Source organism: Populus trichocarpa, chromosome 6, assembly GCF_000002775.5.
Source record: "Populus trichocarpa isolate Nisqually-1 chromosome 6, P.trichocarpa_v4.1, whole genome shotgun sequence".
Taxonomy (NCBI): Eukaryota; Viridiplantae; Streptophyta; class Magnoliopsida; order Malpighiales; family Salicaceae; genus Populus; species Populus trichocarpa.
Window position 1 is genome coordinate 4895743 of NC_037290.2, and position 140371 is coordinate 5036113.

At 33.1% G+C, this 140371-nt stretch overlaps 15 protein-coding genes, 1 long non-coding RNA gene and 1 pseudogene across 35 annotated transcripts in view; 8 read left to right on the forward strand and 9 right to left on the reverse strand.

Moving 5' to 3' along the window:
• Positions 1–1843, forward strand: part of LOC7474684 (probable clathrin assembly protein At4g32285) — a 2644-nt gene extending 801 nt beyond the window's left edge. The window contains exon 2 of the mRNA XM_002308033.4: positions 1–1843. This exon is cut by the window's left edge and continues 305 nt beyond it. Coding sequence (XP_002308069.4) covers positions 1–1651 — 1651 coding nt within the window. The 3' untranslated portion in view covers positions 1652–1843.
• Positions 1844–5124: 3281 nt separating this feature from the next.
• On the forward strand, positions 5125–7616 carry LOC7474685 (protein LURP-one-related 12). The gene is made up of 2 exons (XM_002308034.4): positions 5125–5550; positions 7082–7616. The coding sequence occupies exons 1-2, from the start codon at positions 5338–5340 to the stop codon at positions 7499–7501; spliced, it is 633 nt and encodes a 210-aa protein (XP_002308070.1). The 5' UTR covers positions 5125–5337; the 3' UTR covers positions 7502–7616.
• A 7495-nt stretch (positions 7617–15111) lies between these two features.
• LOC7474686 (uncharacterized) lies at positions 15112–19162 on the forward strand. Of its 2 annotated transcripts, XM_024604457.2 has the most exons (4): positions 15112–15533; positions 15624–15738; positions 15844–15958; positions 16279–17414. In XM_024604457.2, the coding sequence occupies exons 1-4, from the start codon at positions 15433–15435 to the stop codon at positions 17220–17222; spliced, it is 1275 nt and encodes a 424-aa protein (XP_024460225.1). In that variant the 5' UTR covers positions 15112–15432; the 3' UTR covers positions 17223–17414. The 2 variants fall into 2 exon arrangements, with proteins under 2 accessions (XP_024460225.1, XP_024460226.1); XM_024604458.2 differs by lacking the exon at positions 15112–15533 and having other exon boundaries at positions 15723–15738; positions 16236–19162.
• Positions 19163–21137: 1975 nt separating this feature from the next.
• On the reverse strand, positions 21138–23385 carry LOC18099931 (uncharacterized). The gene is made up of 2 exons (XR_002982626.2): positions 22776–23385; positions 21138–21688 (listed from the first exon to the last, which is right to left on the reverse strand). It is a non-coding gene; the product is annotated as an uncharacterized LOC18099931 (long non-coding RNA).
• Positions 23386–27702: 4317 nt separating this feature from the next.
• On the reverse strand, positions 27703–28839 carry LOC7474724 (cucumber peeling cupredoxin). 2 transcript variants are annotated; one of them, XM_052453539.1, is made up of 3 exons: positions 28570–28839; positions 27957–28445; positions 27703–27902 (listed from the first exon to the last, which is right to left on the reverse strand). In XM_052453539.1, exons 1-3 carry the CDS (start codon positions 28751–28753, stop codon positions 27808–27810), a joined length of 768 nt encoding a protein of 255 aa, XP_052309499.1. In that variant the 5' UTR covers positions 28754–28839; the 3' UTR covers positions 27703–27807. The 2 variants fall into 2 exon arrangements, with proteins under 2 accessions (XP_052309499.1, XP_024459057.1); XM_024603289.2 differs by having other exon boundaries at positions 27703–28445.
• Positions 28840–36581: 7742 nt separating this feature from the next.
• Positions 36582–37650, reverse strand: LOC7485466 (umecyanin). Its single transcript, XM_002308941.4, has 2 exons — positions 37393–37650; positions 36582–37052 (listed from the first exon to the last, which is right to left on the reverse strand). Exons 1-2 carry the CDS (start codon positions 37562–37564, stop codon positions 36733–36735), a joined length of 492 nt encoding a protein of 163 aa, XP_002308977.2. The 5' UTR covers positions 37565–37650; the 3' UTR covers positions 36582–36732.
• Positions 37651–42274: 4624 nt separating this feature from the next.
• LOC7485467 (glucan endo-1,3-beta-glucosidase 14) lies at positions 42275–46664 on the reverse strand. The gene is made up of 3 exons (XM_002308942.4): positions 46205–46664; positions 44279–45318; positions 42275–42756 (listed from the first exon to the last, which is right to left on the reverse strand). Exons 1-3 carry the CDS (start codon positions 46272–46274, stop codon positions 42670–42672), a joined length of 1197 nt encoding a protein of 398 aa, XP_002308978.3. The 5' UTR covers positions 46275–46664; the 3' UTR covers positions 42275–42669.
• Positions 46665–52619: 5955 nt separating this feature from the next.
• Positions 52620–54306, forward strand: LOC7485468 (thylakoid lumenal 16.5 kDa protein, chloroplastic). Its single transcript, XM_002308037.3, has 4 exons — positions 52620–53063; positions 53218–53357; positions 53680–53752; positions 53963–54306. The coding sequence occupies exons 1-4, from the start codon at positions 52676–52678 to the stop codon at positions 54070–54072; spliced, it is 711 nt and encodes a 236-aa protein (XP_002308073.1). The 5' UTR covers positions 52620–52675; the 3' UTR covers positions 54073–54306.
• Positions 54307–54697: 391 nt separating this feature from the next.
• LOC18099934 (methyl-CpG-binding domain-containing protein 11) lies at positions 54698–59104 on the reverse strand. Of its 3 annotated transcripts, none has more exons than XM_024603850.2 (3): positions 59019–59104; positions 58650–58754; positions 54698–55869 (listed from the first exon to the last, which is right to left on the reverse strand). In XM_024603850.2, the coding sequence occupies exons 2-3, from the start codon at positions 58743–58745 to the stop codon at positions 55009–55011; spliced, it is 957 nt and encodes a 318-aa protein (XP_024459618.1). In that variant the 5' UTR covers positions 58746–58754; positions 59019–59104; the 3' UTR covers positions 54698–55008. The 3 variants fall into 3 exon arrangements, with proteins under 3 accessions (XP_024459618.1, XP_024459616.1, XP_024459617.1); XM_024603848.2 differs by lacking the exon at positions 59019–59104 and adding an exon at positions 58863–59010; XM_024603849.2 differs by lacking the exon at positions 59019–59104 and adding an exon at positions 58923–59000.
• A 3727-nt stretch (positions 59105–62831) lies between these two features.
• LOC7485469 (axial regulator YABBY 5) lies at positions 62832–66974 on the forward strand. 2 transcript variants are annotated; one of them, XM_052453652.1, is made up of 7 exons: positions 62832–63204; positions 64238–64360; positions 65011–65134; positions 65350–65398; positions 65523–65598; positions 65725–65793; positions 66688–66974. In XM_052453652.1, the coding sequence occupies exons 1-7, from the start codon at positions 63127–63129 to the stop codon at positions 66688–66690; spliced, it is 522 nt and encodes a 173-aa protein (XP_052309612.1). In that variant the 5' UTR covers positions 62832–63126; the 3' UTR covers positions 66691–66974. The 2 variants fall into 2 exon arrangements, with proteins under 2 accessions (XP_052309612.1, XP_002308074.1); XM_002308038.4 differs by having other exon boundaries at positions 62849–63204; positions 66683–66974.
• Positions 66975–72431: 5457 nt separating this feature from the next.
• LOC18099936 (uncharacterized) lies at positions 72432–73259 on the reverse strand (annotated as a pseudogene).
• Positions 73243–82040, reverse strand: LOC112323295 (uncharacterized). 2 transcript variants are annotated; one of them, XM_024603585.2, is made up of 6 exons: positions 81874–82040; positions 81124–81197; positions 80173–80990; positions 79123–79443; positions 78943–79028; positions 73243–73484 (listed from the first exon to the last, which is right to left on the reverse strand). In XM_024603585.2, exons 3-6 carry the CDS (start codon positions 80236–80238, stop codon positions 73481–73483), a joined length of 477 nt encoding a protein of 158 aa, XP_024459353.1. In that variant the 5' UTR covers positions 80239–80990; positions 81124–81197; positions 81874–82040; the 3' UTR covers positions 73243–73480. The 2 variants fall into 2 exon arrangements, with proteins under 2 accessions (XP_024459353.1, XP_024459354.1); XM_024603586.1 differs by lacking the exons at positions 81124–81197; positions 81874–82040 and having other exon boundaries at positions 80173–81112.
• Positions 82041–85724: 3684 nt separating this feature from the next.
• LOC7485470 (equilibrative nucleotide transporter 8) lies at positions 85725–88170 on the forward strand. The gene is made up of 2 exons (XM_002308039.4): positions 85725–86563; positions 87252–88170. Exons 1-2 carry the CDS (start codon positions 86044–86046, stop codon positions 87944–87946), a joined length of 1215 nt encoding a protein of 404 aa, XP_002308075.2. The 5' UTR covers positions 85725–86043; the 3' UTR covers positions 87947–88170.
• A 1940-nt stretch (positions 88171–90110) lies between these two features.
• LOC7474691 (uncharacterized) lies at positions 90111–92008 on the reverse strand. Its single transcript, XM_002308945.4, has 3 exons — positions 91347–92008; positions 90731–90903; positions 90111–90501 (listed from the first exon to the last, which is right to left on the reverse strand). The coding sequence occupies exons 1-3, from the start codon at positions 91935–91937 to the stop codon at positions 90351–90353; spliced, it is 915 nt and encodes a 304-aa protein (XP_002308981.1). The 5' UTR covers positions 91938–92008; the 3' UTR covers positions 90111–90350.
• A 10131-nt stretch (positions 92009–102139) lies between these two features.
• On the forward strand, positions 102140–103903 carry LOC7485471 (probable trehalase). Of its 3 annotated transcripts, none has more exons than XM_024603651.2 (4): positions 102140–102306; positions 102453–102552; positions 102734–102947; positions 103039–103244. In XM_024603651.2, the coding sequence occupies exons 2-4, from the start codon at positions 102476–102478 to the stop codon at positions 103120–103122; spliced, it is 375 nt and encodes a 124-aa protein (XP_024459419.1). In that variant the 5' UTR covers positions 102140–102306; positions 102453–102475; the 3' UTR covers positions 103123–103244. The 3 variants fall into 3 exon arrangements, with proteins under 3 accessions (XP_024459419.1, XP_024459420.1, XP_024459418.1); XM_024603652.2 differs by lacking the exon at positions 102140–102306 and adding an exon at positions 103263–103903 and having other exon boundaries at positions 102349–102552; positions 103039–103149; XM_024603650.2 differs by lacking the exon at positions 102140–102306 and having other exon boundaries at positions 102349–102552; positions 103039–103243.
• A 4059-nt stretch (positions 103904–107962) lies between these two features.
• LOC7474692 (CBL-interacting serine/threonine-protein kinase 24) lies at positions 107963–113701 on the forward strand. Of its 12 annotated transcripts, none has more exons than XR_008059582.1 (14): positions 107963–108317; positions 108422–108484; positions 108604–108675; positions 108827–108934; positions 109039–109113; positions 109235–109288; positions 109821–109945; positions 110475–110565; positions 110770–110892; positions 111139–111258; positions 111651–111767; positions 111929–112272; positions 112387–112461; positions 113337–113354. XR_008059582.1 is itself a non-coding variant. In XM_052454182.1 (14 exons), the coding sequence occupies exons 1-13, from the start codon at positions 108150–108152 to the stop codon at positions 112418–112420; spliced, it is 1245 nt and encodes a 414-aa protein (XP_052310142.1). In that variant the 5' UTR covers positions 107963–108149; the 3' UTR covers positions 112421–112461; positions 113337–113479. The 12 variants fall into 12 exon arrangements, 8 of the variants coding, with proteins under 8 accessions (XP_052310142.1, XP_052310144.1, XP_052310146.1 ...); XR_008059583.1 differs by lacking the exon at positions 113337–113354 and having other exon boundaries at positions 111929–112132; positions 112216–112272; XM_052454182.1 differs by having other exon boundaries at positions 112216–112272; positions 112349–112461; positions 113337–113479.
• An 8941-nt stretch (positions 113702–122642) lies between these two features.
• Positions 122643–126627, reverse strand: LOC7474693 (EIN3-binding F-box protein 1). The gene is made up of 2 exons (XM_002308946.4): positions 126249–126627; positions 122643–125701 (listed from the first exon to the last, which is right to left on the reverse strand). Exons 1-2 carry the CDS (start codon positions 126271–126273, stop codon positions 123756–123758), a joined length of 1971 nt encoding a protein of 656 aa, XP_002308982.4. The 5' UTR covers positions 126274–126627; the 3' UTR covers positions 122643–123755.
• Positions 126628–140371: the final 13744 nt, after the last annotated feature.

Here is a 140371-nt window from a genome sequence, read left to right on the forward strand (position 1 = left end):
GGTTTTGATTGATGGACACCCTTTATTTGAGGAGGAGATATTGTACGCCACGAGGAGAGGGATGCGTGTTTTGAGTATGTCGGGTTTTAGAGACGAGGCGCATCCGAACTCATGGGATCATACGGGGTTTGTGAGGTTTTACGCAATGTATCTTGATGAGAAGGTTGAGTATGCTGTTTTTGAGAGGAAAGTGAGAGAGGACGAGAGAAAATTTGATGAGGGTGATGATGAGTTTGGACGTAGAGATAATAGGAATGATTATGAGCATGGGATGCCTAGGAGATCGAGGTCTTATGGAGATTTGAATGGTGATATGGTTAAGCGAGAACAGAAGAAGGAGGTAACGCCAATTAGGGAAATGAAGCCGGAGAGGCTCTTAGGCATACTGGGCCAGCAGTTGAGGATCCTTGATAGAGTTTTGGCTTGTAGACCAACAGGAATGGCCAAGAATGATAGATTGGTGCTTGTAGCCCTTTACCAGATGGCGAAGGAGAGTTTTGGGCTATACACTGAGATTTGTGAGGCATTGGGGGTATTGTTGGATAGATTTACTGAGATGGAGTATGCATATTGTCTTAAAGGTTTTGATATTTATGCTGGTGCAGCCAAGATAATTGATGAGCTGGTGATGTTTTATGGTTGGTGCAAGGATATGGGAATTGGAAGATCATCCGAGTACCCTGAAGTGAAGAAGATTACTGAAAATCTTTTGGGGACCCTTGGGGTGTTCTTGCAAGAAATGACGAATAGGCGAACTAAGAATCCTGAGAGAAGTATGGGGGAGAACGTTCCGGCTAAGCGAGAACAAGAACCCGAAATGAATGAGGTCAAGGCTCTTCCTCCACCAGAGAGTTATACCCCTCCACCCCCTCCTGAGCTGCAGCCTAAGCCACAGCCTCAACAGGTGACAGAAGATTTCATAAATCTAAAGGATGATGGCATTTCGGCAGATGAGCAGGGCAACAAATTGGATTTGGCTTTGTTCTCTGGACCCCCAACTACAAATACAAATGGTGCGTGGGTAGCATTCTCATCAGATATTGGAGAGCCTGAGGTAACTTCAGCATGGCAGACCCCATCTGCTCAGAGTGGTCAAGCAGATTGGGAAATGGCATTAGTGGAATCTGCTAGCAATCTATCGAAACAGAAAGCTACTTTAGGAGGTGGTTTTGATCCTTTGCTGTTGAATGGAATGTATGATCAGGGGCTAGTAAGGCAACATGTAAGCACATGGCAACTGACTGGCGGTAGTGCAAGTAGTGTGGCATTGCCTTCTGTGGGCAAGAGTGCAACACCAGTTTTGGCATTGCCTGCTCCTGATGAGACAATACAGCCAGTCGGAAACCAGGATCCATTTGCTGCTTCCCTTGCAGTTCCACCTCCTTCCTATGTGCAGATAGCAGACATGGAGATGAAGCACCATTTGCTAGCAAGTGAACAGAAGCTCTGGCAACATTACGGAAGGGATGGGATGCACGGTCAAGTGAGTTTGGCCAAGATTAATGGTGCCTCTGGTTTCTATGGCTCTAATCCTCATCCAATGACGATGCCTTATGGGATGTCACAGTCAATGGCATGGGGCATCAGGGAGGGTACTACTATCCGTCCTATTAAGTCGCTTGTCTCGATGACCTGCTTGCATTTCCTATGATGCACATCACTATCATACTTTTTTCCCTGATCTGCATCACTCTGTGAAGATTTTTTGCAAGTCAATAATGCTGGCCATTGTGATTCTTTTATGTAATTAGTAATTAGTTGCATCACAGGGAGAGACAAGATTCTGAAAGTGTAATATTACTATCAATATGGACATTATTTATTTCCTCCTTTTGCCATCGAATTTTCAGACAGAAATGAAACCATCAGTCGTACGTGTCTTCTTATGTCTCTCGGTAGCTTACATTGTTGTTCAAGTTCTTGCAGGAGGCATGCCTCTAAATTTCTTGTAGAAGGCAGCCCCGTCTGAATTTGGGAGTTACAAAACCTCTGCTTCATGCCTTGATTTTCCACTCTCACGTTTCAAACTGATGAAAATTTCCTTACAGGGAGAATTTGAACTTTATGTTTGAACATGTCAACTATGACTAGCATGAAAGGGGCATTGAGTTCACATTGATTCTCTCGATTTATGGTCGTCGTCACCATTGAGTCCTCAGCGTCAAGGACTGGTTGCCGGTCCAATTAGCCTGTCATGATCATGACCACGCACTTCATGCTGCTTTTGGTATTAAGATATTATTTATTATGCTCCGTAATGGCCTACAAGATGGGTTTTATTTAATTTTCCTTTACTACTAGAAACTAATCAAAATGAAGCAAACACGATTTATGCAGTCTTATTTACTTCTTAAGCATGACTCCTCTAATTATTATTAAGATATTGAAAATGGCCCTGAGTTCATGAATTTGATTTTGCCAAATATCTAAGCTGAGTTGAATCGAGATTCTTTCATTAAGAACCAAAACTATTGAAGGTATTTTGTTTCTTTACTTGTGAAGATATGCTGTTTCATAGAGAAAGGATACTAAAGTCTATTAACCTTTTGAATTGTCATTAGAGGTTAGATTCTAATGTTGAGTTAATTTTCCTACCAATTAGGGAAGAACTAAACAACACACAAAGGAAAATGCAGCAGTTGATAGCTGTCTCTCCTTTGTTCCGATGAGCTTTTTCATGCATGATTGTTAATCAAAAGAAAGGTGAAAGAACTATAAGGGTGTAGTTTAACTGGTTAGATTTTAAATTTGCTTTTTAAAGATTACCAGTTCGAGTCCCACAAACCTCAGGGCCACTAGAGGCTTACATAATCGTTAACTTCAAAGCCCGTGGAATTAATCGAAATATGCGCAAGCTGCTCAGATAACTACATTAATTAAAAAAAAAAAGTGAAAGGAAACCTTGGCTTACTTCTTAAGCCAGAAACCTGATGGATTATGTTATGGTCATCACTGTGACATGGTGAAGCTATGTGCCTTGGCCTTGGAACATGGCATGGGGACGATAGAGGTCATATGATCAAAGTCCCAATCTGTGAAACTTCCATGATCGAACTAAAACAGCTCTTGGATCACTTGAGTACGGTTTGCTGTGGGTTTCGAATGAATTTGTGTCAGTCAATTTAAGATGGGCAACAACAAGTCACAAACAAAGCTAAAAATGAGAAAGATGAGCCATTCACAATCGGTAGCAAAAGAGCTGCCTCCCTATATGAGGCGATGCCTCAACATTTTTATGTACAAGCGAGAAATTTCCCATTAGCGATTGCCTTATAGTTTTTATTTTATTTTATTGAGATTATTGATACATTGGTTAAAGCACGGCTAAAATCTTGTTTTTATAAATTAATTTTTTTTATATATTTTTGAATCATTTTAATATATTAATATCAATAATAATTTTTTTAAAATAAAATAATTTTATTTTAATATATTTTCAAATAAAATAAACCTAAAAAAAACATCTGTTATATTTCCATCCTCTAAAGCGAGTCCTCTGCCTTGCTTTTCAAAAATACCAATGAACCACGAGATCGTTTGATAGAGTTGCGGAACTCATGATCACTTTAATTTGGTCGGTCTCTTTGTATTGCTGTCTTAGTATCATGTAATGGCTTCAACAATTTTGTCCAGCAACTCCTTTTCCGGTAGTGATGGGGTTTGTTCGAAATCATGCAGCCGATCAATCTAGGGCAAACTTTTATGTACGAGTTGGTCTTTCTTTTTTTCAACTCATTTGATAAGAAATATAGCCGAAGGCCCGATCAAAACAAGTAAACAACAGTGTCTCAAGACTGTTTAGCTGAAGAACATATGGGCTTATCGTATCAACTTGACCTAAAATGGACGCTGACCAACAAAAATGTATGTCAAAATCTAGAAATAACAATGCCTTTTCTTTATAATCCTTTATTCCAAGATCGCCACAAGATTTATCTTCATCTTGCCTGAGTCATTAATTACTGGAACTGTTGAAGATACTACTGCATTATTCTCAATTTTCTTTTTAAGAAAGGAACCATGGAATATTGGGTGTATATTGGTTGTTGCTGGTCACTACGTACAGCTACCAAAGTAATGTGGATTCAACTTCATAATTCTTCTTAAAGCTACTGTTGTTTTTCTACAAGGTTGTAGCCTTAAATACACTCATTCTCCAATAATGAATGTTTTTTCTGTCTTTTTTTTTTATCTGCCATTTGCTTCATCGTGTTTCTAATTGCCATCTTTAATTTCCTTCGCAACTCCTAATTCATTTCATTCCTCTTTTGTAATAATTCCCTAAGTGCAGCTACGGTTACAATCTCTGGTAATGTTACTTCTGTAATTGGTGGTGAATTACATTTTAGCTCTTGGAACACTGGATATGATCACTAGTTCTACTTAAAAATAATTAAAATTATACACAAAGAATTAAAAAACAACTACTCGGTCCTACAAGATTGAAGTGATGAGCGAAGATTATCCATAAAAATAGCCCAACCCAGCTGATACATGGGAAACAACATCACTAGTGGCTGGATGGGATCCATTCTGTGACAGTCTTAACCATTGTGATGTGCTAACGACCACACTTACAACCAATCAAATACATTTTCTCCAATGGTGTAGTGGTTTTGGAGGAATTTTGATCATGTTTTTTATTCATCATTTATATTAATAAAAGTTCCTGTGATCATATAAATGATGAATAAAAAAGCTGGATGTTGAGAATTAAATAGCAATCTCTGGGTGATTAAAAAACTACCGTAATCCACAAAACTATAGCTGGTAAATCCAATCTAGTTTGGTGGGTTAATTTAAAAAATCCAGGGCTTCAAAATTTTGATTCAAATTAAATTTTAAATTGAATTAGATAAAACATTAAACTAGTAAAATTTAACTAACCCGTTGGGTGATCAAACATGTTAATCATCCATTCCCGTCGACTAGGTAGCCCACCACAGCTGATCTTTACGTGTCACCTCAAACAGGAATTGCCATGCACGCACAAATTGCCCATATGTAAAGCATCCCACAGCATCCACACATACAATCGTCAAGTCGTATTCCACTATACACTTCAATTGGATAAAACTATAAAATAATTAAAATGTATGGCTTACCTTCCTGCCTTAATCTCATGTGCTATATGCCGTGGACATGAATCACAAAAATTGAATAAATAGGCCCACAGACTGACCACACCACTTCAATTAATAACACCCATTTTCTCTCTTTCTGCTCTTGAATTTTTTCTACCAATATAATCTTCCCCTCATATTCCTTTCAAGATTTGAAGTAAAAGATCAGGATCTTAATTTATCCTCGTAGATTGTTGCTAGCTGTTGCTTAAAGATGATGGTGGATGAGAAATTCTGTTTCAAAGAGGCAACGAACCTTACAGTTCATAAGACCTCTGTGTTCTTCCCAGGAGATGGTTTCATCGTCTATGATCCTAACAGGGAAATCATCTTTCGGTTTGATTCTTATGGCCCTGATTCTGAGCCTAAAGATGAGCTTGTTCTCATGGATGCCGGTGGCAAGGGCCTCCTCACCCTTCGTCGAAAGGTTAGCTGCTGCTTTTTTCTCTGTTTTTTTTTGGTCTTTCAAGCTTCGCTTTGGAAAATCAGTTCCATACTTCAAGGTTCAATTACTGTAACATTTAATCTCTTTGAAATGATAGACGATACTACTTTAGTTAATAGAAAAACCTGACAGTTCTTCCGGCATTTATTGAACCTGCAGGATTAAATTATCTTTTAGTCCATGGTTTTTTAATGTAATTATAAATTAATTAGCTCTTTTTTCTGAAAACTCTATAATTTAATCCCTCGAATCTTGTTGACTGTTGCCCAATTAAAATTATACTTTAGTTTTCTTAAATTCCAAATGTAATACCAACGTAGTGTGAGGATTTAGATCAAAGAAAAAAAAAGAATACATGTTTTAACAAGTCAAGTCAAAAGATTTAGTTTTGGATTCATAAGGAAAAAAAAAGGATTTAGATATAGGCTTAGAAAAAGAAGGACTAAGCTGTAACTTTAATCAAAAGGCAGGGACTAAGGAATAGTTTACTTCAAAGAAACTAAATTCCCTCCATCGTGGCAAAGGGTGATTCGAACCTTGGCATTTTAGTACTGTTTGATAAAGTTAATCCCTCCATCTAGGGATTAAAAGTTAATAACATTTTACTTCAAATGTGATTATCTTAAGTAAGAATTATAGATTTAAAATCCAGCAGGTTAATTTGAAACTTAATTAATCTAAAATTGAAATCAGGTCGAGTTTAAAAAAAAAAAAAATTCTGGATGACCTGATAGATTGATCCAATAACCCAACAATAACCCAACAAAACCTGGTTAAAAACTCGATTTCAACCAGTTAACTATTTAAAAAAAACTAAAATGACGTTGTTTTGATTTATAAAAAAATTTGGGTTAATCCAAGTGACCTGGTGACCCGATCAAAACCTGATAACCTGAACCCTAGACTGGGTCAATCACCAAACCGAGTTTAAAAACTCTGGTAAGAATCAGCAGCAAAGGATTAAGATGGTTTAACTGCAAATGTCAATAAATCTATACAGAAGATATGCAACTCAGATGTTACATTAATTAATAAACACTGAAAAGAAGTCCCAGTCTCCACGCTAACAATTTTCTTCTAGCTTTTAACACCAATATCCACCGTGAAGTTATTATGGAGAATGAGGGAAGGGCTGTCAGCTGCTGGGAAGGGAAGTTAGGATATTGGAGAAGAGAGCAAGAGAAGGGATAGAGCGTCGCCCGCCCCGCCCCCCCCCCCCCCCCCCCCCCATATATAGATTGGTTTGAATTAGAATTCATCAGCTTCAATTGAAATTGTCATCCCTAACTCCATCCAATCCAAATTAATTTCTAGGTTCAAACTTCAATAAATCAATATTGTAAGTTTAACGAACTAAGTTTCATATAAAAATTCCCCCATAATGTATACACGTTCCTGTCTCAAGTTTCTGCATGGTCAGGGTTTTAGAGAAGAAATAAATAAACTTCTTTGTTCTATTAATGAAAAATGAAATTAATATGGATTCTTGTTTTCTTTGATTTGTTGAAAACAGAAGCCAAGTCTTCATCAACGGTGGGAAGGCTTCTTAGGAGAGAGGGAGGAAGATCATCAAGAACCAGTTTTTAGTGTTTGCAGATCTAGTATCATCGGACGGTCCAACTTGATCGTACAGGTTTTTGGTGATCCAGGTGAGGAGTACCATATCAGGGGTTCTTATTCTCAGAGATGCTGTACAATTTTTAACACTTCCTCGGAGAATTCATCAAAAGATCCGGTGGCTGTGATCAAAAGAAAAGTGGACCCCTCAACTCATGTGATGCTTGGAAAGGATGTCTTTTGGCTTTGTGTAAGGCCAGGGTTTGATGGTGCTTTTGCAATGGGATTGGTTCTGGTTCTTGATCAAATGTACGGTGATAATGCTGATGGTGATGTGCAGGACGCAGACCCTACTTCCAAGGATTTTTCCTTTTAACCCTTTTATTTAAGGTTTCCTTATAGATAAAACTAAATTACTGACTCGTGATTTTTGCCATACTGCGAGTTAAATTTTTTGTTGAATATAAAAAAATATTTAGATATTATTATCATTTTTTTCTTTCTAATGAGAAAAATTGAAATTATATAAGGATTGACTTGATATGACTTAGTTAAATTTAAGGGTTCAAAAACAACGGGAGCAACTTCTAAAAATATAAAATGACTCAATTTGTTTTTTAAAATAATATTTTTTTTTAATATTAAGATAACAACATACTATATTGACTTAGATCAACCTGAGTTAACATGTCATATCTACAATATAGGTTATGAAACTATGATAATTTTATAGAAAGTAAATCAAAATAAATTATGAAGCATTATTCCCAATTAAAATAATATTGAAGGATAAAAGTGAAAAAAAAATCAATTAAAAAAAAACATAAAAACAAACTAGGTTTACCTGTCAAACCCGCGATACGGGTCATATGACCAAGATAACCTCATTGAAAGTAAATCAATAAAATTACAAAGTCTAATTTCTAATCAACCCAATGTTGAAGGATAAGATTTAAAATAATATAAAAAATAATATAAAAAATGACTCGAGTCAATCCGCCAAATCCATAACCCGAGTTATAAGACCGAGATAACCTTACAGAAAAAAATAATAAAAAAATGACCTGATTTAATCCGGCTTAACCTGTAAAATTCGTAATTCTAGTCATGAGATTGAGATAACCTTATAGAGAGTAAATCAAAACTAATTATAAAGCTCAATTTCCAATTGACCTTATCGGATCAAATGTTGAACAATAAAATTTTAAAAAAAATCAATTAAAAAAATGACATAAAAAAGAGCAAAGTCAACCCGGGTTAACTCGTCAAACATTATTTCCGAGTCATGAGATCAGGATAACCTAATAAAAAAGCAAACCAAAATAAATCATAAAGTCTAATTCTCTGTCAAACACAATATTAAATGATGAAATTGAGAAAAAAAAAAATAAGTCAATTACAAAAACTGAGTTAATTGGATTAGCCTGTTAAACTTGCGACCTAAGTCATGAAATGAGGACAACCCAATAAAAATAAAATCTAGTGTTGAAGGACTCGTGACCCAGGTCATGAGACTGAGATAACCTCTTAGAAAAAAATAAAAAAAATGATCGGATTTAACCGAGGATAAAATATCAAAACTCGTAACCCTGATCATGAGACCAAAATGTCCATATATAAAGCAAATAAAAACAAATCAGAAGCTCAATTCACAACTGACTTAATGTTAAATGATGAAATTAAAAAAAATTAAAAAGAACATATAAAACAACCCGAGTCAACTTGAGTTAACCCATTAAACAATATTCTTGGGTATTGAGGCCATAATAACATAATAGAAAAAAATAAAATAAATTATGAAACCTAATTTCCAATCAACCCAATATTAAAGGTTGAAATCAATAAAAAAAGTTAATTAAGAAAAAAAAACTTGAGTCAACTGGATTGACCCGCTAAACCTGCAATCAATGTTATGAGAATGACATAACCCAATAAAAAATAAATCTAATATTAAATAATAAAATTTAAAGAAAAAAAAGCATTGATTGGAAAAAATAAAAACACAACACTATTCCAATGAATAATGCTTTTGAGGAGGAAAACAATAAAAACCCTTTCTCCTTTAGTTTTTTGGTTAATTAGCCAATTAATCGCATTACATTGTGGGTGTCATTCTAAGTTAATTTTTAATATAAAAGAAAAATGTAAAGATGTTGTGCAGTATTTTCTTGTATCATGAAAATCTCTAATTGAGAATTGAAAAGTTGATGTGTATGTTTAATGAAATAAAATAATAAAAATTATATGAATTAATAAATCATAAAAAAATTGTTAATGTTAACTAAAGACTAAAGTAAAAAGCTGATAGATAGATGAACATGGAGATATTTCATCTCGTAACGTGGGGTGTTCTTGAAAAACAATTAATTCAATTAGATGGCAATAAAAGTAAATTTTCATGAAAAATATAATAATTTAGATTGTGTTGAAAAAATATAATTATTAGTATAAATTTTATTTTTTATTCATGTATTTTTTAACAAAAAAAAATATATTTAGATATGTTTTTTATTGCATATGAAGTATAAGAAATTAAAAAAAAATATCAAAAAAATTCTAACAATATGAAATAAACATAAAAGAGTATTTCTATATTCAAAATCCCATTCCCTTATCAACATGTGCTTTTATTGATAAAATTTTTTTATTTGAAGTTTTATTTTTCTGAATAAAAATTTATCTTAATCTTAAAAGCAAGTTTAAAATAAAACTAAAATAATGAATTGGTAATTTTAATGCAAATGTAATAAACTTGATAGAAATTATATAACAATATACAATAAATATTTAAAAAATAATTATTTTATCTAAATTTAAAAAATTATGCATATTAGGGTTCATATATAATTATTCGGAAAGCATTATTAATATTACCATGAAAGTCACTGACATTATTTTTAAATAATGACATATTTGGATAATTATTTAACCATAGTTTAAACAAATTTATTTTTTAAAAAGAAATTATAAAATGTGTAAAAGAATGAGATAAAAAAAAATTGAAGGGCCAAGTTTTTTATCCTTTTGTTAAATTGATTTCTCTTTTCAATTTCAACCTTTAATAAAAAAGTTGTAGTTGTCCTCTAATTTATCTTTTGTTTTAATTTTGATTCTTATTCTTTGTTAAATATATTTTCTTTTCAATTTCTCATTTCAATAAAAAATTTGTATTTGTCTTCTAATTTATTTTTTATTTCAATTTTGATCTTCATTCTCTAAATTGTTTTTTTTGTTAAATTGATTTTTCTTTTTAATTTCACTCTTCAATTAAAATTTTTTAGATGTCCTCTAATTTATTTAGTTTTATTTCTATATTGATCCTCATTCTTTTAATTATTATTTCTTGTTTTGGATTCTTTTGTATAGTTTTTTTTTCAAATTTTATCATTCAACATTTGATTAATTGGGAATTAGGTTTCATGATTTTTTTAAGTAGGGTGCTTCCGGTCTAATGACCCGGATTACGTGTTTAGAAAGTTAATGCGGGTTGATCATTTGTTTTTTTATATATATTTTTTATTTCATCATTCAATATTAGTTTCTTTTCTTTTGATAAAAAAATAGGCTTTGTAATCTTTTTCGTTTTTTTTTCTATCAGATTATCCGACCTCATGACCTAGATTGTATATTTGACAAGTTAACTCGGGTTGACTTGATTTTTTTATGAGATCACTTTTTTTTATAAAAAAATTTAATCTTTTTTCAAACATTATTATTTTTTTAAAAAATATAACCCGACCCCACAATAGAACGCGAGTCTACATATCTTGGAATCTAATCATTAATAATTTGCCCAACTTGTTTTGAAAAGTCCTCCTCATTTGATTTTGATATATCATAAAAAAAGAGGATATCCGTAGTTGCATTTTTTCATGATTCAAGTAACAACGCATGGAAAAAAGTTCCAAAGATTAACACAAGTCACTAAACCAGAAAATCCGATGACTGATGCATTGTTGCAATGTCTCTCATGTTGTAGATATTCTGAGATGTCCTCTTCATTCTAATATTTTCTTAGAGAAGAAAACAAAATTTGCACTTATAATTTTCATGATTTGCGTAACATGTACACAAGTAAGACAATGTATTGGCAAATAGCCAAATATACGATAGCATTGAGACAAATGAAGACTTCATTTTGACTTGAATTTGCGTCCCATTAAAATTAAGTTTTTTTTAAAGTAATTTGAAAAAGGTATTCTACACATCTACATATATATAATATATAGATTATTCTGCATGTCAATCCTAAAATTTGAAACAAAAAAGAATAAGAAAGAGATAACGAAACCTCCTTGGCTATGAAAGTAAACTTTTCAAATGAAATAAACTCACAAGGGTCAAGACCATTTCCAGCGACTTGATAGGAGAATCTTCTCCGTACTTGAATGTGAAGTTGATTGATGCTGAAGCTAGGGCAACGTTGTTTTTCTTCGTACATTTGCTTGTTTGGCTATTGTTAGCCTAGAATTCAAAGAACATCAACATGCCAGCTAGAAATTATATCAGAATTATATAAATCATAAGTATGCTGAGAGTTTATCTGGCGACTTCACAACTTGGCATGTGAAGATAGTTTCTTAATATGTTATCAGAATTTTAAATTTTGTTATTTTTATTTTATTTGATAAAATTTAAGTATAAAATAGTACGAGTTTATATAAATTTAAAATATAAATTTTTTTTATTTAAAAAGATATATTAAAAAATTATATCTTAAAAAATTTCACATAACATCTTAAAAACTACGTTAAAAAAGTGTTTGTTTTTAGAGAAATAGATGGAGATTTGATCGAGCATTGGTTTGGGGGCCAACAACATTAATTGCTTGCTTGCTTGCTTTTTTTCTTTTTATATCTTTTATTGCAAATTCTCAGCTTTCACGGACTAGATTGCTGCATGTGGTGGTTTTCCTCTCCGGCTAGATTTGGAATGGTATTCACACTTAGAATATATAGTATCTTTAGTCTCTTTTCTTGCACATATCAGAGAGATAATTAATACACCAAGGCAGTTCCCTATCAATACATGTTGGCAATGTATCACTGCTATCTCTTTCAGAATCTGACTCACTATACTACAAACTGTAACCCAACAAGATATATTCCATGAATTGTCACGAGGAGGGTTCATTATCTAGACACATAAAAATATTCACAGCATGCTTTAATCGATTCAGTGACAATACATTTGAAGGAAGCGTGTACTTTCAATTGCCATGTGACATGCAGACAACTAAATTAATTAGCAGTGGTCGATCCTCTGGATCGTCCTCGAGTAATTTTCAGGACTTGATTTTATTGGTAGTTGTTGGAGGACCCTTGCTCCTACCTTCTGCAATCTGCATCATTGTTTTCCACGATATTTGACCATGGAAGCCAAGACCATTTAAATTGTCTTGGTTGCAATCTGCATCATTGTTCATAGTGTTTTTCAAAACAGTTTTTTATTTTGAATTATTTTTTTTAGATTTTTTTAATATTAGTACATCAAAACCATTAAAAAAACACTAAAAATAACAATCAATTTAATATTTTTAAAGTTAAAAATATAAAAAACACTTGAAAACAGGAGTAGGTGTGGCAAACCAGCCTGTAGTGCTGGCTCCTGCACAGCCATTTTCAAGAGTGGGTATATGACATTTGTGAGTGGGAGAACCCATGCAATGTTAGGGACATGTCAAGGGCAGTGTGAAGCCTTTCTCAAACATAAATGTTGGAATTTATAGCACTTCTAATTTATAATATATGGTACACAACAGAGGAGAATATATGGGGTCGATCACTTCTACTCTGCCTGGGCATGGGTGGTTGGAGTAATTCAATAGGCCCACCATTTGTTACTCAACCTTGGTAAAATACATGTGAATGTTTTTTTTTTAAAAAAAAAACTTTATGGCTCCCCATATGATTTTTGGTTCATTTCAATGGTTTTGGAAAAGAGGGAGAGAGAGAGAGAGTGAAATCGGCTGTTAATCCCTTTAATTCATGCTTATTAAAAATGTTGACTATTTATGATAGATAAGATATATGCATCCCAACTCCCAAACTGGTTTGAGTGATCAAAACCATGGAACTCTACTCGTAGTATGCAAAATGGGAGTGAATTTTGTTCATGTTAAAAAGAAGAAGAAAAAAAGAGAGAATAAAAAGGAAGAAACATGCATATAGGGCTTCTTGATTGAAAATTGGAGTGTCTATACAAGAATAGATCCCCTTCCTTTCTTCTTTCGTTGGATATATATATAGCCATTAAACCAAATGGATTCAGCATCTCATCCTTTCCATCTTTCCCCTCCGTATCCATATCATCCCATACCTTTTTTTTTTTTAGTTTACACCCTGTCGTATACTAAAATTAAGCCAAGAGTTATAAAATTTGGACTAGAAAAAAAAGACCAAACTTAATTACAATTCAGACATGATGTATAAAATCTAGAATATTTACATAAATAACATGCCACCACAAACATGTAATAACAAATTAAAAAAGCGTCTAGAGTTGTTCTGAGAAAATGATAATAATGAAAGTGATGAAAGGAAAATATAAAAAATTTACATGGTGCAAGATCATAAAACAATGAATAAAATATGATGAGTAAGTAGTTATCAAAAGTTATAATAAGATGAGTAATTAGTTACTGAAAGTTATCTTGAATTTTTCTATTTACAAAAGTATACAAGAAAGGAAAAGACATAACAACAATTCAACAAATTAATAACAATGATTGTTCTGCAATTAAATTAAGTTTGTAGGATCTTCAATACTTATTTATCAATAGGATTGTAATATCGTAGGTTGATAATTAATTTGTAGACAGATAATAAGTAGACAATAATTAATAGGTTTATAATTGTAGGCAATGTAATCGAGTAAGTTTTTAGTTTCCATTAAAAAAAACCCCAAAATAATAATAATAAAAATACATATCAATCCATGTTCTCTTGTCAAGGATTTCTTACATGTGGTTGTAATCAAATTAAAGATCATTGTCAAGGATTTTTTATATGTGGTTGTAATCCAATTAAAGATCACTCCATGAATATAACATCTTTATTCTCGTATTATTTTTTAAATTCAAAGCATTCAAGTTATATAATTACTTCTTAAATTTACAATTAATACTTTTTTGTATATAAAATGAGCATAAAATTTTAAACTTGTAACATAATTATAAATTTAGAATTACAAGTCTAGAATTATAGTTTAAATATAAAATTACAGTATTTTCGTTCAAACTAGAAATAGTGCTGCTTTGAAATTCAAAATCTTATTAATTGAAGCAGACATAAAATAACCCTAGAACACACCTCCATGCTCGTCTGGTTTAGTCCCAAAATAGTCAACTGTGACATAGAACAGTTGTTTTACCAAGTTATAGCATCTGGTAACCTCTATCATTCAATGTTGTGTAAACATGAAAGGATTTCGTCCTACCTATACCTATATTAGTGTTGAAACTTATACAAGACAAGCTTTGTATGAACGAGGTCGATCCAAAGTAGATAAGCCCACGACTTCCAACCCAAATCATTTGCAAAATGTAGAATGATTATGTTTTACTCCTCTTGCAATATGTAGATGTGTAAGTTTTTTTTTTTTTTTTTTTTTTTGACAAAAGCTAACAAGGTCAACTTTCAATTCTAAGATGGAAAAACTTTTACGTGATCTAATTGACTAAATTCTGCCAGCATGACAATAGTTTACTGTCATGATTACATAGGATTTGATTCTGGGGGGTGGTGTAGATAAGATGTCATTTTTGTTTGTGCCCATACTTGGGCAACCTGTAGTAAGACTTGGACACCCATGCTAGGGAGAGAGACTTTAGTGGCAAATGCCAACCTTTTTTCTTTCGACACCCACCCACGTCAAAACCACTCTTCGCCTTTTCTTTTCTTTTCTTTTTTCTTTTTCCCAAGAAATGAGCATGACCTCCAAAAAAAAAAAAAAAAAACCCACAAAACCTTTCACTATATAAAAAAGAAATTTTTGGTAACCTCTCAAAAATAATTGGAGCAAGGGCAGGCAAACTATGGGAAAGCAACTCCTTTTCTTTTTTTTCTTTCTCTCTCTAGTCTTTTGTGCTACTCCCCAGCCAACAAAAAAGTGAGAAACTGGAAAAATTGATTTGAAAGAATTGAAGTGACCTTGACCCATGTAGTGTCCTCTCCTCTCTCTTATTTAAAACCCTCTAACATCTTCCCCGTTCTTTCTCTCTCTTTATCTTTTTTTTTTTTTACTACAGTGGTATTGGTTTTGTGTGTGTTTTTGGAGTGAGCGAGAGTGTGTGTTTAGCAAGGGAAGATGCCAAGGCCAGGGCCAAGGCCTTATGAGTGTGTGAGAAGAGCTTGGCATAGTGATAGGCACAAACCCATCCGAGGTTCCATGATTGGACAAATTTTAAGGTTCTGGGTCTTGCTTATTTTTGCTTATTTTGAATAAAGATTGAATCTTTTTTATGCATTTTGTGATTGTAAAGTTTGTGTTTTGATTAGGATGGCCTATGACACTCACAGTGCTGCAACTAAAGGGAACAGGGAGTGGCAAGATAAGCTTCTTCTTGTGGTTTACAAAGCAGAGGAAATCATGTACTCTAAAGCCAACTCTGAGGTGTGGTTAAACTTTTTGTTCTTCTTTTCGTCTATAGATTCTTGGATCTTTATTAGGTTTGTATTGTGTTTTTGAACTCATTATTACATGGTTTTTGTTGTTTAGGCTGAGTATATGAACCAAGACACTTTTTGGGACAGAGTAAATGATGCCATCAACACCATTATTAGGAGAGATGAGAGCACTGAAACTGGAGATCTTTTGCCTCCCTGTATTGAAGGTACTGATTTCTTTATGCAAGCTCATGTTTCTTGGATCCAACTTTGAAATTATGTTTTTGGGTTCTCATTTTGGTAGCATTGTGTCTCAGAGTCAGACTTCTTTCTCTCTCTCTCTCTCTCGATAATATCAAAGTTTAAGACTTCAATTTGCTTTGTAACAATTGTATTTGAGATTGCAGCATGCCAAGTTCTTAAAGCATGCATTGATCTAAGCTTAAATTGTGTAACTCAGGCTTGTTTTAATTTGCAATTATACATTGTCTGTAATAATTGTAGCGGAGGTGTTGTATCATGTCTAGTTTGTTGAAATGTTATTTAGCTGCCCTTAATTTGGGATGCAAAGTGGAGAGAGCTTCGAGAAGTCAACGACACAGCAATCCCAGGAGCTACCTCAGCCCGAGAACACAAGAATCGGCGTCTGTACCTCCTAGAGCTATAGATAGAACTCATGATGAACAAGGCCTTCAGTTAATGCCAGTTCACTCTATCAATCAATTGAATATTGCAAGAGACACGGCAACTGGGAATCCAGATCTTTCGGTTTCAGAGTCTAATCATCATTTGGCTGAGAATAGTAATGTTGCTTACAGTTACCCTTTCTTGTATGAGAATATCCCACCTGGCAGTAATCAGCTGACAACAAGGGAAGCCGACATGCACCAGAACTTTGGTTCAGTTTATCCCTTGTATTGTGGAAATCAATATCAAATCGAAGCGTCTGATGTGGTCTCCCAATTTCCGATGAAGACGAAATCCAACACTATATTTGTGGGCAAACCTATTGGTACATCTGTTGCACCACATAGGGAAATGGGTGTCTTGCAGACAGTTTTCTCATGTTCCAGTGCTGAAGTTGGTTCCACGAGAATCACACAAGCAGATTTCAGAAATACCCATGACAAGCCAACTGGCACACAATGTGATTTATCCTTGAGGCTGGGTCTATACTCAGACCCGGGCATGAGCATAGAAAGAAATCAAGCTCAAGAAAATGAAAATGCTGGCTCAAGCAGATTTCAAGAAAGAGACAAGTTTAGTGTTTTTTCTCAACAAAGAAACAAGGAATTCTGTTTTTTTCCTGGTACAAGTACTAGGGATCCCTCTGGGTCCTGTTCGGTTAAGTGGGTTTCAGAGGGTGATGATCAGAATTTGGAGACAACCATCAGAAAGCGCAAAGCGCCCTTCAGAGACAATGCAGAGGATGGACATTTTTGCTGGCAGTCCAACATGTTCATTGGTCGAATAGAAGGGCCAGGTTTGTAGGCATTGTTTTTCCCGTTGTAGTGTCTATGCTTAAAAATTTGAGGTGGCTAGAATTATGCTGGTCAATCCTTTTTGCAACCTCATTTTCCTATGTAGTAGTTCAGATCACAGATTTACACGCTAACAGCGAGATTGCAACCTGGGATTTAGTGGAAAAGGTGAATTGTAAATGAAATCTGAGTTTGATCTAAACTATACTGGTTAGTGACATAACTTGCAAAATTGAGACGTCTAGCCACTACCAAAATCCAAATAGGTATTTTGGGAACCAGTTTAGCACCACACACATTTATTCATTCAACCTTGCATTGAATAATCTTGAATTCATAAAAAAAAAAGATTTTAGGAGGCATTTTGGAGAAAGGAAAGTAATTTACACAGTGGGAGGAGGATATATGAGAAACTTAAGACTAATAAGGACTGCACTGAACCACAATGAAACCAGTCTATGGAAATGTCCTGGTATGACATTGAGGGGCCTCTTCATGAATGGCTACTCTACCATGCTAGAATAAACTTCTCCAGTTTCTAGGTAAATGTTCTGTACTTAAACGATTATGTATATATGTTGATTAATTCAGGAGTGAATCTAACAGTTACTGTGAGTTAGCTGTAGGTCATTATTCTTAAGCTCTATGAGTTCATCTATCAAAAAAAAAAAAAATCAGGATATTTTTTTGTGGTGAGTCTGTTCTGTATAGGATGGGGTTAGTGATGGCCAGTTTCCTAGTATAATTGTCTGAAGAAAGATAATTTTGTGCCCTGTTTTTGTTTGTATGATTTTACATTATTAGGTGTCAGCTAGGGCAATATCCCCTGGGTATGCTTGCAAAATTATAATGTGAATAATGCTCCTGTATTCCTTTTGTGTATATCAATTGAGCATTTGAAGGTAACTGGCTTGACAAAGAGAGTGGATTACCATAGAAGTAACTAGTAATTAAGAAGACATGCTAAGAATGTGGAAGGGTATAAAGTATAATTTTCTGGTGTTACTTCAGCACTTTTGAGAATGATTCAGGAGGTTACTTTTATATGGTTTCTGTAGCAGGGATCTCTTTGAAGATAGGAATATAACTTTTTGTGGTTTTAAGTGAGCAGTGACATAAAATAGGAGGTTGTTTGTAAGTTTGTTTTGCTGTTCAATTTATGTGAAACTTCAACTGCTGAGAGTTCAATGGTGGATTGGAGGAGTTATCAAGATATCATTTTGGTCCTTTCTCTATGTCTTCAATGTTTCATGGAAGAAGATTAATAGACCTTCCAATAATGCCATGCTACTTTCATTCAGGATTAAAGAATAGTCTTGAAATCTTTTCTTAAACGGCAATGGCCAGTTGGTAGTGTGAAAGCAGTGATTGACTTCTTTCTTGAACTGTTCCTTTAACATCAGCAAAAAAAATGGATGATTCCTTTTCTGGTGGTTTATATGTTCTGGAACTTAGAGTTCACTGTTTTTGCGACAAACGATAGGCTTCTAACCATGCAGCTTTCCAAACAATAGTGCTAAAAAAAATCTAAGCTTTGTCAACAACTTCCTACAATTATTTGTTAATTTGAAACTAATATGGTAAGATTTTAAATTTTTCCCAGATGTTGCAATGGTAGCAATGTGATTTAAAGATAACAAAGCATGAAATTCCTTAATGCCTGGTCCCACTTTCTCCATTTCAGCTTTTACTGCTTCACTCGTTTCTTCTGTTTTTTTCCTTTTCCATGCCTAGCAACTCAACTGTTACCCCGTTACCTCAGCATGGGCATTTATGTTGATTAGCTGAAAAGAACTTGTTGGGAGCTGCTTCTGTTTTTATTGTAGGTGCTGAGATCTTTTTTGAAAGAATGGTAGGATTCTTCATAGCATGCTCTTGACAATCATTCTATAGCAGTGGATGTAAGCTACATAATTGTACAAGTATAAATATTCAAGAGTGTTTATGTTCTGCTTTTTTTACTTGTGACATAAGAATGCAAATTCTATTTGATTACTCTTGCATGTGAATATTCTTTCATCTATTGTTGTGTTATCTGAATTCAAACTTAACCAGGCATACCTGATTGATTTAATTTGGCTGTTAATGTTATCATGTTGACCAGATGTCTGAGTCTTATGCATGAGTAACTCTACTGAAAACTGAAGTTACTGGAGTGAACAATTTCAACTCCGTAGCTCTATTTATGTCTCCATAATTGACCGGTTTGAGTTATAATACGAGTCCATTGACCTGTGCTATTGATCCAGGGGCAAAATTAAATAAAAAAAACAGAGATTTCCATGAATAAGGGTCCAATTGCTAAATGTTAGAACTTCAGGAGGGAAAATTGAAAATAGCCATTTCAGTCGAGAAAACAACACCGTTTTGAAAATCATTGTTCATCACCTCCTCCTTCATCCTACTGATTCAGCAGGAAGGAAAAAAAACTGCAGCAAAACCTGTCGTGGGCCACGTCTCCTACCTATCAGCTGCCCACTATCCCTCTCGCCCACACGATGCATTTTCAAATAGGTCGTTACCAATAGTCCTGCAATGGCAGGACTGTTAGTCACCTGTTTTTCCTCAAACAGGAAGGAACATCCCTCATCATCTAGAGGCACGAATAGAGGGCATTCTCTGGCTTTATAAATGCAAGAGAAAGGACACACAGAACGAGCAGACAGAAAGAAAAACAAAGAAGGCGAACATAAACAAAGAGAGAACCGAGAGACCAGAGGACAAAGAGAGAATAGGAGGTGGAGGTGAAAACACGAAAAGCTAGAGACACTTTTGGCAAGGGAATTCCTATTTCTTTTCCTCAGACGAGATTGCAGACTCAGCCAAATCAAACACACAAACAAAAGATCAAAAAGAGAGACAAATAGAAAACGAATGAAAACAGAAAGAACAAAAGAAGAGAAGAAGAACAAGAACGAAGAGAGAGAGAACCCAGAGAACAAAAAAAAGGGCAAGAGACAGATAGGAAACGAAGAGGGAGAAAAGGACATCGTCTGGCCAGAGCTACGTGATCGTCACCATCATCTTCGTCTTCACCCCCCAGTTGCACTAGGTAAGCTCATGTTTTCCCTCGCCTTCTCATTCATTGTTGCAAGCATGCGTGAATAATTCACTAATGCTATGCAACAGTGCCCAGATTGGTCACGCTCATTTGTTTTTTTTTCTTTAAAATTTTTAAAGATTACCATGATATTAGATATGCAACATTTTTAATAGGCAGGATTATAAGCTTTTATGTAAGATATATTTTAATATTAGAATTAAAAAAAATAAATTTATTTCTTTTAATATACGAGATTATAAACTTATATATAAGACATATTTTTTATATTAAATAATTTTTTTTATATTAACATTAGATCAATGGTTAGGTTTTTAACCTGATAAGATAAGGATCTCCTTGCTAAATAAGGCTTTTCTTAAACCTTAGATAGACCAACGGTTAGAAAAAACAATATTTTTTTAGTTTATATCAGACAAATAAACAATGCAGCATACTTCAGATAAGACATACTAGGGGTGCTACTAACTTTCTTTTACACAATTAGTCTCTTTATCCAGACTATCAGTTAGGGTTTCTAGTGATTAAAATATTAAGTGGTGACTCCTATTTTTTTTCTACTAATAAAGAACAAAATTTTTTTATCTTTTGCATCTATATTATTCCGAACGATCGTAATTTAAAAAGATAATCACCGAAACACCGCACATCCAACTTTCTGAATTACCATAAAAATTTTCAATGTTCAAATATTCTAATATATATGTGTATTATGAGCCAAAACACTTGTTTATAATACGAGGAGGGATAATTATCTCTATTTTATAGTTTACGATCTTTAAGATCTTTCAATGAACCAAAAAGTAGTTAATCGCGCAAGAAACTCTAATCTGGCAAGCCAGATTAAGAACGATATTATTTATAAAAAAAATATTACAACACGTCTTATTAATATTAATATAATTTTACAAAATAAGTTATTACACTACTTCGAAACATGCCTCATACAATGAAAATGCTCTGAAACTGGATAGCTAATAAATAGTACAAACCTTGCACTTATTCTAGCTATAAATCCAAATTCAGTAAACATAACGGAAAAGACTAATTAAGATGGATAATTAAACTAGACACCAACCACCAATATTGTTAGTACAACAAGAAAGAACAAAGATGAACTAGACTGGCAGCAACAATGGTAATGGTGGATAGAACTGCAGATAAGGCAGCATGATTATTTGGCATAGATATTGGAGGAGAGCTTGAGCTTCCATTTCCAACAACAATGGTAACCTTCTGACCCGAATCACAGTGTGATCCAATGGTGCAAATATAGTAATATGTTCCATTTTTTGTTAAATCAAAGGTTGCAGGACTGGTGTCTTCAGGTGTTCCATTTGTTTTAACACAGGAATCGTACTCGGTCTTTGTGGTTACCTCCAAGACATTATGTGGGACTATCGACCAGATGAATTCTGAGGCGTTGAAAAAGAAAGAGTTAGAACTTAATTTGCTACTAAGCAAATATCAAAAGTTATATATACTGATTAATTGCAATAAGTTGACTTAATTTGTAACTTTGATTAATTTTTTGAAATATTAATTGTGTGACCAAAGTCAAACATGAAAGGGCATGCCAAGAGATTTTATTTTTATTTTTTTTCCAACAATAGATTATGTATTAATCTTTCAATTTCTCTACATCTTTGATTCATACTATATGATATTCCATAATTTCAAAGGACGGGTCATGGCCCGGAATTCAGCTAAAAAAATGATATTTTGTCTCCCTTCAAGCTTATGGTATAAGAATAAACGAGAGTCACAAGGGAAGTTAGAAGAGGTGGCTAGGGACGAATTCAGATTTAGTAAAGTGGAAGGGTCAGAAAGTATAATTTCAATTTTGAAAGAATCATTTTGCAAGTTATTTACGACATTTTAATTTTTACAAGTTCTAGGTAGGATTTTGATTTTTTTTTCAACCTTTAGAGGGCCAGGACCACCCGGACCACCTTTTCAATCTGTCCCTTCAGGTGGTCCTGATGAACTAGAAAAAAAAAAAAGTATGGGAGTTATCTAATTCTAAGAATGGAGAGAAAATTCTCCAGCACTGATGTTCGGTAGACAATTTCTTCTCTCTTTTACCTTTTGAAAAAGCACAAAGCTTATCTTTGATTCCACTTTATACAATTTACAACAGACATAGAGCACGCAAAATAAATATTTTGTTATAATTAAGCCAATGACTTAATTTACTAGCATCAACTTGGAAACCCAGTTGAAGAAGAGAAACAAAAGGTAAGTTGCATATATATAGTATGAAGGCGCATATAATAGAGCATAGAAAATATGTAAGATTAATTCAATAATTTTTCCATCCATACATTTCTGAATACTCTATATGTTTCATAATCATTGATGAGCTATCACCGTTTCCCTAGCTAGTTAATGAGGACATGACACGATTAATCAAGCTCGATAAAACTAATGTTGAACTAGTTCCTAGATAAATAAACTAATTTAGTGTCCAAAGAAAATTAAAAGAATCATATATATGCTTACCTAATGAATCTCCAACCTCAAATTTCTTACCACCAACCCAGTTCTCATAGTAAGATTTATTATGAGGAACTCTTCAATCATAATCATCTCCAACTTTGTATTTTGTTTCTGAGGTTGCTCCCTCTAGTAAAGCCACAGCAATGATCAAGAACACGATCCTGTCTATCCTAATAGCCATATTCTGTGTTCAACAGATCGACCCTGGAGGCAAAAGCAGACAGTGCTCTCTCTTCTTTATGTGGAGGGGGAGATAACTATATACTATATGTGACAGTTAGGGATTGATAATAAGATGACAATCAGGCAAAATCTGGCAAAGGCTTGTCCACCACATACCGCTTATGGTCCTCACTTTCTTAGAGCAATTGGATAATAAGTACGTAAAACATAACTCATTGACGATTGAACGCAGTAGTTCAGCTAGCATCTATAAATTTGACCCTCTTGATTATCTGCTACAGCGTGCAAAACTTGGCAAGGGACATATATGCATGGCCAAAAACACTTGCATATAAGCCAAAACCTTCCAAGTAATTATCCTGTAATTTTCAGTAAGAAATGTGAATTAAGGGATAAGATCTACAAAATGCAACTTGCATTGTTATTTCAATTCCAAATCCATACAGAAAAGGAAAAACAAAAAAAGAAACAAAAAACAATGAAACTAAATGGCCTATTGGGCCTTGTCCAAAAAAACAAAATCAATTCAAACAATTCCCACGGGGGATTTAAGTGTGTGTATATATATATATATATATGCTGAATTGTACCACATCACTCAAACATTGGGTCATCCCTTAGATACCGGAAAGATCCGGTGATAGCCCAACCATGATTCAATATAAAGAAAAAACTAAAATAAAAAGGTGGTTTGCATCAATGTAAAATATCATTCACAATAATTTTTATTATTATTTTGATTCTTAAACCTTTTTTTTTTAATTGAGTCCTTTAATTTCAAAATTGATAGCCAATTACTTCCTATTTATTGATCAGAGAACAAATTGAAAGGAAGATGATTAAAGTAAAATGGAGCCAAAAATCATTGGTCTATTCGAAGTTGATGTAAAAATTCACTTTAGTCCTCCAATTTACAAATTGATACCTTTTCAATCTCTTTTTTTTCTAATTTAATTTTGGTACAAAACCTAATTTTGTACAAAATTCACTTTAGTCTGTATCAATTTGTTAGCATCAAGAATACTTCGTAAGAATATGTTACAAATCATTTTATCTATCAGCCTATTAATGTAAAGAGAACGGGTATTAGTTTCATGCATACCTATTAATGTAAATAGAACGAGCCATCAATATAATATCCAAAAAAAACTCTAGATATCTGATATATTTCTCTCTGAATGAGATCTCAATTTCAAGAACGGTTTCATTAGATATCTTACAACTAGAATCCTATTCTTTTATGATCCAGTTCCTTCAGCATCACGAACCCTAACTAGATTTAAACATGATACCTTTTCAGTTGTTGGGTGAATCCAAATACTCTCTTTTGAATCTAGAAAACGACTCTCAGAAATCTTTTATCCTTTTGGGAGATACATAAGCAAAACAAGCAACCTATTGATATTGGAAGACCCAAGGGATTTTTCCAATTTATAATTTCTAAGTCCAATGGAATTCATATGTATAAGAAGAAGCCTTGTCAAATAAAGATTTTTTTTATATTTTGACCATCTTTCGATTGTTAATATGATATAATGACCACTACTATAAATAGTACTAATACCCTTGATCATGATATATCAATTACTTGTTGACCCTGTGAATTGCGTGAAAATAAGATACTCCAAATTCAGGAGTCCAAGAGTTTTATAAAATATTCTTGATGGAAAAAAATATGAATGAAAGATCCCATTAAATTGAATTGGATCCATGTGTCATAACCCATTTTTGGGTTATTCCCAAATTCATTTCATTACACTGTTAAAAAAAGAAAGAAATTGTGTTGTTTTTTAACGACACTGTTCATCTCCTTCCCCTACGTGTGTAGAGGCAAGGAAAAAGAAAGATTTTGAAAATCTTTTCCTGTCTTCTCCCTTTTCTTTCCCTGACACAAGCCATATGTCATACCCTGCCATGATTAATGCAGCCATGCCCAGCCATCCTACCCTGTGCCAAGACATAGGCATGGTAGCCACCTTACCCTGTGCCATGACAGGGGTAAGGTGCCCCTCTCTTCGTGCACCTATAAATACAGAGGGGGGAAACACAAAAAAGAGGGGGAAGGATTTTTGAAAAGAAACGAACAGAAAAAACATACGGGGTGAGTTGGAAAGGAGAGTTTTTTAGTGAAAAAAAAAAACAAAAGGAAATTTTAAGAAGAAAACCGGGAAGACTTAAGAGAATCAGGGAGAACGATTGTTTTGAGAGTTGAAAAAAAAACAAAGGAGAGAAAGAAAGAGAGAAGGAAGAGAGAAACAGAGACAGAAATGAGGGAAAGAAAAAAAAATAGAAACACAGAGAGATAGACGGGAGAAGAAGAAGAAGGATCGCTGCCTGGAATCATCTCCCAGCCACCATCGCAATGCCACCTTCATTCTTCCTCTTCGCCATCACCAGTGTCACCGTCAAAGGCCGCAGGTCTGCTTCTTCCTCTTCCTCCTCTTCTTCTTTATCATCTCCAGGCTGGTCCACTGTTCTGCATGAACAGTGCAGAGTCTCTCCACTGTTTGTTTTAGTTTTCTAGGCCAGATAGTGCTGGCCCGGTCCAAAAATTTTTTAAAATTCCAAAAAATCTTTTCAATTTTTTTATTTTCCTGTGTATTTTTCTATCAATTTTGCACAATATTGGTTTGTATTTTTATACCGTAAAGATACAAATCTGGTATTAAAACACCTGGTTTTCTCTGAAATGTTGAAAAAATAAAAATTAAAAAAAAAATCTTGTTTTCATGCATACGACCAAGTCTAAAAAAAAATCATATCGTATTTTCATACAACAAAAATCCAAAATATGTTTTAGCATGCATTTTGGCTTTAATAACCAGTTTATTAAAGTCATGAGCACGAGGCCAACATTTCAAAAATTCCAAAAAAATTATTTTGTTTTCTTTTAATATCTGGGATTACAAAGTTACACATAAGATGCACTCCTAATATTAAAATTAGTTTCTTTGGTTGACATAGAATGGTTAGGTTTTACTCGATGAGATAAAAATCTCCTTACCGATGAGAACTTTTCTTAAACCATAGATAAACCAACAATTAGAAAATACGACAAGACCTTAGCTTTTTGTCAGACAATTAAACAATGCAACTTATCTTAGGTAGGGTGTATTTGGGGTGCTAATACTTTTCCTTTACGCAACCAGTCCTCGTGCCCGATCTCTAAGACCAATTAGGGTTCCTAGTAACCAAAATACTAGGTGGCGACTCCCATTTCTTTTTTCAATGCTAAAAGATAAGGATTCCTTGTCTGTCTATATTTGCCAGATATATACTTTATAAGATTGGACGATCGCTGCGACGCCGCACACATGCAACACCATGAATATAAGAAATAATGAGAATTCTTGATCTCTTTCAATATCTCTCATAAATTAAAAACTAGGATTTGAATTGATTTCTTTTCATTGACTCCTCCTAAATTTAAATTGTATTGATTTATCATGAAGATTTCTTTTCAATAGGAATTTAGTTATTCATCATATACGAGAATCTCTGCTAAGCATCCATGGTTGAATAGCAAAAGCACCCAAATTATAATTAGCGAATTCATAGGTTCAATTCTAATTGGATGCACACCAATGAGATCATCTAATAAATCTATTAGAATTGCTCTGTATTTATGGAATCTCATCCTTCATACGTAGCGAATTGGTATGGTATATTCATATCAAGAAATATGAATAATAAGAACTAGCATTCTTATTTAGACTAGAACTTCTAGGGAGGAGATTAGATTTATGGATGGAATCAAAAGAAACTTTTGTATCAAAATAAAAATTCAAAAAACTTCGAGATTGACCAAGCATTTTTTTTTTTTTTTTGCTATGCATTGTGGCCCTTTATCTTTTAATTTTATCTTATGACTAAATTCAAGATTTTATCTCATAGAATTAGGTCACAAAAGGATTAAATAAATAAAAAACACGAGGATGAAATAAAAAAAATGATGAAAATAAAAATAAAAAATAGGAAAGAGCTTCACTATTTATATGAACAATGAAGCACCTAAAAAAAAAACCTCTAATCTTTTACTTGTATATTGATCATAATTGACTATTAAAAATAATGAAATGTCAATTAGCTATGATTTAATATTGGATTCACTTTTTATTATGATCCAAAAATAATCTAAAATTTAACCAGAAAAGAACTTATTTTTAAAGTACAAAACCTTATTTGAGAATACTTGAATAGTGGAATCAAACTTAACACATAAAAGATGAATTGAAAACGTGATCATTCCATCTAATGAAATGAAAATTCTAGAAAAAACAATATGCTAATGCCCTAATCATTAGTCTAGGGTAACTTGATTAATTGGACAAGATTTTCCCTTTCTGTGCAGGAAAAACCTCCACATGTTAGCTGACCGACCATATGTAGAAGTCCACAAAATTACCCTTTTTTTTTTGTTCAAACCAATTAATTACAGACAGTCAGACACCAAGGAAGAAGAAAAAGGAGATATGAACATTACATGATCTTTGAATAATTCCAAGTTTTTTCATTTTCATCTTTTCATTGTCGTTTTTCTTGTGTAATCCAGCTTTTGGACCAAAGTAAAAGCTGATAGTGAAATATTTGACAAATTGACATTATATTCTTATTCCCCTTCTCGTATTTTAAATAAAATGTATAATTTCTCTAAAGAAATTATAGTATATGCAAATGATGAATAAATTCTTAAATTTAGCAAAATTGTAAATATTACATTGTACCAGTGCCAGATTAACTGAAAATGTAAAGGAAAAAAAAGGAGCTTTATTGTATGTAAAAAAAAAATCTGTATAACAAGAACCTCACATAAAAATGAATCACACTAATCAAACTCTCAACCACATGTAATCTAATAGCACAAAAAAACTACAAAAATGGACAAGAAAGTGGTAAAGCCAGCGAAACCAAGAGATCTGGCAGAGTTTGGTGGAGCAACAGTACTAGGTGGTGTGGCAGTTGGTGGTGAGGGTGGTGAACCAGAAGCTGGGGCAGGTGTAGGTGGTGTGGCAGTTGGTGGTGAGGGTGGTGAACCAGAAGCTGGGGTAGGTGCAGGTGGTGATGGACCAGAAGCTGGAGTAGGAGTGCTAGGTTGAGGAGCAGGAGTAGAAGGTTGAGGAGCAGGAGTGCTAGGTTGAGGAGCAGGAGTGCTAGGTTGAGGAGAAGGAGAAGGTTGAGGAGTTGGAGTAGAAGGTTGAGGAGCAGGAGAAGATGTCTGAGGAGTTGGAGTAGAAGGTTGAGGAGCAGGAGAAGATGTCTGAGGAGCTGGAGAAGGAGAAGAAGATGCAGCACTAACATTGATCATCATCTTTTGACCAGCAGAGCAATGGCCAGTAAAATTGCAAATGAAATAGTGCTCTCCTGAAGCGTCAAGGTTGATTCTTGCTGGGCTGGTTTCTACCAAAGAAATGGGACTGCTTGTGGTGCAAGCATCATAATCTGCCTTTGTCACCTTGGCAACATCATGTGCGTTGGCCATAAAATTAAACACTGAAAAAAAATCAAAAAGAAAATATTAATATTTGAAAAAAATCCAGTCTCATATTGTTCGCTCTGATTTATATAATAATAATAAAAAAAAAAAAGCATAGGTTAATTAGGGTTGTGGTGTTACCTAGAATTTCACCAACATTGAAGGTTTGGTTTGCAGCCCATGATGAGTAGAAAGCAGGATCACCAGTAGGAATGGCCCAACCTGTGGTGTCACCCACCGTATGGGTTGTTTGCGCCACTGAGGTTTGTACCAAAGCAGCTATAGCAATTGCTGCAAGGAATGCCATGTTGAGTCCTCTTGCCATCGACAATCTGTTTTTTCTGTTTAAGTGGATCCTGTTTTTCCTTGTTGTACTACGAGCGGAGTGTCTGAATATGTTAATGTGCCTCCTATTCCCTATTTATAGGGAGAGCCCAGGTCTTGCCTTGAAAGTGTGAGTAATTTTGGGCCATTGGATGGAAAACACGTGTGCGATTCCTTACCTTCGATCAAGGGCGGGTTTGTTGAAGTGGGACTTGTCAGAAATCCTTGAGATTTTACCGCGTAAGAACTCGCCAAATGTGACTTCGGTACCGTTGACTAGTCCATGATTCTGGTTGTAATGTGAATTAGAGCAAACCCATTAAGGGAAAAATGAATAAATTAAATTGTATGGGCCATAACGTGGGAAGAGTTTGGTGCAATAGAAGTTCCATGGAGACAAGGAAAGACAGGTGGAGGCATCTGAAGTTGGAGAGTTTCAAGGGAAGACTTTTGTGGATATGAAGGTGTAGACAAAATGAGTTCTACTATGCTAATTATACAAAGTCCTTAATTGCAGATGTTGCCTTTGATGTGATTTAGTTGGTAGACAAATTGAGAAATAAGTGTGTTTGGTGATATAGTTAATGTCAATTTTATGTTTTTTTTCAAATTAACTTTACTTGATTATACATAATATCAAACAGATCTTAAAAATTAATAATATTTATATATATAGTTAATGTTTTTTGTTATCATATTCGTTTGAGTATAACCAGAAGTTTTATTTATTTATTTTTGGTGCATCTGCATTTGCTTAATCAGAAGAATTAAGCATGAGGAATTAGATTTTGAACTTGGAATAAAGTGCCTGTATCGTAGCGTATGATATGGGCGGAAGCCATTCTTTATGATTCTTCTTTCCAAAAGCCCATGCCATTTTTCTAAATTTTTTCTTAAAGCTATCTGGCATTTTAACTAATGGCCTACAGTTGAAAGGACCATACATTGCCTTTATTTCAATAACCTTAAAGATCTGTGATATTGACTACTTTGTTCTTCTTAACCTGAAATTAGCTATCTTGCATAATTCCTTCTAGAAAACCCCAAAAAAGAATGGAGCTTTCTTCCATAATCTCATTTCACACATCCAGTTCCATGTACTCCTTACAACCTTTATTGCTGCTTGCTTCTCTATCTGTACTCATCTTTCTCTCTTCTTCTTCTTCTTTCTTTTCTATCTCTCTCTTTTTTACATAAGTGTTCCCACATGATAAAGATGTTGAGATTTCAAATGGATTTGGGCTTCTCACAACTGCTTATGGAGATATTTAGGCTAAATTGTTAGATTGAGGTATCCACTCTTGGTTATTATGTATATTCTCCTGCAAACAAGTCCCCTATATAGTTAGGGAATCCTCCATAGATTAAGTTAGTAAAATGGAGAGAAAAAGAAATAATCTAAAGTGGGAAAAAAAATACAAGAGTAAATTTAAAGAGAAAAAGAAATAACAATAGACTCTAGCTTAAGCAATAAAATGAAAATGATGGCAGGTGACAAAAAGAATATCCTTCTAACTGAGAGGCTAACCAATAAAGTGATTTGTATAGGATATAACATGTGAAAAATTTCTATACGCTCTGATGACTTCTAAAATGGGTATTTGGATGGTGAGAGACTGATTCTTCACAAAAACCAAACTTGAATTGGGCTAATATTTGAAACTAGTAACCTGAGTTATGATACCGAGATTAACCTATAGAAGACAAAAATGAAAAAATAACGAAGCAAATTCTCAATCATAAAAAATAAAACAAATATAGTATACATGCATCTTGATCATGATGCATTATTGTCACCTTTAGCAGATTAGTGTCCCATTATCATAATGCATTACCTCTTTTCAAGTGGGCCCCTAATCCCTCAGCTCTTGATGTTGCGCTTTATAGCCTCATCTCCCTTTTATATGCACCTTTTTAGCTATAATCTCTCAGGTGGTGCGTTTCCTAGCCCTACCTCCTTCCATTTGAGTGCGTCTTCGAACTCTCAACTATCTCAATTAATGCGCTTTATAGCCCTACTTCCTTCCATTTGAGTGCATCTTTGAACCCTCAACTATCTCAATTAATGCGCTTTATAGTCCTACCTCTTTCCATTCCTACCTCCTTCCATTTGAGTGCGTTTTCGAACCCTTAACTATCTCAACTAATGCGCTTTATAGCCCTACCTCTTTCCATTTGAATGCGTCTTCGAACCCTCAACCATCTCAGCTAATGCGCTTTATAGCCCTTTCTTCCTTTCCTTTCGAGTGTGCCTTAGAGCCCTCGACCACCTTGAGTAGTGTATTTTCTAACCCTACCTCATTTTGAGTGCGTCTTAGAGCCCTTGATCACCTTGGGTAGTGTGTTTTCTAACCCTGCCTCCTTTTGAGTGTGTCATCGAGCTTTTTTTAAAACCTTTTAGTCTCTCCTCTGAGTGCGCTTTCTAGCCCTCACTTCAAATACTGTCGTAAGGATTCATCATTTCTCAATATGACGAGTCCATCATCTCTCATTCTTTTTTTTTCTTCTTTACAATGCTTACTATCTAAAGTCTCTTATGAGACTTTCTATCGCAAGCATTGTAAAGAGGGGGGCAACTTTCATAACCCAATTCTGGGTTATTCCCCAAAATTCACTTTTTTTTCAAAATAAAAATCAAAAAATAAAATAAAGGCTGGCAATATGGAGAAAGCAGATCAAGAAAGACTACAAAAATAGAAAAAAATCAAGCTGTAATTTTTGAAGGAAATTCAAGGCCTAATTGTACCCCATTATGCCCAAAAATGGAGACAAAATGCAAATTCAAGGTCAAATTAAATTATTATTGGACGAATTTGCATAAAAATTAAGTCCATTGACATAATTAAATTTTTAATGGGCCAATTTGATTTAATCATGGGCCAAATTAAATTTTAATTATGTTTAAGAATTAATTTGGGTCCAATTGAAGGATTTAATTAAGTGCAAGAACTTAATTATACTTTAAATGGGTCAAATTAATTTTATTTGGGGCTTAATTGGTGAAACATTAAGTTTGAGAGCCTAATTTGGGCTTAATTGAAAAGATTGAAATTTTAAGAGACCAAATTTAATTTTTACCAAGTTAATTGATTGAAATTAGGGGCCAAATTGCAAGAAAATTGAAGTTTTGGGGTCAATTAGGGGCTAAATTGAAGAAATTCAAAGTCAAGGACCAATCTGCAAAAGGCGCCAAAATTGAGGAGCTTAATTCACAAAAACTGGGGGTGAAATTGAAGAAATTGAAAGTTCGATGGTCAATTAGGGGTTAAATTGATAAAATCCGAGACCAAGGATCATATTGTAAAAGGCGCGTAACTTCGGGGTTCCAATTAAAGTTCATTGGGGGCTTAATTGCATTAAATCAAAAGTTTATGATCAATTAGGGGTTCAATTGAAAGCTGGAGGACTCAATTGAAATTCAGTAAAAATCTCTACTTCAATCCAAAACTGTGCCGTTTTGAAAGAAAAAAAAAAGGGTCGTCTGGTCCCTGTTCATTGTCTTCCCCGTTTTACCCGAAAGAAACAGCGTGGGAACCTACTTTGCAGGTACATTAAATGCTTGATTTCTCCATCAAATCGAACAAAATTTGCACGAAACGGATCCCCTGCAATTCCTCTACAACCCTATGTGAACGTTTCAGGATGAATGACAGAACGGTGACGGCGTGAAGAGATCAACTCAGGCAGCCTTTTCCTGCAGATTTGACAACTCAGGAAGGCTACTTTGAACCAACGGTTGGGATCATTACCAACCAAATCAAGGGCCAAAATTTTACCCCGGTGTAGACGAGATTACCCTCTTCTACTGCCTATAAATAGAGGCTCCGTTGATGACCTGAGGGAGAAGAAAATAAAATGCAAAGTTGGCCAAAAACCAGCCTTCCCTGCACTGTTTTCCTGCAAACGGTCCTTTCTCTTCTTTCTCTCTCCACCGTGGCCTTCAGCCACCACCACCATCATCACATGTCTTCTCACCATCGTCCCCACCTCAAGTAGCCATCAAACCATCACACGTGGTTGTTGCACCACTTCTCTCTCTCCTCTGTAAAAATCTTCTTCTCTGCCACCCTGACCCAGGCAGCAGCATCAGCAGCAGCAACCACCTTGCCCAGAAGCTTTTATCCTTCCCAAAGGCAGCCAGGACAACAGCTCTTTCCTCAGCCACTCCAACAGTTCCAGCCGTGAGCTTCCCTTCTCTTTTGCAGGACTTTGTTCCTTCTTCTTCCAGTTGCGACCAAAGTGAGCCGCCGGCCTCACCACCTCCAGTTGCACCGTGCGCCACCAGTCAAGCCGCCAGCTCCCTCAACGCCAGGTAAGCCTCCCTCTTCTTTTCTTCTTCTACCTCCCTTCTCCTTTACCACTACAATGCAACGTGAATTATAATTCACGTTGCACCCTTAGTGCAACTTAGTCACTGGGTTATGCCAGTGACTAAGTTACTCTGGGCTGGACCTGCCTTAGCCCATCCCAATTGGCTGGGTCGGGTCCAGCCCATCCCTAAAATTAAAAGAAGAAGAATCTGGTGGGCCAAGTTCGGCCCAACCGTTTTGGGCCGATATTGGCCCCTCCTTTTTTGGACTGAGCTCGGCCCAGCTATCGGGGCCGGCCCAGTCCACATATGTTGTAATATAGTAATAATATATTATATATTATTATTATATTTAAAAAAACAAAAATTCCAAAAACATTTCAAGGGGCATTTTAAAATATTTGTGATTTTCTCAAATGTTTTTCTACCAATTTTGCTTAATATTGGATTGTATACTTACATTGTAAGATACAAGTCCGGTATTAAAATACCTGGTTTTCTCCGAAATATTTCAAAAAAAAATTCAAAACATTTTCAAAAAAAAATCTCAAATTTTTTTAAAATCAATTTCCTTTTTCAAAAAACAAAATTATTTTTTTTTTCATGCATACGGTCAAATTTTAAAAATTTTCCAATCATATTTTCATTAAAAGATTGCATCTTTCTCATGTTTTGAAAATAAAAAAAATGGATATCGTAACCAGTTTATGATTATCCATTAGAATTTGGCCAACATGTCAAAAATCTTTTCCCAATCCCTTTTTTAGGATCTAGATGTAGACTTTAATATTTGTGGGGTGTAAAATTATACGATAAAGTACACCCTCAAGTATTAAAGATACAAGGTGTAAATAGATGCAATGCAAAAATTCAGACTTTAGAATGGTTAGGATTTAACCCAATAAGATAGAGACTCTCTTATGAAGATAGATCTGCTTTGAGCTTTAGAAAAGACCAACGAATAGAAACTCGACTGAGAAAAAACAATCAAACAACAATGCAACTTACCTTAGGTAGGGTGCACTGAGGGTGATGCGTCTTCCCCTTACACAACTAGTCCATTACCCAGACTCTCGCAGACCATAGGTTCCTAATAACCATAATACTAGGTGGCGACTCCTAAAAATTAATCATAATTTTATGATTAAATTCAAAAACCTTTCCCAACACACAAAACCTCACACAGGAGACACGACAACGAGCCTCCACCGTCGCCAGACTACGTCGCCCCGCGACACCAATAATAATATTTATAATACAAATAATAATATTTTTAATATTAATAATAATATTAAACTTGCATGACTCAAGTTTAAGTGGGTCTACTTGTAACGCCAGGCCCAAGAGTCTTAGGTCTGACTACAATACCAGACCCAAGAGCCTTTAATGTGGGTTTGGTTGCAAGGCCGTGTCATGAAAGTGTGATAATTAAATAGAAAATAAATTAATATTACATAATGAAATTAAACAAAAAGAAGATTAATTGAAAAGGAAAAAACAAAAAAAAAACAACAAAGCAAAGAACTATTCTAATGAATAGTATTTTGCGAGGGGTACAGTAAAATCCCCTCATAAGATCACGATAATATAATAAAAAGTAAACAAAACAAATCATGAAGTTTAATTCTCAATCAAATTGATATTAAAAAATAAAATTGGAAGAAAAAATCTGAATCAACCAGGTTAACCCGCCGAACCTGAGATCCGTGTCATGAGAGTGTGATAACTAAATATAAATAAAATTAATATTAATAAACTAAATTAAACAAAAAAATTAATTAAAAAGAAAAAAAGCAAGGAAAAAAAAAACCTATAACTAAAAGGCATCTGCCTTTCACTGTGGATTTGTAAAGTGCAATCCACAGTGAAATGTTGACCTCTTTTAATTATAGTTACGATATTAAAAGATGAAATTCAAAGAAAAAAACTAATAAAGAAAAAAAAATTTGAATCAACTAGGTTAACTCGTCAAACCAGGTTAACCCGTCAAACTTGAGATCCGTATCATGAGAGTATGATAACTAAATAGAAAAAAATAATATTAATGTACTAAATTAAACAAAAAAAAGATTAATTAAAAATAAAAAACAAAGAAAAAAACAAAACAAAAAAATCTATCGGAAAAAAAAAACCTAATTAAGAAAAAAATATATGAATCAACTGGGTTAACTTGCCAAATCAGGTTAACCTGTCAAACTTGAGATCCGTGTCCTGAGAGTGTGATAATTAATAGGAAAAAATATTTAATATTAACAAAATAAATTAAAAAAAAACTTATAACTAAAAAGCATTAGTCTTTTAAAAAAATTTTGATGATTTTTAGTCTATAGTGAATGAGAACACAAAGGTAAAATTAAGAAAGACTAAAACTTGGAAGAAAGAGAGAGTAAAAAATAGAAAAAATGGTGGCACTTTATTACACTATAGACTCATTCCAACAGACATGGTCTTTTTTCATAATTCGCTTACTAATGCTTTTTTCAAGGTCAACAATAAGAGGGACGTTTAATTGGTAAGAAACGAACAGAACATGAAAGTTCAACATTGTTACAAGTGTGTCTACATTAATCCACTTTCCTTGATTCTGTCAATTTTGCTAGCTAGGGCTAGCTAACCTATCCCGTTCTACACGCCTAACTAGTAACTATTAAATAAGTAGCATCTTTTCTTAATCACACCACGTTTTAATTAACGTCAACATGGAATTTCATTGCATGATAATTAATTAACTGAAAGGAAATAAAAAGTTTTTTATTAAACAAAACAAAAATATCTCTTGAAGTAAGACTGCATTTAGTCAATAAGATTCATCTCTCCTCGCTAGGAGAGTTCACATTTTCATTTGCTTTCACAAGAAAACTTGGCTAGTTATAGCACAATATGAAATATTTTGAATTCAGTAACACAATCTATAATCTTTTATATATATAGACACACCAGTATTAGCTTAAATTTTGTATTCCCCTTCGAATCAAGCCATGTGACAGACATGGGAGTTGCCCAAATTAATTATATATAGACCTTCGGCAAGAACTTATAATCTTCAACTCGATACGCTAGAATGCTGCAAAAAAAATAATTCGATTTCATCTCCATTTGTTTTAGTTCAACCTCTTACTCCAGTAATAGAAAATACCTTGTTTTTCAATGCCTACATATATTCAATTAAACGAGCTGAATCTCCCGTTGACTAGTATTTATTTGCAGATCAAACCTGCTGCAAGTTATAAACTTTTGTTGAAACCCATCCTTTTAAATTAATATATGTCTCTCTTTTCGAAAAAAAATCGTTGGAAAATCTAGGAAGCTTCGTGCCTCTTTCATTTTTTAGGTTAGGATGTGGCCCAACGGTGAAAAGCTGCCACGAGGTCACTGTACCTGATTAATTAACGGTTCAAAGTAAACTCAAAGGAAAATTAGGCCACCACAAGGCAACTTGTGGAAAATGGAGATATGGTTAGGTCTGCAGGTTATTATAATAATATAATGGGGTGGCATCATATTTAGTGGAATCACCAAATTAATACTTCAAATAATATTTGATATATAAAGAACAAAGGAGTGATAAAGTACATAGAAGCGATAAAAGCCTATCAGTATATCATCAAATGAGTGGAAAGTACATAGAAGCAATATGACAGAACACTAGAAAATTATTGCTACAGGATGGGCTAAAAGCAATACATCAAACTAATGGCAATGGACACGAACATCAAAGCAAAGGTAGCAACAAGACTTGAGGCGGCTGAGGGTGGCGGCGGTGATGTCCCTGGTGAGGTGGTGTTGCCTGCAGCTACGGTAATGGCTAATTTTTGTCCCGCGGAGCAGTGGCCAGCAATTGTGCAAAGAAAGTACATATCACCCGTAACATTGAGAGTGATTGTTGCTGGTCCAGTTGTCAAAAGATTGTTTTGACTGCCTGTGTTGCAATTATCATAATCACTCTTTGAGACAGTGGCCACATCGTGTGCACCTGTAGTGAATGTGAATTCTGCCAAAGCAATGGTTTTGCCAATTAAATTTAAGCAACCCAGAGAGAGAAAATTAGAGTATTGAAGTTGAAGTACCCTTGATTTAGTTTTAATATCGAGATTACGTTTTTCTTCAAACCAATTTCAATAGGTATAATATATATATCGGAGCATTGACCAAAAAAGATTATCTTAAGGAAATTATATGCATAAAAATATCATGTTATGCTAGTTCACCTGCTAATTAACATATAATTCTTGGATTTAACCTTCAAAGATCAAAGCAGGATTTAACAGAAAGTATTAGAGATAAACAATTAAGCATAAATATCGGTGTTTTGTATGTGTAAGCCAACTTACTTAAAGTGTCACCAAGAGCGAAGGTTTTGCCTGAAGCCCAGTCAGAGTAGAAAGAGGTGCTAGAAGGACTTTTCCAACCGGTGGTGTCTCCAACCTCATGATCTACTGCCTCTGAGCCACGCAACAATAGTGATACTGCTCCTAAAACTACAAAAACAATGAGACTTCTCATGGTGGTTAGTCTAGTGTGTGTGTTCTCAAAGGTAAAGTCACCCCTTCTCTGATGATCTTTCTGTGTGGGTGAGGTTCCCTATCTTATCTTCTCATCTATAAATAGAGGGAGTTGGAATATTGTCTTTAGAAAAGGTGGGTCCTTTGGCCAATGGATTGGTGCCATTTGGAGGGAGAAACTTGCAAAATTGACTAGGAAATTTTTCTATCTTTATATATATATATATATATATATATATATATATATAAAAGGGGGTAGGTGCTGAATGGCATCATCATCAAGAAGTAAAACCGTGATAAATGACTTGATGATACCATATACCGAACTACTAAATGGGTGTTTTCAGTAAAATGACTTGCATGTACTTGAAAGTTGTGCAGGTGTAATTTTTGTATTTACACTTAGATTAATTTTTTATTATTATTATCTTGTTGATTTTTGGTAATTTTACAACTTAATAAATATAAATATTATTAAAAAATAGTTAACATATGCATTGGACAACATGTGCGAAGCTGTCCGATAACTAAACACTGTCTTCTACAATGATGTTTGAATTTGTTCGGCATCCCTTATATGATGAAACAGCGTGTGTGGCCAACAGCTGTCTGTTTTGGTGGCGGCAACCTTTTTTCATTTTATTTTTTATCTTCTCCTTGATTTCCACACTTGTCCTTTTAAAATTTCAAAACAGTCCCTCAATTTTTAATTTCTTTGGATTTGGTCTTTATTTTTTTATTATTATTTGTTTTATTTTGAATAATTTATAAAATTAAAATTACTTTTTAATTTCATCACCCTTTAGTTTTGTCATCTTTCAAATTTGGTCATTATTTTTTTATTTCTATTTGTTTTGATTAAGATAATTTTAAAAATTATTTTTTTTTTACAATTTCATCATCCTTAGGTTTTTTTCCCTATCGAATTCGATCCACATTCTTTTGATTGCTATTTCTTTACTTTGATAATTTTTTTTAAATTAATTTTTTTTTATTCCATCCTTCATCATTAAATTGATTTGGAATTGAGCTTCTTAATTAAACTTAGGTATGGGGTTTCACAGATTATAAGTTTTAAAGATTAACCAAAGTTTAGGAGATACGTCAAGGTTTTCTTGGTTTTTATTTTTATTTTCTTAAGCTCATGTTTTGTTTAGTTTTAGACTTTAATATTTATTCAATTGGAGGTTGAACATTATTATTTTTATTTATTTGCTTTCTATAGAGTTTTTCAATAATTTTAAAAATAATCGAGGTTATCTCGATTCTATTTATTTGTCATTTTTTGTTGAATTTACTCTGAAATTTTTTTTAATTGATTTGTTTTCAATTTATTCATTCAACATTAGATTGATTTTTAAAAAAAATATTTCGTCATTCAACATTGAGTTGTTTTATAGTTAAACTTCATAATTTTATTCAATTCACTTTCGTTGATGATTGTTTTTACCTTTAATTGACACAGATAATCGTTTGATTAAATAAAAAATATATTAAAAAAATTATTAAACATGACTGAGTGCATAATTCGTGTTGCAAGATTAAACATCTTAATTTTAGTTATTTTTTGATCAAATATCAATTGAATTAATTAAATGTCTAGACATTTTGATTTATGATTAAGAATTTTTTTATCTAAAAATATATTAAAAAAACCTGTATATTTATTTTTTTACTGACAAAAATTATTCTATCCGCGGTAAGGTAAATGTTAAATACCTAGTAGAAAATTATATGATGTGCCTGCATGTATATTCTGAAGAAACTACACTGGCTTTGGCACGTATTTCCATCTTGGCAACTAAAGAAGAAGAAAAAGGGATAAAATGTAGTAGTTGGTAAAGTCATGTGCTCTTGCATTTGTCAGGAATGTCAGCTGTAGCTATGAAATGTTGTCTTGTAATGAAATTGAAAACGCGTGAATGATATTTGTATATACTGGGTCAAGTGGAAGGTTGGTTAATTTATTCATATGTTATTATTTTGAATTTGAATGTATTAAGAATATGAAAAGGACCTTTTTATATATATAAATTTAGATGTGACTGATATGTTTACATGGAAAAAAAAACTGAAATATAAGAAAATAGTGGTGTTATTATATTTTTGGTTGCCCAAATAAAATTTAATTTCATTTTAAGAACTCATTTATTTTTTATTTGTTTGTTTACTATTAAAAAAATTAATCAATAAAAAAAATTTGGTTAAAATAAATTTGATTTGGTTTTTAGAAAAGTATTTTTTTTTATTTTAAGCAGAAAACAATTTTTAAAAATTATAAAAAAACTCAAAAATATCTTGTTATTTGTTAATCATATCGAGTTTATTTTTTAATCTTATTTTATATATATATATATATATATATATATATTATTTTGAATTTTTTTTATTTCATCTCTTAAAATTTGATTTTTATACCAACTTTGATCATTATTCTTGTTATTGTTATTTTTTTTCTGTTATCTTTTTTAATTAAATTTTTTTATCTATCATATTTGGTCCAAATTATTTTGAATGTTATTTATTTTATAATGAAATAATTTATGAAATTGATTTTTATTTCATTTTCATCTCCTTTTAATTTTTTTATATGTTAGATTTAATTTTTATTCTTTTAAGTTATTTATTTTATTAGAAATAATTTATAAAATTAAATATATATTTTTTTAATTTCTTTCTCATTTAATCAATCGGTGTGTAAGATTTACTTATGTATGGATGACCCAATAGAAGCCCAAAATGATGTCACCCCAAAGAGAGAAAAATCCAAAGGGCTGGGAAAAAATTGACGCCGACAAAGTTCAAACACGACTACGTTTCTTTCGAGCAGAAAACACTTATAAAGCAACACTTCAACGGACATCATCACTTGGGCACATTTTCCAATATTATGTACATATTTTCTTGGTAATACAAGTCTACTTACTTTAGGGTACTAGTGTAGCTAATGACTTTCTGACCCTCGTGTAAAACAAGCCTTCTCCAGATTTACTTTGACCTGGTAAAAAACTTATTTTGGTTAGCTTAGGGTTTATAACAAGATTAATAGCAATAGTATTTATTTTTTAAAGTATTTTGTATTTAAAAATATATTAAAATAATTTTTTAAATTTAATTTAAAAATTAAAAATTTTAAAAAAATATTTTTTAAACACAAAACAATCAGATTCTAAGAAATAAACACTCATCATCAATCCTCTCATGTGTTCTTATCTATTATAATATTTTTGTTTTTAGAAAACACTAATTAGATGGCTGATGCTACGCCGTGAGTCAATTTTTTATTTTTATAAAAAATATTAAAAAAATCTAAGATTCAAGAACGTTGGGTCTGCCAAGAGCGTTGAGTTTGATTGCAACATTAGACCAAACAATAATATTTGTAATATTAATAATAATATTTAACTTGTTTACCTAAATTATTATATATTTTAATCTTTTAAAAAATAATGATTTTTCTTCAATGGTAATGATAGTATTTTTAAAATTTATTAATGATGATGATGATGATAATAATAATAATAATAATAATAATAATAATAATAATAATTTATTAATTATCTTATTAATAATATTAATTATAATACAAATAATAATATTTTTAATACAAATAATAATATTTTTAATATTAATACTATTAATTATAATAAAAATAAGAATATTTATAACACAAATGATACTATTGTTTATATTAATACTTTTAATTATAATAAAAATAAACAATATTTATAATATAAATAATAATATTTAGAAACCTAAGACTCAAGAACCTTGGGTCTTGACGCCGAACCCAAGAGAATAAGGTCCTGATAAGAACCCATTAGCATTGAATTCTGATACCAGACCCAAGAGAATTGGATACGAACACATGACACATTACTCTTGGGTCCTGATGCAGTACCAAAGAGAATTGGATTCTAATAACACATCTAGTAGCTTTGGGTTCTGATATAGAATCCATTAGCTTTAAGATCTGGACACTGGATCAAAAAAAATTGAATTCTAACACACAATCTATTATTTTTGGATCCTAATACAGACCCAAAATAACTGAGTCCTGGTACCGATACGAATCTATTAATTTTGGTCCAAACACAGACGTCTTATCTATAGGTCCGGACACCGTACCCAACAATCTTGGTCCAGACGTAGAACCCCAGAGGCTTGGTGAAATTAAGTCCTTTGCTTTTCGAAGGAAGGTCGATTTGTATAGCCTGTTGTCCAAGTCACATCTTTGTAAAACGCCATAATATCTAGTCTGGTCTAATTGTAGGTGCATCCGGGCTTCATCGGCAACCAAGGATTCACGTCCTTAAAGGTCCCACGCAACAAGGACTCTACAATTCTATGGGCCCAGTACTAGAACAGTGGAGACCAGTTATCTCTGAGTCTTTCAAGCGTTCCCACTCAGACACTGATGGATGCTAATTTGTTTGGAAGATTTGATAGCCATTGGGATGTGTTTGCTAAATGTACTATAGATCGATGCATTTCGTGTGGTTCACAATTTTACAGCACAGAGGTCAAACTCCAGAAATCTCAGTCCAAGCATTGAGGAGGATACCAGTGAATGAAGATTAGATTTTCCAACTATGCCCCAATCATATGAATCCACACAAGGATTCATGCCTGCTCGTCAGATGCATGACATAGAAAGGCTCTTTAACTTTAAATGCAGTCATAATACACTTACAAAAACACCTCTCCATGATGAGCTTTTGATCCCTCTGCTAGAGCAGCAGCAGATTCTGAAAGAAACTTGGCATGAGACGGATGATTCTAATGAAACTAGTCCGAGACATGATCACAATCTTTTTTCCTAAATACAACGGTTGGATAGGGAAAACTGTAACAGATAAAAACAAAAGGTTCTGTTTGATAGGAGCTGAAATACATTTGCTGAAATAGATCAAAATCACAATTCCTGGGAAATATATCATTCAAGTTAGAAAATCAATGTTTGTATTTTTTTCGTGCTCCGGGTGGCATTAATGGTATCGGACCAGCATGTTTTTTTGTGCTCCGGGTGGCATTAATGGTATCAAACCTAGAACTTTTGACTTCCAATGCTGGTTTTTCTCTAATATAATAATGACTGGTCCAACATTATTGCTTCAAAAATAGAAACGAAGCAGCGGCAGAGATTGTCAATATCAGTATGTAGGACTTGGACAAACCTTGAGCTTGGACAGCCTGCACGAGTGCAAATGAAAAAAGAAAAACAGGAAAAAATAATGATAATTAGAATTTCGTCATTCAGATAATAATAGAAGCCAGATCACAGAAAAACACAAGCAGTCGCACAGACACTGCATCACCTTTCTCAGTTACCCTTCTCCGACTTACGAGGATGGGCTGTTGAGTACTACTGTATATGCATTTCCCTTTACTGTTATGAAAGAGACATGCAAATCCTCTGGTGGTAACTTAATATATAGCCCCTTAAATTCAGCTTTCAAAAGACAGCAATTTGTTGATCGCTAGAGAATAAAATTGTATGGCATGTCTAATACATTTTAATATGTCAGAGAATGGTTTGAGATAACAAATATCATAATCATATATGATAAAAGTGCTCAAACTAACTCAACCCACTGCATGTCCGTAGTTCAGTTACTGCATCATTATTTAAGAGAGAAGGATCAGAGATCCAGAGCGCAGTGCAGAGCAAAATGTAGCACTTTCTAGCAAATTAAGTCTGCTTTTGTTTCCGTTAGCTTTTCCGTTTGTAGTGAAAATAACGTTGGAAGGTATTTGATAATAAATCAAGTTATATTTTATATTAAAAAATCTATTAAAATATTAAGTTTGCAACGTAATTTTTATAAAGTTGTTTATTTATGTTTTTTTAACTGTGTTTTGTAAAATTTCTAATCGCGTTTGTTTTTGCGTTTTAAAAGTGCTTTTGAAAATTTTGAATTTTTTTTCTTTACTTCAAATTAATATTTTTTAGTATTTTTAGATCATTTTGATGCGATGATATCAAAAATAATTTTTAAAAAATAAAAAAAATTATTTTAATGTATTTCTAAGTAAAAAGCACTTTTAAAAGCAACCGTAACCACACTCTCAAATGTAATACCAAATATTTTATACATGTTTTTCTACTATACATAAACTTCAACTATAATTTTTATCAAACACATTTAAATTCAACTAACCACAACTAATATTTTTTTTTAAAAAATTATTTTTTAAATTACAACCATAAAAACTACCTCCAAAACAAACATGCTAAAAACTATCCGTGAAAATGAGACCCAGGAGAAAGCAATTCTAAAGAAAGAGGCAAACTGAATTCATTGTAAAGAGTAAGATTTGATGCCATGTACTATTAATTGTTTAAACTAAAGTATGCCATACAGCGATGTGATTTGGGATATTGGGCTCCTACAATTGGAGAAAATGTGGACATGTGCCCATTCTTCATCCACAAAGCAAAGTGCTTCTGGGATCGTGGAGGACTCTTTTCCCCGTTTCTTACTCTTCCACTTGAGAAGTGAAATGTAGATCGTTTCCAGCAGGGTTTTTAAAATTTCACTTGGTTTGTTGAATATTTTGTCAAAAAGAGCCTAGAATTAGGAAAAAAATTATATATACATATATATATGTGTGTGTGTGTGTGTGTGTGTGTGTGAAAGGAGACAACTAAACGAACAAATCTAATCCCAATATGTTGCCTTTTAAATGATATATGGTATAAAGAGTTTCATACCTTCAACGATAGAAGTGATGAATCTGCAGATGAAGATTTAAGTCCATGAAACCCAATATCGTATGAAATGCTTCCATCAGGCTTGAAAAGTCCAAAATTCCTCTCAGAAGTCGGCCCAGGCTTCAAATTCTCATTAAATACTGCAAAAATATAGGCCTTCACCACCATTTTCGGCCTGAGTGGTGTACCTTTCTTCTTTGCAAGCCTTTTACGCAGGTTATAATTATATGTCCTTGCATTATTAACTGTTGCTGCAGCTTCATTATCATCTCCACGTGAGGCCCAACCTGTCTCTGTAACTATGACTTCCATCTTTTTGAATCCAGCATCTTCCAGAGCAGCATAGGCTGCATCAATCTGCGCATCAAGCATGTTATCATAGTGCAAATCTGTTTTCATGTCATATATTCCTTTAGTTTTCTCGAAAAGGGCATAGTTAATATCAATATTCTCTGGATTGTACGTGTAGGCCAGGAAAGGATATGCATTCAAGCAGAACGGAGAACCAATTTGTGAGAAGAACTCCAAGAGCGGCTTCATGTATTGTGCAACATTCTCTTCAAATATACACGAAGAGGGAGGGTAAGAATTAGCAAAAACAGCTTGTGAATGTGCTGTAGTAATCTGAACTGCATCAGCCAAGCCAAGCTTATTTATGGCTTTGTAAACATTTTTAACAGCTCCCAGGAGAGCTTCCCAGAGTTCATTATCACCTCCTCCTAGAACTTCATTACCCACAGCAATCCCACAAATACTGGTCTTAGGAAGGAATGCTTGCACATTTTCTTTAACCCAAGACATGGCATGGCTAGCATTAGCACTCATGTCTTTCAGATATCCATTGGGAAGCCCAACAACAAGTTGAAGCCCAGTGCCACTGAATGCCTCGAGGACGCTGTGATCAGCATCATAAATCCGAACATTCCTAATCTTTGCTGCCCTGAGAAGTGTAGCAACTTCATCTGGTGAAGGGATGTTATCTGCAATTCTTCCATAATTTATTCCATAGGTTCCAGTGAATGCTTCAGCTGTTAGAAGCTCTGGAAGGAAAGAAGAAGTGATGACAAAGATAATTTCTTTAACCACTTTCTAATTTGTTTCAAGCCACCAAAGAACAAGGAACATAGAACAAAAGCAAAAACAACGGATAAGACCAATGAAATCCTCCAAATGTGTATTGAATTATGTTATGAGAATACAAAGATCAATCGATCATAACCAAACTAAATTTGACTTTTCCTATTCTCTGCTTTGTGTTAACTCGCAGATGCAAGACCGATGAATCCCAATATAGATCATTGAAAAGACAAGCTGAATTCACAGCAGCTCCTCATATTGACTAAATATAAAATGAGAGAAGACTCAATGATTCAGCGGCACTCTTAACACTTTAACAAAAATTGTAATAGTAAAATCATCCTCAGACAAGGAGCTCTATTAAAGAAACGCTATAACTACCTTCAATTCTTTACTTAGAAACCAAACAAACAAGGTTGATCCACCAAAGAGTTGAGTCAGTCAATTTCTAAAAAATGGCAAAAAGAAAAGAAAAATCCCATATAAGAAATTCGGACGGTAACAAAAAGAATAAAATATCAAGAACAACAAAATGAACTCTCTTAAAATTTTGTAAGCATTGAGCAATCATTGTGGGAGAAACAAACAACACACTGTGCTCCAGTTGACTACAGTCAATACACTTTAAAGTCACCAAAAATGAAAAGCAACCCAAGAAAATCCACCGTAAGACTAGCAAGCCCCCAGTTGTAATAACAAGCTAAAAAAAACCTCAAGACATCAAAAGGCTTAATGATCCAAATTCCATTCAATTCAACAAAAAGTCTGAGATCAACCCAAGTAAGATAGCAACAAAAGGAACCCATTAAATCAACTAAGAAAATAGCAGAAGAGGAGAAAATAAAATACCAATCTTTTGAGAAAAAAAGAGCAAGAACGTAAACAGCAACTGATGATGATGACAACGACGACTTTTCATTGTGAAGATCACACTGCCACCCCCAACAGAATAAACAAAATAACTAAGCAAAGATCTCTATTTGAATTAACTCCTTTAATGTTACTGAAACTCTTCTTCTTCGTCTATGCAGCTGGTAGTGGCATGCCATAAGACACACAAAAAGATTGCTTCTTTTAACTTTTTTAGCTTTACACATGGTTAAGCTTCAAAAAAAACTGTCTCCATCAGTTGGAATCTTTTTTAAATCTCTAATCTATATTTTTAAAAGGGTCTTTATATCTGTATCTAAATCTTCTCTCTCTATATATCAAATCCAAGTCTGTGAAAATTGCAAGAAGAATGAAGGCAGGGAGAGCTGAAGGTTTTGTTTTGGCGGACGTTTTCTGGGGGACGTTTTATTATAGAAGTGAGTGAAGGGTTTTTTTTAACTCTTTATTGGTTTTGAACCCGTTTGGAATTAAGGTTCTTTTTCGTCAAAATTTTTAAAATAAGTTTTTTCTAATTATTTTGATATAGTAATATTAAAAATACATTTTTTAAAAAAATATAAAAAATATTATTTTAATATATTTTCAAAATAGAATTATTTTAAAAAACAATAATTAATTTATTTTTTTATTTTTTATATTGTAAAAAAGGAAATTGGACAGATTCAAGTCCAAGCATCATATTGTTGTCAATTTGGGAATCAAAGTCCAAAACTAGGCAATTAGCTGATGATCAAAGGGCCAAAAAATTATGGGTAATGGTACTGTGTTCTTAAAACTTCCCCTTTTTGCTTATGCCGTGAACACGAGTGTAGTTTGCTTCTATTGGTCACTGTATGCTCGCCTGCTTCAGAGGTTTTGCATTTATTTTCACCAACCACGCGCTTACACCATGGCAGGCCCACGCTTTTTAAAAAACAAAACAGAGAAAAAGTTAGCATCACTCATTATCCTCCAATTATACTATATCAGCATTATTCATGCACGTATAAATTACTTTGAATGACTTGTTTATTTTTTTCACTTTGATTTCTTAAAATAATAATACTGGTGGCATTTTAGAAATTTTGAGAAAAATACATTTTGATCTTGTAACTTTTAAAATAACACAAATTATACGATTTTGATGCCTCGATATTTTTCAAATTGAATTTTGATACCAAAGTTACAAAACCGAGTTTAGATATATTTTTAGTCTATGATTGAGAGAGGAGGGAGGGAGGGAGGTCGTCAAATTCCAATGATAGAGAAAGAAAAATATTATTGACACCGATTTATGCTGCCAAAACGGCCGATGTTGTGTCAAATAGTTTCATTAGATGAGGGGAGTTCATATTATGTGTTTTTTTACCTTTAAAGTTCATGAAAAAAATGTATCTAAGCTCGGTTTGATTTTTAGTTTCAGGTTGATTTTGGTTTTTGGGACATATTTTTTATTTTTTCAGGTCATTGATAGGTTTATAACAATTTCAAATGTGTTTGTGAGTGTTTTTGGTCAAAAATAGATAGAAAAACTAGTTTTTGAATAAAAAAACTTAAGCTCTGATTTTTCATCCATCACAGTAGCCAAAATCTGGGCAAATCAGACAATGCGTTGTCTGATTTTTTTTTTAAAAAAATGGGTCATCCATCTAAGTTGCAAAAAAAAAAAAAAAACAATAAGGGCTCAGTTGCACGGTCCTGCTAGAATAGGCCTGTGTGTAGGCCCTGACGAAATGGATCAGGCCAACAATGTTTTTTTCTTTTTCTTTTCTAAGATATTGTTCTAATTCTTTTTTAAAATTAATGCTTTTTATATGTTTTTTTCTCTATTTTTATTTATATTTAAATTAATACTTCTTCTCTCGTCCCTTTTATTCAGAGAACATCTTTTTAATGATAATTATTTTTTTGTTTATGCATTTAAATTTTGAAGAGTTTTCATGATTTATCTATGATTTTTTTTTTATCTTTTGTATAGATTAACTTTATTTTTTAAAATAAAAAAAATATTTTCAGATAATGTTAATTTCTAATATGTGCAACTTTGCATAGTGTTTTTTTTTTTACTTTTATTTTATTCGATCAATTTAATTTGTCTTTCTATTTTTACTATTTTTTTCTTGAATAAAAATACTATTTTAATAAATAAATTTAGCAAACACAACCGGAGATTAAATATCTTGATCTATATATGTCTCTCGATTTTTCTATTTTTTTGTAGTTATCATTTATATTTTTTTTTCATTTATTAACACACATAGATTTATTTAATTACATATATGCATAAGCTTTTTTATTTTCACTTAAAAAAAATTAAATACAAAAATATATTGAAAAAACTTGTGTATATAATTTTTTTATTTAAAAAACAAATATTTGACCAATTGAGAAATACGAGTCAAGTATCTTGTATTAGTTCTAACTTCACACTCAATCATTTTACTATACTATTGGCACACAATATTTTAAATTATGATTTTTAAATTGAAGATAATTTGAAATTCTATCTGAATAAAAAGTTTTCACAATAACATCAAATATAATCCTCTTGATAAAATTTATTTTAGTAAGTTTAGGTTCAACCTAACACTCGATCTGTTTAGAAGTAATACCTTATTTAAAAAAAATCATACATGAATAATTTTTTAAAATATTATGGCGGGATAAATACTTTTTCTCTTAACTTTTTTTTTAAACATTGTTTTTTTATAAAGTTTGTTTCATGACTTGAGTTACGGATTTAGTTGATTAATCCGAGTTGGCTAGAGTGGTTTTTTGTTGCTTTTTTAAAATTGATTTTCTTTCATTTTCGTACTTCAACAATGAATGTTTTAGGAACTAGCTTTTGTTTTTTTTTTATTTGTTGTTTATGGGAGATCATTTTTTCATAACTTGGGTCACAAGTTTGGTCTTTTTTCTTAGGTTTACTCGAGTTGTTTTTTATTTTTATATTGAATATTTTTTTCATTTTTGTCATTTTTATCCTTTATTGATTGAAATTCAGCTTCTGAATATATTTTAATTTACATTCAATATAATTATCACGATTTTATAACTCGAGTTGTTGATTGATCTGAATTAATCCAATATATTATTATCTTAATTATTTTTTAAAATATATCATTTAATATATCACAATCTCAATATATACAAAGTTTTCCATCCAGTATACATTAAATTTTAGATTTCTTAGTATCTTTATGTTTTTTACGATTAGAAAAATAATTTGTCCCACAACTAGTTAACGCTGTGAAGTGAATTCTTTTAACCTTTGCAACAAATTTCACCATCGTCATTCCTCAAAAGAAATTTAAACAATAACTTATAGTACGAGAGTCTCCTTAGTTTCAACTAATTTTCTGTCCTTCTAATCAGAGAAAAAAAAATACAACCTGCAAACTCCACACTTTCATACTTGATCATTGGTTACAAGTGACAACAATCTATTGTATAACGAGGTTAAGACCTGAAAAGGGGAGGCTCATGATCAAGTCCAAAGAAAAACATACTAATAATGTAGAAAAACCAAAAAGATATTAAAACTATAATAATTATAGAAAAGAAAAAAAGCAATCACAGTGTGGAAATGGGCGTTAAAAAGTGATGAAAGTTGAGTTTTATATAAAAGCGTCTGGCATGGAGTGATTGCTTTATGTTGGTTTATCAAAAGAAATCTTTCAAGACTTGGAGGTGTGATAGCTATGCGTGTGTGTCTGATATCTTTAGAGCTGGCTCGAGAAAATGGTGCTTGGTTATTAAGGTTAACAAAAGCTGGAGATGGAGAACCTTTCTGGGCCTTTTGCCTCACCAAACTACCAGGCTACACGCAAGGGAATCTACTTTTGCATCATCTTTTTCCGATTTCATGCAATGTTGTGATGGGTTCTCTTTTTGGAAGAGTTTTTGGCAACTACACAAAGGAACAATACTCCAAGCATGGTGGGATTCTTAGCTCACAAGGACACTAGGACGACTCCACTTGGATGCGTGTTGGAGAAGGTGAAGATTGGACTAGATGAAGTCTTGTGAATGGGTTTTATTGGAGAATGGGCTAGGGTTTTCCTGCCTCGTGATCTTGTTGCTGAATTGGGTTTCATGAGTCCATGAGATGTTAGCTCAACGAGATAGTTAAATGATAATATATAGTGTTTTTTCTTACAGTTAAATGAATAATTTAACCATGACTAAAATTCTCATAAATCCTTTAAACCTGATTTAGATGACCAACTAAATCATTCATCTACGCTACGTAATAAAAAAAATATTTAAATGTTATTAATATATTTTTTAAAAGGAAAAAAAAATTTTGATCATGAGTTAAAAAAAACTTAATATATATTGAACAATATCTTTTCAAAAAATTTGATGGTGACATGTTGGATATATATTTATTTTTTTTATAAAGTGTTGAGACGACAAATCATTCTAAGTTAATCAGGCTAACATGCTAAACTCGCGACCTGAATCATGAGATCGTAATAACTCCATAAAAAATAAACCAAAACAAGTTACAAAGTCTAATTTCTAATCGATTCAATATCAATAGATAAAATTGAAAAAATAAATCAATTAAAAAAAGAAAAAGAAAAAGATCAAAGTGAACTCAAGTTAACTTGACAAACTCGTGGCTTGGGTCATGCACTCCATCGGTTTTAATAACTTTTTATTTATACAATTATTTTTATTCAATTATATGAAAATAATGTGTGTTTCTCTTGTTCTATATTGAATAGTAATTTTTTTTTATAGAAAATAATAAACTAGCCAAGACTAAAATAAAAAAAAAGCCTAATTTATTTAGTTAAATAACAAAAAGAGGCATTCAAAATAAAGAAGATGGAATTAATTTTTTCCTAAGTCCTGGGACTAAGAATGCATCAAACAAAAATAATTTAAGAAAAAAAAGCAAGCCAGGTGTTGGCTCATAAAAAAAAGGCCCAGCATGCTCGCCATGCTTCTTCTTTTTTTTATATATATATATGAAAAGATGGATGACACATTGTTTTCTCTTTAATTTATTAAAAAATAAATACACAGACAACTTGTTATTTATAGCCCCGGAAACCAGTAACATAAGGTTGGTGGAAAATCACGGCATTTTTTACCCTTTTTTTCCAAAAAATCTAAAACAAATACCCTAGAGACTTAAATAAACCCATTAATGGGTTTCATTAACCTAAAAGTCGAACAAAAACTTAAAAATTAACCAGAATTTAAAAAAAAAATGAGCTTATATCTACCTTTTTGGGCAAGGAAATGGCCAAATAATACCTAAGTAAGACTCCTCTTATTGAATGGAACCCGTTGACACAAAAAGTAACCTTCTTTATAATTGAAATCGGTGCCAACACACAATTTTCTCTCTTAAGCACCAAAATTTGATGATTTTCTCTCTTCTATCTCAAATCAAGAACTTAAAAATAAGAAAAATAAAGTTTTAGATCAAAATTTAATTGTTGAAAATAAACATACCGAAAATTAATCATTCAAAAAGTAAAACGATCAAAATAAACTTTTCATGACAACTTTAAAATAACCATATATTTTTCTCACTTTTTTTACTGTGGTCCCTTGTCTTTTAATTGTTTTCATTCCTTAACAAATTAGAAGCAATTGGCCATCAATTTGACCACTTGAGGATCAAATCACAAAGAATAAAAGTTTGGGGTCGAGAAAAACAAAGCATTGTCGCTGGGCCTATATTGACGTGGTGTGCAATATTTTCACCATGGTATTTGTTAATAGCTGACTGAGTCTGAAAAGTAAGCTTATTCTCTATTCTATGATTGGGCCAAGCATGGCCCTTAATGTAAACACCAAAATCAAATTACTAAGATTATATTTGGTATAAATTTTACAAAAAAATTTAAGTTGTTTTTTAACTTTTGATTTTAAAAAAATCATAAGTTGTTTGGTTAGAAATAGCATTTTACTTAAATAAAAAATAAGTTATAAAATTGAGTCAAAATCTTATTTTAATAAAAAAAATTAAAATTTAACATATGGATTACAACTTATACAATGTGTACAAAGTATAATTTTGGACCTATAATTGCAAAGTGTTATTTCGCATAAAAAACAAGAAGTTGTAGATTACTTTCTCGTCTTTTAAACCAGATTTAGATGAGCTTATCTTCGATTCTCTAATTGGACAAAATAATAAAATTAAATGAATTTATATATCATCTATTTTTACATTTTTATTAGATAATAAAATTACTAATATCCTCTAGCAAGATAAGGTTGATGCATGAACATTTTCTATGTCAAGTTGGAAATTTCGAAGCAAGCTTTACAGCAAAAGGTTAGCTGACCAGACCGGAATACCCTTGAGCATTTTGGAAAATGACTGGATCAGATTACAGAATCCAGCAAACCTTATCCTCTTGAATAAAACTTCCCAAACTATCGACACCTCTAATTTTTCCCACCAGAAACAAATCAAGAAAAATGGCAACAGCATTTCTCTTAACTGCAAAACCCTTCCTCTCCTCCTCTTCAACACCATCTTCTCTATCTTCCCTAACAAATACACCAGTCCTGCTATCTTGTGCGCAGCAAAAGAAATGTAATGCCACGAGACCACTGACTTTATGCAAAACTCTCAGTGATGAGTCACCGCCTGTAACACACTCTCCGGTTATAATAACCAAAAGAAGCTTGTCTATTTGCTTCTTAACCAGCTTTGTATTCTCATTGGCAAGTAGAGGTGATTCTAGTGCCAATGCAGCTATATTAGAAGCTGATGACGACGAAGAGCTAATGGAGAAAGTTAAGAGGGACAGAAAGAAGAGGTTAGAAAAACAAGGAGTAATTAGTTCTGCTAACCAGGAAAAAGGTTAGGTCTGTTATTTCTCTTACATGCTAACAGATTAACTCAGTTAATTTGTAGGCTTTTTGTTAACTAGGTCTTAAGTCCTCTTTCAGTATATTGTCACCTTATGATAGGCGATGTTTTCTCAAACTTTTTGCCATGGAATGATCTGTTGCAGGTTATTTGCAAGATCTTGTGTACAAGCTGAGCAAAGTAGGTCAAGCGATAGACAAGAATGATCTATCTACAGCTAGTTCTGTTCTTGGGGGTAGCACTGATACAGATTGGGTCCGAAAGGCTAATATTGCCTTCACCAAGGTAAACACAACTATTTATATTCGTGATTGACTGTATATTAGTTGCTAGGAATGTTGTTCTTTCTAAAAAAAACTCCTTGTTGCCGATGACGTGTTACCCCAGTATTAGGACCATCGCGTTAGTGGGATAGAGGCAACCTATTGATTCTATCGAAATGTGTTTATTTTCTTTCAAGGCGTTAAACAGATTGATGATTCAGCAGTCCTAAATTCATTTTCTCGTTCAAGCTTCGATTTTGTAATCATGAAGTTTTGTGCATGCATTTGTGTATCATGATTCCTTTCTGATGAACTCTGATTACTTTGGTGCCATTTCCCTACAGCTGAGCTCTAGTCCTGACGAAAAGACTCAGGTGGACAGCTTCAATTCTTCTCTAGCTTCATTAATTTCATCAGGTTGGTTATCTTTCCACTGTGTTCACTCGGGATATATATATGACTTATATTTGTGTCATGACATTTCAAGATAATCGTTACCGTCTGGGTCTCTGCAGTAGCCCAGCTGACATCTGAACACCATTTTCTTGGATGTGAATTTAGCACTTAAACTTGAATGATATGATTATACAATGGTTGTATGACTTGACTATGTTTTTCGCTTTGCAGTTACTGGCAATGACATTGAATCCTCCAAAACTGCTTTTGTATCATCAGCCACTGCTTTTGAGAAATGGACAGCCTTGACAGGGCTGGTTGGACAGCTCAAAGGGCTTTGAAAAGGAATCTGGATATTGATGGTCCTTCATTTCTTTTTTGTTGTGAGGAACATTTGAAGTTCTTTGATTTCTATCATTCAATTCTTCACAGGCTTTTCTTCCTAGCTCGAGTAGTTCCTGCAATATCAAAACGCTATTTTACTTGCATACGAGTTGTAATTTCTTGCTCAATATTTTTGATCTTTGGTTAAAAGTAATAATATTTATCGCTATACCCTGCAAAATTTGTAGTTATTTGTGCTCTTGGAATTTTTATCGACCTGAATTCTTTTCTGTGATTACTGATTCCTGCATATTCACCAGTTGTGCACAAATCCGCAATCATGGGAATAACTCATATCAGAACTTGAACTATTAACAAAATTGTAAAATCCTAATCTTGTACAGCCTCGACGTGTAAAAGAGCGGCCAAATCAGGTTCACGATTTACCTGTCTTCATCCCATCCTTGCTCCATAGTTTTACGGAATTCAACAAAAGATGAACAGTAAATTGAAACTCACCATCACTACCCTAGTCATATTCTATCTCTAAATTTGACTGCTATAATTTTTTCCATCATTCCAATCTCTGGCAGTCGGGGGTCAATTTAGAAGAGAAAAACTGAAAACTCCAAACCATGCATGTCATGAAACAAGCCTGGAGAAGGCTACCACGTAGAATTTCCAACATCTTATTACATAACTGCATAATAATAATACATAACCAGTATTTGACGCCATGATGGTACAATGACTCCTACTGCAGGCTACTAGTTTAGCAATAAGCTGCTACATTATACACCTAACCTGTGCCAGTATTAAAGCATGTCTGAATCAACAGTCAGATAACTATTCATTACAACATTAAAGCTACAGTCATTTAAAGGACTTCGGACTAAAAGGTCAGAAAGATGTGATAGAGGTGAAGAGACTTAAATTGCTCTAAATGTAGTAACTCAAGGTTTAACCTCGTCAGCATTGCTGCCATTCTCAATCGCCTGTCCATCCACCTTTCCTTTGACCCCATCAACGCCTGTATGGTCAGGTTTCTCACCACTGCAATTCTCTGCTTCTTTACCCTTCATCTCTCCGTCAGACTCGGGAGCAGTTCTGTTGAGTTTCTCTTTGTCATCTTCAGCTTCATCCTTTTTCTCATCATCAATGGCTGCACTTGCTTTCTCCTGTTGGCCTGACCCCTGCTCTTTAGCTGCCTCACCCTGTGGTTGCTCATCCTTCTCTTGCACCTTTTCCTCATCTATTTTTTCTTTTTCATTTCCAGATGCTCCAGAACCATTTGATTTCCCTTTAGAGTTTCTGGGCTCTGATTCAGCTTTCCCCCCTTCAGTTTCAGCAGAAGTCTTGACTTCTTTTCCAGCTCCAGCTTCTTCAGTACAAGCTGCCTCTGTTTGAGTCTCTGTACCTAGTCCTTTATTCTCACCTTGATTTTCTTTCTCGACATCCTTTTCTACTTCTACCTCCATGTCGCCTTTCTCAGTTTTTTCAGCTACCTCTTTTGCCTCCTCGGTTCCTTCCAAAGTAGTTTCAGTGTCTTCACTCTCCTTTGAAGCTGATGATTTCTTGCTTCTCTTTTTTGGAGGTTCACTTTCTTTCACTGGAGTTACCTTTGCCTTCTCGCTAATCCTCGCTGATCTCCTTGGAGTCTCACCAGAGCCCCAGTCAAACTCAGATACTGCTGGACCACCAGGGTGTGCTTTGAGGTACTGTTCCAACTGTCTTTTGCTCGTGATTTCTTCCCCAGTTGGAGCAGAGAAAACGATCTCACCTTTCTTAGGGGTCCCACTTTTCTTGGGTACAAACTGCACATCAACATGGACCAAAAGGTTAGATTGACTACTGACCAGCACAGACAACCAACAATGCACTTGAAAAACATTCTATGTTAAGATAATGTCAATTTCAGTGCTAAGCATGTTCTATAAAAGAAGTAAAGTGATTCGAGCGGCGGCAGCTAAAAGGAAAGTGCAACGCTATGAAAGTCAAGATGATAGATTAAATTTCAAAGCTATGAATATGGTATAAATAAGTCGAATGGCAATACAGGATTTCTGCAACTTGAATACACTCAAATTCAAGGCAATTGCCGTCCTGCTGCTGTTGTTATAAGGAACCACACGCAGTCCCAGTGTGTTACTGTAATGCTATACAGTGATTCTAGGAAAAGAAAACCTCATCAATAACTTTATGCTAAAAGAAGCTTAACATTCAGGTGAGTTATTTAAATGACATTGTCCACGATAAGTTTCAAATCAATGTAATCTCAACCTCTAGTGAAAGGATTTCTTAGTCATTACCATGAACAAGAGGAGGGCATAGCTCGGTGGTGGTATTATGGGGACTTCAGAGGGATGTTATGAGGACAAAGTTCATTTAAGTTGCCCATTTCACAACCCCAGGAAAGCATCTCCACTTTATTTCTATGATTCCAATCAAAGTTATAAGAAAAGGAGGTAATATTTAACAAGCACACCACCTAAAACATTTCAGCTCCCATAGTTTCCTCGTGATTTCTACAAAGCAGGTATAGCTGACATTACTAGCATCCCATGTGTTAGGAGGAAAAGAGAGGAAGGCTGGCATCCAGATGACAAAGCATTTCTCCCTTTGTATCTCAGTCAAGAAATGAGAGGTTAAGAATTAGATGAAGGAAACCTATTGTAGTGGGACCTTTCCCTCCTCATTTGCACCCACCTCCAAAGATCAATCATACGGTGGATTAGCTTAAGCATTTAAATTCTCCACTTTTGATGCCATTTATTTCAATCCAGATAAACCAAATTTGTTTTTACCTTTAGTTTCACTCCCCAGTTCTTCTGCCTGCAATATTGATCTCCCACTAAACGAAACCTTATTAATTCTGAGTAGTGACAGTAAAGAAAACCAATAGGCATAGGCACCATAGTGCCACCCCATTTACAAGAACAAAACATATCATGAACTAAAAATCTAGGTTCATGGACTGCATACTATATCTGCATACAAAACAAATAATCCATTATTGAAGATCCTTTTGCTAGTAAAAAGTTTTTCAGAATGCCAAAATGTCATAATCTTGACCCATAAATCCTTTACAGTATTGAGAATAGACTCTTCCCCTCAAAATGTTCTTTTATTGCTCCACCAAAACATGGCTTCAAGCATTTAACTGCTTGTCAATTGATCCTGCCACAACTCGATAAAACCTCAAAGTCATACACCAGCCCTCATAAACTTCTCGCCCCTGCACAACGTAAAACTAAACCATTAATAGAATCAGCTACTTTTCTGCAGAAAAGACATCGGTTCACCAGAATTTTTCATCTCTTCCGAATATCATCAACAGCTAAAATTCTTCTTCCATATAGCCTTCAAAGGCTGTCAAATCTTCCATCAAATTCAAAACACTTATTTTGTCACAAAGCCCACAAGGAGGATTATACCTCTGGATTTGTTACCTTCACAGAAATTTCAAAGTGTATCCTTCCAACAACATAAGCAAACCATATTATTATCCTTTTCATCTTGTTCCTCCAAGAAAAGTAGAACATCTCACAGAAACACTCCTGTTTAAAAATGTATATTTCAGCAGTACTAAAGACTGCAGCATTCTCTGATAAAAATACCAATTCACAAACCAGAATTCCATCACTAGTACCTTCAGAAAGGCAGATTGACAACATAACAACAAGTTTACTACATCTCAACATAAAACCCCTTCACAAATATTCTTCAACATATTTCCAGAAAACGAGGGTCATTGACAGGAGACACCAAAATCTTCAACTCCACCTATAGTATTGCATTTTATGGGCACCTCAACCAGTTCTAGGAGGGAAAATTTGGGGACAATCCTACCCTAAAACATTACATTACATTGAATGGTCCAACTGAAGCGGTCAGAAAAACAAATTTTGGGACAATTCTACAAAGCAAAGTTTTTATAGATTGCTCTTGAAACTCAAATCAGTCGATTTAAGACTTCTATCAGTACAAGTAATGGTCCTAAATATCATACCATTAGCAATCCTATTAATCATTATAATAACATGAAATCCACCTGTATCTTTGAACCATATGTGCAGCATTCAAAATTGGCAAAAAAAAAAATGAGCTTTATTCATCTAAAACTTTATTAGCATGTTTAGCTGCTCTAACAGTCCTATAAAGCATAAATAAGATAGAGAAAACAATGGAAATCTTTCTAAGCGCATCCATTATTTAATATACAAACAAAAAAAGACAAAGACAAAACCCAACCTCCCACATCCACTACCATATCCAACAAATAACTAAATTAAAAGGTACACTTAAAATTAACCAAATATAGCCACAATATTACTTAACAGAACTACAAACCCAGATAATTCCAACACAAAAAACCCAAAAATCCCACCTGATTTATAATAAATTTAAACCACACCCAAAAATCCCTAGTTACCGAATTCTACACCAAAAACTCAAAATTTAACATAATTTAAAAATACCCAATTCGCAATTAAATCAAACTATGCCAAATTAAAGCTCAAGACAAACAAATACCCCAAGAGATTCAAACTTTACACCCAAGAAAATACAGAGAGGGAGAATTCAAAAAAGGAACCTTCTTTTTCCAGCCAGAAGGAGCAGGAAGCTCTAAAGAGAAACCCTCTTCCTCTATTGCTACAGTCTCCTTGTCTTTCTCCATGGGGCTTGTCATAAACTTGACCTTGTCAATTACAAACACGAAAACTACATAAAAAAATAAAACGACATGTATTTTTATAGATAACAAAGCAGAGAGAGAAAGAGGATAAGAGACAAAGAGATTATATACTTTATCCAATTTTGTAATTGGTGACCAAAAATACTGACAAGAAGAAAAGAGATTATATACAGAAATCTTAGCTGCTTCCACGTTTTGATTAGTTTATGAGAGATTTTGTTGCGTGCTTTCTTTTTACTTTTTTTGTTTTCCTCTCATTTTTCTTACCTTGTGAAACGGTTGATGATGAGGCTTTGTTTTGGGCAAACTACATTCAAGTTTTTCGACTTTTAAGTATGTTTCAATCTGGTCTGTCTATCCTTAGCCTTTCATAATGTTTCGATCCTTTTGTTTTGATGTTTCGTTAATATTCTTAATTTTTTTATCCTTATGTTGGAACGTTTTTATCCAATGGCGCTTTGAATGCTTTTATGTGAATGTTGTGGCAATAATTATTTCTTTGTTATTACAAAATCAAATTATAGGGCTAATTTTTAAGAAGAAATTAAAGAACATGGACCAAAATTAATGACATAAAAAAAGAAGGGTTGTTTTTCATGTTTGTATTGACGTATCTTTTTACACTTTAATCCTTGAATTTTTTAAAATTTATATCCCATTCATAAAACTCCATTTCTCTTGTATTTTATTTTTGTTGGTTGAGAGAGAAAATAAATACTCATCAGGAAAGGAGAGGAATGAGAAAGCTCTCAGTGGATTATATTTTCATGACAAAAAAACTTAATTTTAGTGTTAACGAGTTTATCTTGATGAGAGAAACTTAATAGAAATGCTTTTGATCTCTAATAATTTCAAGAAAAAATATATTTAAATTTGAAAAGTTTAATTTGATTTGATTTTAGATTCTTAGCCTGATTAAAGTGTGTTTTGCCATTAGAAATAATGTTATTGGCATTTAAGGATGTTTTTAAACGAAAACAAAGTTGAAAATTGGTTTTCTAAGATCCAATAACTCAAACCTCTATTTTTCAATCAATAAAGGTAAATTTCAATGACCAGAATTCATACAAATAGAAAATATGAATTGATAAATTTAAAATTATCAACTTACCAAGCAATAGAAATAACAAGAAATACACCGACAAGAAATAAACCAACACATCACATGTATGCACCCAATATATAGCACAATAGATCATAATAATTTAAAATAAAATTAACAACACAGCTTATATCAAATATAATACTAAAAAATGATAATATCTTGTCTTGGTATAAACATTTTTTTAAGAGTTTTCTAGTTATTATAATACTTAAAAAATGTACAAGTCTGTCTTTTGGATTTTATACAAGAAAGCTTAAATTAAATTACCATATCATTTTCAATCCAAAAATATAAGCAGTGTTGGATTATGAAAATGTCGTTGAAAATAAATACACCAATGTGTGTAATTTTCACTCCTACCTTACATGGGATTGACTGCCCACATGTGCAATACCTAACATGAGATTTATTACAATAGACATGGAAAGCGACCGAACCTAAAGAGGCATTACAATCAGTCCATTATCATGTTGGAAAAGTCGAGAAAGAAGAGATCCATCCTAGTATACAATCATGCTCTTCATTACCCATCTTCTCCGTTGTCCTAATTCTATTTCTTGTGCTTGTCCTGTACTTTATTTATGCAGACAGCTGGTTTCAAAATTCAGCGTTTCTGGGTACTGTAATTATGAATTGTAAATTATGTCTTAACTTGTCTATATATTCGACATTAATTCTTTTTTCAACTACTGTGATATCGTACACTAACATGTATTTCAGCCACGTTGTTCCTCTGGTGAAATTGAACAACTTCAAAGTAAAATAATATGAATATTATAAATAATAACTAAGTAAAATAATCCTAAGAAATAAATATCAAATATCAAGTGACAATTCTGAATTTTTAAAATTCGATTAACTCGATTTAACTTGTATATTTTTTATTTTTGTTAGAAATTTTTTAGCTCTAGATTTCTTGTTAATGAACTTTTTGCTAGATTTTTTTAATGTAACAAAAAAAAACTTGTCTTCTTATTGAAGAGGAAAGGAGAAAATATAAAAATTAAACCTAATATTAAAAGTGTCATGAAAACTATATATAGTATCGTCTTAAAAAACAAATCCATAAAAATTACCAACCCATGCATAATTACAAAGCTTAAAAAATAAATTTCAGAGATTTATTCATAGTGAGGTTGAATACAATATCAAGATTCTCTGTTTATAGTGAAAAATCACTAAAGATAGAGAAAAAAAAATTCCAATAGAAAAATATTAAGGTTTAAATTAAATCAATTTGTTTCCGTGTTGAAAGCCGTGCCCAAGAGCCATAATTGATGGGAATTAATGCCTCCACAAGTTGCTAAAATTTAGCCTCTCTTTGTTAAGTTTGCTCCCTTTTCATTCCTTGAAGACACAACTTGGTACTTACTCACAAAATGCTTCACAATTTAGCCCCTTACTCATGGTCAATTGAAAAGTGTTTATTTTAGGAGTAAGCAATCATATCATTGGTTAACCCATAAAATTATTATATTGCCAATAATTCATTGTATTTATATAGTATTTTAGTTAGTATCGGTTTGGCCAACAATAATTTTAAATTAGCATTATATATTACCTACGAAAACTTACTAGATCTTTATTCTTTTTAATTATTAAAACCAAACTAGCTAGGTCGATTGGACTAATTAGAAAATCAAAGAGTTGATAAAACGGGTCCATGTTTACTAGCTCGTTAGACCATTTTGTCGGTCACAACATAGAAACCGATCACAATAAATTAGGAGAATCGATCAACTCAACAATTTTTTTTTTTTATATATATATAAAGGAGAGGTCGGACCCAAGATCTTTAAGAAGGATGAAAAACACTAATATCAGTAGAGTTATAACTCATTGACCGCTACCTCTCTCCGGCACTTATTCTCTTGTCTCCTTGGAAGAATAGTTAATGATCAAGACCTCTATCTTGTTGTCTAGTTTTTTATATTCTTCAAATTTATTTTATAATTTTTTTTTTTTTGTATAAAGAAATTGGAGGTAATTGATTCCAAGGATGAGGAATTTGACCCTTTTGGATATCATTTTTCTCTTCCCGACGTTTCAATTTACTGTCTCTTCATAATTATTTTTTGTAGAATGTTTCTTAATTTATAATTAAATGCACTATTAATAGGACAGTTCTTGACACTTGTAACCTTAGCATACACCTTTTAATGGGACCTTGGACAAATTAATTAGCTATAGCTAGTTCTTCCTGCAAGTTATCTCGTTCTCCTAGTCATCTCTTGCTTATATAAGAAAAAAGCTCCTAGTTGTAAACTCTCTTGCTCCTTGATTACACACACGAGTTGAGAGGTACTTCGATCGTTTTGGAATGAAATGTCTTCCTTTACAATCAAATGTATCGTAGTTTGAATCGTTTTTCACTTGTAATCATTAATTAAAACTAGAAGCTTCATAATTAAGAACTAATTACTTCTAATTAATTACATCTTAAGATAAGATTTGAACCCCAATAATTAAGAAAGGAACACATCTCGTCAAACCCCTCGAGTTTGGAAGGAAATGTTATACCGAAATCTTGACAAGAGGAAAAAGTTGAACCCTTTTGACATTAAATTCTTTCACCTACTAAAAACATAATTGTAAAATGACCTAAACACATAGATGACAATGTCAGCTATAATCTAGCGAGTATATACACAAGATAACAAACAAACGAACGAACATACACACATGTTTCAAAATAAAAAAAATGAAAATGAAAAATTTCGCCCCCCTCGTCCGCCGTGGTAAAGCAGAATTGAAGAGCGTAAGGTCACATTCACTTGATCATGATAGCTACATAGAGTTAATGCTGCCAAAAGCCATCCTCTTCCCAGCCCGAAAACCCTAACTTTCTTATATTTTCACCTTATTCCCAATATTTTACTTCTTTCCTTTTCTCCCTTTCAAGCTCCTAGCATTTCTTGCCTGATTTGAGCGCCACTAAAAATACTCGCCCTTTTTTGCCCTCAATTTTATTGGCTTTAACTTCCTTTACTCTCTCTCTCTAAAGCATTACTTTCTATATATATGGGCCATAGAGTCTTGCTGTCGTGATACAATAGCCCAGTATCAAAGCAAAGAAGTTGTAAGAGAGAATCATAAAAGCCTCTTGCTTTCTGCTTTGTGTTTCTTTGCAATTTGCAAGAGCTACAGCTAGCTAGCTCCTTCTCTTTTTATATCTTCTTTGTGCTTCCTCTTGTTTGTTGTGTTCCTTCTTCTTCTTCTTGACCTAAAGACCTTATAATCTTTTGATTGTTAATATCCTCGAGAAACATCATGTCAAGCTGCATCGATGCGGTGCCTAATGAGCAACTCTGCTACATCCCTTGCAACTTTTGCAATATAGTTCTTGCGGTATATATCTCTGCATGATTTCTTCTTTAATGGGATCTGCTTTCTTTTTTCAGTTCTGATTTAGGCCAGTCCTTATGTACACACACAAGTATTGTTTTGTTCTGTTTCTTTCCTTGCATATCTCAGAAAGAAACATTTTTAGATCATGATAAAAGCTGGTCTATGTGACCAGGCTCGCTCTCGTGCTAATTTTTTAAACTAAAATCTATTGATTTTTATTTCTGGGGTTTCTGATTTTGCAACAGTCAGGTCTCCATCGTTGGACTTTTCTTTTCTTCTTCTTTTGCAGTCAAAGAAGAGTCGGACCTGAAGGTCCTATAGCGCTGCTACAGACCGAAGAGAGACCGAGAGAGAGATAATTAAATGACTATGTTTTGTTCGTGAATAAAGGGGTTATCTGACGTGAAAACAAGCCATTTGCCGATAAACCTGATGAAGACAACTCCTTTACCACTTGATTTTCTCTCTCTCTATCTCTATGGCTAATAACCTTTCCTTTACTAAAATTGATGCACCACAGAAGTGCTGCACAATCCCAAGCTTTTTTTGTTATAGCTAGCAAGAGAAACATGAAAATGGAGATCTCAGAATATAATAGCCACCCTTTTTTCTTTGAAACACCAGCCAACACAAGAAGATGAAGAAACCCCTATAAGCACTTGTGCTTCTAGTGCTTTCTTTCCCTAAACCTTCCCCTTTTTTTTCCTCGAGAGAAATTTGCAAACCCTTAATTTTATGCAAAAGAACCCTATTGGAATTAAGTCCAAAACTCGTTCGCTTTGATCTTTCCTTGCTCTTCCTCTCTATCTTCATATTTCATAGCATGGATCAAGAGAGAATTGAAGGAATTATCCCCTTATCTCAAACAACTCCTTAGTGTTAATTTTCAATGTACTTTTATGGATAGTTTTTTAAGTTTTGATGTGAAACTGTTAGTAATCAATATTTTTCAAAAATAGAAAGGATGAGATTTGTTTTAGTAACCATAACATTCTATGGAGATCAGTAGAGTAATAGTGGTGTTGTGTTACAGGTGAGTGTTCCATGCAGCAGCTTGTTTGACATCGTGACCGTCCGATGTGGGCACTGCACCAATATATGGTCCGTGAATATGGCAGCTGCCTTTCAGTCACTGTCATGGCAAGATCAAGTTCAGGTGATACATAAGTAATAACTATATATTTTCAGCTTATTTTTAGGGGGTTGCTACTTGCTATATAGCCTCTAAAATCTAGGGTTTCGGGGTCCCTTTGCTCCTTTTAAGGGAATCAAAACCGCCCTCAGAATCTGAATTTTAACAGAAACCGATGGAGTTTTTCAAAGCATTTCTGATTTATCTGTTGGACTATTTTTATAACACTGTAGAATATAACCTAGCAGCCGCCATAACCGATCCTATTTTTCTTGCTTTTTGAGGCTACATTAGCTGATTTTTGCGGCCACAACAGTTGCATTAGGCTCTATAGATCACTAGGGTTTTTCCTTTCCCTACTTTCTTGTGCTCCCTAATAAAAATTTACTTGCTAAAACTTTGATTTGATAAGACATTAGTTGTTAGGGTTCTTGAGTCAATGAGTCCTTTTTTTATTAGTTTTGTCTTATTGGCATCTTGTTTAGAGCCCTTTTTCCAAGGTCTGTCAATTTGGGTTTTATTCGCTTTGGTTTTTCATGTACCAAAACAATAATAAATAAATGGACAATTCTAACTGGTTGTTCTGATTTCGTAATTATTTGATTGATGGCTTAATTACTTTTACTAATTAAGCAAACTAAATAGTATTTTTTTTCTTTTTTTGTTGTGGGCAGGCATCGAACTACAACTCCCACGATTACAGAATTGACCTGGGATCCTCCTCCAAATGCAACAACAAGATCTCAATGAGAACCCCAGCTGCCAACATTGTCACTCAAGAAAGGGTTGTTAATCGCCGTAAGATAGAGATTTCCACTGTTCTTGGATGATTGCTTAATTTATGTTCATTTTCATACTCTTTTTTTTTTTTTTTGGGGGGGGGGGGGGGGGGGGTTGATGATTTCATTTGTCTTACTTTCTAAATATAGTCATAGTCATAAAGGATATATATATATATATATATATATATATTTTGTATTGATCATGTTTGTGCTGTTATTTTCCATTTTCAGCTCCCGAGAAGAGGCAGCGAGTACCTTCTGCATATAATCAGTTCATAAAGTACTGTAAAATTATTCAGTCTCTCTTCCTTCATGAATTTTCCTTATCTTTCGCTTGGTGACACCCTTTATTGAATGTTCTTAGTTCATGTACATTTATTAAAAAATAAAATGTGCTTTTGTAGAGAGGAGATTCAGAGGATCAAGGCCAATAATCCTGATATCAGTCACAGAGAAGCTTTCAGCACTGCTGCCAAAAATGTAAGTGGACTACCAAACATCATTGCAAAGCTGATCAGAAAACTTTTGCGAAACTATATTATATTATATTATATTAATTTCCTTTTCTTTTGGGGTATTGATCACTTGTACATCTTGTTTGACCAGTGGGCACACTTCCCTCATATTCATTTTGGATTGATGTTGGAGACTAACAACCAAACTAAGGTGGATGATGTAAGTATTTGAGAACTTATAATTAACCAAGAATAAATGTAGTTACATTGTTAATTTGTCTATATATATATTCTGTGGAAACCAAATTCCCGTTTCCCTCTCTCTTAGTCTCTCGCATTTCTTCAAACCTGCTCATGATTTAGAACGTGATTTGGTAGTGGTTTGAAATGACATTAGAAGAAAGGAAAATTTCTTCATGAATTCGCATTGTTTATCAGTTAATCTTTTTTAATTAACATGTTTTTTTCGAAAAAAGCCACTCAGCTCCTTAATTAAAACTGGATTTTGAAAGTTGTGTTTTGCATTTCTTTCCTTTTTTTCTTATGAAAATCGTATTTTACATGTTCCTTAATAAAGCTTCATTTATCACAAAATGATGTGGTATTGGTGCATGAAGATTTTTTAATCGATCTAGTTATAGATGATGACTTTGACTCATGAGTTTTTCTACATAAAATTAATTACTCCAGCCAATATAAAGGTATGTTAATTTTGAGCTATCGAGCTTGATGCTTCTTGTTAACTAATTTGGTTTATTAGCAACTCTACCTTAAGTTCCTACTTTCTGCAGCTTAACCCTATATCATAGAATGATCATAACCAAATTGATGGTGAGCACAAATATCAATATCAATTATTAAAAATATGAGAACAGAATTATATCACTAATTTGTGAAATTTTCTTGTAACATGGGTTGAGTTACTAGTTTTCCAGTTTTACCTCTGATTGGTTTCCTGCAGCCTGCCGTATTAATGTTTTCTCTTTGTCTAGTGGCTTATCAGATATGTGTGTGTGTTTGTGTCGCAATTTGTTAGGGGACTTGATGAGTTGCTGTTCTTAATTAATCACTATTATTTGCTTACTTTTGCACTTGATGACTTTGCACAGGGCAGTGAGAAGCGTCTAATGTCAAGGTCTGCACTGCAGAACAATTGATCATGGTTTTGATTTTTCAAAACCAGACCTCCATGAAACTCCATGCTCTTTGAAGTAAATTAAGAATCCTTGACTTCAACGTGTCTTAATCAAGGATATATATATATATATGAATCTATGTTTCTCCAATATTGTATTTGTGACCAACTGTTTATGCTATTGTTTACTTCACTTTATGTAAGAACTTTATGGAAGCTATTTTCATTTCGTCAATATCTATATGATCCTCCATCTTCTTTGTTAATTGTGAGTAATGGGGTTTTAAGCTATGTATAATCTGATAATGATGGGACTTACTAAGAGATTCTGCAGATTTTTTAATAATTTTTTAAAAAATTAAAACAAGTGTGAAACATCATCTCCCTCAAAGCTAGGTGATCATCATTGATTAGGGCATAATTAGCAGCTTACTTACGCTTCATAAATATATATATATATATATATATATATATGTAGGTAATTATATTGAGACTTATGATCTTGGCACAAAAGAGAAATTAAAGATCATGATTGTGTATTAGCATATTAGGCATTGGTTGGACAAAGACAATAGGAAAGCCAAGTCTTTTGGTTTGATCGTGTAATTAATTATAGCTAGCTTGACGGAAGAATTTTTAAAAAACGAACTTGCCGGACTAAGACTTGATCATCTTAATATAACCTTAGGGTACCCTAGACCTTTTTTTTTTTTTTGAAAAAAAGTAATAAAAACAATCACACTGATAGTTTCCGAATTGCATTTTAATTATTAAAGTTGAACTTGGATCTCCTCAATTTATTAAGGATAAATATAATTCATATAATGTTTGTGAAATCAATTGATGGCTTGAGAATTTTTATAGACCAGTAATTTTAAAACGTTTCAATTACCCACTAGCTTATAGGAATGAAACCTTAACCATTGAAATTTAAACCAAGAGGGTTTAGTTATTTCACCAACCAAGAGACAAGAGTTTGATTATTTGATCACCAACTATATATATATATATATATCATTTTAACCTTAAATTAACCTAAGAGGATCCCAATTCATTAAAATTCGTTATTCTTAAAAAATTCACCAAATATTTCTAGTATCATTTTCTCTTATACGTACGAGTACATGTTACAAATTGTGCCTAGTTTACTTAGGTCTCTCTCTTGTTTGTTGCCTAGAAAAGAGTTTCTAATGCATATATAATGCAACGCACCAATTTGAAAGTTAATTACTGTCACGAAAGAAAATAGAGCAACAACAATATTAACCATTGTTATTATGTAAGTTGTAAAATTGTCCTTTTTTTTTCTTGGTCAAAACAAAAGGCCTAATTAATTGGCCTTCAGCTTCATAATTTGGGATGGTTTTCCTTCAAATCCTAACTCTCCATTTCATTAAATATGGGAAATATAAAGACAGAAATGAGTGATGGATCTCTCTTTTCATTTTTCGATCGAGTATCCATCCATCCTATGAAATAAGATGATGAGTTCTGGCCATTATACTTACAGTTCGATTTGCTCTCACAATTCCCTCCCTCCCTCCCAAGCATCTCGAGTTTTAAACTCTCCTTTATCATAGAAAAGAAAAAAAGAGGCGAGTGCGTACTATATATGTTTCACTAAGCTTATCCGCTGGATTCCTCCTGATCTCTTTTATAATTGTATCGCTTAAAAATTCACATTTTTAACGTAAATCAAACAGAAAATTATTTTTGAATGTACGTACGTACCAAAAAGATGCATATGTGTGTGCTTGTGGTCCTAGCTTAGCGAAAGCTCTCTTGAGTAAATATGCACTATCATGCCTAGATTTTCTCATGGATCTATGTTTTGCTATTACTAGCATAGATAATGAAATATCCTTTGAATTGGTAGATCAAAGCATCAGAATTTTACTACTTGACTTGTTTGCATATATATATTTTTTTTTTGGGAAGATTGTTTGCATATTTCATATGAAGGAGTTACCAAATTAATGAAAGGAATAGAAAAACCTCATCCCTTGGGACGCAAAGCTTATACGGTCCCAAAAGAGATATGACGAAAGCTTAATGTCTGGCAACCAGGAAAGAAATTAATTCATTATATGAAAAGAACTTTGTTAATACGTGTAGTCCATGCAACTAGCATCAATAAGGTAAAAAAAACTATTTTTTTTTTATGAAAACATTCAGGTGCTGTCTGAGGTGATAATACCCTTTAGGTTATTCTATGATTGGAGTAATCATCTCGAATTTGAATCTAAGTGGATATATAAGAAAGAGATTTTTCATGAATATATATATTAATGATCTGTTTGAAATCCAATCGAGAAAAATGTGTAATATTGGCTTTGTATACCAACCTCCATTTCTGCTTAATAATATTTTCAAATGAAATATATGAAAAAAGCCGTTTATATTCTCTTTCAAAAGTAGATATCTCTAAGAAAAGAGTTTGTCTGTCTACCACTGATCATCATTGTCCATGACCTCTTTGAAAATGAAATTTCTGGACCACCATTTTAGCTCCTGCAATGGCATTCCATATATCTCTACACCCAGATCATCATAATCCTCCATAAAAGCACTAAAGATAGAGCAAACACTTTTGCAGTTGCTTCAACCTTTTATTTCCTTGAACTCTCGACTAAAGTGGCTATACGGTCAAAGTTTTCTGTTCCTTTCACAGGATCCGCTTGTGGAAAAATGAAATTTAGAAAAGAAAAAACAAAAGGTACGTATCTTCAAACAAACAGTACGGATTTCGGAACCTAAGTTTTATATTATATCAAGGAAATGAAGAGAAATTTAGATATTGCTTAAATCTCCGGCCATTTATTAATCGCTATATGGTTGAAGTTATTGTTAATTGCACTCAAAATCATAGGATTTAATGGAAGTAAAAAATATGGATTTAATGGTTTGGTGTACATGGTCATTGTGGCAAATGGAGGGGTTAGTGTTGACGATGGCGGCGGCAGCAGCAGCAGCAACATGATGATGGTATTTTAGATATTCTCTTTCATCCCTTTGAACCTGGATTTAATAAAATGTCACACTTACAGGAAATTAAATATTCAAAGTTTCTGCTCCTGTAGAACTGTATTGGAAATGAAATAAAAATGTTTTCTCTTGCTGTTGAATATTTTGAATAAAAATTAAAGAAAATTTCTTTTTCAATCAAATGATGATCGAAAATGACTAATATTCGGTTAAATTGATAGTATCCATTGATTGAATTTGATTTGATTGATATCGATTGAATAATCAAACTGTCAGCTTTTACGTTGACCCTTGTTAATCGAATTTTTAAATAAATTATTCATATTTACATGTTAATTAAGAACATTGATTTTTTATAATATCTTATCATGTTTGAATCCCGAAGATAGCCTATAAAGATATGTCATTAAGAGGATAATTAGAAGAACAGTCTCATTGAAATTAGTTAGATAATTCGTGTGTGATCTTGCAAATTAAACGTAAGGGAAACAAAAAAAAGAAGAAAAAGTGAAAACAATTAAAGAGAAGGGAGATATGTAAATATTGAGAAATATTGATTGTCCTCGGGATCTGCGAGTGGATTGTGGTAGATTACAAGCTGGCAAATATTGTGGTCTTGTTCCTCCTTGTTGTTTATTTTACAGAAGAGAGGGACAAAATACCAAATAATACACAGAGATTATTGGTGCATGGTGGCTTTAAGCTACTACAGTACACAGCTGCTGCTGCTGCTGCTGCTGCAGCTCTGCAATTTGCAACCCCATTTCTGACATTAGAATCTGAAACGTCAAATTCATGTCTGCCTCGCGCATTAATTTCATTTCAATGTCATTTCACCTCTGACCTCTTCCACACCCAGACACGCCCCCCTTCCCTCCCGCACACAACTCACTCAGTTACTTTTTTAGGGTTTGTTTTGGACTTTGCTCTCTGTGTATCTTGCTGTCTTCTAGTGGTAATATATTCAGCTTCTACTATTCCTATTCCGATACCTTAATAATTGTGGCATCTCATGCATTCGTTTCTATCTCATGCATTCGTTTCTTTCTTACAACAGTTGGAACGCAACCCGAAATGCACAGATGGAAAATCTAATTCTATGCCTTTATTAACAACTTTTGGAATCTTCAGTCCCACAACCCTTTTCTTTTCTTTTTTTTCTTTCCAATTTTACTATCATGAGGTAACTTTGAGCTCCTATTAATTAGAAAAGAAGAGGAAGACGATGAGATTTGAACTTTTGTTTTGTAAATAAAAATATTATAGTAAATAACCATTTTAGTAGATGAAATTTTAAGATAGAACAACAAAGTAAAAAAAATTAAGAAACTGGAAACTTACACATATTTTTGTTATGAGGAAGGAAAACAAAAATAAAGCAGCAAAAGCAGAAGAAAAGCGATCATGAAGCTGTATAGACGTGAAGATGGAACCCAGAGCTAGGGACAGGGTGAATAATGATGATAATTATAAGATAGCTGAAAAGGGATAAGTTCTTCCTGCAATCAAAATGAGAGGAACATGTGATTCCCATGGCATCGTGTTCTCACGTCCAATAGCTTTCTGTACACAAATTCTTCAATTCTGTGATAAGAATGTATGCCATGCCACCTCCTGCTAACATCATCAAAATCGATTCACGACAATGAACATCTGGGCCAGTGGTGACCCACTTTTGTCTGCCCCATCTGGGCCAGTTTGATAGGCCGATGGCCCTGTCATCTATGGGCTATCAAATGATGGCCCATGATGAATCAGAAATGAGAAAGAACCACGTCAATGATTAACCTTCACATTTACCCTAACATTAACATTAACAGCATATACCAACAGAAAATCGAAAAACACTGTTTTTATCAAACCTTTTTTCTTTGCTATTTCATCCTCAAAAGTACTTATGCTAACACCGTTTTTATTTGTTTTTTCTTATATTATATCTCGTTTTTATATTTTAATCTTAAATTTTATTTTGTTTATGTTTTATTGTTTAATTAGATATCAAATGAGAAAATCATTGAAAAATAAATAAAGGATTCGGTAAGCATACTCTGCTCACAACAAAATTAATCTGTCTTAATAGATTTGTTTTAGAGAGCGGAATTCAATGAACATATCATAATTTCTTATTAAAAAAATGCATTTTGGCCGGTTGTAGTAAATTTTTATTTTTAAAAAAATCTTTCTAAAAACAAATTAGTTAAAAAAATTACATGAATAAGAAAATAAAGTTTTGGGTGAAGAAATGCATTTATTCCCTCAATTCAAATCTTTAGTTATTTTGATTGCCGTTATTTTTCATTTAAAAAACATATTACTAATCAAAAGATCTGTTTTTATCAAAATATATACACACACAAATGATATATGAATGAGAAAAATAAAATTTTCCTCCAAAACTTAAATTGTTGTCTTTCTCACTAATATCTATTTTATTGTCACAGATAAAATTAGATTTCAAGAGAACATAATAATTCAACACTGTTAGTTTGGCAAATTTTAGAAAAAGGATGAATACCTAAAAAATGGCATTTCTCCTAAAATAATACCCAAAAATGTCATTGTTTTATTAATAGCAGATGACATCTTTGCCAATAGAACTGAAAGATATCTAGGGAGTGTTTGGAAATGCGGTGCAAACATGTTCTTTTAAATTTTAAATTTATTTTATTTTGTTTAAAATAATATTTTTTTTATGTTTTGAATTGTTTTGATGTGCTGATTTTAAAAAAAAATAAAAATAATAAAAAATTGATGCATTTCTAAGTAAAAAACACTTTGAATCGTCACCGTTACCACAATCCCAAACACACCCATTCATCTTCTCTTATCCAAAGTTGAACTTCAGATCGGAAGATGCATTGTCTTGTATAGGGTCGTTGCTTGTTGAAGGAAAAGAAAAAACAAGTGCATGACCAGACCTCTTAGAGCCAAACTATATGGACTAGAAGATACATCTTTTGGTGGTGGCTCAACAGTGGCTGAGGTTGACGGCATGATGGTTGGTGTTGGAGGCTCAGAGAGCATGCCAGGCGATGCAGAAACGAGGAAAGTAAATCTAGAACTCTTATTGGAAGATAACGCCCACCTTTGATCAGGCTTGTCAATGGTGATAGAAGGCAAAACTGGTTTGTTCCCTGAAGAGTGAGTAGGAGGCTTGTTCTGAAAGCTTGGAACATCTTCCAGGCAGCAGCATTTGGAACAGCTTTCATGTCTGAAGCTGAAGTGTTACTCTTTGCAGCATCATTAGCTTGAATAGAAGCTCCTCGAGGAGCGAAGTTAAAGAGAACATTCCCTCTATCTACAGTCCCCTGAACTGAATTCGTTTTGTCAGCTGGATCTGATTTACCTGAAGAGTCAAGGCCTCCCAAATTGGCCAAGCTATTATTCTTGTTAAAGTGCAGTTTTTTCCAGGAGGTGGCTAACCTAAACTCGGCAGATTTCTCTTTTGGAGTTGGCAGATTGCTGTCAAGGTGTTCTAATATTTTCTGCGCTACCTGCCTGGAATATGGAGGAACAATTGCAACACCGACTTCAGAGCTTTGTGGTTTACTATCTGCTAACAGAAATTATGAAGGGCCACTTGTTCCTCCTGTTTCAATATTCTTCTTTTCACCAGAAAATAATCCTTCAAAAGCTTTCAAGTTTTCCACCTGAGGACTGTCTAAAGTTGAATGATAATTAGCAGATCCTCTAGAAGGAGATTCTGCAACAAATTTAAGCTGTATCCTAGTCCTTTGAATGGGTCCAACAGATCCATGTCCATCATACACTGTTTTGCCCCTTGAATTCACCTGCATGCTCAAAGATTGAAGTTGAGAACAATACCAGAACGTTTATTGATAAAGATGCTAGTTCTACAAGGACAGTAGCAACACAGAGTCACTCAAAGAAAATTTCTATGACAGGGAAAAAAAATTCACCTTAGGCCCAGATATTAGTTCATTTTCATACAGCCAATGCATCTAAAATTCCACTGGAGTGTTAAGTGCAATATTTTTTTTAGCTTAAAAACATATTCCCCCGCCCCCTTGCAAGTTCACCAATATGCCAAAAATTTTAATTTTTCTTGTCCAAGAAAACAAACGAACTGTTTGATTTCTGGTATTTTGTTGAAGAAGAAGAATATGATAGAAGAAATAAAGCTTGAATGTGCAGAGAAGTTTAATGAAGAAGTTTCTGTATTTTTTTCTTATTACTTTTCAATTCTGTAGCCTTGCTTTTATACTTAATTCATGTAACTGATTCCTTTATTTTAGGAATCAAGATCATCTCACGTAAAACTGATTTACAATCAGTTTTGTAACAGTAAAAACAGAAAAACAGAAATAACAGTTTTAACTGCCTTCTTAACTGTTTTAACAGAATTTCTGCAACTTCTTCATCCTTCTTGCTGCAGTCTTCTTCATCGATTTTTATCAACAGTAATCAGCTTAGCTTTCAACAGCCTCTCCTAAGCTGTTTACTGATTTAACTCCAAGATCCAGTCTTAATTTCTTAAATCTGTCTTTGGGTAATGCCTTTGTGAAGATGTCTGCAAGTTGTTCTTCACTTCTGCAGAACTTGACATCAATTACTCCTTCTTGCAGAGCCTCTCTTATAAAGTGATACTTTCTGTTTATGTGTCTTGTTCTCTGATGAAAAACTGGATTCTTGGCCATCGAAATTGCTGACATGTTATCACAGAACAAGGGTGTTGCTTCAGCTTGCATTTCCCCAAAATCATCAAGCACAAACCGTAGCCAAATGGCCTGAGCAGTTGCTTCAGATGCTGAGACATACTCAGCTTCTGCAGTTGACAATGCTACTGTGTTTTGTTTTACAGAAGACCAGGAGAATGCTCCACTTCCAAAACTGAATGCATAGCCCGAAGTACTCCTGCTATCATCTTCACTTCCTGCCCAATCTGCATCACAAAATCCAATGAGAGTTGCTGATTGCTCCCTCACATATTCAATCCCATAACTGAGAGTTCCTTGCACATATCTTAGAACTCTTTTTGCAGCTCCCATGTGAATCTTGGTAGGTCCAGTCATGAACCTTGATAATAAACTTGCAGCATACATTAGATCAGGTCTTGTAGCTGTCAAATATAGTAGACTTCCTACTATTCTTCTATAAAGACTTTCATCAGCCAACTCACTTCCATCTTTCTTCTTCAGTTTCTCTCCAGTGGCCAGGGGAATGGAAACTGGTTTGCAATCATCAAGTCCAAACTTACTGAGCAGAGATTTGGCATATTTCCCTTGATGAATAAACACTCCTCGATTGGTTTGCAGTATCCCCATGCCAAGAAAATGGTGAAGAAGTCCAAGATCAGACATCTCATATCTCTGCATCATTTCCCTTTTGAATTCATTGAGAAGCCTCTCACTGCTGCCAGTGTACACTATGTCATCAACATAGATTGAAACTATGATCAAATTTCCTTCCATGTCTGATCTTGTATATAGAGTAGCTTCACTTCCACTCCTTTTAAAATTGCACATAGAGAGATATGTATCAATCTCACTATACCAGGCTCTCGGTGCCTGTTTTAATCCATACAAAGCCTTTTTTAGTTTGTAAACTTTGTGTCCTGCATTCTTTACTTCAAACCCTTCAGGCTGCTCAACATATACTTCTTCTTCAAGTACACCATTTAGGAATGCTGACTTGACATCCAATTGAAACAACTTCCATCCCTTCTGTGCTGCAAGTGCAATGAGAGTTCGAATTGTATCTAACCTTGCTACTGGTGCAAAGGTTTCATTGTAATCAATTCCAGATTTCTGTGCATAACCCTTTGCTACAAGTCGAGCCTTGTGTTTCTGAACTGATCCATCAAGATGAAGCTTGGTTTTGTACACCCATTTCACTCCTATCACAGGTTTATCACTTGGTCTTTCCACCAATTCCCAAGTATTGTTCTTCTCTATCACTTCCAATTCTTCCTTCATAGCCTCCTGCCAGGCTTTATCCCCAGCAGCCTCTTGATAATTCTCGGGTTCTATGATGCACATGTGACACCTTGCATATATGTCTTCCAAGGTTTTCAGTTTCACTGGAGTAGAGCTTGGTGAAGATTGTTGACTGTTAACACTATCAATCTTCTTAGCTGACTCTTCAACTACAGGATTTTGATTGCAATGTTCAACATTGTCGGGTTGAATTTCAGAAGTGTGTTCCTCAAGATTCTCACCTTCAATTATACCTCCTTCATGATTGAAGGACAAGTGGATTTGGTTCATCAGTTTTCCCTTCCAATTCCATGCTTTATCTTCACTGAAAATCACACTTCTTGAGAGAACAATCTTCTCAGTTTTCAGATCATATATCCTATACCCTTTTTCACAGCTGCCATATCCAACAAACACTCCCTTTCCAGCTTTGCTATCCCATTTCTGCCTTAGTGATGCTGGGATATGTGTGTAACACAAGCAACCGAACACCTTCAAATGCTTGACTCCTGGCTTCCTTCCCGTGAAGGCTTCAAAAGGAGTCTTTTCTGCAACAGATGTTGTATAACATCTGTTCTGTATATACACAGCTGTATTAACAGCTTCTGCCCAGAAGGTTACTGGCATTCCTTTCTCTATCAGCATAGATCTCCCCATCTCACAAATTGTTCTGTTTCTCCTTTCTGCAACTCCATTCTGTTGAGGGGAGTATGCAACTGTCAATTGCCTCTCCATTCCTTGCTTCTCACAGAATTCTTCAAATTCTTTGGAAGTATATTCTCCTCCTCTGTCACTTCTTAGCTTCTTCAATTTGTGTCCACTTTGCAGCTCAACGAATGCTTTGAATTTCTTGAATACATTCAGTGCACCAGATTTATTTCTGAGAAAGTATACCCAGCACATTCTTGAGTAATCATCAATGAATGTGATGAAGTATCTGTTTCCTCCCACAGAGTCATTCTGCATTGGTCCACACAGATCAGTGTGGATCAATTCCAGTGGATTGCTTGCTCTCCACACTTGCTCTTTGATGAATTTCTCCCTGTGATGTTTGCCTGATGCACAGCCTGCACAAACATCTTCTACTTCAGTCAGAGCAGGAAGTCCACACACCATCTCTTTCTGCTGCATCTTCTTCATGCTGGCAAAGTTCAAGTGTCCAAGTCTCCTATGCCATATCCAGGAATCCTCAGTCACTGAAGCTTTCCTTGCTGCAGGTGTAATACTTTCAAGTGAAAGTGGAAAGCATCGATTTCCTCCCATGATTACTATTGCTATAACATTGTTGAGGCTTTCATCATCAAATATTACTGCCTTGTTACCTCCAAACAGAATGTAATAGCCATGCTCCATCATCTGCCCTACACTTAGTAAGTTTTCATCCAATCCGGGAACAAGCAACACTTCTTTTATGTATCTCTTCCCATGCTGAGTTTCCACAACCAATGTACCTTTTCCAGTAGCTTGTACAAGGTCTCCTGAGCCCATCTTCACTTTGCATGTTACTGATCTATCAATGTTGATTAATTCAGATTCTTGAGAAGTCATGTGATTGCTGCAGGCACTATCCACAAACCATATCTTTTTGTCTTGCAAACTTGCAGCATGGCAAGCATAGAACATGGTTCCAGTGATGACTCCTTCTTCTTTAGCATAATTTGCAAGTTGTTTGTGATTCTGACTTTCACAATCTTTTGTAATATGGCCAAACCGATTGCATCTTCCACATCTTGGTTTTCCTTTGTGCCTGCACAATCCAAAATGATGTTTTTGACAAACTTGACACTGTGGTTTTTCTCCTGCTTGACTGCTCCCACCACTAGTGTTATTCCAGTTTGAGTTACTGTAATTCAGAGTTCTGTTTGGATTCCAGTTTGATCCCCTCCTGTCTTGTGGTTGCCATTTTTGTGTAGGTCTGCCTTGGAAACTCTTGTGAGAATTGTAAGCTTGATTGTTTCCAATTTTAAAACTGCTAAAGGCTTTTTCTGTTCCTCTTAGCTTATCCCTTTCATCATGCAGATCCTCCCTCTTATCATATACTTTAACAGAAGCAATGACTTCTTCTGCTCTTAGAACTTCAAGATCACGTGTCTCTTCAATTATAGACACAATGGATTTATATCTTCTGCTTAAACTCATTAACAATTTCTGCACAATTCTGTTTTCTGATACATCTTCACCTAATGATTTTAGGTTGTTTATAGTTGCAAAGAATTTAGCTAGATAACCATCTAAGCTTTCACTTTCTGTCATTCTCAAATATTCAAAGTCTGCTCTTACTCCTTGAAGTTTCACAGCTCTAACCTTTTTATCTCCTCTGAATTCTCTGCTCAAGATGTCCCATGCTCCTTTTGCAGTTTTCTCATTTCTTATACGTGGGAATAGATCATCTGTTAATGCTCCTTGTATGAGGCTTAAAGCCTTTGCATTCTTGATTTTTTCTTCTCTGGATGTCGTGGATGCATGCAATATAATTTGATCAGCCTCACTCTCTTCATCGCCTGATCCTCCTGCAATCTCAGGTGCTTGATGAGACTTTATTCCATCTTCAACTACTTCCCATAGATCGAGTGCTATGAGGACAGTTTCCATTTTTACAGCCCAAAAATCATAATTCGTGCCATTGAACTGTGGAGTTCTTAAGTCTCCTCCAGCTGAGCTTGATCCTACCATTTTTGAGTAATTAACAGTTTAATCAATCTCTTTTTCACAGTCTACGCCCCTCTCAGGAATCAGTTTGCAGGCTCTGATACCATGTTTGATTTCTGGTATTTTGTTGAAGAAGAAGAATATGATAGAAGAAATAAAGCTTGAATGTGCAGAGAAGTTTAATGAAGAAGTTTCTGTATTTTTTTCTTATTACTTTTCAATTCTGTAGCCTTGCTTTTATACTTAATTCATGTAACTGATTCCTTTATTTTAGGAATCAAGATCATCTCACGTAAAACTGATTTACAATCAGTTTTGTAACAGTAAAAACAGAAAAACAGAAATAACGGTTTTAACTGCCTTCTTAACTGTTTTAACAGAATTTCTGCAACTTCTTCATCCTTCTTGCTGCAGTCTTCTTCATCGATTTTTATCAACAGTAATCAGCTTAGCTTTCAACACGAACATGATGACATCCAATTGAAATAAATCATAGAGTGTTTTTACACAAATACACAATCCTGCACAAGTGGAAAACTTACCTGTCCATAAATTTTATTTTTTCTTGTCCAAGATAACAGATTAACATGATGGCATCCTGTTGAAATAAATCACATCCACAAGACAGCAATACATGATGATGAATACGAATATGGAAAATTACCTGTCCATAACGGGAGTTTGAGACTGCTGAAAGGGAGATGATGTCATGTTCACATGCCTATCATTATCACCTTGTAAATGAAGCAACTGATGATGCGTAGAAGAGAAAACAGTCATTTACATGTGATTAAACATGTTAAGAAAAAACACCATTGGCATAAGAAAACTTGGCTCCACATACCTGGGACTTAGACTTTGAATAACTAGTTCTAGAATAAGGAGTTCGGGGGAAAATGCGAGGCCCAAATCTCTCTCTTTGACTTTGTGGAGTCATAAACCCATGCTGATACTGTACCGTGGCACCTGGCCAGCATGTGGATGACTTGGGTGAAGGAGATGGCGAAAATGGCTTGAATGGCTTGAATGCAGTCAGATTGTCATGAATTAATGCCCCTTCATCTTTTGCATTTAAACTCTTAGAGCCAAAGCCTACTTCTGATATTCGGTTTACCATATAAGCCCTTGCAATATCAATTGGCGAGGCTCCAACATCATCTGGCAGCTGTGAGAATACAAACAAATACCAGAATCATACATATAAGAAAATGAAAACACAATACGCATCCAATTTTGTGCACTTTTTTTTTTTTGAAAGATGTGTATATTATTTAAACGCCAAAGCCTGGCGGGAGTAGTACAGAAACTACACAATATCTTACTACGGCAAAAAGCCATAAATAGGATAAAGCGCAGAAGAAGAAAAACAAAAGCAAAGAAAACCTTAGAATAGCCATCCGAATGAGCTCGAAGCTAAACAATCCTCTACAAAACAAAAAACGAAAATAACTCAAAGACATAGTGGGAGAAGACACAAGAGCAAGGCCATAGAAAAAAAAAAAAGTGTAGTCAAAGCCAGGCAACAAAATCACTTGATCTCTGCACTCCTTGTTTAGCCATGCAATCTGCCATGCAATTACTTTCACGGAAGATATGGGAGAAGGTGATTGAACCAAAATATGCTTTCAGCCTATTAACAGAGGAGAACAAATTATGATGCTTCCAGGAACGGTTGTGAGGCTTATTCATCCAGCTAATAGCATTGACTGAGTCAGATTCTATGATAAGGTGTTGATCCAATTTTGTGCACTTCACTTGTGCATGTACAAAAGCAAACCATTTTAGCAATATGAAAGAAAAAGAAAATACAGAAGTGCATAAATTTATGTATGTATGTATATGTGAATAGAACTTAGATTCTTGGCTTTCTGTTTTTCGCGATTTCCTCACAAACCTTTCCAATTGGTCCAACGAAAGAAAAATGAAAGTTCTTCCTTGGAGGATGTGAGTGGACAGCCATGCCACTGTCAAAAATAGTGTCAAGGACTGATGTCCTATCCCCCGCCCATAAGCAGGTGCAATAACAATTTCTAAAGTCAGAGTTTGGTCAAGTTATTTACTTTAAGGCTTAATTCGAACAGGATGCTGGAAAGATAGATTATAGTACTGTGTGCGTGCGTGCGTGCATGTAGATGTATATTAAGACTAAGTTCTAAAGGCAACCAAGTAATGTATACGCTATCTCAAGAATGATCTTTTGCACGTATCCTACCTGATATATGAAAATTCAGTGATTGATTTGCATGAAAAAGTACATGAATTGAGTGAAGCATGTGCCTTGCACAGCTAATATACATAGTATGCAATTTATAAACTCAAGCTGCATTGAAAATGCAAGTTGATTGTGGAGATTTGTTCTACTCACAGTTGACTTGACAAGAGGGATCGATTTTCCCCAAATAGCGGATTTCAAATTTTCATGCTTTTCTTCAGTTGACCTCCTTTAATTTTCAAAAGGGATTGCAGGGCTTCTAGCGTCTCCTGGAATTACACTTGAAAATCTCTTTTTATTTTTTATTTTTTGAGGTTCCCCAAATAGCGGTATTCAAATCTTCCTGCTTTTCTTCAGTTGACTTTCTTGAATATTCAATGGCAGTAGCGGGCCTTCCAACATCTCTAGCAATCACGCTTAAGTGTTCCTTTTCTTGCTCAACATTTGGAAAATCAACAACCCTTGAATGAAGTATCTCCATCAAATGATTAATTTCATCCCTGCATAATGATAGAGAAAACTTGGAAATTTTCATGTTTAGATTATCACAACCAGGGTACATGTCAGTTCAGTAGCGTTGGTGGAGCAAAAGTGTTCCGGAAAGTCCATGTTTGATCACAAAATGACCATTACCTAGAAAATTTTCTGTCCTTCACTTCTGCCACTCTGCTAGTACCAGCTGCATCAGTTGATCTGGATGCCACATGCTGCAAGAAATAATTCCCAACGGCGAGTCTATATTATTCACAGAAAAGCCACAAGCTATATAGAACCCAAACAAAAGCTTATGTTACACTACACTGTTGTACAACCAGTCCATGAATACATCAATATTCAATCATAATATTCTCCCCGTAAATGCTTACAAAAATACATCACAAATGGAGAATAAACACTTGAACTTCATATTCTAAAATCCGAATCAATCCCAGTTTAAAAGGAGCGAAAGAACAAAATAGCAAACATATATTGCTATCCCTGATAAGCTGTTACAAGAATACCTTACTCTCCAAAACACAAACGAAACTGAAAAAAAGTAGCATGAGAGAAAGCATGACATGAAGGGGAGAAAAAACTGGAAATGAGGTTTGCTGTTTACAAACTCAACATGCGAGTGAATTGCATCAAGAACATCACGTGTCTTTCTGCATCTAGAGAAATTCAAAAGCACTTAAGAACTTATATACAAGCTAATTAGAACGAAACGTAATGATTCCAGCGAAAGGAAGTTAAAGCAAGCATGTTTTTCAAATATATCGAACAACTAGACTGAGTTTGGGACAAGTCAAACAGCCCACTTAATTTAGAGTCCAGCATTCCTTAATTCAACTATTTTGATTAAGAGTTTGAACTTTTTGCTCATGAACATTAACTTTGCTTTACCTCCAGCTCCTCGATCGTCCAGCATCGGTTTCGGCTCCGACGTCGTCGTTTGTGGTTTCCATTTGGTTTCGTTCCTCTCTTTCTGTGTGTGCTGGTAGTAGTGGAAGTAGGAATTGACTTAAGTACAGAGAGAGTCTGGTCGTCCTCTTCGGTGTTTGTGTTTTACTGACAAGAAAGGAAGGCCACGCTTTGTTTCTTGCTGTGTTTTGTTTTTATGCCTTTTTTGAGCATCCTCCAATTATTACATATGTTTCAATTAAGTGCTATAAGTTTCAAATGTCCCTCTTCATGAATTATTAGCATTGTCTTAGATTATGTGTCTTTGATTTATGTTAACGAGAGGTCATTGAAGAACAAAGAGTCATTATTGGAGTATAATGATAGGGGTTTTTATGGGTTTTTTTGTTGCTTTTATGTGCTCTGAATAGTAGAAGTAGAGATTTGAGAGTCAACATAGAAAAGATGGGTTTGTGCGAGCAGTAAGTTGACAGGAGCTTGTGAGAGAGGAATTGAGTATGTTGGTCATGAGTTGGGCCATGATTCTAATAGCAAGCCCCTAACATAATCTAAATGGGCTAGAGTTCCTTTGGTAATAAGATTGAAATTACGTTTTTTAAATTTTAAATTTATTTTACTTTAAAAAATACATATATTTTTATTATTTTAATACGTTGATTTTAAAAAATTAAAAAAATATTATTTTAATGTATTTCTAAACAAAAAACACTTTAAACCGCAATCGCTATTACAATTCTAAACAGAACCTAAAACATCTAAGATTTTACTAAGAGATTTGAGATTCAAAGCATGAAAGGATGGAAAGGATATGAACAGCTATTTGCTTCTCGCATAGGCTAAGCTCTTTCGAACTCTTATAATACAAAAATAGAAAAACAAGTTTACTTAACTTTGCGGCTTGTAATCAAGTTTAATTGGATATACTGCTTGAAGTTAGTCATGCATGACGATGACAAACACACACACACACACACTATATATTTGAAGTCGATCCATGCCATCTATCTTTGTCCCGAAATATTTGGTAATTTTATGCTACAAGAAAATAAGAAGCAAATCACAGAAATCCCTCACCCAACAAATGTCCGATAGAGGTCCCATTTTAAAGAAAATTGCTTCACTTTTACAAGTCCCTTTCTATGGGTTTTCCCTTTTTTTGTATTTCTCCTTGTCTTTATTAATATATAGAAAGCGATAGATAAACTAAAGAAGGTTGCTAGTCTTTGTCATCTCTATATATATATATATATATAGAGAGAGAGAGAGAGATGACAAAGACTAGCAACCTTCTTTGTTTATCTATCGCTTTTATATATATATATATATATATCAACTTTCCCGCCTGTGGTTAGATAAAAAGCCCTTTTAATTTTAATTTTAATTTTTTTTTTTTGAATAAGGGAAACATTATGATCGTCATCATCTTGGATGCTTAGGGTCACATGTCCATCAAGGGAGGTCAAGTCAATATCTATCATGGCGTATAGCTAAATAATTGTTGCCATCATATTTTTATTCTTTATATTCTAAGAATTCTGCTATAACATGCTGACCTTCGATTACCGCAGACAATTTTGAAGTATGGCCAAGCGTCATGCCCACGAAATATGACCGGTGCACGGCCTACAAGGCTAGGCTGATAAATACAAGTTTTTATTTTTCTCTTCTGTTAATGAGATAGACAACATGTTTATTTTATAAAATAGATGATGCGTTGACGGAAACTCCTCAAATTTTAGCTATTATAATGATTGGAAAAATAAAATTTTTATTTTAAAAAAAAAAAAATTTATCTTCAACTCAAAACACTTTAAAAATATCTTAAGAATCTTGTTAAACAATTCATAACCTCTAAAACATAAAAAACAGTCTCAAAACTCAAAATCAATTTCAAATCAAAAATCTTTTCAAGTTCAGATATGTTTTTAGGCATTTTCAATATTAAAAAAAAAACACCTATAATTTGAACTCATCTCATCACATGAAATCATTTGGCACAAAAATCGATTGTTTTAGTGGCTAAAACCATCGCAATGATATATTTCTCTTTCTATAATGGAATCTAGTGAGCCCCTCTTTCTCTACCCACAAAAAGAACTAAAAAAATAAAAAACATGAAGTTTGGTATTTAAATTGAATTATCTAAAATTAAAAGGACTAGTCACCCACCTAATAAATAAAAAAGATAGAGGATTAACATGAGCTTTCCAAATAAATTTTAAAGCTGCCATCTATTTTATGTATTTTTTTCACTTCAGTCCACTATCTTTCAATTCATTACTACCTTAAAAAAATATACAGTTAAGTGTTAATTTAGGCTCAATTGTATAAAATAAAAGTTCAAGAACTACATAATTTTTTTTAAAAAAAATCCACTACTCCAATCTGCGAGAGAGTGAACAATAATAGCGCTACAGTAACACTAGCAGCCCTTTTAGTTTCTTTTAATGTTATAGCCTTTATTATTCTTCCTTTTTGTCTCCATCATTGAGTTTGAAAATAAATTTTGAATTGGTAAAAAAACATTCATATTATTCAAGTCAATAACTTCATGGATAACATCATCTTCGTATATTTCTTTGAATGATATATCAATTCATGATTTATCAATTATTATCCTTTAAACCTCTATTATTTAAAATAATATTATTATGAAAACTATTATGCTTTTTATGATATTTCTTTTCTATTCAGAGCATTTACTCCTTATTCGTTGTTACATTAAAGTAGCAAATCATTGAAGTTTGACTTGGAGTTTGATTCACAATTATGGACTCATAATGTTTTAAAGATTGCAAGCATATAATAAATTTAACCTAAAATTCATTTATTAACCAATCAAAGTTGTTTATTGACGGTGATCACTTTGATAAGAGGTTTATAATAACAATAGAAGTGGTGTTGATATATATCAAACTTATAGAGATTAAAATTATCATGGGTTCGAGCGAGGAGGTGTGTTTATATAGGAAATAAATAAGATAAATATTATTGATTGTTTCCTAATAATAAAAAAAAGAAATCAAAGAATTAAACAACTTAATATAACCATAGAATTATTTCAATAATTTAATAAGTGTTTTGTATAATTTATTATATTAAAATTTCTTGCTTGTTTAAGTATATAAACTCTATATAAATGAAGTATAATCTATCGAATTATCAATAATATTTTCTTGTTTTAAATTTTCACAAGCACGATGGTGGGCTGCTGATAATCCATCCACCTGTCAACATAAAGTAACAGAACAAAGAGAAGAGAGCTAAGGAAGGAATAAATAATTGCAGATAATAATACAAGTATCGACAGAAGTCAAAGAGGGGAGGAGGTGATCAATATCTACACTCTACAGTACTGAACATCTCTTAACATCAGAGGACAGAATCAAGTTCCGCATGCTCTAATCAATAGAGGACCAAATTCACACCGAAAGGAGTTACCTTTCACTTCAAGGCACCACTCCTCTGATAGGACCAGTTTGGCACTAGCTAGTGAAAGCCCTTTAGAGATACTAATCAAAGAACAATCAAATCTTGCATTGTTAAAGACTTTCTACGAGTGTTAACTTCAGATTAAGGTCCTTAAGATCAAATTAGCAAATGAGTTGATATTGGATTCTCCCCTCTAATTAACAAATGATTGTCCTGCAACTTGTGAAAACATCTGAAGGAAGATGTTGAAACTCTGGAAAAGACTTGTGATCTGACTTCAAATGGACCCGAAAGTTGCTAGAACTCAATGGTTATAGATTATTGGTAAGTAACCAGCTAACATTTCTTGTTAGATTCTGGCTATATCACACATTCCCAGCAAGCCTACACCATGTGCTGGTAGTGCACTTAAAGGTACTTCTAACACCACCCATCCATTTATGTCCCCACACTGCATAATTCTTAGCCCCATTGATTCCATAAGCAGCCCATCAATCAAATCTGGGGGGAAAAACATATAGAGCTGTCAACTAGGCCTACTGGCTTATGCAGGAAGTTAAATTTAGTAGTTGGTAGCATTTTCTTAGTGTGTAGGCAGAGTTTATTGTATCAGCTCAGCTTGTTTATGCCTTTCTAATCAACATCACATATCACAAATTCGCTACATTTGGTTTCCGCCTATATTAACCTTAAGTTCCAACCGAGACTGTTAGTAATTAGATGACTGCAAGAATGCAAAAAATGGAAGGTGAGAAAGGATCTGCGGAACATCCTGAGCCAAGAGACACCTTCAAGATTGCTTATATAATCCATTTTTTGCTTGGTGCTGGTAATTTGCTTCCATGGAATGCTTTCATCACAGCTATTGATTACTTTGGCTATCTCTATCCAACCAAGCACATTGAGAAGGTCTTTTCTGTAGCTTACATGAGCTCTTCGGTGCTAGTTCTAGTAATAGTCATGAGTTGGGGTGGTTGGAGCAAGCAGTTAAGTTACAGATTGAGAATGAACATGGGATTTTGCATGTTTATACTCTCTCTAATGGTGGTTCCTGTAATCGACTGGTCTTGGAGCAGCAGTGGGCCAAAAGGGAGTTCAAGTGGAGCCTATGGTGTGACGGTTGCATCAGTTGTGGTTTGTGGTGTAGCTGATGGCTTGATAGGAGGAAGTTTGATAGGAGCAGCTGGAAAGCTTCCGAAACAGTACATGCAGGCTGTTTTTGCAGGAACTGCCTCTTCAGGTATTACATAATACTGCAGCTTCTAACTCCCTTCTCATTTCTTCCATGATTCAACAATTAAGTTCTAAATATGATGAAGCGTATTCTCTCTTTCCAAAGTATGAATTAGAACCAACCTACCTATTCGTTCATTAAAAAAATTTCTACTGTTGGAGAGAGTTTGAGGAAGATAAATAGCATCCTAAGGGGACTATTTTTTTCTTCTTCTTTTAGGGCCAAAAGTTATGGATGCACTTCCTAGAAGTTATATCAAGGCACAAACCTTCACTGTTTTCCTTATATTAATTAGAATAAGCAGCCATTTCCAGCAATAGCATGCTTTTATTTTTCCAATCATTGCCAACGAGGACTTATTTGGCACAACATAACTTCTGGAAAGACATGAACAGTTTTCATGCCAAGTGGAGCATCAAGTGATTTCTGAATTTCAAGAGTTTTGATATTGCAGAGTATTAGAGCCTCATTGAATTGCCACTTCCTCCCTGAAGTTGGTTTCAAATTGCCTACTTTTTAGCAGATTGTTTTAGGAGAAGATGGAACATTCATGTTAGTTGTCTTGCTTGAACTTTATTTTGCCTGTTAGAAGTAGGTGGGTGAAAAGCAAAGCTTCTCTGGTCAAGCAATATTTGTTTAGACAACTCAAAGAATCACACTCGGATCCTCTGACAACATCAATTCCTTGTAACAGGTGTTCTCATTTCCATCTTGAGGATTATAACAAAGGCATCACTCCCCCAGAATCCTCAAGGTCTCCAAACGAGTGCCCACTTCTACTTTATAGTTAGTGCCATCATTCTGCTGTGCTGCACTCTCTCTTGCAACTTGTTATACAAACTACCAGTTATGGAACAATATTACAAACTTACTCCAGATGATTCATTGTGTCCAAAGCCAGAATTTTGGGCTGTAGCAAGAAAAATCCGACGGCCAGCTTTTGGAATTCTCATGATTTATATCGTGACTCTTTCGATATTTCCTGGTTTCATAGCAGAAGATCTCACATCCAAGATACTAAAAGATTGGTATCCAGTTTTGCTGATAACAATATACAATGTTGCAGACTTCACAGGGAAATCCTTAACTGCAATTTATGTTCTAAAGAGCATCAAGAAGGCAACATGGGTTTGCATTCTCAGGCTTGTTTTCTATCCACTCTTTGCAGCTTGCCTCAATGGACCCAAGTGGCTGAAAACTGAAGTAACAGTGGCAGCTCTGACTTTCATGCTCGGAGTGACTAATGGTTACCTGACAAGCGTTCTCATGATCCTTACCCCCAAGTCAGTATCAGTTTCAGAATCAGAGTTATCTGCAATTTTAATGGTTGTGTTCCTAGGAATAGGGTTAGTTGGTGGATCGATTATTGGCTGGTTTTGGGTCATTTGAGTCTTTTTGGACTGTCAGGGCTAGTTGGAAGCAGATTAGGTTCACTAGTAAAATTCAAGAACTATGGCTCATAGAGCTTAGCATTAGGAATAATTAATGGCAATTCCTATTACATGGTATGAACTAGAGCTATCAGCTGATTTCGTGTTGTGTGTGAAAGTATCCTTGTCCTTTCTGTACTGAAGAAGATTAAAATTAGATTACTCTTCTTTACCCTTCATAAAGCGCAGGTCTGTCTTACCAATATTCCCATTCACACTCAAAAGGCTGATGTAACAGGGGCCAGATGGCCTCAAACATACACTGAAAGATATACTAAAGCAAAAGGAATCTCGCTAATATCTCTAAACATGTGACTCAGAATCCCCCAGTAGCTGTTTGTGAAATTTCCAGAAAACGAAGATATAATGTTCGAAGACGGCTTGTCAATCAGCCAATTGGCACAAGATTTTGTGCCGACTGGAAGCAGCTAGATGCAAAAACAATCAGGGAGGAGTTGGCAGGAACCAAGAATAATCACAACAACTCGGTCTAACAGAGCTTAGCTTGAATCGCAAGCGTAGCTTTGCCGTCGTCGTCACAGAACCCCAAAACATCCTGTGATGGCAAGTCCTGACAATTCACATCCCCAAAACATCCTGTGATGCCTGTGATGGCAAGTCCTGACAATTCACATGTTATCAGGCCACATTAGACCCTATTTAATGTTAATATTACGGTACAATCATTTTTTATTTTTATTTTAATTTTATTTTATTTTTTAAATTAAAAATAAATTTTAAAAAATAAAATAAAATTATTATAATAGATTTACAAACGAAACAAAACATATTTGAAAAATAACTACTACACTCCCAATTAAGTGTCCATTTATTTACACGACTGGCGCAGCTTTTAAAACAAATCACATCATTTATATACACCATTTATATGTTTTGTAATGACTGGTGTGGGACTCATATAAATTGTGTTTCAACCTCAGCTTCAAAGAAAACAGCTCTCAGTTGCTTCCCCTTCCTCGTGTCAACGTCTCATGCAATGGAGAGTGTCTCCACTATTCACGTAAACAGTGGAGACACTCTCCACTGTTCCGGCTGGACTGAGTCTGGTCCAAAGCTAAATGCATTGAATCAGGTCCGACCTAGTTAAAAAAATTATTATTATTTTTATTTTTAATTGTGTTTTATTCAAAAAATTAGAAAGAGATCGCTTGATGACGTAACATTTGCAGAATTTGATCGCAATCCTAATTTTGTTTCTGATGTTGTTGCATGCTTAAAGAAACCAAGGAAGCTGTAGTATCCATTGTTCTGGCCGGACCGGGTTCGGTCCAAAGCTAAATGCATTGAACCATGTCCGACCCAATTAAAAAAATCAATTTTTATTTTTATTTTTAATTGTGTTTTATTCGAAAAATTAGAAAGGAATCACTTGATGACATAGTATTTATAGAATTTGACTGTTCCTGATGATATTTTACCTGATGTTGTTGCGCACTTAAAGAAACCAAGAAAACTATAGTCCTTGTCTGATGGATTTCGATTTCGTACATGATGAAATTGTAGATAGTTTAATGAAACAATAAAAAAGTATTTTATATAAATATTATTTATTTAATGATGTAATATCATTAGTTAAATCAAAAATATTTAAATTAAAAACTATTAATATATATATATATATATATATATATATATATATATATATAACCTCAATTTGAAAAGCATTCTTTTAACCGAACACATTAAATTACTTTTTGTTCATCCTCAATTTCAACCACAGTTTTAACCAAACATATATAAATACCAAACCAACCTTAACTAAAAATATTTTATATAAAAACAACTTTTTTTCAAACCATAATCACAAAAGTTACCACACAATACCTAACACACTACAGCAAACTGTATATAGAAATTTTGACACCACTAGGGCTTGCTAACTTTGAACAGAATAGTTGGTAAAATTATGGAATACAGGAGAAGTTAGATTATGATTATTTAATGATTTAAGCACATCCAGGCTTTATCATTTCCTTCAAGGGGAAGCACAGCCCTAAAGAAAATCAAGAGTTATTACATAACATGCCAAACGCATTGTTCTTGTCCTTGTTATACTAATCTATAGCACTGGAGGAAATGAGAGTTTAAAATCCATTACGCAGTAGCAGCAATACCTCCCAGAACACGGGAGCTATATTGACAATTTTGTGAAGCCGAGCACAGAGAGAGGTTTCCATAAAACACATTATTATTTTACTTTCTACATTAAATAGCTGGACGAGCAAAGCTTGCTAATCAGTTAAAAGGTTACTAAAAAAATTGCAAAAAGGAAAGGATTTATGAACAAAGGTCAGAGGATATGTCTAAGCTTTGATACAAGATTTTTGGCAGAGGTGGTGATCTCAAGACGCGGCAGCTAAAGGAGGGAGAGGAGGCGTAGATCCATGGGAAAAAGTTGGTGGCAACAACTCGCTTATATTTTCTCCCTGTTCATCCTCCTCTTCTTCTTCTTCAGCGTCCCAAAGAAACCGTGCATACGATGCCATCACATAGCTGCAGCATCAAAACAAATCATAATCAATACATGGCAGCCATCAAATCAGATTCCAAGATTAACTACAGCAACAAAAGGAAAGCAAATACTGTAATACTGATAATTGTCTATGCACATGCTCTTTTTTTTTCCCATTAAACATTGAAACTAAGATCATGATATGATCCATGTTTATAATGGTCCAGCAACAAATTTTAAGTCGAATCTCCAATCAAGAACGGTGCTTACCAATCATCAGGGGCAGCTTTAACAGCTTGATCGAAATAAGATTCAGCCCGAGAAGCATGCTTCTGACTATGCCATATTAAATCAGCATACATTGAAAGAACATCTGCATCATTGGGGCTTGCTAAAATCGCTCTCCCACAGTACTCTTCAGCTTTTACAAAATCCGCACGAACCTGTTCCAATTCCAAAACAATAAATTTCTAACAATCTTGCCTACCATGATCGGCTCCAATTCACTTATTAATTTATTTGTTCTTGAAAATTATTTTTCAATGTATAAAAGACAGTTTTTCTAATGATTCTGTAGCATGGAGTTTTGAAAACTTTATACTATGAGAATATCCATTAAAAGAAAATTCCTATTGTAAAGAACAAAACTTTTAATAAAAAAAAGTTTCTGACAGCTATTCCTTGTTAATATATCATTACATTAACTCAACACAGAAACATTGCTTCCCATTTCTTTGGATTTCAAAAACAAAAATAACACAAAACGCATGATTTAACCATAACACAAACAAATTCAACGAAAGATAAAACACAAAACAACAACAACAAAATTAAAAACCATGAAAGCGCGCAAGAAACTTTTGCAATATATACTTCAAACGGATACCTCTTTCAGGAATTTGGCGTAATTACTAAGAAGAAGAGGGTTCCCAGGATCAGCTTCAATCATCTTCTGATAATAAACATCAGTACTCTCAATCCCCTTATTAGACTCCCCAAACCCTGATCCTCCATCATCACCAAAATCCGACCCACCACCACCATAAAACTTCCCTCCACCACCTTCACTACCACCACCCGTCACCATAACCCCTAACATCCCACTATCACTCTGACCCTTCACTCCAACCTCACATCCTTCAAAGAACCAACCACTCTCCAAAAATGACACCTTTTTCTCCACTTCTTCTTCAACTTCCTCGTCGACAGAGATTCCATTCAAGATTCTGTTACTGGGTTTTCTCTTTGGCACTGAAAGGTCTCTTAAATCAGTCTCGGAAAAGGCTCTTGTCATTCTTTTAATAGAATCATTGTCCTGTGAGGAAATGGAAGAAAATGAACTTGAAGATGACGCTGTTAACGAAATGGATCGGGATTTTTGGATTTGGTGTAAAGATTCAGGTTCTGGTGACGGTTCTTTCGAATGTGGAGGGATCCACGTGTTCAGTATAGGCGTTGATGAGCTTCTGAGAAGCATTTTTTTTTGGCCTTGGATTTCCCAGTCTGAGAAAAAATGGATACTTGAGATGTGAGAGAGAAGGAGAAGGAGATTGTTTTATATAGAAATCTTGGCCGTTGATTTTGTTAACTTAGGAAGATTAATCGTTTTTTTTTTTAATTGCGATTGAGATTGTGTTTTAAATTATTTTTTATTTGGTAATATATTAAAATAATATTTTTTTTATATTTTAAAATTTATTTTTAATATTAAAATATAAAAAAATGTTAAAATATAAAAATATTAATTTTAAAAATTAATTTAATTTAATTTTAAAAAAAATATCGTTACAAGAACGGTTCTAAATAATTCTTAGGAAGATTACTTGTGGTACCATGAGTGTGTTTGGTATTGCGGTAGCTGTTGTGGTTGTGGTTTAAAAAAAGTTGTTTTATAAAAAGTACTTTTAGTTGAGGTTGGTTTGAAAAAATAGGTGTTTGGTTAAAATTGTGTTTGAAATTGAGGTTTAAGAAAAAGTAGTTTAATGTGTTTGGTTAAGAATGTTTTTGAAATTGAGGTTATAAAATAATTTTTTAAAAAATATATTAATATTGATGGTTTTAAATTTAAATATTGTAAAATTAATTACTCTTATTACATCATGAAAAAAATAATACTTTATATAAAATATTTTTTATTATTCCATTAAACTATTTATAATTCCATTACATTCAAAATTCATCCGATAAGAACTACAGTTTTCATAACTTTTTGAGCGTGTAATAAAATTAGATAAAATATTATCAGATATAAAATTGATATTACTGTGTGCGTAAATTTAATTCACTCTATACTAGTTTTCCAGAAAAAAATATTGTTTACATCACGAATGAATTTAATTCTCTAAACTAGTTTTTTTTAAAAAAAATTAATACAATTAACACGCTAAAAAAAAAAAAAAACCGAGAACAGTGCAAGTGAATTGCACTGTTCATGTGAACAGTGCAATTCACTCGTGAACAGCAGTGAATTGCACTGTCCGCAGGTTTCTACAGTGCATGCAAAGCAGGTTTTTGTTGCTTTTTCTTTCTAACATTTTAAACGCAAAAAACATGTGGACCCCATACACAATAAAATAAGTTTTATTATTATCAAACGGCTGCGGACTGCGTTTTAAATAAAACGCAGCCGTAGCCGCGTAGACAAACAGCCTCATAGAATGAAAACTTTGTTTTCATTTTAGAATTTGTTTTTCTATTTGTTGGTTTTCAAAAAAATTTTTCTTAAATTGTATTCCTTTTACCTTGCATTCATGCTTTAGTTTTTAAATGAGGGTATATATTTGAGGGACATTTTATAGCCTGATGTTTTGTTTCTTGTTTTATAACATGATTATTTTTTTTAATATACTGATATTAAAAATAATTTTTTTTATAAAAAAATTAATATATTTTCAAGTAAAAAACACCTTAAAAAATAACATATATCACACTCTCAAATACTCTCTTGTATAACTCTGTCACACTTTGAAAAATGTTTTGATTTGGTAAGTAGGATGCTTCATTTTCTTAGCCTCGTATCAAAAATTAGAAACGATACAAATTTTATCTTAATTGCACCAATAAAAAAAAAAGAAAAAGAAAAAAATGGCCTCATCATAAACATCAATAGAGAATCGATTTGGTTTTAATAAGCAAAATCAAGCCCCCATGTTCTTACTTATCAAACAAACTCTAACGAACTCTCCGTATATGTACGCGGGACGGAGGCAAGTACGCGGTTGACATTCCATTATAGTATATGGCACTATTTGGCAACGTAGTTGATTGTGTATTTGTTAAATTTTGATTTTTTTATATATATTATTTTAATGTGTTGATTTAAAAATAAAAAATATATATTATTTTAATATATTTACACATAAAAAATATTTTAAAAAATAATTATTATTATAATAACAAATACTATCTGTGATTTACATCACAATACAAGGTATTTACCGATTATTATTTTTTTTATATCAAATGGGAAAACCATTTAAAAATATCAGTATTACACCTTGCTTTTTATTTTAAAATAATAATATCTTAAAGATAAAAAAAATTAAAAACCAAATTATAAGATAAAAACAAATATTTAACCTTGAAAGGTGTAGTTTAACTGGTCATATCCTGGATTTACTTTTCAGATGTTACCAGTTTAAATTGTATAAACTTCAGAGTTATTGAAGATTTATCATATTATTAATTTCAGAATCTTATAAAATTAGTTAAAATATATGTAAACTGGTTTGATATCATAATTAAAAAAACAAATATTTACATGATAAGACCCGCTTAAACATGATCGTTTGAGATGGGACCCGCTAGATTTACATAGCACCCATAGACGGTCCAGATTCAATACCATCACGTGAGTCACATTCCCTACGACTGGCATTTGGTGGCGACTCATTGAAGGGAAACGAGGATTTTTCCGCGGTGTCTTGAGAAACAATAAAAGCCCATAAATACTCGACTGTTTTACGAATTTGCCACTAGGGTGTTTGAGTGGCTGGCTTAACTTCTGTGGGACCCAATACCGCAAAGTGTCACAGTGGGGTGGAGCCCATGGCTCGATTCAACGGTGAGCCTTGGTGCTATGAGGTCATGGCCACCATGCCTTTGTGTCAGATTCTTATGGTACCTTTTTTGAAGTGTTGTTTTCTTGTCACAGAGTGGTGCAAGTTGATGATTGTAGAGGCAAAATTGTCAATATACATCAATAATAATGTACCCAGATATTTTTACTGAGATTTTCTTTTTACTTTTAGGTGTATTTGTATTTGTTTGCCGGAAAATATTTTTTTAAAAAAATAAATTTTAAAGAAAATGAATTTTGAAAAAAGTAAATTCCAGAAAAGTATTTTTCGATATTTGGTAGTGTAAAGAAAAATAAGTTGGAAAACATTTTCCAGTGTTTGGTTATGTTATGAAAAATGAGCTGGAAAATAAATTATTAATGTTTTATTTTTCTCAAGTTTATTAAAATAATGAGGAACAAATCTTACAAATTAAAAAGTTAAATGAGAATGAAATTGAAAAAAAATATAATTTCATAAATTATCTCAAATAAAATAAATAATAATCAAAATAATAGAGATCAAATCTAAAAAATTTTAAAAAAATGAAAGATGAAGAAATTAAAATAATAATAATTAACATTTCATAAATTATTTCAAATAAAATAAATAGCAATCAAAAGAATGAGGATCAAATTTGATAGATAAAAAATTTCAATAAAAAAATAATAAGGAAAAAGCAAATAGCAATTATAAAAATAAGGACCAAAATTAATATAAAAATTAAATTTTAAGAGATGAAATTGAAAAATAAATATTCAAAACAAATTATATATAGCAATCAAAAGTCTGAGGATCAAATTTGATATAATTAGCAAATAATGACATTTCTAAATTTTTCACAACTTCCGAAAAGTGTTTTCCGTCCAAATTTTTCAGGAAAACACTTTCCTAAAAACCAAGCCAAATTTTTCTTTGACTGGAAAGTGTTTTCCGTTGACCAACTTTTCTAATGGCAAACAAACACAGGGAAGTTTGGAAAGTGGACACAGTCAAAAGGAAAAACACTTTTCTGAAAACCAAACCAAATTTTTCTTTGACTGGAAAGTGTTTTTCGTTGACCAAAAAGTATTTTTGTTGACTGGAAAATATTTTTCATTAACTAACTTTTCTAATGACAAACAAACACAGAAAAATTTAAATAGTAATTTCTCAAAAACTATTTTTCAAAAACAAACATGTACTTAATTATTGTTGCATTTTTTTGGCTTTATGCGCATTATTTGCGTCTGAGCGATTATATAGAATGATTGCTTTGTACTTGGGAGATTTTTAACAAATAAGAAGTTGACACATGGGGACTATTGTTTGTACTTGGAGGTTGATTGCTTACGAGATTTCAGGGTATTGGTTGGTTTTGTAGCTATTGCGTTTGAAGTGTTTTTTTAAAAAATATATAATAAAATAATAATATTTTTTTATTTTTAAAAAATTATTTTTAATATTTGTATATTAAACCAGTCTAAAAATATAAAAAAATTAATTTTAAAAACAAATAACATAATATTCAACTGCAATTTAAAAAATGCAATTTCAACTGCTTTTTCAAATAACATAATATTGCGTTTGAAGTTTTAAGAAATGCAATTTCAACTGCTTTTTCAAATAACATAATATTCAACAAGAAAACAAAAGGAGCAACTATTTCCGAACAAAACTCTCAAAAAATATAGATAGATAAATAAATAAAATTTACAACACTTGCCAATTTAAGATCTAGTAAAGTGCAATGGACTTTGAGATGCCCGTTGGATATAAGAGTGATTCGATTTCATATTATTTTATAGAAGATTTAATTCCAAATCATTTTATCAACTGATCACCAGGTAGCATTCAAAGTTGTGAAGATTTTGATTTGAAATATTAATTAAAAAAATAGTAAAATTAATTAAAACTAAAATAAAAACAATGTAATCGGTGATAACATATAAAAAATAATTAAGCAGTCAAACTCAAATAAATCATCCACGTCCAAAGCTTATTAAAAATGTTTCTCTTCCCTGACATCTTACCGCTGCAGGTTTTTCTTTGCTACGTTGATTCCTCTGCAATGCATGCTCTTAATTAGCTAGGAATAGGGAAATAATTAATTATTTCTGTAATGATAGAATGAAGAGACATATTTTTCTTGATCAAATTCCCGGCATTATCCCATGTTTGCCTTTATGTCTAGTGATTTGAATAGCATATTAATTTGCCTTTAATTGCCATGTAAGATAACTTTAATATAGCAAGTATATAAAATTAAGTTTATTATGACATTAAGTCAAACTTTTGCTTAAACCGAAGTTGAAATTCTCAACTTTTAAACGATTCTAACTTATATTATATTCTTTATTTAAAAAAGTTGTTTGGAGTCATCTTTACTTAAATATATTTTTCTAACTTAAAGTTATTTTAGCTCGTTTTTTTCATAAATTATTTATAAAAAGTAATTTTTGAATTATGGTTTAAGGTCAAAAAGTTATTTTTTATAAGGTGTGTTTGGAACGTGGTACAAACTGCGTTTTTAAAAATTTTAATTTTATTTGTTTAAAATAATTTTTTTTATGTTTTCAGATTGTTTTGATGTACTGATGTTAAAAATAATTTTTAAAAAATAAAAAAACTTTATTTTGATATATTTCTAAACAAAAAAATACTTTAAACTCACATCATTATTACAATTCTAAACTTAATTATCATGTAATAGATTTTTTAAATTTATTATTGTAGTGGTAGTCACATAATCGATCATTGTTCACACTATGTATTTTTAACTAGTATAGATCTATGATAAAATAATTGTTTTGATTTGATTGAGATTGATAACTCTTTTATTTTTAAATTTGATAAAAAGAAAAACGGCTATGTATTTTTTTTACGACTAATGGCGTGATATGAAAGCACTATATAAAGGATAAGCTCCACAAAGAAACAAGATATTAGTAAAGATAATTTCTATCATTAAAATGCTCCTCGACTCTCCTTATGGAGATTGAGTGATTAATTTTATGATAATCTAGGAGAGAAGTGATATGACCGATTACACAACTTATTAGCACCGCATGCAACAAAATTCCAAAAATCTTGCCTGAGAGCAGCAAAAATTATCTAGAAGAGTTAAATTATTGATATGGGTTTTTTTTTTATATGCGTTTCAATGAAAACAAATATCATTTTAACAACCCATTTGTATTTTAATATGTTTAATATTGATATTTTTTGTTATTTTTTTAATATTAAAAAAGTTTAATTGACGAAAGAAATAATATTTTAATAATTTTTCTTTGATAAAAAAGTCATTTTAGCTCATTTCGTTTTCCATTGAGGCTGCAAAATCAAAGAAGAAGAGCTGAAAAGATAGATTTTATTTTTTGCTCTTCTCCTGGCGTTCTCCCTGAAGACACCTAAGAAAAGATAAAAAAAAAGTGTTGAACATTTGTGAAAGCCCCATCGATTGTGAAGGGTTTATTATGCTGCACTTTATTTTAAGGGGCCACTACGTACAAAGAAAGAGAAATAGATATGAAATTGTGTGAAGGAAATCAGTCAAAAATAAAAGCCATTATGAGAAGTAGGGCCCTTGACTCTTGCTTCCTATGTCCTTTTTCACCATGTCTTTATTACTCGCACCATCAAGCATTAACCCTTGACTAATGATTTTTTTCCCTCAAATTAATTCCAGCATCAATCAATATCAAGTCTCGTCTTTGCATGATTTTTAAGAGTTCATCTTTTATATCGACTTTTTGTATTTTTATAAGAATTTAATAAAATTCTTATAAATATTACTCCGGGACTTGAATTTTAAAACAATTAATTACACTCAATATTATCTTTCTAGATATTTATTTTGAGCTTCGTCACGAGTGGAATAATTTTTTTCAACAAAAAAAATTAAATATGCAAGCTTTTCCAACCTGTTTTTTATATTAAAGAATTTTAAATGTAAATAAAAAAGTTAATGTACGCATCTAATTAAACAAATCGAGGATCATATATATGAATAATGAAAAAAAATTATTAACTATAACTAAAAATAAAACTGAAAAAATTAAGAGATAGATATAGATTAAAATATTTAATCTCGCAACACAGAATATTTATCTGGTTATGTTTATTAAAATTATTTTTTTATTCAATCAAACAATAATAAGTATAGACACATACATGAAATTAATTGAATAAAAAAATATAATACAAGGCATAAATATTATCTAAAAATAAATAGAAAATAAAGTTTAGAAGATGAATTTCAATGCTTAGAGCTTTTAAAGGATGAATCTCCATGTTTTTAAAGGAGCTTTTGACATGTGGAATTCTTAGATTCCTCCAATCAAAGATTTTTGTGCTGCTAAATTGTGATTCTTCTTCTTGACGATGATCATAACTTACCTCTTCTCCCATGGTGATCGATGTCATTGCCCTTCTCCACTCCAAACATGGGATAGTTCCAGAGAACCCTGTTAAATGCCAGGGATCGAATTTACATCACTTTCCCTTCAAAAACAGGGAATGTGATTCTCTCAAAAAACGAGGAGCTCGAAATATTAGGTTTTTTACTTAATTTCTCCTTAATTCTTTTATTTTTAATTAGTGGGACTATATAACATATCATTATTTTTACTAACAACAACAACACAGTTGTTGTAGGCTTAATAATCAACTCTTTTGAACAACTAATGTGTGTTTTAATGATTTTACTACATATCAAAATTATTAATATAATATTTATGCAATCAGGTTTATGATTTTTTATATGTTATGTACCATGATTTATTTCAATGTAACTAGAGAGCCTTTGTGCATGGACTTCTCACATCCCTCTTGTAAAACAATCTTGAATATCAAATAGAGAATTTATTTATATTATTATGAAGTCTTGCATGAACCAAACACAATATATAAAAATATACACTAAAAATCTCATTTTCCTTATGCTTTAGCCGATTCAAAGCATGTAATTTATTTTTTTTCTCCTTTTTTCCCTTGTGTTCTTTACAATTTTGTATTCCAATCTACACTTTCTTGTTTCTAACATTCATAGCCAGCGAATAATCATTCTATAAATACTTTGAATTTTATCACTTATTTTGTGAATGATCCAACGTCTATGCCAAGCTCTTTTCATTTTTTTTCCTCCCCACTTCTTCTTGTTTTTTATTCTTGGAAAAGCAACACAATGATAATACAAAAAAAACCCTATATCTTGATTCGTTTTTCATTTTCCAACTAATGTTTGAGAAATTATGATTCTTTTTTTTATCATCAATGAGGCAAATTAAATTAAATAAATAGTTATTTTTTTCCTCATATATATCTAAATTTAAAGTAAGATCTTTGTTTTTTTTTTTTATTATTGATCTCTTTATACGAGTATATAGAGCCAAAAACATATTTTTATTTTTTGGGGTTTTTGTCTTGCCTTGAAACAATATATAACATTTTTGTAGGGAAAGAGGGAGATAGAAAGCGAGACAAAAGGCTCCAAAGAAAAAGCAAGAAACAACCCGTTTTTTGCTTCCATGGAATCTAAGCACATTTTGTGCCTCATTTTATTGGTGGGGTTTGTTTTCTTTCAAGTAAATGAAGACCCAGTTGATCGAGGATAAGCAGGCATTGCTTGATTTTGTGAACAATTTGCCACATTCTCAGTCTTTAAACTGGAATGAGGGCTCTCCTGATCATTGCAATAGCTGGACTTGAGTCATTTGTAGTGGAGATGGGACTCGTGTGATTGCTGTCAGATTGCCTGGTGTTGGATTTCATGGCCCAATTCCACCAAACACTCTTAGTCGTCTGTCAGCATTGCAGATTTTGAGACTTTGATCCAATGTTATTGGTGGGAGTTTCCTTTCGATTTCTCTAATTTAAAGAACTTATCTTCAATTTAATAATTTTTCTGGGTCACTACCAGTTGATTTCTCACTTTGGCCTCATCTTACAATTGTTAATTTGTCCAGCAATCGGTTTAATGGGAGTATTCCTTATTCGTCTTCGAATTTGAGTCACCTTGCTGTTTGAATCTCGCAAACAATTCGCTTTCCGATGAAAAGTTCCTGATTTTAATTTGCCAAATCTGAATGTGGTTGAACTGAAAGCTTATACTGCTGTTCTAGAGATGAGAAGCTGATGGTGTGTGATTATTACAGTAAGGGAGCATTTCTTCCCCTTTAGTCACCAAAACACGTTGATCATTAAAATTATTATAATAGCAAAACTTTTTTATTTTAGCGCGAAACAAGGATTGTAGAGTATAATAAAGGGAATAAAATTTAGAAAAGAAATTGTATTTTCTCAAACTTTAAATAAAAAACAGAAAATAAAGTAAAGTATAAAAGATTTTTGTAATTATTCCAAATAAAAATAAAAATATGAAAATCTTTGGCAAAAAAAAGAAGCTCACAGCATATCAAGCTAAATATATAATTGCATACAAAAAATAACAATATTTTATTTTTATTTCTTTATACATAACGATATATAAAAAATCAGCATGTTTATTTTTTTAATATATGCATGCTACATAAAGGGATGATTTTGGCCCTCTCGACAAAAGTAAACTAAAATTGAAGGGTGGTCTTAAACAGTGCTAAATATTGTTCACATACTCATAGTATATTATGGACTAGAGCACTTCTTTTCTATTTTGATTCCTTAACTTTTTTTTTCATCGATTGAGTCCTTTAATTATAAAATTAATAGCCAATTGCTTTATAATTGCTGGCTAGGAAAAAATTGAAAGAAGAAGGACCAACTTATAAAAAGCATCTAGAATAGGTGGTGTGTTTAAAGTTGGCATGAAAAGTACAATTTATTACTCCAATCTAAAAGTATACTTTTTACGTTTTTTTTTTAAATTCAATTTTGATATAAAAACCTTTTTTTTTTCAATTCCTAGTTTGTGAAGGAAAGAAATGTTTTTTTGCTGGATTCTAGCCAATTGCTTTTCAATTAATAGCCAATTGCTTTATAATGTTGGATAAAGTTATTGTTTTTGTATATTCCGTCCATTAAATTGGTTAATCTTGGTGTCCACGGGTTCTATATAATGAAAGCAGGTTGATGATGGTTGTTTAAAACCTTAGTAATACCTAAAAAAATAGATCGAAGTTAAGGGAAAAAAATCTAACCCGATTTGATTTTTTGTTTTATGACTGTTTTTAGAGCTTCTTACGTTGATAAATTGATTTCTAGGTTTTTTATGTTGTTCGTGAAGTGTTTTTTTGGTGAAAATGGGTTACAAGATGGGTTTTCAAGGGAAAAAAAAAACTCTGTCTTGATTTTCCAGCCATCATTATGGTGGTTAAAATCTGGACAGACAGAAGACACACCCTCGGGCATAGGCCACCAGCCCGGTTATTTTTTAAGGCTTTTTTTTTCTTCTTTTTTTTAGGTGCAAAATAAGTTTAAGAAAACAAAATTATTAGACCCGGTTTGGTTCTTAGTGTGAATCACAGTTTTTTTATTATTGATCTCTTTATACGAGTATAGAGCCAAAAACATATTTTTATTTTTTGGGGTTTTTGTCTTGGCTTGAAACAATATATAACATTTTTGTAGGGAAAGAGGGAGATAGAAAGTGTATTGCTTAATAAGTTCAGTTTACTTTTCATATACCACAATCGATACCCTATTGATGCTCTTAAAGCTCCTGATTTAAATGGAAAACAGAAACACGTATAAGTCTAAAAGTGGGACAAGTTATTCATAACAGTTGGAATAAGCAAGCTGTCATGCAGATAGTTCTGATAGTTTAAAACCTTTAGCAGGTCATCAGAATTGATTCTAAAGGACAGACGACGGGTAAATGATGTAAAACTAGTGATACTCCAGTTCCCCAATTTATCAGATGCTATACTACCTAGAACCCTGAAAATGCAAGCTATATTGTCTCCCCTTTTATAAGGCGAATACTGAAAATGCTCTTGATTTTGATCACAAATGTGAAGATGCTGCTTTGGTGGAGAATGTCATGAGAAGTTTTCAAAGTTCAGGCCTGGTTCATGCTGCTGGAATTGCCACTTCTTTAATAAATTCGGGACAGCAATGGTTAGCAATCTGTTTTTACCTTTTCCTTTATCTGGAACTTATTAACGTAAAAAAATTGTTGTTACAAAGCCCGACTCCTAGAAGCCTTTGTGGCATAATTTTGTGTCTACCAACCTCTTACAAATATATGGAGAACCGTCTTTATGCAAATATTGTACGACCTGATAGAAGTTAAAAACAGGGACTTTCCAAATGGTTGGGCTCCACTTCAACACATGATAGTTGAAGGTTTGCTGAGATCTGGATTAAAAGAAGCAAGGTCATTGGCAGAAGACATAGCTGTGAGGTGGATCAAAACCAACTACATTGGATACAAGAAAACGGGCGCAATGCATGAAAAATATGATGTGCGAAAGTGTGGAGCATTCGGAGGTGGTGGAGAATACATACCCCAGGTACTTTATGAAACTCAAAAACAAGTATGGAAAGATTGCATACTTGTTTTACATACATTTGTACTGATTTTAAGCTCTTGTGGTAATGCAGACTGGTTTTGGTTGGTCAAATGGAGTTGTGTTGACATTTTTGGAGGAGTTTGGATGGCCTGAAGACCGGAGCATAGGTTGCTGATTGGTTAGGAAACTGAAGAAGCAACAGGTTCTTTTTGCGATCTTAGCGAACATAGGGCATTTTTTTCCTCTTCAATTCCTTGTGCTATTATTTTGATTTGATCATACGCTGATACTTTTTTTTCTTTATTTTTAATGAAGGAATGAATTCATCAGTCTCATTTCCTATTTAAGCCTATTCATGTTAGATAGTGCTGCACACTTCTAAGGGCTTCTTAATTCCATATCCAACTTCCTGTATAAAGGTATAGAACGCTACCCTTTCTATTATTAGCCTGTAAAGGGAATCAAGGCTTATAAACTCCAATTCCGCTCGATCCCGTATGGGAATTGTATTTTCATTTCTGGGTGGAGGAGAAGCATCCAAAGCCTTTGCTTTGTTTTGGGGGCACCAAGTAGGGACTTCAAAATATCTGCAACTAGCAAATCTTGGTATTCATGAGCAGTAGCTTTGTTGGATTATTCAATTCCAGGAAATAGTAATTCGGATGGGCACCGAAATGCTCACAGTACTGCTGTACATCGTTTTTTTTTTAATGATCAGCTACCTTCGTAGACCATGTCCTGAGTTTATTAGCCCTGTAGGCTACTCGATGCAGAGCTTCAACTCTGAATTCATTATGGGCAGATCTTGCATAATTATCATTGCCATGATCACCATGGCAAGACTTGGATGATATGTTCATTTTGTAGTCCTTAATTTTAAAATGAATTTTCCCCTTCCACATGCCATATACTGGAATTGCTCAGTTTCATCTATTCATAAATTTATTAGCTTCAATTGAGTTTCTTCGAAGTTTTATAGCCCATAAGAAGTCAGATGCTTGTCCGAGCTCAAAAAAGGTTAACTCTCCGAGCCCAAAAAAAGGTAAGTTAACATGGAATGTATTGTAAATATATTTATGAAGATAAACAAGGCTAAATTTGTGAAGAAACTTGAATATATCAAACATGCAACTTAATAAAAATAATTATAATTTTATATTCAATTATTGGATCAAACTCTAATTATATCTAATTGAGATTATGTCCATGACCTGAGTTGTAAATTTTGTCGGTTAATTCAAGTTGATCGGAGTCAATATAATGTTACATATTTTTTAAATTTTATTCTACATTTTTTTATAACTCTTCAATTTAATTCTAGATTTAATCTAATTTGTGGTCAATTAAGACCCAAACAAGACCCAATCAAGAAGAGAAGGGAAGGAAAAGAAAAGTGACAGATTATCCAACCAGGTTAACTTATTATGATCATTTCCATTAAATAGGTTGTGAATTTCAAGTGTTAAATCGGGTCAATACAATGTGTCATCGTCTTTTCATTTTACTTCCTCACTTTTTTTTTCTAATTTAATCATTTAGTGGTTCATTATTTTCCATTTAAGCTAGTGTTGGACAAGGTTAAAACGATGACTGCATGAATTTTTTTTAACTAAATCACAATATGAACAAGATGACGAGTTTACTTTTGACCCACTTGATCGAACAAGCTATAATGACTTTTATTTATTTATTTATGAATCTTTATGGTGGTTGATTAATTTGAACTAATACACTACTCAATTTTTTATTCCTCATTTTAAATATTTTATTGCATACGGGTAAAAATAACAGTACTCGTGTTTTTTTACATGTAATTATTGGTTTCTTATCCTACCCACAGTGCCAAAAGGTTAGGAGCTATCTATCCGCGTCTAGTTCAAATTGATGGATGTTTTGGCAATTGTTGGTGGCAAATTTATTTTGGATCATGATAGGATTGGGTTGTGGATATTGGAGGACTACGAAAATGGGCTCCGGAGGATGAGAGCTTATTTTTTTTTTCCTTTGAAATGGAAGACCGTCCACATCCTGCAGGCAGCATCCACACAAGCGAGGCGTTGTTTTCATAAAACATTGTTTGTCAAAGAATCCAGCATCTGTGCTTCTTTCTGACACGAATAGAAAGAGCTTTAGGAGGGCTGAGAATGGTGAATTGCCAAAGATGGCGTGTTGGATCATAGTGCTGGACTCAATATCTTGGCTGGCTATTAGAACAGTACTTGTCCGAAGACTCCAAACCTTGGCAAACAATTGAAGTTGATGACTGTCGGAATGTCTGTTCCACGTCCTAATGAAAATGTTATCTTCCATGCTTGCTGCTTGCGTTATCGAATTAAACCTCTCTTTTTTTTTAATGAAAGATTTCAAGTGTTAGGAGCTCAACCTGGATTGCCATGATCATTGTAGAGCATAAAGGTTTTGTTCATGTTGATTTAGCAGGATAATTCAACTTGCTCTCTGCCTTTTAAAATACAGGAAATATATATATCCACTCTAAATGATCATTGCCAAGAGACGGCCAAGTGTTTTCAGAGTCGTTTAGGTAATAAGTAGGAAATGGCTTCGCTCCAGAACGGCAAGCCTTGACCCTATTGGGGCTTGTCTCAGTGAGTTTGTGGATGGGAATATGAACTAAACCAATTAAGGTCTTGATCAACAGTAACATAAACTAAAAGCAACTAGAAGCAGAAAATGTTGGTGTAGTTTATAAATAAATAAAAATAAAAAATATATCTATTCTATATATAAAAAAAACACTTATTCCTAAGTGTTTATAAATAAAAGTATCTATTGTGTAGTAAATTAAGTGAAAGTCATGGTGAGTAAATTTTTTCATTGTGTTTTCTAATTGTATTATATGAATATTAATTTATTATATTAAACAGGTTCAAACCGATCGGTTTCGGTTTTTTATATTAAAAACTAAAACCCAACTGATTGGTTTTAGTTCGGTTCGGTTCGGTTATTTTATATTAAAAACAAAAAATTATATTGTTTTTTGGGTTTTTTTTTTTACTTTTCTAATGAGCTTGATTTTAGTTTAGTTTGGTTTTTTTTTTGTTTGGTTTTTTTTTGTTTGGTTTTTCGATTTCAGGCTTACGAAACCAAAACCAAATCAAACTGAATATTTTTTTTAAATAATCTAATCCGTTTAATTAGTTTTTTTATGATTTAATATTCTCAGCTATTTTTTTTAATTTTTTTACACACTCTAGGGAGTGGTTATTAACCTAAGCTAGGATGATCTGGAATGTTCATCACGGTAATCATGTTTTTTTACCGAGTTGTTTGGTTAATCTATTTGGTTACGTGGTAGCATTTACGTTTTGTGCGTTTCTAATTAGCAAGCTATTTGGTTAACAGCTGACGGTTGACCTGGATCCAATATAAATATGCATTCCAAACACAGGAGTAACAAAAGCAACTTTATCTTACTTTTGTCGTGGCTGCTGTTCAGAAAACACTGCAAACAATAATGTTCATTATCAAAAAAAATTAATTAGCTCAATCTGTCCTCCTCCACTGAGTAACACTTCCCTTGTCTCATTGCTTTGTTCTCCTCCCCGCAGCTTCCCTGTTTCAACCTCACACAGACCTTAAACCGTTTCCTTCCTGCTGCTTTTCCTCTCTGCGATCTTCCCGTGCTCTCCTGTACAAATAATTAAGCAAAAAGCGTTACTAATTTTGTTCTCATAGGGCTGCTGTTTAGTCAATAAAGATTGTTCCTTTATGTTTTGTAAACAAATTTGTGGCTGGTCTTGTGCTTGGTTTGATAACTTTGGGTCAATGATTGCCTTGGTTTGCGCTGGTTGGTTATAGTTTGAGGTACTTTGCTATTACAGATATTTTCCCTTTTTTTTTTTATATATAATTGCATGGTTGTGTTGTAAAATATTGAATTCATTAATTATAAGTAAAATATATGCAATAATTAGAGATTGCTCCAACGTAATTGTTTGAGGTTAAGTTCATGTCGCCTTTAAAATTTAAAATATTCAAAACAAATTCTTCTATGGAGAATGTCTTTTACCGATACTTTGCAGGTTGAAAATAGAAATTATGGTTGTGTTGTAAAATATTCAAAACAAATTCTTTCATTTTATGTGCAATAATATTTATTTTATAATAATAAATAACAATTTTATTTTTTTGCCGGTATTTATTTGGACTACATGTTTTATTTCCTCTTAACTCAGAATTATTTCATTTATATTATTTTTAGTCATTTTATGTACAACATCAACCACAATCACAGTTTTAACTAAATATATTTTTATCATAATAAAATCAAATTATATTTTTAACCAAACATATAAAATATATACACAAACCACATAAAAAATACCTTTTTAAAATTACATTTTTTCAATTACAATTACAGTAAAAACAAACACTCTCGCTCGCCATGTCCATGAGGCCCATGATTAGACCGTCCATTCTCTATTCCCAAGTTATTCTCTCCTCCTTCCTCTCTTTTTTCCTTTGTTAAGAAACCCTCTTGGCAACTCTTTCTAAGATCTTCTCACCTCCCCCTTCCTCCTCTCCCTCTATATCTCAGAGAGGGATTGAGAAACGTCAATCTATTTTTTTTTTTCCTTTTAAGATTTAGAAGATGTAATGTGGTAGTGTTTTTTATTTAAAAATTAAAAATACATTAAAAAAAAATTATTTTTAATATTAGCATCTCTAACAACCAAAATCATTAAAAAAAATAATTTTAAATAAAACAAATAAATTTTAACCAACCGTGATGTGAAACAAACCCTTCCTATCTCTGTAGAAGTTCACCTTCCCCTGTCTTTTTCCCTGTATAAACCAACACAACTCCATAAGTTCACCTTCTCCTTTTGTCTTTTTTTCCTACATAAACCAACACAGCGAACCTTCTCGCGGATCAATCAAGTGTGAAAGAGTCACTTCACTATTAAAATCCAAAAGTTGAACGTGTCTATATCTACATTACACTCTACAGTAATTTCACTATATCTTTTACTTTTTTATTTTATTATATATATATATATAATAACTTTTGAATTTTTGAGAGGAATTAACGCTAATGATGAGAAAAGGGTAATTCCTCTCAAAAATTCAAAAGTTATTATGTTTCCTCCGGTAATCAAACAGAATTCGATTCTTGCAGTTTTGAGTTTTAGATTGAGAGTGAAAAGAAAAGAAAAGATGAGCTGACTAATTGTAATTAGAATGATGAAGAAAGTAACGAGAATGGTAGGAAAATATGAAGTTGGCCGTACAATTGGCGAAGGAAACTTCGCCAAGGTCAAATTTGCTCAAAATAGAGAAACTGGAGAGAGTGTAGCCATGAAAATTCTCGCTAAATCAACCATTCTCAAGCACAAAATGGTTGATCAGGTAGCTTATCACCACTCAATCTCTCTCTTTTAACTTAATTATCATTTTTTATTTATTTGAAAGTTAGAGAGGAGGTAAGTAAGGTTAATTTTCTGGGTTGGCAGATAAAAAGAGAGATATCAATCATGAAGATTGTGAGACATCCTAACATAGTTAGGCTGCATGAGGTAATTATTTTTTATGTATTTATTTATTACTTTTTTACCGGTAATTATGGCCCCTTTTTTTAATTTATTTGTGGTATTATTGCTTAATTATTTTGATTTATTGATTGATTGAATTATAGGTTTTGTCGAGCCGGACGAAGATATATATAATTCTTGAGTTTGTTACTGGAGGAGAATTATTTGATAAAATTGTCAGTGTTTTTAGCTTCTCTTGTCTTGAAATGTTGAGGAAATGCTGAGAGTTTCTAAGTAAAACTATTATTAATGCTAGTGGTTAGTTTAGCAAATATACTAGTGAAGGATTTTTGTGTTGCTTCTTGATGTGGATGGACGGATGTACAGGTTCATCAAGGAAGACTTTCCGAAAATGAATCGAGGCGGTATTTTCAGCAGCTTATAGATGCTGTTGCTCACTGTCACCGGAAGGGTGTGTACCACAGAGACCTGAAGGTGAACAACCAACAGATTGTGTAGTTGAGCATTTGACTTGTTGATTTTCTGATTGGCCCTGCTCTGATTAAGTCTCCTTTTTTTTTCTTTTCTTTTCTGTGTAGCCTGAAAACCTTCTTCTTGATGCTTTTGGGAATTTGAAGGTTTCAGACTTTGGATTGAGCGCGTTGCGCCAGAAAGTAAGCATATGATTATCTTACTTCGAATAAACACACACATATACATACTATCGATTTTTCTTATCCATCTCTCTCTAACTGTGTGTGTTTTGTCTGTGTTTATTTCTACTTAAAAATGGAGGGGGTTGGACTTCTTCATACAACGTGTGGAACCCCAAATTATGTTGCACCTGAGGTATATTCTCAAAAGACAGTGGAAATATATGATTTGGTCTCTCGTGCCATATCTGCATTCTATTACTTTAAATAATTTTTCCATCTATGCCAGCATTTGATACCCTGCGCTGTTGTATGATTTCCAACATGAGATGCATCGTTTTCACAAATTATTTCTCTCTGCTTTTCTTAATTTGTTCTTTGTTATGGAAAAGGGGTTGCTGGTTGAGGACATGGATAAGTCTAATGCGGCATTGGGTTGAGGATCATATTGGAGGATGGAGAATTAATGTCAATATGTTTGAATTGGTTGCTCATCCTTTGAATTTAATCTATGTACTTTGTGGAACTTATTCCTCCTCATCTGCTATACATGAACTTTTCTTCACGGCTCATCTGCAGCTTCACTGTTTCTTAGAGCAAGTAATCTGTAGTTTTGGAATTTCCATGTAGTCCAATCATGAATGCAACTTTCTCCATTTATTTCCTGGTGTAGTGTTGTTCCTCTGTTTTCTTAACACAGTTTCTTACATTAAACCACTACCTATCAGGTACTTGGTCACCAGGGTTATGATGGAGCTGCTGCTGATGTGTGGTCATGTGGAGTCATCCTCTTTGTTCTAATGGCTGGATATCTTCCATTTGAGGAGATAGACCTTCCAACCTTGTGCCGAAAGGTTAGCTGCTTCATTTTTTTCTTTTGGAGGAAGTGAACAAGTGAAGTGCTTCGTGTATGTCATTTAGTTATTTTTTCAAAATCTCAATTGTACACTCATTCACTGTCTTACTATCAAGTTCAGCAAGGGCACTTTTATTCAACACAAAGGGTTCCTATTTGTAAATTAAAAGCTTTTCGAGCAGCCACTCTTGTTCTTTTTCTTCACTTGCAGTTCTGCATGTACAAGTACATAGCAAGAGCAGCTTTTTTTGTTCCTTTTTGTTGGTTGTTCTGGGTACTCATTCCCATGTGTATGCCTATATTAGCATTATATATCTTGTCTTTGTAGGTTTCAGTTCCAAACAGGCACTGATACCCTTGCATTTCTCCTAACCATGCATGGGGAAATGGTGTAAAGCCTTTGTACACCTTGTTCTATTCCTCAAAACACAACCTTACTTGTTGTACTACGTTGGATTATATATGTATTTATAATTTCCACAAGCATGATGTGGACACTCCTAACTGTTTTTCTTGTTGATGCATGGATAAATGCTGCAAAGTATTCTTGTCCATTTTGGTTTTCTCCTGTGGCAAAAGCATTGATAGATAAGATACTCGATCCCAATCCTAAAACTGTGAGTTCTTTACTTCATTATATTAACCTTATAACTGATCTGGGACTTTGTCCTGGAAATTAAATGCCCACATGCAAAACTGTTGTGGTCTGGATCACATCATGTCTGAAACTTATGATTAGAAAGGACTTGAATATCAGTTCAGTACACCTCGTATTCATGGTATTCTTTTCATCTGAAAAAAGTGGTTCTCTGTTGCTGCAGCGTATAGGGATTGAGGGAATTAAAAAACATCCATGGTTTCGGAAAAGCTATGAGCCTGTTGGACATAGTGAAGAAGAGGAAGTGAATTTGGATGATGTTCATGCAGTTTTTGATGACATCGAGGTTGGTATCATCACTTTTAAAATACTAATGCAAGCATTAAATTCTGCAGTTGAATGCATGCTACCATCACCAATGCATTGTAACATGCATCATCTGATACCCCTTGTTCTCTGGTGGGTTCTTTTTTTTTCTTTTGTTTTACTTTCTTGTGGTACCGTAATGTTCCCTGATGGCCTGCAGACATCATTTTATTGCCTTTTAAGCTTTCTTACTTCTCTATCTACTTGGTGATTCTTGGAGCTACAGGATCATTATGTAGCAGAGCAATTGGAGAACAGTGAGGGCGGTCCTTTGGTAATGAATGCATTTGAGATGATTGCCCTATCTCAAGGGCTGAATCTATCAGCATTGTTCGATAGACGTCAGGTACAGTAAATTTTTCAGAGTTATGCTGCCAGTTATGACCAAAACTAGTGTCTAGCCTGTTGTAGGTCAAGGTTCTGGAGTCGAATTTCATGCGAGGCTAAGATTATTTGATAAAAGAAAAGCAAAGAATAAGATAGTGGAGACATGATCAAGAGTCATGTGATCAACTTCCTGAACTTTCCATCAGTTAGAATGTTATCTATGATATCCAGCAACAACATTGTCATTGTAATGGTGAACAATATTGATCTTGTTGCTTCTCGTAGTGCCTTACTTGGTTTCTTTGTAGTTGCTGTGGTTATTAGATCCTTTCCCTTGGTTCAAGCAGTATGTGATAATAAATCGAAGTGCCTTTATGTGTTTTGGCTGATGGTGCGCTTTTCCTCTGGAAGGATTATGTAAAAAAACAAACTCGTTTTGTATCCCGCAAACCAGCAAAAGTTATAATTTCAGCATTTGAAGCTGTTGCGGAATCAATGAATCTCAAGTTCCATACACATAATTACAAGGTATAACCTGACTTGTTATATTTGTATGAAATCCCAATTTAACATTTTCATTCATGCCTCTTGGCGTGCTGCGCTGTTATTCTGCCACAGATCATGATCTGCATATGCCCCAGTTTGGTAGAAACCACTAATAAGTTGCCTGCATTTCTTAAATAACATAGTTTGGTGCAGAAATTTCCATGAATTTTCCTTGTAACATTTCCCCCACTTTTTGTCTGAAATGGGGCATTGTATGATAAGAGAAGAGTGGAAAATGTTACTGATAAAGAGCAAATACAAGCCAGGAATTAGCAAACAAAGCTAAATACACAAGCAACCTCATGGTACTACAGAAAAATAATTGCCAGAAAATTCAGCTACTGAAGGTTCTGATATGTAGGATTTGAATAAGATATAACGAGCTTATCTCCATTTCATTGCTGTTGATTGTGGAAAGTAATTCTTGTAGACAAGACTCGAAGGAATATCTGAAAATAAGGCTGGACAATTTGCAGTTGTTCTGGAGGTAACTTCCTAGATTTCATTTCATTCCTCTCTTCAAATTTTTTAATCTGCAAAAACTAAGGTGTCAGTGGTTTCAGAACAAGAACTATACCAAAAAATTGTCTTTCATGCTCAGGTTTATGAAGTTGGTCCATCACTTTTCATGGTAGATGCACGGAAGGCATCTGGGGAAACTCTTGAATATCACGAGGTGAATTCATTTAAATCCTGAAAAATTTCCCCTGCCATCTAGAAATCACACACACTCTCTTTTCTTTATTTTTAAGAATATGATAATGTTGCCCAACTCTATGCATAATAGTAGTGCTAAGAACCCATCTAACCTTGAGAAGAGAGAGGAGGGGTGAAGTTAGATTCGCTCAATCATATGTATGAACAGAAGTAACTTTGTTATAGTAGGTCACTGGAATTTAACACCTGCTGAATCTTAGGCAACTCAGATAAAAGCCCACTTTAGCAATATGGTTTGGTTAGCTCTGAAAGGGGGAAATGCAGGCATCTTATATGATGTTCATTTTTAATTTTGTGATTCCAGGCATCAAGGATCATATTTGCTACATGTCTTGTCTCATGGCCTCAGCACATTATTTTTGGTCTTTCATTGTTAAAATGTGTTCACAGCCTGTTCTCCACTTAAGATCATTGGAAGCTCTGATATTGACTTCCTACTATTTGACTAGGTTCAAACACATTTTCTTATGGTTTGCTAATAAATCCTAAGAATCCTCCTTTCGTCATGTTCTTAACTGCTACTCTAATGATACTAGATAGTGCTGGCATTACACGTATTACAGATTTTTTCCTTCACTCAGGTATCTCCAGTGAGATAGCTAGCATGAATTTGAGTGTTTGCTCTCATAATGGAAGTTTTAAGGGTTATTGATTTGTTGATTTTGGTGGATCAGCTAACTCATAAAAGATGTCTTAATAGCATCTGATGGTGATTTAGAATTCATTGGTTTGCTATTGTTGCTATTATAGACGTCCAGATTTTGTAATAGCCTGCAAGGCTATTATCTTTCAACGCTGGCAACACCTTTATCATTGGCTTCCTTCCCTTTTCAGTTCTACAAGAACTTCTGCGCTCAGCTAGAAAATATCATCTGGAAACCTCCAGAAGGGTGCTAAAATTCCAGCCTGCTTCATACAATGACTTCCTGATCCAGTTTTTTGGGTGCGAAGCAAATCAGTGACCAAAAGGGCAAAAAGGAAGGTATTCTTCCCGATAAGAATTTCTAGAAATAGGCATTGATGGCATGGCAGTGTTACTTGTTTCTGGTTCATATATTGTAGTGCTTGATAATTTATTATCTGCGGTGAAATCTATTTTGTTGTAGAACTTGAGAGTTGAGATCACCAATTACTTGTTAACAAGGGATGACAATGGAATTATCATGGTTTTTATTATAGAAATTTAGATGTTTATATCTTATCAACTATCAGGATATATATATCCCGGGTTAGTTTAGATTGAGTTCAATAATATCTCATCTCCATTGCCATCACTGCGCACTGGTTCTTCAGCCGCGTTTGATGCTTCTACATTGCATTATTCTCTTGCTTGCCTGCCATGACCATCTTAGCTTTACCTTGCCATGACCATGGCTCTTAACTAACCTTGTCTTCTATCTTCCTACTCTCCCTTCTCTTCAAATTTGTACTTTATAAATAATATTATATAGTTTTCGCAATTGTTTTGAGGAGACAAGTTGGTATTCTCTTGGATGAAAGTTTTTGACAAATTGGAAAATTAGCACATAAAATTAAAATAATTTACAAAATAATATAGGAGTAAAAAGTTTTGGAGCACATGACGTGACTAGATCTTCTCTTAGGGGCCCACCAGTTCATAAATATATTTACTAGGTCATTCACGTAATCTGTTTAAACAAATTCTTATTTAGTTATGACATATGTCGATACACGACGTCGGGCGACGGCTCCCGTCTTTTTTGTTTATTTAACAAAAAGGGTTTTTTTTTCTCGATTGGGGGAAACAAAGATTTTATTGGAATCGCCATCTAGTAATTTGAGGGAACTAGAAATCCCAAATTAGACACTGGTCCCAGAGACTCGGGTACGGGGTTAGTTATGATTAAGGGAAGGTAGACACCACCCTTAAAACATCCTTTCAATAGAAAGGTTACCCTTACTTGTGTGTTTTTTGTTTGATTCAAATGCTATTATATTTTGGGTTTATTTGCAATTTTTTAAATGATTAACGTCGGTCCCTAAAAATAGGAGACACGTTAAAAATGACATCAGTCCCTAAAAATTAGGAGACTCGTCTAAAATATTGACGTTTGTCCCTAAAAAGGAGAGTTACGTCTGGGTTACCAAAAGAAATAATGGATATAATCCATTATATTTTGGGTTTATTGGTAATTTGTTTTTTTTCAAATGGTTAACGTCGGTCCCTAAAAATAGGAGACACGTTAAAAATGACATCAGTCCCTAAAAATTAAGAGACTCGTCTAAAATATTGACGTTTGTCCCTAAAAAGAAGAATTACGTCTGGGTTACCAAAAGAAATAATGGACATAATCCATATTTGGTATTTATATTTTTGACATCGGTCCTTTTTAAAAAAAAGAGACGTGTCGACTTTGGTTTTTGTATTTTTTTACAACATGCAAGAAAATTTACAAGCATTTATATATGAAAAAAATATCAAAAATATCAGTAGAAACCCAAAAAAATACTTGAGTGCCACTGTATAGGTAAAATACTGAAATACCCTCGAATTTCTCTGAAAATTACGAAAATGCCACTGGCGGCGCGTGTGGCACACGCGCGGCTACTGTTGGCGGCGGGGAGATTTCCCGGCGAGATTTCTGGCCAACCGATGGTCGATCCTGGTAGATCTGATGTCGAGGATTCTTATGGTGGTGGTCTTGACGGTCTTTGATGGCTGATGAGCGAGAATCGACGACTTGAAGCTTCGGTGGCAGCCGACGATCGCGGCCCTTTTCCGGCCAAATGGGGCGGAGAAAACGCTGAAACTGGCTGGTTTTTTGCTTTATATGAGGATAGCGACCTTTCTGTGGTGGTTTGGAAGCTTGAGATGGCCGGAGATGGGAGATCGGAGGAGAGAGAGGGAGTCGCCGGCGAGAGGAGAGAGATGCTCTGGGTTACGCTACGGTGAGAACGCTAGAACGGTACACCGGTGCAGCTGAGGCCTGTGATCCGTTGGATCTCTGATGGAAAGATCGTGCGGCTGTGATTGGCCCGATCTGCAGGTTGATAGGACGGTCCGGATGAACGGAGGTTTGATCGGGTGTGACGCGGTACACCAAAATATAGGTACACCGGGTGACGTGGCGCAACGGGATCAAATCTTAGATTATTTCAAGGGCTGAGATGTTTTTGGGTTTAATCTAGTGTGGTAAGCCCTATTGTATCCTATTAAATCAACGGTTTAGATCTAAATACTATTAGATCTAACGGTTAGGATATATTTGGTATTTTCCATATTGTTTTTTTTAAAAAATCAATATCCTACTCTCGTGAAGAAATAGTAAAAAAAAAACTTAGATATAGTAAAATCAATCCTCTCTTCTCTTTTTTTTCTTCGTCTCCCCTTCGTCCGTCCTCCTCCTCTCTGGCGAACTATCACTGGCCAATTACAGGGGACATGAAAATCTTAAATTTCCACAAATCTTATTTTTAAATCACCGTTTTCGGCGCAACTGCCCGTTTTACAAAATTTTATTTTATTTTATTTTTTATTATGTATAATAATATATATTTATATAGGTAAAATTAAAAACTCAATTCAGGGTTAGAAAAACCTTGTTTTAACCGCTAAAAATTAATTTTAATGACCGAAAATAATAGTTTTGACCCAAAATAACCTGAAACTCATTTTTTACTCCGGTCGACATGGTTGGACCCGTATTGACTCGGTGGACTCGGTTTTGACCGAAAATGACGGTTTTGACCCGAAAACGGCTTGAAACTCATTTTTTACCCTGGTCGACATGGTCTGACCCGTATTGACTCGATGGACTCGGTTTTGACCCGAAACGGCTTGAAACTCATTTTTTACCCTGGTCGACATGTTTTGACCCGTATTGACTCAGTTCTTATGGAAAGATGCGGTTGCCTCGAGAAAAATATATTTTTGAATTTTCCTTTTTCTTAATTTTTTTGGATTTTTATAAATAATAATAGAAATAAAATAACATTTGAGAAAATCTTGGTGGATCCAAAATTGGGTTACAACAACATACTTACACCTTATTAGAGTTTTATCGTATTTTATAAATATGATATTTATTAAATATCGCAATTCTATCTTTGTAGCGTTTATGAATAATAACATTTAGTATATATCGCCTTTTTAAAGTATGATTGTGAAAATATGTATTATTTTACCAAAAAAAATTTTAAAAGTGTTATTCTACTAAAAATCTTAAAAAAAAATATGCTAAATTTAAAAATATACTAAAAATATGTGGAAGTTTTCATGCATACGTATATGCAAGGGTTAAATAGTAGTGATTTTAACAAGACCTGTCCAACCCCACTGTCTAAGTAATATTTTGAATTTAGGTAATTTTGACAAGATATTGGAGGACTTAACACGCGTCTACTGGTCTCCATGTCTTTGATCCAAAAAATAAGAGAAAATGGCTTATAGAAGGAGTTTTTTTTTTTCAGCGTAGTAAAAACAAATATAATAAAATAATACAATGCAAAAAAATAAAAATAAAGAAATAACACAATTTAAAGAATCATAAATGATACTTGTACAAATATTTAATTAGAAAAAAAACAAGAGAAAAAAACTCTGGAATCACCTGAAACCTCATCGTACACATCACCGTACCGTTAGGGCCACCATTTTTGAACATTTTTTGGTTTGTGTATTGGAACTGTACTGGCATTGTAATGTCTTCTTCACTTGCCTTGCCCATCATTCACCAGAAATGAATCCTCTCTGATTGTAAATGCAAGCAGCATAAATGGTGACAAGACATTAGCCAGGGGATAGCGCTGGTGAGGATAGCAATGGTAGTCCTCGTTAAATATGCATTATTGAGGCCTTTCCTGCATACTACACAAGTTGTCATCCATGGAGAGTTTAAGATTCTTATACTAATAAGGCGCATTTAAAAATACCGTCTAATTGTGTTTTTAAATTTTTTTATTTTTTTTTGTTTAAAATTATTATTTTTTAGTATTTTTGAATCATTTTGATGCGTTGATATCAAAAATAATTTTTTAAAAATAAAATAAAAATCATTTTAGGCCCCGTTTGTTTGCTGGAAAGTAGTTTCTTTTGGAAAGTGAATTTTGGGGAAAATGAATTCCGGGAAAGTATTTTTCGATGTTTGGTAGTGTAATGGAAAATAAGTTGGAAAACACTTTTCAGTATTTGGTTATGTCATGAAAAATGAGCTGGAAAATAATTTATTAATGTTTTATTTTTCTCAAGTTTATTAAAATAATGAGGAACAAATCTTACAAATTAAAAAGTTGAATGAGAATGAAATTGAAAAAAAATATAATTTCATAAATTATCTCAAATAAAATAAATAATAATCAAAATAATAGAGATCAAATCTAAAAAATTAAAAAAAATAAAAGATGAAGAAATTAAAATAATAATAATTAACATTTCATAAATTATTTCAAATAAAATAAGTAACAATCAAAAGAATGAGGACCAAATTTGATAGATAAAAAATTTCAATAAAAAAATGATAAGGAAAAAGCAAATAGCAATTATAAAAATAAAAACCAAAGTTAATATAAAAATTAAATTTTAAGAGATGAAATTGAAAAATAAATATTCAAAACAAATTATATATATAACAATCAAAAGTTTGAGGATCAAATTTGATATAATCAGCAAATAATGACATTTCTAAATTTTTCACAACTTCCAGAAAGTGTTTTCCGCCCAAATTTTCCAGGAAAATACTTTCCTGAAAACCAAGCCAAATTTTTCTTTGACTGGAAAATGTTTTCCGTTGACCAACTTTTCTAATGGCAAACAAACACAGGAAAGTTTGGAAAGTGATTTCCCGGAAATCACTTTCCGGAAAACAAACACAGCCAAAAGAAAAAACACTTTTCTGGAAACCAAACCAAATTTTTCTTTGACTGGAAAGTGTTTTCCGTTGACTGAAAAGTGTTTTCTGTTGACCGGAAAGTGTTTTCCGTTGACCAACTTTCCTAATGGCAAACAAACACAAGAAAGTTTAGAAAGTGGTTTCCCGAAAACGACTTTCCGGGAAACAAACATGGCCTTAATGCATTTCTAAGTGAAAAACACTTTGAACCGCAACCGCTACCACAATCTCAAATAGGCGCTAAGATACTTAACCCATGATCTACAACGGGTTTTAATCTCTCTCTTTTTTAAAAAAAAATTACTAGATATGCTAACTATTTTAAAGTGTTTTTTCTATAAAAAATATTTAAAGTTTAAATAAAAAAAATATGCAAACATCTAATTAAATAAATTAATAATTATTTAAGTAAATAGACAAAAAAAAATCATTAATAAGAACTAAAAGAAAAATTGAAAAAATTAAGAGATAGATATAGATTAAGATATTCAATCACATAAAAATAGATATTTCATTGATTTTGTTTACTGAACTTGTTTATTTAAGTCGATAATAGATAATAAAAATAAAAATAAAAATAAAATTGATTGAATAAACTCACACCCTCAAAAAAATATTACGCAAGGCCGGACATGTAAGAAATATTAATTAAAAATAAATATTTTTTATTTTGAAAAATAAAGTTCATTTCTATAAAACAAAAAAAAATATAGATGAATTATAATAATATCTTCAAAAACCAAACATAAACAAAAAAAATTTAAAAAGATTTCTATCCAAAAAAAGCATGCAAAAACAAAAAATGCAAAACCTAGGTTATAAGATTAAGATAAATCCATAGAAAACAAAATTGAAGATAATCACAAAACCAATATAAAAAAAACTAATGCATAACGATAAGATCATAAAAGAAAATGAGAAACAAATATGATAAATGACATTATTTTTTCAAACATCTAACCCGGGTCATTAGATCGGAAACGCTACAAATAGAAAAAATACGAAGCCGAATCCCCAACAAATCAAATATCAAAAAATGAAACTAGAAAAAAAAAATCAATTACACAAAAAGATCTAAAAAAATTAATTAAAATAATGAGAGTGAAAAAAAATAATTAGAGGGAAAAAAATTCTTAATTAGAGGGTTAATTTGAATGAAAATAGCTTTAACAAACAAAAAATAAATCAAAAGAATGAGGGTCAAATTAAAAAAAATAAAACAACAAATACTTTGATTGAATGATAAAATTATAATTTAAGGAATAAATTGAAAACAAACAAACAAAACTTTTATAAAATGAATAAGAATGTAATAAGAAATGAAAAAAATGAGGACTAAAATTTTAAAAATAAAAACAAAGAGGACAATCATACACTTTATCTGGTAGGAAAGAGAAAAGAAAAGAAAAAGAAACGACTACTAACAACAATCTGACTACCATACGTCGTCATGCACCGCATCATAAGAAAGAGGGCACAACGATGCTTTCAAAGACACGGTGAAAGGTGACCTTAGGAATTACCAAAAAGCCCTTATGAAAGTACAAAAGCACCTGGAATGCAAACCTTGTGTTTTGTCTTTTCTAATGTCAATAATGCATTTTAACTGTATATGAAGAAATGAAAAACCAAAAAAACTCTTGGCCAACAGCCCAATATTTTTTTTTATCTTGAAGGTAAAGAAGTATTTTTACTGTTTAAAAACCTATGAAAAGTAAAAAAACCCTTGGTCAACAACTCTAATTTTTTTTTACATTAAGGGTAAAAGCGTATTTTTACTGTACAAAAAACTAAAAAAAAAAACTAGCATACCATTAACAATCTTATAATGATCAATGAGCTAGTGAAAAAAACCAAAGCACCCCTCCCTCCAGGCTTCCTTTTTTTTTTCCCCCACCCAATAGCTAAAAAGTAATTTCACTATAAGAATATGGTACTAATTTGGTCCTCACTTCCATACTATGTAGGCTATTTTCGCTTATCAACACTCCTTAAAAAAATATAGGCAAAAGAGCACAAGTCAAGAAAGCTTTGACCAAATAACACTTTTTAAAGTCATGATTTGGAATCGTAACTTTGACTGAAAATCACGTTTGATCAAAAAATAATAAACTCTAACCCCAAATAATACTCTAACCCTTAATCCCTAACCTTAAACACTAACCCTAAATCCTAACCTCAAACACTAATCTTAACCCTTAATCGCTAAGCTTAAATCCAAACCTTAAAACTTTAATTCGTAAACACTAACCTTAAATTAAAACCCCTAACCTTAAACATTAACTCTAAATTCTAAACTATTTCCACAAATTGCAAATTGCCGATTAAACATAATCATATTGATCTAGCAAATAAAAAACTAAATAAATCCTAAAAACATGAAGAACATTAAAAACAACAACTACTCACACCCGTAATAATCTTATACATGGTGATGGAAAATGTCGACATACAAATACACAAATGTCAAAGTATAGATTATAAAAGAAGATACCTCATGTTGTGTCTTGTATCTTGACATAGCAAAGAATGTAAGAGAGAATTAAAGTAGTCTGGACAGGGTAGTGTTTGATTCAAAAAACACAAAAATAGCATTAAAGTTACCTTACAATGATTTAATATTTTAATGTTGTTTTTGTTAGTCTATTATAACAAAAACTATTTGTCTAAAAAAATATTAAAAAAATATCATTGATTGATTAATTGAAAGAGTAAAGTCGGGGGATTACTTATTTTAATTGGATTGGATAAAAATGATACTGAGATTATATAATGATCATAGTAATTTAATTAGTTGTCCCTGTGAGAACTTGAGTTTAACTTATTAATTTTTTAATTGTGATTTAATTCGATGATGTTTTCCTTTATTTACTACATCAAGTTAGATTTGTTACTTCCCGAGAGAGAAGGCTGTTTTCTGGAGTTTGGAGGGGGGAGGCTGTGGAAGGCCTTTTTTGATGGTTTAGGAGGAGAGAGGCTTACGGAAATGCGAGGAGGAAAAAGAGTTCAGGGCATTTATATATCGTCCAAAGTCACGATTCTGATTCACAGCTTCATTAAAACTTTATAATTTCACCAAAATTTTAGTTCATTTTTCCAAATTTCTTTGGTAAAGAGTGCTATTTTTCAAAACAATGTATTTTCAATCTCTCAAGTAAATGTGATAGCAAGTACTAATCATTAGCAGCAACACACTTTTAGGTTGTGTTTGTTTCTTGAAAAGTGGTTTTCAGGAAACCATTTTCCAAACTTTCCTGTGTTTATTTATCATTAGAAAAATTGATGAACGAAAAACACTTTCCAATAAAAAAAAAATTTGGTTTGGTTTTCAGGAAAGTGTTTTCCTTTTATTTTGGGCGGAAAACACTTTCCGGAAGTTGTAAAAAATTTAAAAATATTATATTATTTGTTGATTATATCAAATTTGATCCTCAAACTTTTGATTGCTATATATATATATTTAAATTTTTTTTTTCAATTACATCCATTAGAATTTAATTTTTATATTAACTTTGATCCTCATTTTTATAATTGTTATTTGTTTTTCCTTTATCATTTTTAATTGAAATTTTTTATCTATCAAATTTGATCCTCATTCTTTTGATTGTTACTTATTTTATTTGAAATAATTTATGAAATGGTAATTATTATTATTTTATTTTTTTCATCTTTCAATTTTTTTATTTTTTAGATTTGATTTTTATTATTTTTTTATTATTTATTTTATTTGATATAATTTATAAAATTATATTTGTTTTTTAATTTCATTCTCATTCAACCTTTTAATTTGTAAAATTTGTTTATCGTTATTTTAATAAACTTAAAAAAAAATAAAACATTAATAAGTTATTTTCCAGCTTATTTTTCATGATATAACCAAACATACTAGAAAATATTTTTCAATTTATTTTCTATTACATTACCAAACATCAAAAAATAATTCACTTTAAAACTTAAAAAAAAAAAATTCAATAAATAAACAAACAGCAAGCATCTTAATCATGAAATCCTTATGGGATAAACAGTGCTCTCTCTCGTGGCTGCCACCACCATGACTGCCTTAACTTCCTCTCCATCAAACCCTAGACCACCTTATCAGGTTTTTTGCTAATGCAACAAACATTGCAACCACTGGTCCTAACATACTATGGTAATCTACTATCAGAACTGTCACCATCAGTCCTAACTCCTAAGATAACTGCGGTAATTAATCCAGAATAAAGTTCTTGGAGTCAAATTCTGGAATCTGTAGTGGAGATTTCTGCATTGACATTTTTTCAACAGAAATGGATTATACAACACAATGGAAATATTACATTTTATTGAAGCAGTTACAGAGTACAATTCATATACAAAGAGGCCAGAAATACCAGGACTTTGTCAAAAACAAAAACAACTGAAATCAAGTTGTCATGGCAGGGGACGATCCAGCTGCCGCTGCCAAAGCCTGCAAATCTGAAGCACCCTGGTATAGAACTGCCCAAAGCAACCACTCTTACAAACTGGAATGAAAGAGAACACACGATACCAGAGGCCAGAGTACAATGGAAATATTACATTTTATTGAAGCAGTTACAGAGTACAATTCATACACAGAGGCCAGAAATACCAGGACTTTGTCAAAAACAAAAACAACTGAAATCAAGTTGTCTTGGCAGGAGACGATCCAGCTGCCACTGCCAAAGCCTGCAAATCTGAAGCACCCTGGTATAGAACTGCCCAAAGCAACCACTCTTACAAACTGGAATGAAAGAGAACACACGATAACAACAGAGGAACACGCGAGAACCACGAAACCAACACAGGAGAGTTTCGAGCACTGAAAGACACTAGATACTGAGAACTGAATAAAACAAGAGAGTTTTTTTTAATAATAAAAGCAACCCACTTGGTAAGATCGGAATAAAGAAAGCTTAGTCATCACAAACTATCGAAGGATTGCAAGACAAGAGCTAAAACACGGGGTATGTCACATCCAGCAAAACATAACAAGGACCTTAGATGGTATAGGAAATGGAGTAGCCACAAGTGGAAATTCTTACTAGAGCTTTGGTAACTGTATTCTCAAGAAACCATGCCATGAAAGAGGAGGCCTCCCATCAATGGGGGCAGAACATTTACAACAGGCTTTCTGTCTGAAGAAAGCCTGCAAAAAAGGATGGAGAAGTGATCTGCCAAAGTTCCATGGAAACAACCAAGCCACCCAGTTATTAGCAGACCCACCGATGATGGGCCAAAAACTACGCTGAACGCTACTACCCGTGTGAGCTGACTATATGAAACTTATCCTTCTACTATGTATAGACAAACTGGAGTGCATGAATCTCCTTATCCAGTTCAACGCCTTTGATTCCAACTATTTGATTCAGTGAATGAGCATCTCTTTTCCTCTTTTCCTCCCTGATTATGAAAGGATATCACATCTCCACAGGCTCTCTACAAGCAGCTCAACTGTGCTGCTGCTAATTGAACTGCATTTTTGGAGGTTCAACCCCACCAGGGTCCTGCCCATTTTCTTTAGGCAAGGCAAGCTCTTGTTTGATACTTCAGAACATCCTGACAAGGATAGGACTTGAAGATTGAGCTGCTCTGCACTTGACATGACAGCAATGCCAGAATCAGTGACTGCACACTTTGACAGATCTAGGTCACTGAGAAACAGACAATTTTCAGCAATTGCTACCAAGCTAGCATCAGTGATCTTTCTGCAACCATCCAGATTCAGCAATTCAAGGGTTCCACCATGTAGCCTAGCCAAGGCTGAAACTACTTCATCGGTCAAACTCATGCAACCACTAAGATTCACCTTAACAAGACCTGCCTCACAACTCTCTAACAGTGGCAGAATCCCAGAATCTGTAATTCCGCAAAGCCCACTTAGGTCAACATGCTGAAGTTGAGGGCACAGCTTCCCTACCACAGCCAAGCTCGCACTGCCAAATCCTGGGCAATTTCTAATTGACAAAAATCGAAGATAGCTGCAAGGAGAGGGCACTGGCATTCCGAGTGCCATATCCTTAATTCCCATGCACTTCACAAGACTAAGAGCTTTCAACTTTGTTCCACAGTTTGAAAGTGCACCAACGATCCCTGACTGGGTAATTCTGTTACATTCTTCCAATTGCAGGCTCTCAAGAGATCCGGCAGCTTTGGCAAAAGCAACCAACCCGTTATCAGACACAAAGCAGCACTTGCGGAGGCACATCTGCTTCAGATTCAAGGAACCCTTTGCAATAGCTTCAAGACTCACATCTGTTATCCCCCGGCATGAAGTAATTGTCAAAGACATTAATTTTTGCAAACCCTGAGCATTACCCATGACCCAAAAGCCTCTCTCACTAACATGCTGGAGAACACTAAGGGAAAGATTCGTAACAGCTTTCCCATAGTGCCCAATTACAGCAAGAGAGAAGTCTGTGATGTTCAAACCCTGAAGCTTCACCCTTGTTAATACAGAAGAAGCTGAAGATAATAAACTTGATACTCCATGATCCCCAAGAAGAGGGCAGTCTTTAATAGAGATTGAATGCAACCTAGGGCACAGCTTTCCGATTGCCTGCAAGCCTTCGTTACCAATCTTAGAACAAGATTCAATATTCAAAGAGCTCAAATTAGGGCAGTTCTCAGCAATTGCAATCAAACCCTTGTTGGAAATTGAAGGACAGTTGGAAAGGTCAAGCTTCTCCAACAAATGGCATTCTTTGGCGATCTCAAATAGACCTTCATCCCCAACAAAAGGAACGTTCCACAAAGAAAGAGCCCTTAGAGAAGGGCAACCACGTGCTATTGCTGATAGACCACGGTTGGTAACCCCACGAACAGAGTTGCTTCCCCGGATCAACAGCTTGCCCAGGCCCCCACGGCTACTTGTCCCAACAGCAATGGCAGCCAGTCTCATATCTGTTGCTTTCTTTCCTTCCAAGGACCTGGTAAGGTAACCATCACTCTCAACTTCCCCGTTGTCTTCGCAAGAGACCATTTCAACATCATTACAAACAGGAGCTGCTGTTTCGTTTTCTTCTTCAGCTACAGGGTTGCTGTTGCAAAATTCAGACCTCCTGATGCTGCTCAAAAGCATAAGCCATTTCTTGGACACAGAGGCACAGGAACTCCTCTCTTTGCCTTCAGGAACGCGTCTGAAGATCTCAAAAAGGCATTCATCTGGAAGAACTTCAATTGATGGTCGCATATTCTGCTCGAACCCAGATGATTCAAAGAGAAAAGGAGCACTAATGCGAGCTCGCTTGCAAGCAGGGCTGTATACATCCACATTGGATACAATTGAATATAATCGACCAAGGTCGGAAGGATTTGTATAGAAAGAGCCCCCAGAATAGATTTCATCATCTCCTGAAAAACCCATCAACAAACACCAATAAGCTAAAGCTCTCTAAAAGATTCTATGTAGTAAACAGAGGCCAGAAAATATTCATGCAGACAATATTAGAAGCAAGCAGACTCAACAAAATTCAAGCTTTGATTTTTATTTCAAAAAATTGCAGCCTCTTAAGAATTTCCAACAGAAGACAAACCCTTCAAGGATCTAGGCCTCTCAAATAAGAATTCACAATTAAGCCACCAATAATCTAACGAATCTCCTAAAGTTTCTTCCTTTCCTGAATTTCCATCTATCCTCGTATTACTTTTGTTCAAAGACAAAATTAAATCCAACTAATTTGCAGACAGGTCATGTTTTTGCCACAACAGAACACAAAACCAATAAAAAAGCACTTCAAGGTTATTTCTTTACCTACTATTTTCATACTGAAACAAGACTCCAATCCAAACCAGCATATTAAAATATACCTCAAATCTAACAAACATTAATCCACTTTTAAACCTCAAAACGTATAAGCGAAATCCAAAAACACCCAAGAATAGAAAAGGTAAAACTTACCACTGTAGTTAACAAGAGTAGGCATGACTGAAACAACAGAAATGAAAAGAAGAAGACGAAGAAGAAGCCTCGTTGATTAACAGCACAAAAGGCACACAAACTGACAGCAAGTACCAAGAAACTGATAAGAAATGAAGCAAGAAAGCTTAAATGCATCACCAAGAGTGAAAAAAGAGAGAGAGTAGAGAACTTGAAACCCCAACAGAGTAGGGCAAAAAAAGAAAACAAAGGAGAGAATTAAAGAAGAGAAGGGTCTGGTTTTTTTGGTTTGGCTTTCCTGGTTTGGTTTGTTGTTTGAGAAGAAAAGTGCAAGTGGTGTGTTAATATAGTACGAAAGAAATCAAGAAATGTTTAGCAGAGAGAGAGAGATTCATTGGCTTTTGCCAACATGCAATGTATCCTTCCTCTTTACTGTTTTCTTTTCGGTCCCAACGGTCCACCTCTGCCATTCTTGTATTATTCTACTCTCTTGTCGTCGTCGTTTTGAGAAATTATGACATGCCTCCTTTATTATCGTTTTTGAACCATTCTTTTCCACATCTTCTGTCTATTTTCTTTCACGTGTTTGGCATCACAGTTGAGACTGTTTTTTACAAGTATTTTATAATTAAAATAATATTTTTTTAAAATTTTTATTTTTAGTATAAACACATTAAAATCATCTAAAAATATCTAAAAAATATTTATTTAATATTTATTTCATGCAAACAGATAATTTAATAAATAGATTATAACACAAAAACAAATATTCATTCACATGTAGAATAAAAGTACAGTTAATAATGCTAAGATTTACAAAAGAAAATTATTGTTCACCATTGAATGATAAAATGGAGATTTTATGGATTATTGATTTCATATATATATATATATATAAGAAATAATTGTGAATTTTGTATGAAAAGTTTATAGGTATAAAATTATGATAAAATGGTCTAATATTTTAATTAGTTAGTAATGTTATTCCTCATTTTGGATGATTTTCTTGAATAAGATGGAAGTTTGTTGTCATGTACTATTTGGAGATAAAATACTATTGTTTCTAATATAATAGTTGACACTTGAAAGGTGTAGTGAAATTGGATGATATTGTCATGTTAAAAATGCTTCACAAATAATTGTAAAATAAATAAAAAGATGTTTTACATATAGATATCAATCAAAACAATTTCATAAAGGGATGTCATGTGTGATGTGAAGAAGATTGCTGCATTTAATAATGTATCTATTTATATTTTTCTCCCAAGAGCAGACGAGTTTGCAAGAGTACAGGCAGTGCAAAGAACAAACAAATTATTTTCTTGCCATGTATAGAAAATGAGATGGTAATGGATTAAAAACTATGAGTTGTTCAGAACTTCAAAAGACAGGTTGGATGCAGTGGTTTGGGCTTTAATGGAGCAAGTTGTGCAGGAGCACGCTTTTTGCAAGTTTCCAAGAACTGGAATCATTGTATATGGCCATGGCCAGTACCTAGTTACAGTCTGCTGTCACCTTTCTTCCAGCTTCTGATCGTATTTATTGGACAATGGGACTTGGGATTTGGGAAAATACAACTGGATTTGTCTCCCTTCTTTAATGATCTTTTCCCTGATCAACCTTGCTTAAGAAATATGAACAGCTTTTTCAGAGTGTGTTACTGTTTTTGAGTTGACAACTAGCCTAAGCATGATGTCCACTGTTTAGGATAGGATTAGCACTTGGTGTTAAGAATAAATGGAGACATAAAGGATGATTAGGGAGGTTAAGCTTGTATGATTTATGCATGTGCTTTCTTGGAAAGTTAAAATTCTTCAATGCAAACAATGGTATGGATGTTCATGGCATCTCTGCAATCATTTGATGTTTGTCGTTATGGAGTTACTATACGAGGGATGCTGAGGGGTAAGCTTTCCTTTTAAGGATTACCACTACCGATTAATCTTAAGCATCATTCTTATGAAGTTTAATTATAAATCCGTGCTTTACTATGAACTCAAGATTCCCAGTTAGTCATTTCATTTACTGGGGAAAAAAAAAACACGACTAGTCAATTCACTAATAATTCACTGGCACGGAAAAGAGAAGGAAACCAGCCTTTAAGTGGTAATTACTTTAAACATTTAATCATTGAAATATTCTAATTCTAGAGAATCTCCACTAAATTCCTATCCACTTGAGATTAAAAAAAAAAAAAATCGGTGGCAATAGTCAATAGGTATTTGTCGTATTCTTGAGAATTTTTCATTTCAGTGAAAAAACAAAATAAATCCATAATACTTAGGGTAGCTTTATTCCCATGTATCCACAATTTTATTCTTAAAAAAGTTTCTGAACTTTCATTGATCTGAGAACTAAATAAATTAATTAGGTTAAATTCTCAACGAGATTATTAGGAACTTTCATGTATTGCTGCCGAAAAAATGGTAGACATGATCAAGTCAACTAGAGCAACCTGAGAGCCCATTGGCACTGGTCAATTTAGAGAGAGAGAGAGGGAGAGGTTGTAAGAATCAAAGCAGAGGGTTGACCATGTAAAAAAAAACCTAGAAAAGGTAGAGAATACAGACAAGGGGGCCCATGCTGTAAGGTACAGGTGAATGATCCTTCTGGTTCTCTTCTCTTGGACAATAGTTATAGAGATGTGCAATGAATTTGATTTGTGGATATTAAAATGCAGGACCAACTCTATTAGCAGAAAAATATGGAAATCCGACTCAAAAAGCCAAGAAAGGTGAGGATCATGGTTATGATCAATGGATTTCCATGGAGCCTCCTGCTGCCTTGCGGCTTGTGAAATGAAATATATAAAAAGTCCAAGCCTCGGACTGCGACTGTGTTGAATTTTATGTACTTTTCTTTTAAGCATAAAGAACAATATAATTTAAGGTATTGATTTAATTAGCTACTAAACCTGTTTAATTAGTGTTATACTAAACGATTTTGGATCAAACTATGGAGTATTGAGCATTGTGATTACAGGGATTAAGAGAATTAATAGGGAAATAACCTCTTAATGAATGCACTAATTCTAATTCGAATTGAATATCTAAAATTAAATCTGAAAATAATTTAGTTCTGATATATTTATACAATCTGACATAAAAAAATATATACTAGCCATTAAAGAGAATGAAAGGACACTTGAAATACTCATAATATATCCTGCTGGTCTACTAAGAGTATTCTATTATCGATCCAACATGTCTCTTCGTTACTTCTTTTTTAAGTTAAAAAAAAACCTTGGACCATAAAAAAATCAAAACATAAAGTAATGATGTATTAACTTTCAAAGAGAGAACAAAAATTGAAAAATCTAGAGAATTGAAAAACTAAAAAAGCAAAAACTTGGAATATCGCAAAAAGAGAGAATTGGACTAATTAACCCTTCAAAATATAAAATCATTGAAAATGATGAAAAATGTGAAAAATTCACGTCGTCCTTCAAATTTAATGTCATTGCCTAAGACATTTATTTACAGAATTTATAGACACGATATTCTCAAAAATAAAAGAAAATTCAAAATTCGTTTACTTTTAGGTTTTTCAAGTTTTTTACTTTCGTTCCACACTCTTTATATATTATACTAGTTAGATGACCCGCGCAATGCCGTGGGTCAATTTGTTTTGCATAAAAAATATAAAAAAAAATTAAGATTTAAAAGTGTTAGGTCTTTCTACAAAGCTATACGCAAAAGTCTTGGGTTTGACTGCAACGTCTGACCTAAGAGTAATATTTATAATATTAATAATAACATTAAACTTGCATGACCTAAGTTTAAGTGAGTTTGACTGCAATACCAGACCGAATAGCATTGGATGTCGGTCTGGCTGCAAGGTCGTGTCATAAAAGTGTGATAATTAAATAGATTAATTAAAAAGAAAAAAACAAAAAAAAACCAACATAAAGAAAAAAACTAATGAGAAAAAAGAAAAAAAATCTGAATCAATTGGGTTAACTCGCCAAATCAGGCTAACCCGTCAAACCTGGGATTCGTGTCATGAAAGTGTGATAACTAAATAGAAAAAAAAATTAATATTAATGAACTAAATTTGTTTTAAAAAAAGATTAATTAAAAAGGAAAAGACAAAGAGAAAAATACCTACAGGAAGGAAAAAACTAATGAAGAAAAGGAAAAAAAAAATCTTAATCAACTGGGTTAAACCATCAAACCTGGAATCTGTGTCATGAAAGCCTGATAATTAAACAAAAAAAAATTAATATTAAGAAACTATAGACAAAAAAATAATAAACTAAAGACATAAGTTTTTTCACTGTGAATTGCACCGTGCTATTCAAAGTAAAAGGCTTAAAAAGAAAAAAAAAAAAAACAAAGGCATACGCCACGGGTTAATTTTTTTTTCTTGCATAAAAAATATCAAAAAAATGCTAAAATCTAAGAGTGTTAGGTCTTTCAACAAAAAAATACCCAAAAGCTTAAGGTCTAGTTGCAACGCTTGACCCAAGAATACTATTTATAATATTAATAATAACATTAAACTTACATGACTTAAGTTTAAGTGAGCTTGGCTGCAACACCGGACCCTAGAGCATTGGATGTGGGTTTGGCTATAAGATCGTATCATAAAAGTGTGATAATTAAATAGATTAATTAAAAAGAAAAAAAACAAAGGAAAAAAAACCAATATAAAGAAAAAAACTAATAAAGAAAAAGAAAAAAACCTAAATTAACTGGGTTAACCCTTCAAACCAAGTTAACTCGTCAAACCTGGGATTCGCGTCATGAAAGTTTGATAACTAAATAGAAAAAACAATTGACGAGTTTACCCAAAATTAACTGGGTTAACCCGTCAAGTCCGGGATACGTGTCATGAAAGTCTGATAATTAAATATAAAAAAATTTAACATTAACAAACTAAACTAAATGAAAAAAATTAATAAAAAAAAATCTGGGTTAACTCGTCAAACCAGACTAACCCATCAAACCCGGGATCAAACAAAAAATTTCATTAAAAAAAAAAAACAAAAATTAAAAAAAAAATTTAGCGTTTCATATAAATTTAGTATATATTATAATATAATATAATATAATATAATAATTATAATTATAATAATATAATATATTAAAGATGAGAAAGTGAAAGGCGTGGGAAAGATACAATAGTTTTCCCACGCCTTTTAGTATGTTACTTAATATGTGTGTGTGTTTTCTTGGATTTTGAAAGTTTTTGAAGTTAAGTTTTTTATTTTTTAAAGTTTCTTAAAATAAAATATTTTCTTTTGATGGTTGTAGGGACAATTTCGTCCAAAAAGTGATTACTATATTTAGAAAAAAAATTATGAATATATAAGGGTGCATGAAAAAGTAAAAAAAAAAGAGTGAGAAAATACATATGATCATAAATAAAGGTAAATTAAGGGATCCAATAAAAGAGTAAAATTTTCAAAAGACAAAAGTTTTATTGCTATTATATATCCCCTCCCCCCCTCTTGGAATATATACCCATTATTTTTTAATTTGTGTTATACTTGGAATAAATGTTTTGCAACTCTTTTTTGCCTCGCAAACGTAAAGCAAATATTATAACAAAAGAAATAGATATATTATGGCGCCCACTTGGGGTTGGAGGGTATATTAAGCACACAGGAACTCTTCTCATGCACGGCATCAAATTGAGGTTGCTCAGTAGCCAACGTATAAACCTTTTCGGCCACTCAGAGCTTTTTTCAGTTTTCTAAATGGTTACTTCTCCTTCAGAAATGATAACCATCTCTCTCCTCTCTCTCTCTCTCTCTCTCTCTCTCTCTCTCTCTCTCTCTCCCCCCCCCCCCCCCCAACTCGAGAACGTTAGGCTCCCAACTCAGCAATATGCATGTATGTTTAAGAATTACTATTGTTATTAATTAACATGAGAGCTATGTGAATATAACCTAGGAATTAGGGATTTTTATGTGTGGCCTAACACATTTAAATCAAACTAGAATAATGGGTTGGTGGCATTTTTGGTTAATCAATCTTCCTTATCTTGAAGATATAATTTGAGCTTAATTAATGTCTACTTTGATTGTTTGTGCATGAGTGCTAACATTAGTTAATAGTAATATTCATTCTAGATGTTTGGTTACGTTTGAGCAATTAATTGCTAATTAGATCACCTAATCGTATCATTAAGCTCTCATGTTTTCCCTTGGGGTCCAATCAGAAAACTACTAGGACCATTAGCGATGATGAACACATGTATTTAGACATAATTGCATGTTGTTGTTGTATCAACTTTTACAAAATCTTGTAGCATGAATTTTAAACAAGTCACGTGATTAATTATTGGAGTTTAATGGTTAAATTGTGATGGTAACTTTTTCCTTTTTCTATTTTGTGTTAATTAAACACAAGATCAACGAGTTTTGACATTTAATATTCTACAATGGTATGCAACCCTCTGTTTGCTAGATGTTCAACTCATCTCTTTCAAAATTTAAACCAGCTAGATACTTTTAAACACAAACCTCAAATCTTAATTATTAAAATATCATTCTTGCAATGACTAAGTTGCTGGATCAACATTTTTTTGGCATTATAAAAAATAAGTTTTGAGTTTTAAGTCTAATTTGTTGTTTAGAAAGTCCAAAAGACATGGTGATAACCTATTGAAAGCTAGGTAGGGTTTGTGTATATACCCAACTTCCCTAGACTTGGTAGAATATCAAGTCCAAGTAGACATGGGTCTGGCAAGCTGTGCCAAACTTACTGCCCTTAGAGCTTCACATCATGACAAGCCCAATTAGGCATGGGTTTGACAAGCTACCAACCCAATATCTTTGGACTCCACTATGTTCCGAGACTAAACAGATATGGATCTAGTAAGCTGGGAGACTCATTGCCCTTAGGCTTGGCACCGTGTCGAGCCTAAGTGGGTATGAGTTCAATGAACTGTCAAACCCAATGCCCTTGGCCTTAGCTACGTGCCAAGCATAATTGGGCATGAGTCTAATGAACTGCAAATCCATCGTTCTTAAGCTTGGTTGTGCGCCAAACCTAATTGGACATGGGTCTAATAACCGTCTCAGCCTATTGATCTGGGCTTTGCTACGTGTCAAATCCAATTGGGCATAAGTCATGTGCTGTCAAATCATACACCTTTGAGCTCAGCTACGTGTCAAGCCCAAGTGGGCAAGGGTATAGCTTGTTGTCATACCCATTGATTGTGGACTTGGCATTATGCTGAGCACAAATGGCTAAAGGTTTAGAGATATTTGTCTCCCTACACCCATAGGTGTATAAGAAATCTTTTAAATTGCCTATCATATTTTCATCTCATTAATATTTTGTAAGGGTTATATATCCCTCGTTAATGCTATTAGAAGAAAATAATTATTTAACCCATTCACTTCAGCAAAACTATAAGGTTTATGAGCTATAAATACCTCTTGAATCATCCATATAAAGAGTTCATAATTTTAACTCTCAATAAACTAATATTTTTAAATCACAGAGCATTTCTCATGCCAAAACAAGAACAAAACTCATGTTCTTGAAATTTGATGCTCATTCTCTTATTTATTACAATTCATTTTTTAAAAGTTACTGATTTTATCATAAAAGGATCTTCTCTTGTTCTCTTGTTTGATGCTCATGTTCATTCTCTTGTTCTTCAAATCACACTAAGGCATATTACTTTACATAAATTGATGGTTATAATTGCCTTATTTTATTTTACTTTTACAAAGAATATTATTGAGATATTCAGTTTAGAATCTGTTTGAAAGTGAAGTAAAAAAATTGTTTTTTAAAATATTTTTTTACTTGAAAATATATTAAAATAATATTTTTAAAATTTTAAAATTTTATTTTTAATATCAACAAATTAAAATAACAAGAACACCTCCTGCATGGACACCTAATACCGCCATCAGTAAAATTCATCGGAATAATGTTGCGAAATTAATAAAACCCTGAACCCTATTACAATAATTCATCCTCCGCAATTCTTGGGGTGAGTCTCGATACATCCATGAACAATCATTCATGACGTCTATCGAACCTCTATAAAATTATGATGAGAACATGTATTAATTAACTATGTTACGTAAATAAATTTACAAAAATATTGGTTTGCCCCGACATTATTCAACAAACTAAAAAAAACACTTATGTTAAATATTCATTATCAATTATCAATTATCAACGTCCATACAAATATATATATGAAAATCACAACTCCGCAATAGAATTGATAAAAATTAAAACGGACCTGTTAAACAAGCTATTATTTATTTCATCACAACACATCTAATTCGGTGTAATTCAAACAAAGTTTCAATAATTTACAAACAAATACAATTTGATAAAATCTAAAACAAACTATAACAACTATAAAATTTTACATTCATACTACAAGTTTCTTTGACAAATAACAATAAAACAAGTATATACGTTAACAAAATACATATACTAAAAAAAAAATGACATTTAAATGTTAAAATTAAAAGGATAGATTAATTTACTTACAAAAAAAATGATAAAATCCACAATAAATCGGAGAACGGATGTTGTGACCACGTACAAAAGTATAAGAAAGATGAGTGCTTATGTTGAGAAAAAAAGGGATATTTTTAGGGGAGTAGGTGGTTGTTTGCAGTTTGGGAGGGGAGAGTTGGGATGTGGAAGAAGAAGAAGAAATAGAGGAGGACAGAGTCGGCAGAGTGTGGATTTATTGGCTTTTACCGATGGAATCACTGACGGACACGTCCTGTCGGTATATCCGTCGGTAAGTCTGATGGTGAATGGGCCATATCACTGTACGGAGATCCCGGTTTGAATCCTTCGGTCACTCCATCGATAAAATCGTCTGAAAAAATTCCACGTCATCAAACTATTTCTTTGTTTCAAAATTCTATGTATTCCGTCGGCCATTCGGTCGAAATATACCGACGAAAGTATTCTGTCGGTATAGACCGACCGAATTGCCGACGGAATCTATGTCGTTGGTAATTATTACCGACAGCAAAGGTCTGTCGGTATAGACCAACAAAATTAGAGATGGAATTATATTCGTCGGTAAAAATTACCGACAAAATAATTCCGTCAGTAATTTTATTGGTTTTCGTCGATTTTCTTGTAGTGAGTGATCATGATAAAAGGGCGCACCAAGGCATTTTTGGGGGTGTTTCAAAAATATCTGACCATGAAGTGCATTGAATATTGGAATGCATGAGATGAAATATGTTGCTTCAGCACTCAGTATGGGCGGAATTTAAAATGTGGCTGAGGAAGTAGGTAAGAAAGAGTAATACAAAGGCTAGAATCAGTGGATCTCTTCCACTCTTTGAAATCCATGGACATCTGCCTCTACACGTATTGCATATCTGATGTCCCAGCTGATCATACCTAACTTTGGTAAGATCATAAGAAGATACAGGAGTGCGAGAATTCAAATACTTCAAGGTATAAGTTTTATCTAGAGATTTTCAAATCTTCTAATTACATCCATGCATTCAAACATTAATTCTTCAAAAATAATACTTCCAATTATTGTTCTATATATCATCATACCAGCTGGTATATATCTCTTGTGCCTGTCGGCTGTCGCCTACCTACTCATGCATGATCTGTTTATCTTGTGAATGCTATCTAAGTAACCCTATCACATGGTGCAGTAGCTGGCGTGAATATGGATTTTGCCCGTGTACACAAATATCATTTACACACAAAAAAGAGAGAGTAAAAGCTGTAAATTATGGACCAAAATGTGATTTGTTTTCTTTAAAAAGCCAGTAATTCATACAATTTTAAAACTTGAATGAAATAATTATTAAATTTCAAGAGCCGTTTTGATTGCTGGGTCGGCCATATCTTCGGCATGCGTCCCTAGTTTTGTGCCCCAAGTTGAGAAAAAAAAAGAGGACTTCCTGGTGTTGTCATGCCCAAAATCCGGTGCCCCGTAATATATCAGAAGGAATATTCATCTCCAGGTTGCTTAATTATTATGATAAACAATAATATAAATGATTTAATTTATCTAACATCCACATTTTATAATGTTTTTTATTCCTCTATAATTATGTTAATTTGCCTACGAGCCCACTTGCATGATCTTCGATCATTTCTTTATTTGTTCCTGTTGGATGTCTCTGTGGTACTCTTCATTGTTGCAAATATAGTTTTCTTTTTGACAATTACATACATGATCATGATCATGATTGATTTGATTTATTTATCTCCAATAACATATTTGAAAGAATCGGTCGTTCTTGCTGAAGAAAAAGTAGCTGCCAGCACCACTCAGTCTTAAATCTATTTATAATTTGTTCCAATCAATCCATTCAATCATATCGAAACGCTAATCAACATTTAATTCATTAATTAAATGGAACTCTTTTTGCATGCAAGTTGAGTGAGCTCTATCCCGCTAGTTGTTTTTACTCTTTATTAGGGTTCAACTCATTTGTCTTTTCAACTAGTGCAAAAAAGTCTAAGAGTGGCAATACCATTGGCGTGAATGTTATCATTTGCAACGTACTCTGAAGTTATAAGTTTTTTTAAGAAAAAAAAAGAAGATAAATAGAAATTTCATTCAGATTAAATAAATAGCGAGCAAATCATTATTTTTATATATTTAAAGAAATTGCTTGTTATTTAAAAAGATAATCAATAATATAAGTAGTGTAAGATATGTTCTTCCAACCAATAATTGGTTCTTTAATAATTTGAGTGACAAATGAGTGAAGCATGAACCGGAATGCAAGCAAGCAAGCAAGATCCACAAAATTCAGCCAACAAACCCCGATTAGGTCCAAATCTCACACGGCCTCTCTTTCAAAAGTGAGATGGTATAGGTGTGGATTTATATGCACCCGGTTCATGCATGTCATCATACAAAAATAAATAGATAAATACTCAGCATATGTCGGCATGCCCCCCTATCCACATTGATTGAAGCAAAAAATAAAGGTCCTCTCCCTCGTCCTTTTTATACTATTTTTTTCTTAATAATAGAACAATTTGTTTCAAGAGTGTCGAGACTGGGGCCCGGTCAAATATATGCAGGGGGCGAGGGGGGGTTTGCAATATATATATATATTGCTATCTTGAACATGAATTGTATATTTTATGAAATTTAAATGCTTAAAACCAAGTATGTAGCCATGAATACATGGGAACAGAAGGAAGTTAGAACGAGGGAACATTGTAGTGTTGTAATTAAATTTGGTAAAAATTAATTATGTTTTTAGTGTTTTTCCCGATAAAGTCGAGGCATTGTCAACACAACATATAAACTAGTTATGTCTTTATAAACTCTATATAAGTCCAATATAATTTATCAAATTATTAATAATATCTTCCTTTTAGATTTTTACAGTAAGGTTTTGATATTGAACTTAATGCATTTTTGTATTATATTGGAATGTTCATTGAATTAGCCGTACATATACATGTGCAACATCATCTTTGGACGGCTTGATTTTCCCTTTTTTGCCCTTTTCCTTTCTTTTTCAAAATAACACAGGAGATATATATATATATATATATATATATATATATATATATATATATATATATATATATATATATCTTGGACATGAATTATATATTTTATGAAATTTAAATGCTTAAAACTAAGTATATATAGCCATGAATACATGGGAACAAAAGGAAGTTAGAACGAGGCACCGTTGTAGTGTTGTAATTAAATTTGGTAAAAATTGATTATGTTTTTAGTGTTTTTTTCCCCGATAAAATCGAGGCATTGTCAACACAACATATAAACTAGTTTCGTTGAGAAATTTCAAGGCCCTCAATAATTTTCTATATACGCAGCTATATTAATTAAATAAAATGATATTGAAGCAAAAGGGAACAATCCAAATTAAGATCCCAGCAAGAATACAAAACTAATGTAGTTGCCAAGAGAAAGCCAAAAATTAATTTATTCCAAAAAAGAATTAATTAATTAAGCTGAGCTTTGAGCCACAAAAAGTATACTAATTAAACAACGAATTATAAGGAGTATCGAGATCCTTCCTAACTTTAGAGATTTGCTGGGTCATCAAAATAAATTTATTGAAGCTGAATTCTTGCGTTAATCTCTGAGATCTTCATCTGGATATATAGAAATCTGACCGATCATGAAAGATTCATGCATGTTTTACGATCATATGATATTAATTATAAACTATATTTAGCGTAACAGCACTGTACCTCATCATCAGTGTTTCATTGAACAGAAATAGAAGTATTATTATTATTATTTTAAGTAGAAAAATAGAACAAAAATCCACTCCACCCTTTTAAAATAAAAAATAAACCCATTTTAAAAAGATATTTTTTATGTACATGTGGTCATAATGTTGCCAAGCAATTAGGTTTATATATTTTTCAATTAGTGTTTGTGTGCTCTAATAGTTAGGGTTTTACAGCCATCGTTTTTTGTGAAGGTTTTCATGCAACTTGACGTTTACTTTTTGTCGCAAAATTCATTGTATAAGGCTGCTCTTGTGTTGGTGTGCATGCATGAATCTCTTTCATTTTGCTAATGTCTTTTCCCATCAAGAAATTAATTGCCTTTTTTTTTTGGGTTACTTGGCAAGCTCGTGTAAAATCTGCGAAGCTGACAATTCTTTTCAAAAACAACGGCTGTGGCTATCCTATTCTAGAAAATTTTGAGCCCATTTCTCCCTAATATATAATTGTGGATCTTGATGATCCATCTGTAATTCCAATCCCTCGTATATTTATCCTAAATTAACATTAACATTAACATTAATTAACAGATAAGCTCAAAGATTATGGCTTTCTACCCGTCATCCATTTCACTCCCTCTCACATTCTTGCAAGTTATGTCGACATGGTTCCATGTCTTGAGATCAGTTTTACAAAATTGGATTTTAGGTTCTTCTTCAAACAAAATTAAAAAATCAAATAAAAAAATTAACATAAAAAGAACCTTTTCCCGCTTACACTGTTCAAAGTTGTGAAAAAAATTCAATTTAGTCCCTCAAGTTTGTTTTTGCATTTTTGGTCCCTATTTTTTAACTTCTACATTTCAATTATAAAATTTTATTTGTTTTGCATTTTAGTCCTTAGTTATTATTTAAAGATAAAGAAAGTCACTAGGAAATAAAGATGAGAGAGAAAGCTCTTGGATGGCTACATCTCAACCACTAATAATTATGATTTTGATATTTATATATTCATCTTTAAAAAAAAAACTTAATGAAAGTGGTTTCTACCTTCAATGATGCTTGAAAAAATAAATCATGGCTCAACAATTTTTTATTTATTTTGAGTTTGTAGTCCAATTAAAATATGTGTTATGGTTATAAATGAGTTTTTTAGATGCTTATTTAATAAATGAGGGTTTTTTTTTTGTGTGTGTGTTTTTGGGTTAACAAATATTGAAATTTGGGTGCTTGAGGTAGAAAAGCTTGATCTTTTATTTTTCAATCATTATAGCCACTTTTAGTGTTCAGAAAATGTAACATGTAGATGGTGTTTTATCTATTTGATTTCTTTTTAAAAAATAAGCGAGCAAGTATGGTCTTCCAGACCCAAGTATACCCAAACTTTTTAATTATAGGGCAGGAGTGTGCATAGCTTTTTTTCTTATAATAAATTTATCTTTAAATAAATTTATTTAAATAATATTTAAATAATTATCTGATTATGTCATAGTTTTGAAATAATATTAGAGCTTTTTATAGTAACAATAACAATTATTGTTTGAATAATTATGTATTAATCTAATATGCAAAATGTTTTTAAAACATTTCATGAATATACAATAGGAATGAAATATCTACTTTTATTTTTTTTTTTATTATAAATTTTTTATATTTTTTCTCAAGTTTAATATTCTTATATTTTTAATACATTAGCGTCAAAATTATCAATTCATGATTATCAATTAATTTTTTAAAGATTATGATAAGTTTTTATTTAAAAAGCAATACTTCTAATAAAAAAAAAAGATGTTTTTTTTGGTAAAAAAAAAGGACGCATAAATAAGAGAAGAGAGTTTTGATTAAAAAGATATATTTTTTTGTTTCAAATCACTAGAATATTTTAAAATATTTATTTTAATTGCTTTCATTTTTATTCATTAAACCACATTGCTAATAACAAAGATATGTTTTTGTTAAAAAAAAATATTAATAAGAAAAGGAGAATTTAGACTAAAATATT

What these genes read in the sequence shown, in the direction of transcription:
- LOC7474685 (XM_002308034.4), top strand. Translation starts at nt 5,338, where the DNA reads ATGATGGTGGATGAGAAATTCTGTTTCAAAGAGGCAACGAACCTTACA. An exon ending in TCCTCACCCTTCGTCGAAAG is followed by an intron (nt 5,551 to 7,081) that starts GTTAGCTGCTGC and finishes TGTTGAAAACAG; the next exon opens with AAGCCAAGTCTTCATCAACG.
- LOC7474686 (XM_024604457.2), top strand. Translation starts at nt 15,433, where the DNA reads ATGCCAAGGCCAGGGCCAAGGCCTTATGAGTGTGTGAGAAGAGCTTGG. An exon ending in ATGATTGGACAAATTTTAAG is followed by an intron (nt 15,534 to 15,623) that starts GTTCTGGGTCTT and finishes TGTTTTGATTAG; the next exon opens with GATGGCCTATGACACTCACA. An exon ending in ACTCTAAAGCCAACTCTGAG is followed by an intron (nt 15,739 to 15,843) that starts GTGTGGTTAAAC and finishes TTTGTTGTTTAG; the next exon opens with GCTGAGTATATGAACCAAGA.
- LOC7474724 (XM_024603289.2), bottom strand. Translation starts at nt 28,753, where the DNA reads ATGGCAAGAGGACTCAACATGGCATTCCTTGCAGCAATTGCTATAGCT. An exon ending in CAATGTTGGTGAAATTCTAG is followed by an intron (nt 28,446 to 28,569) that starts GTAACACCACAA and finishes ATTTTTTTTCAG; the next exon opens with TGTTTAATTTTATGGCCAAC.
- LOC7485466 (XM_002308941.4), bottom strand. Translation starts at nt 37,564, where the DNA reads ATGAGAAGTCTCATTGTTTTTGTAGTTTTAGGAGCAGTATCACTATTG. An exon ending in CGCTCTTGGTGACACTTTAA is followed by an intron (nt 37,053 to 37,392) that starts GTAAGTTGGCTT and finishes TTGCTTTGGCAG; the next exon opens with AATTCACATTCACTACAGGT.
- LOC7485467 (XM_002308942.4), bottom strand. Translation starts at nt 46,274, where the DNA reads ATGAAAAGTCGTCGTTGTCATCATCATCAGTTGCTGTTTACGTTCTTG. An exon ending in CTTTTTTTCTCAAAAGATTG is followed by an intron (nt 45,319 to 46,204) that starts GTATTTTATTTT and finishes CTTTCCTTCCAG; the next exon opens with AGCTTCTAACAGCTGAAGCA. An exon ending in CATCACTTCTATCGTTGAAG is followed by an intron (nt 42,757 to 44,278) that starts GTATGAAACTCT and finishes GCACTCGTGCAG; the next exon opens with GCTGTCCAAGCTCAAGGTTT.
- LOC7485468 (XM_002308037.3), top strand. Translation starts at nt 52,676, where the DNA reads ATGGCAACAGCATTTCTCTTAACTGCAAAACCCTTCCTCTCCTCCTCT. An exon ending in TTCTGCTAACCAGGAAAAAG is followed by an intron (nt 53,064 to 53,217) that starts GTTAGGTCTGTT and finishes GATCTGTTGCAG; the next exon opens with GTTATTTGCAAGATCTTGTG. An exon ending in AGCTTCATTAATTTCATCAG is followed by an intron (nt 53,753 to 53,962) that starts GTTGGTTATCTT and finishes TTCGCTTTGCAG; the next exon opens with TTACTGGCAATGACATTGAA.
- LOC18099934 (XM_024603850.2), bottom strand. Translation starts at nt 58,745, where the DNA reads ATGACAAGCCCCATGGAGAAAGACAAGGAGACTGTAGCAATAGAGGAA. An exon ending in CTTCTGGCTGGAAAAAGAAG is followed by an intron (nt 55,870 to 58,649) that starts GTTCCTTTTTTG and finishes GTTGATGTGCAG; the next exon opens with TTTGTACCCAAGAAAAGTGG.
- LOC7485469 (XM_002308038.4), top strand. Translation starts at nt 63,127, where the DNA reads ATGTCAAGCTGCATCGATGCGGTGCCTAATGAGCAACTCTGCTACATC. An exon ending in AGAAAGGGTTGTTAATCGCC is followed by an intron (nt 65,135 to 65,349) that starts GTAAGATAGAGA and finishes TTCCATTTTCAG; the next exon opens with CTCCCGAGAAGAGGCAGCGA. An exon ending in TCAGCACTGCTGCCAAAAAT is followed by an intron (nt 65,599 to 65,724) that starts GTAAGTGGACTA and finishes TTGTTTGACCAG; the next exon opens with TGGGCACACTTCCCTCATAT.
- LOC112323295 (XM_024603585.2), bottom strand. Translation starts at nt 80,238, where the DNA reads ATGGCTGTCCACTCACATCCTCCAAGGAAGAACTTTCATTTTTCTTTC. An exon ending in TCGTTGGACCAATTGGAAAG is followed by an intron (nt 79,444 to 80,172) that starts GTTTGTGAGGAA and finishes GTATTCTCACAG; the next exon opens with CTGCCAGATGATGTTGGAGC. An exon ending in ATTCAAAGTCTAAGTCCCAG is followed by an intron (nt 79,029 to 79,122) that starts GTATGTGGAGCC and finishes ACGCATCATCAG; the next exon opens with TTGCTTCATTTACAAGGTGA.
- LOC7485470 (XM_002308039.4), top strand. Translation starts at nt 86,044, where the DNA reads ATGACTGCAAGAATGCAAAAAATGGAAGGTGAGAAAGGATCTGCGGAA. An exon ending in TGCAGGAACTGCCTCTTCAG is followed by an intron (nt 86,564 to 87,251) that starts GTATTACATAAT and finishes TCCTTGTAACAG; the next exon opens with GTGTTCTCATTTCCATCTTG.
- LOC7474691 (XM_002308945.4), bottom strand. Translation starts at nt 91,937, where the DNA reads ATGCTTCTCAGAAGCTCATCAACGCCTATACTGAACACGTGGATCCCT. An exon ending in ACGCCAAATTCCTGAAAGAG is followed by an intron (nt 90,904 to 91,346) that starts GTATCCGTTTGA and finishes GAATTGGAACAG; the next exon opens with GTTCGTGCGGATTTTGTAAA. An exon ending in AAAGCTGCCCCTGATGATTG is followed by an intron (nt 90,502 to 90,730) that starts GTAAGCACCGTT and finishes TTGATGCTGCAG; the next exon opens with CTATGTGATGGCATCGTATG.
- LOC7485471 (XM_024603651.2), top strand. Translation starts at nt 102,476, where the DNA reads ATGAGAAGTTTTCAAAGTTCAGGCCTGGTTCATGCTGCTGGAATTGCC. An exon ending in ATAAATTCGGGACAGCAATG is followed by an intron (nt 102,553 to 102,733) that starts GTTAGCAATCTG and finishes AGTTAAAAACAG; the next exon opens with GGACTTTCCAAATGGTTGGG. An exon ending in GTGGAGAATACATACCCCAG is followed by an intron (nt 102,948 to 103,038) that starts GTACTTTATGAA and finishes GTGGTAATGCAG; the next exon opens with ACTGGTTTTGGTTGGTCAAA.
- LOC7474692 (XM_052454180.1), top strand. Translation starts at nt 108,150, where the DNA reads ATGATGAAGAAAGTAACGAGAATGGTAGGAAAATATGAAGTTGGCCGT. An exon ending in AGCACAAAATGGTTGATCAG is followed by an intron (nt 108,318 to 108,421) that starts GTAGCTTATCAC and finishes CTGGGTTGGCAG; the next exon opens with ATAAAAAGAGAGATATCAAT. An exon ending in AATTTGCAGTTGTTCTGGAG is followed by an intron (nt 112,273 to 112,386) that starts GTAACTTCCTAG and finishes TTTCATGCTCAG; the next exon opens with GTTTATGAAGTTGGTCCATC.
- LOC7474693 (XM_002308946.4), bottom strand. Translation starts at nt 126,273, where the DNA reads ATGCCTACTCTTGTTAACTACAGTG. An exon ending in TACTCTTGTTAACTACAGTG is followed by an intron (nt 125,702 to 126,248) that starts GTAAGTTTTACC and finishes TGGGTTTTTCAG; the next exon opens with GAGATGATGAAATCTATTCT.